At 44.5% G+C, this 143515-nt stretch overlaps 7 protein-coding genes across 15 annotated transcripts in view; 3 read left to right on the forward strand and 4 right to left on the reverse strand.

Moving 5' to 3' along the window:
- Window positions 1-569: 569 nt before the first annotated feature.
- On the reverse strand, window positions 570-20262 carry pdgfab (platelet-derived growth factor alpha polypeptide b). Of its 2 annotated transcripts, XR_004614718.1 has the most exons (7): window positions 19522-20262; window positions 18177-18276; window positions 13883-14017; window positions 12460-12650; window positions 4161-4287; window positions 3435-3559; window positions 570-2812 (listed from the first exon to the last, which is right to left on the reverse strand). XR_004614718.1 is itself a non-coding variant. In XM_034593555.1 (6 exons), exons 1-6 carry the CDS (start codon window positions 19582-19584, stop codon window positions 2799-2801), a joined length of 630 nt encoding a protein of 209 aa, XP_034449446.1. In that variant the 5' UTR covers window positions 19585-20258; the 3' UTR covers window positions 570-2798. The 2 variants fall into 2 exon arrangements, 1 of the variants encoding a protein (XP_034449446.1); XM_034593555.1 differs by lacking the exon at window positions 3435-3559 and having other exon boundaries at window positions 19522-20258.
- Window positions 20263-32087: 11825 nt separating this feature from the next.
- On the reverse strand, window positions 32088-92372 carry prkar1b (protein kinase, cAMP-dependent, regulatory, type I, beta). 2 transcript variants are annotated; one of them, XM_034592446.1, is made up of 11 exons: window positions 92197-92372; window positions 90725-90912; window positions 76937-77107; window positions 74666-74757; window positions 56008-56069; window positions 53187-53233; window positions 49646-49804; window positions 44557-44617; window positions 42100-42221; window positions 33652-33733; window positions 32088-32803 (listed from the first exon to the last, which is right to left on the reverse strand). In XM_034592446.1, exons 2-11 carry the CDS (start codon window positions 90896-90898, stop codon window positions 32631-32633), a joined length of 1143 nt encoding a protein of 380 aa, XP_034448337.1. In that variant the 5' UTR covers window positions 90899-90912; window positions 92197-92372; the 3' UTR covers window positions 32088-32630. The 2 variants fall into 2 exon arrangements, with proteins under 2 accessions (XP_034448337.1, XP_034448338.1); XM_034592447.1 differs by lacking the exons at window positions 90725-90912; window positions 92197-92372 and adding an exon at window positions 80468-80834.
- Window positions 92373-93381: 1009 nt separating this feature from the next.
- LOC117765883 (dynein assembly factor 5, axonemal-like) lies at window positions 93382-116957 on the forward strand. Its single transcript, XM_034592445.1, has 13 exons — window positions 93382-94255; window positions 94736-94920; window positions 95031-95155; window positions 95298-95416; window positions 98416-98648; window positions 99140-99364; window positions 103369-103512; window positions 104701-104869; window positions 107471-107618; window positions 110595-110745; window positions 112817-112973; window positions 113131-113322; window positions 116647-116957. Exons 1-13 carry the CDS (start codon window positions 93691-93693, stop codon window positions 116793-116795), a joined length of 2562 nt encoding a protein of 853 aa, XP_034448336.1. The 5' UTR covers window positions 93382-93690; the 3' UTR covers window positions 116796-116957.
- Window positions 116958-117687: 730 nt separating this feature from the next.
- On the forward strand, window positions 117688-124845 carry LOC117765885 (glycerophosphodiester phosphodiesterase 1-like). Of its 3 annotated transcripts, none has more exons than XM_034592450.1 (7): window positions 117688-118123; window positions 120506-120681; window positions 120895-121000; window positions 121405-121497; window positions 122054-122265; window positions 122664-122815; window positions 122854-124845. In XM_034592450.1, the coding sequence occupies exons 1-6, from the start codon at window positions 117863-117865 to the stop codon at window positions 122809-122811; spliced, it is 996 nt and encodes a 331-aa protein (XP_034448341.1). In that variant the 5' UTR covers window positions 117688-117862; the 3' UTR covers window positions 122812-122815; window positions 122854-124845. The 3 variants fall into 3 exon arrangements, with proteins under 3 accessions (XP_034448341.1, XP_034448340.1, XP_034448339.1); XM_034592449.1 differs by having other exon boundaries at window positions 122858-124845; XM_034592448.1 differs by having other exon boundaries at window positions 117689-118123; window positions 122664-124845.
- An 848-nt stretch (window positions 124846-125693) lies between these two features.
- On the forward strand, window positions 125694-130459 carry LOC117766458 (MAPK regulated corepressor interacting protein 2-like). Its single transcript, XM_034593484.1, has 5 exons — window positions 125694-126146; window positions 126239-126308; window positions 126833-126972; window positions 129623-129712; window positions 130074-130459. The coding sequence occupies exons 1-5, from the start codon at window positions 126092-126094 to the stop codon at window positions 130142-130144; spliced, it is 426 nt and encodes a 141-aa protein (XP_034449375.1). The 5' UTR covers window positions 125694-126091; the 3' UTR covers window positions 130145-130459.
- A 223-nt stretch (window positions 130460-130682) lies between these two features.
- On the reverse strand, window positions 130683-139175 carry trap1 (TNF receptor-associated protein 1). Its single transcript, XM_034593483.1, has 18 exons — window positions 138915-139175; window positions 137696-137866; window positions 137521-137603; window positions 137295-137435; window positions 136966-137037; window positions 136644-136804; window positions 136417-136526; window positions 136238-136311; window positions 135186-135341; window positions 134835-134955; window positions 134204-134273; window positions 133909-134056; window positions 133618-133803; window positions 133342-133480; window positions 133156-133241; window positions 132380-132525; window positions 132197-132269; window positions 130683-131913 (listed from the first exon to the last, which is right to left on the reverse strand). The coding sequence occupies exons 1-18, from the start codon at window positions 139033-139035 to the stop codon at window positions 131812-131814; spliced, it is 2160 nt and encodes a 719-aa protein (XP_034449374.1). The 5' UTR covers window positions 139036-139175; the 3' UTR covers window positions 130683-131811.
- Window positions 139176-140119: 944 nt separating this feature from the next.
- crebbpb (CREB binding protein b) overlaps window positions 140120-143515 on the reverse strand; it is a 32820-nt gene continuing 29424 nt past the window's right edge. For all 5 annotated transcript variants that reach the window (XM_034594247.1, XM_034594244.1, XM_034594249.1 and 2 more), the window contains exon 31: window positions 140120-143461. In XM_034594247.1, the coding sequence (XP_034450138.1) occupies window positions 141128-143461 (2334 nt within the window). In that variant the 3' untranslated portion in view covers window positions 140120-141127. The remainder of the gene's footprint in view (window positions 143462-143515) is intronic.

Below are 143515 nucleotides of genomic sequence, written 5' to 3' on the forward strand. Positions count from 1 at the left end.
TTCTGCATAAACATTTCTAAAAACAAAGTATGTTGCATATTTGTTTATTATCCCAAATGTGTCCAACAGTGTTCAAACCTAAAGCATTGTGTAATTTTTCTGCCGGTCAATGGCATCATATCCACTTATCCGCATTAAGAAAGTTTACATTTACTTTTAAGCCACATTTTTACGATTGACCTGTTGTAAGATGAATGTTTCTACTGACTGGATGTCTGGACCTTAAGGTTTCAGAGAAACAGTAACAATCGCATGTCCACCAAACAGCGTATTATTTTTAACACTTTTCAGTTTTAATATGCAGGTTCATTTGTGGAGAGGAGGAGAGGACCTCTGCAGACAATTCACCTCCAAATGGATGAACACTGAGAGAATCCTCAAAAAGGAGACGCACGCTGCAGTGATGGCAGATGTAGTGAAGAAAACAATCCCATGATCCCATGATCCCATGATCCGCTTCGCAACATCACCAAGCTCTGTCTTTTGTTATCGTTTGGTAGAAAAAGACATATTGTGCAGTGAGATGCCATCCCAAAGACACAACACAAACAAATCATGGGACTCAACATCCAGTGAACAATTTCATAAGCAGAAATATATTTATTGTTGAAAACATAAATATATATATAAATTATGATTACTGCTGTATTTATCCAATGGAAGCCCAAAAGAAAAGTAGTAAAGGCCAAGTGATAGTGTGACGGCATTTTTGCTTAAGTCAAGTCTCTCCAAGCATGGTCCCTGTTTTACTGAGAACAACAACACTGGTGTAGATGTGAACAGTGATGAAACATCAGCCTTATAAATAGAGCACCACACGAATGATGGTTGGTGAATTCACAGCTCAGCAGTTGCTGATACATCCATGTTTCAGTCAGTTTTTCTCTCTCGACTTTCACGCGACTCGCCTTTGATTACTAGAGAAATTCTCTTCTTCTTTTGAACACGGAGGGGGGGTTGTTTTTGCACCGGGTTGGCCTGGTTACACATTCATCACTGTTACAGGAACTGGTAAGGCAGTAATTGTTTATCGCATCGGGGTCACAGGTTCAGGCCAGCACTGTGCTGTTTCCAGGCCACCTCTGGGCACCCATCATCATCTGTCCCGATGGCATGTGGCTGCACAAGGTGCGAGTCCCTTCAAACGGTGGAGCGATCAGAGATTTGTTCCCCTGTCAACAGAGGAGTGAAGACTGGCTAAACAAGGAGCCCATTCATGCGCTTGTCGATATGCTTTGCTCGCTCATTCACTCTTTCAGGTGGACTTTGCTCTTTCCAGGCACAACATGTGTGTTTGTGAAGCAGAACGGGCGTGCATCTTCCTTATCAACATTAAAGTGATATGAATGAAAACTTGCATCACGTAGCAGAGAAATCTTGTGCGGGCACACTAACACACACACACACATACATACATACATACACACGCCGTCTATCAGTACATACATACTTGCACGTTAGATTTTCTCTAAAAAAATGTGGTTGGTGAGCACAAACTTGTTACATGCTTATCATAGAATAAGCTACAGTATGGCCACTCACTAAGGTTGCCATGTTTGAGCCAGTCAGTCCCACCTTTTCATAGCTCTGACACACTGATGCACACACAGTAACAAGCACTGGCAGCCATTTTTTTCCCTTGTCTATTCCACCCCCTGCCCACGTTTTTTGCATCTTTTCCAAAGGATTAAATACAGACATTCAACCACAACAAAAGAATTAAACATAATTCCTGCTTGGATATAAGTAAGCATAATATATTTCATAACAAAAATAAAGCATCTTCCTGTACTGACTCTCACGTCTCCTCCTTGCACACATATATCCAAACCATTTACAACACTTGACATCATTCAGATATACTGTAATATAATAAGAAACATGGATGACAAGGATAACAACAAATGACATTGAGATTGTGATACTGATGGTTACAAAGAACTGCACCACACAGGACTCTTGCATGTCTCCAAAATCATGAAAATGTCTTTTTTGTTCTTTCTGTCTTCCTTTTGCACTGAGACAATAAAAAAAAAATCAAACGTCCACATATATAAATAGTTTGTGAGTAGCGATGCGTCCTTTTCAGATTTTAATGCGCACAGCAGGTGGGAAAAGTCACAGACCACCAGGACTCTCAGAGAGGATTTTCTCTCCACTCAGAGCAAACATCCAAAAACTCCATTATAATGCTCCATTGAGAGTCCTTTGGAGAGAAAAAACACCTCCATAACTCCAGTGCTCGCCATTGTTTTCCTTTATCTCTCTTTCTTCCTTCCTGTGTATGCAAGAGTCATTTAAACAGGGCAGGGCACTTTTATGTCGCCCAGCTGGAGGACATCCACTGCTGTTTTGGAGTCTGAGCACCACATTCCCACGAAAGCCTGAAACAACTGTTTTATGGCCATTTCTGTTGCACATCTTGTTCAAACAACGTCGGTCAAAATGTTTAACACAAATCCCTTTCATCATCTCCCTTCGGCCTCTTTCTGCCCGAGCTCCACAGCATATTTCTTCTTAATCATTGGCAGGGTTCAGTTGTCTGGGTATAGGTAGCGCACCACAGAGGAAGACATCATCCATAATCACTGTTTTTTTTTAATATAAAAAAAGCACCTTTGGCATCTTATGTATTTTTGTCTGTTGTCTATTTTTCTGTCGCTCATTTTTACAGAAATGTTTGTCTTTTTTAGACGGAGGTTGCACGGCAGTGGGGAAGAGGACCGAGCAGGTCTCATGTTTGTTGACGTCCTCTTTTTAGGTTCCTCCCACACTGAAGTCCCTTGTTCTGATTGGTCTCACCTCACGTCCACTGCAGGAGAGAGAGAGCGAAAGCTTGGATTAGCATCACAGTTTTTCCAAATAGAACACATGTGACAGGATGGAAAAAAGGTAAACACATTTTTGCATTTTGTGCCCGATTGCATCAATTTGTTCATGCATTTCAAACAAGACACACAAGACCCACAATGTTCAAAAATAATTGTTTCTCCAGATTTCAAAGGCAGCAACCTTGATGGTACAAATAAAAAAATTAAAAAAGTTATCTCTCATGTGACAGGCAGCGACGTGAGAGGGTGAATATTGGTGTTGTCAAGACGACGTGGTGAAGGAGAACAAAAGCAAGACAGGTGAGACATACAGCAGACATTGGGTGTCGGCTTTCCGTATAACACAAGAAAAAAGGTGCACGCAACCACGCGCAATCACAACATGGTGACACAAAGCAAACGTGTGCGGTGTGCATGCTCAGCAAACCACAAAATCAACATGCAGCATTAGGGCACAGAGCATGGTACTCCTCAGCCCTCCCTCTCCTCACACTGATTGGCTGTGATGTGATTTGCGACGGTGATTGGCAGAACCTCTTTGCGCCATGATTGGGCCAGTGCGGTGCCAAAAGGGGAAAGGGCGTCACGGTGCTAAAGTCCTACCTGTTCCCTTCACAGCTCTCCAGTGGACTTTGGGTAATGAGCGCAACTTTATTATGTCGCCAATAAATCCTTGCTGGGCCTTAGCTTTTTAGGTTTCCTTTTTCTACCTTTAGACCTACGGTGGCCTGAAAACACAAAGTCGGGTAGGGTGGATAGGAAGCAGGGTTAGAAGCGAGAAGCAGGGTTCATGGCACAGAAAGAGGTACAACAGCCCTGGGACAGAAGCAGAGAGTGCAAAGATACGACACACTATAAATACTTCAGATGCCTTATCAGCACACATCACAGCGCTTATCTGCTCCCAGGGAGAGAAAAGCTTTAGATCAAGGCACTGGTGGATTTACCTGCTGTCATGCCAAGCAGCCTTTGTACACCCTCCCTTAACACGCACGCACACACACGCACACACACACGTGCACGCACACACACGCACACATCTTCGTCTAACAAGGAGCAAAACACACAAGCTTTACAGTTTTGCAATAGCAGGCCAACTTATAGGCGTGTCTGTCTGTTTGGAGGCAAGATAGAAACAAGGTCACCTAGTGCAAAGCCAAGGAGCCAGACAGAGAGAGACCATCGGACAAACACGAGGAAGGGAGGAAAGGAAGGCGATGCATGATGACGTAGGGATGAGGGCGGGACTCAGACCATCAAACTCAACCTCAGAGGGATTTGCAAAATGCTGGGACGATATTTGTGACAAAGTAACAGTACTATCGTTACCTGTTTCTGCTTCTGAGTGCTCCACCACGTGATGTTGTGACGTGCACACACACTCCAGGTGGTCTTCTAACCGCACAAAGACCTCTTTCAGCTTGGGTTTCCTCCTCACATACTCCACCTTGGCCACCTGAAGGGAGGAAAAGAAGAAAAGGTTAGCTGCAGAAACCAGCTCCGGCACCATCATCACTCTTCGCAGAGAGTCATCGATGAATGCGAACGCTCTTTGCCTATCCGGCAGCATCAGGAGGCGTAGCACTGTGACTGATGACTCTTTCATAAATCGATTCATTTAAAAAAAGAAAAAGCCCAGTGTTTGATGTGTGAGGGCAGCATTCCTCAGAGGGTGATGCATTGAGTTCCGCTCGCTGTGTGCTCTATGGGCTGTTGATCAGATGTGTAAATACTGAACAGAGTGTATGACCCTGTCCAAGCAAACTCAAACAATGGGAGAGGAGAAACGGAGGACAGGGGGGGGGGGGGAGGAGTGTATGCCCTAACACCCAGAGAGGGTTTACTCTGGCCTGAGAAGAGAGGCTGGGAGATCCCGCCCTGCTGGAGCATCCGTATCGAGACAGACACACGCCTAAACTCCCTCTCCCTGTCCCGACATGTAGGCTGGTGTTCAACCACAGTACTATTTCTCCATGGGTTAGGGAAAGTGTTGCTTAATATGTGCATGTAAGGAATACAGTTTACATGGTCTAATCTAAGCAGTATAAGTCCAGAAAACAACGAACACAAAAGCAATGCAGAAATTCCTATCGTACAGTCCAGCTAACACCCTCTCCGTTTAGCACAACAGGAGTGACCTCCACTTCCCACCCAACAGCTAGAAATGAAAAGACCAATCCTCAGAGGGTTATGAATAGGGTATGTTGATTAAAGCTTAGATGAAAGCTGAACAGAGAAGGTTGCGTGGAGGTTATGATGATCTTGTTGTGTAATTCAGGGGAGGTGGCCGCGTGCTTTTCCCTCTCTGATGTTAGTGCCAAGGGCAGGTAACCTCCCCGTCCACCACTGAGGGCCTGGGGGCCACATGGAAACAATATCCCCTGCCTCACCTATCTTCCTGGTCACTGCATATGGGAGGATATTGGCTGACAATCTCCCAACGCTCTCTGGTGTTATGAACAACACGGCTTTGCAGGCTCACACACACACACACACACACACACACACACACACACACACACACACACACACACACACACACACACACACACACACACACACACACACACACACACACACACACACACACACACACACACACACACACACACACACACACACAGTGCCCAAACTGATGAGAGGCTTTCTTGCTCTATCCTGTGATGGCACAACGCCAAGGCTGACTCTCAGGGTGGAATTAGTCATGCAGACAGACGAACATACCAATACACCGTAACATACCAAGATGCTGCCTTGCAACAGTTGCTTTCGGCGGAGAGAAGAAAAACGTAAAGAAAAAGAAGGGAGAGAGTGAAAAGAGGGTAAGCAAGCGGAGGAAGTATGCAGTGAGCAAACACGGGACAATGGTGTCTGGGTTAGTGGTGGTGTGTTTACTGTTATCAGGCCCTGATATAAAGAGAGTGGGCGAGCTGAGAGCAGGATGGTGGACCATCACTCTCAATGGGGAATGTGTGCGTGCATGCTTATGTGCGTGCATGCGTGTGTCTGCAAACAGAAGGGGGTTATTTAAGGAAGGGGGGAGGACGGCCTGACCATGATCATGACTAGCATTCAATTACATTCATGTGTTACTCATTAGCATTTGGTGTCTGGGTTACCCACTTGGGGAATTTATCAACACTGACGCTGACACTGAGAGGATAGATAGAGCAGTTATCAGAGGTATCACGGGATGACACGAACTTCCCAGAAACCACTGCTAATATCTAATCAAATTAACTGACTGAAAAACAGGACAGGAGCGATTGCAAGGGAGAGAAGTGAGCTGAGAGATGCAGCTGTCTGTGCGGACGACTCTGCTGCCGTTGGTTACGGTAAACTCAGAGGTGAGGGGGTTCAGAAGTTGCCAGCAGGAAGCCAAACGAGTCAGCCATGTCGGACCCTCATAACTGAGTCTGATCCTAGTGACGATCACACACACAAACCTTCCGGAGAAACAAACTATTGACAGACGGATAAAGTGATGGGCCCCCTGGACGAGAGGCCCAGCAGCAGGCCCATCTCCTTTCCCCTCACACAGCGGGGTTAAAAACACTCCCTACAGGAGTCACTACACACACACTTTATATTAGTGAGTCAGCGTGTATAACTGCAATATAACACTTCTCAGTCTGCCTCTGCTCTGCCCACTTTGTCAACACTTACTCTTTCTGCCTTGTTTCCTCTTTCTTGTGTTGTGGGAAAGTGTTGACGTTACAGGACCGGCGGAATTCCCTCCTACAAGTTGTATACTTTACATCCATATTAAACTTCCATTTCCTCCATTTTTAGCCATTTCTTCTTCCTTCCTGTACAAAGAGCACAAGCCTCTTGTGCAGAGTCAATGACTTCCCACATAAAACATACATCAGAGGAGACCCCCATGCTACGACAAGGGGCCCCACACTCTCTTTGTATAAATCAAACTGCTCTAAACTCCCTAGAAAGCCAGGGCCCTGAGAAAAAGTCCCCCTGAGCAGCTTTGGAATGATATCCGAGCCAAAGGGTTTGGGGTGAGGCAGGGGGCTCTGGGAAGTGCAGCCCCTCGGTTTGTCCTCAGTGTCTCCGCTGCTCTCTGTGTGAAGCCAATTGTCCTGTTTGGGTTAATTGGGAATTCCCTGCGCACCAAGCACTGATGAGAGCCTGATGGAGGGGAAAGATTTACTCAGGCCTTCCAAGGAAAACACAACGTGGATGGGGATGTGCACAACGGGTCATTGCGAGCTGGAACAGTGACAGAATCGAGCAAAAGTGAAACGACATGTATGTTTGGAGACTGGAGGGGTGGAAGGGGGCAGGGTGAGGTGGCAATTCATCTGCAAGGGAGACGCATAGAGCTTGTTCGATGGGGGGGGGGGGGGGGGGGTATGCTACAGGATGCTACAACTGTGATCAAGTGGAAGAGAGGTGTGGAAAGTTCTGGGGAGGAGGAATGTGGAGAGGCTCTCTGCGTTTCCATTGGCAATCAAAGAAAGAAAGACAAATGACACCCAGAGGACAGGCAGGAGATGATCTGCAGAGGAGGAGGGTAAACCACAGAGGACGCAGACTGAACATCAGACAAAGACAGTCCAGACAACCTGCTGCTGCCCTCGGCTTCAACCCTCCCACTAACACACTCGGGGAGATGATCTGGCAGACAGTGTGGGGAGAAGAGAGGAAGCAAGGAGGGCATTTGTCGCTTCGCACCGGCTTGTAATTCCCAAATGGCACAGCAGTCTCTCCCAACCCCTCTCCCTCCCTCTCCCTCTCCCTCTCTCTCTCTCCCTCCCTCTCCCTCTCTCTCTCTCTCTCTCTCTCTCTCTCACACACTCACACTCACACTCACACACACACACACACACACACACACACACACACACACATTAACGTATCACCAGATGTGGATATCTGTCTGCCCCTGACCACATTGCGCGCTGAGCTTCCGGGCCCCTCAGTGATCGAAAGAACCATTATGCAATATCAAATATCAAAGAACGCAAAGATGTGTCATCCCTCCACTTCTATATTCCCCCTCTCCCATGTCTTCAGAGAACAACAAAGCTACAGATGGGCAGACATTGCTGTCCACTTAAAAGAGGGAAAGTAAATAAGATTTTGATGAGAGAGTAAAAAAAGACAGACGGAGACTGACAGACCGGTAAAATTAAAGAGTGGGAGATGGCTGTGTTGCAGGATAGAGACAGAAAGAGTGAGGAGGGAGTGAACAAGTATTTCATAGAACAGACAATCAGACTCCAGGGCTGAAGACTGGCCACTGAAGTCAGTGGGGAAGAGTGAAAGGGAGGACAGGAGAGGAGGAGTCAAGGAAAATGCAGAAATTGTAAAATATGATTAAAATACGGCTGCTACTTTTCCTGCTCGAGCTGATGCGTTCCAGCTGGTGCAGCAGTAGCCAAACTTTCCGACTTCTGGCCTCGTCGGGACGCTCCCATGGTCTCTGACCCGGCCCACACCCCCCGCCGTGCACACCACGCACACATGTATACACACACATACACAAAAAAACTCCCTCGGCCTTCTTCATATAGCCGGAGAGCTGAGTGAATCAAAGGGAAAATAATTCACAGATGCGAGGGACTTCAAACAGGGAGGCCCCTCTTTTCCCATCTCCCCCCCTCATGTAATCCACAGGACCCCTCAGACGATCATAAATCACACTCACTGTATCACCGTCACACTGTCTTTTATTTATGAAACACCCCGTAAGTCAGGGTCCCACACAACCGCAGGGCTACAGCTACTGCTTCCCCCAACACCCGGATCTGACCCACAGTCACTGAGGAAACTGTCACCGTGTGTGTGTGTGCTTGTGCATGTGTGCGGGTGTGTGTGTAGGGGTCGGGGCCAGGGCCAGTGCAGAGAGATGTGTGGACCCCCACACTCAGCACTGTGGCTATATCCGCCTGGCCGCTGTCAGCCTCCACTTTGATCCAGCAGCCATCAACACTTCATTACTCTGCCACCCGTCTTCCTCTTGCTGCCGCTTCACATAAATGACCTCGTCCCCGTGCCGCCGCCGCAGCGGTGGAGTCTCTCTCTCTCTCTCTCTCTCTCTCTCTCTCTCTCTCTCTCTCTCTCTCTCTCTCTCTCTCTCTCTCTCTCTCTCTCACACAAACGATCTCTTTCTTGGGTTGACACAGATGTGCACTGATGACTCTCTCCGACCTCTGCAAAACAGTTACGCTTCAAGTGCCATCAAAAGTTTCCATCTACTGAACCAAACCAAACGAGAGAAGCTGAACTGTCTGCGTATGATGCCACACTGATTAGATTATGGCAGCTCATGAGTGCAGTGATAGTTGTAGCGACTCCCGGAATAGATCAAATTACAGGATTTTAAAAACAGAGTGAAAATCCGATTACATAAATACAATTTACAGCAGAAAATAGTTTAATTAAGTGATTTTTGATTAACTTTGTGGGACTCAAGGGTGCTTTACTTTCTCGCAATTTTTCTTTCAAGTTTATTTTTATCATGTAAAGTCATTGACATTCATCATTTACTGGAAAACCTTTGGGATTTACCTCATTTGCCTCCAACTGAATCACAAATATCACCTGCAGTCAATTCTGCTTCTGCTTACATGTGAATGAGGAATACAATAACAACTTATAGACCAAATGTGGGCAGAAGCCTTAAGAGTTAATGAGAGAGAGGATGAGTGACAGCTCCATTGTGTGTCTGTGTCATGGCCTGTTTACTCAGCCCCATTGGACGAACAAACAGAGGCATTTAGATTTTACACACACACACACACACACACACACACACACACACACACACACACACACACACACACACACACACACACACACACACACACACACACACACACACACACACACAGTATTTATGTGTGTAGACAGAAACTAATGTGAAAATGTGCCCAAGTGCACGTGCACACTGAAGGGATGATAAGGAAGAGGTAAAAAAGACAACAATATGAGAGTAGGGCTGAGAGAGTGACAACCAGAGCTGATAGGACAAATAGATCATTTGCCTCAAAATGCCAACAATATACAGTTTTAACTATGATATTTATTTTCATAACTTCCATTTCCTGCCATATCTAGATTGTAACAACTCTACGAACATAACACTAGGGGAGTGAATATGGTGTCAAAGAAAGTGCAACAGGAGGTGAAGGTGAAGGAGGAGTCAAAGGAATGCTGGATGGATGATGGACTGAATACATTCAAGTTTAATTTGCTTCGCCCAAATGGAACCATCTGTAAATAGGCCTTTATTTCACAGACAACATTTTGACTTGTCACAGTAGGGAAAGCGCAGGTGTAAAAAATGAAATTATTTAATGGGACTCTGGAATAGAACGGCGTCATTAAAGTAATCAGGAACATCTGTGCCTTTCCTACTGCAACAAGTCAAAAATATCCGTGAACGAGGCCTATGGCTGACGGGACAGTTCCCAATTTACTGTGTCCTTCTCATGCCAATGCGTGCAGACAACACAAAAACTACCAAAAGCAAGACTTGCCTGCACACAAATTAAGTTTCAGCTTAATGCAAAAGAAGTTCAAAAAGGATGAGAGGAGGGGAAAGAGTGTGACTTTAAGATTGGCCTCTTCTCCCTCAGCCTATTCCTATTTTAAGTTGGCTTCTTTTTTTCTATTCCAGGACAGGCTTGCACAGTACAGGGCCTGCACAGACCCGTTCTCTTTTTTGGGTCCATGGAATGAAAAAGGAAAGAAAGAGAAGACGGGAATGAATAAGTAAAGGTGCATTTGGACAAATGCATAGTGGCATGAGATGGAAAGAAACACAGTGAATGTGTTCTTTTCCCATCCCTGGCCAGCAGAAGGAAAACAAGCCCGACCCAGGTTAGACGGGCAACATTTTTAGCTTTCTAATAAATGGAGGGAGAAGCATGAACTGAACCCCTATTCAGACTCACTGCTGAAACGAGAGACAGAAAGGAAAATCTTGGCATGAGACAATGTTTCTTACACACAATGCGGGGAATGTCTCCGGACCGGAGGGAGCCCTGGCGGATGACCTTTTGCAGGGATACAACGCCTCTCAGACCCTATCACCCGCCGCTGCAAACCCCATGAAAAAACAGCACCCGTGAAACCCTCCCTGCCCACCACGCCTGAAGCTCCTTCTCCAGTCTGTGTGCGCATTTTGTCCTCAGTGTCATGAGGGGGACACGGGCAAAGTCTCATGGATCTCAGCATTCCAGGAATAGCTGAATCAAGCCTTAGAGAGTCTTGCCTGCCATCGTCAGTGTCTCTCCATCCATCCTGGTCTCTCTGATCACAGACAGAGCTCCTATTGAGGATGACAGACACCAACTGTCTGGCAGACGGAGAGACAGACGAGCTTGCATGCAGACAGACAGACACACAGGGTTGCGCTGTATATCCGAGGTTGACTCTTTTACCACACTATGAGTCAGCATTTCTGACCATAAACCCTGTGCACTGGATGCAGCGCCCTGTGCCCCACAGCGGCCGTCTTGTCAGCGCAGTTTCACTGTCTCGGAGAGAATGTCCGCCTATCCAAACTGAAATCTCCCTGACATGTGCCAGTGTGCCAAGGGGAAGGAGGCAGCAGCAGGCGGGGTTGGTATTTGCTTTATTACTCAGCTGGCCAGTCCTGGCGGCATCTTTAAAGCCTTGCATGAGGAGCAGGACAGAAAGCAATGTCCAAGTGCCCATGGCCAGGCAAGATCACAATGATTAAAGAGCAGAGACAATAGAGTGCATAGATAGACTCATAGAGAAACACAAACATAGTCGGAGTGTTCCGGGCCATCCTGTTTATCCTCCAGTTGTTTTTTACTCTCACAGAACAGAGGACATAACTCCCATACCTCCAAACAGAGCTGTTCAGTGGCTAACAGGCTGTAGTGTAAATACAGCTGAAATACGACTCAACTCCAGCCACGGTGTCTCCTCTGATCCTTAGCAGAAGGACGTGTTTTCAAGCTGGAGATGCCAAAGAGCTTCTGAGAGCAGTGCCACCCCCTTCCAATGCTGTCTCTTTCTCTTTGTCACCTCTTCTCCTCCGGGCTCACTGCTTCCAGAGAAGACAAAGTGCCAAACAAAGGGCGAGCAGAGGAATGGTTTCGCCGTAACCAGTGACACTCAGACATTCTCAAGATACAGGAGCCTGTTTCTCTGTCTTATATCTGGCAAGGGAATCCGTGTCTGGTCGAACCTTTAACAGATGTGCTGGCTGAAGGCACCAACCTCCCTCTCTCCATATCCTCCTCCTCCTCCCTCCGGCAGTCCTGGCACAGCCACGCTGGCAAACATAGTGATGAGGGGAAAGGGTGGTGATTGGCCAAAATGGTCGGAGAGCAGGAGCAGCAGAGGTTAGGAGGCCACTTTTTGGAGGAGGGTCAGAGCAGAGGGGTATTGTGAAACACAGAAGAGCTGTAAAGGACAGAGGGAGTAAGGTGGGAAACAAGTGTGAAGGAGGGCAGGTTAACCCAACGTCGCCTCCCATGCGATTTACTTACCTGCTGCTGAGGGAAAGTGGTGATTTGTGTGTGGAAGTGGGTGTGTTAGTGGAATAAGTAGGGTTACTGTGATGTATCGTGTGTTGCAGTGAGGATTTTGACCTCTTTGCATGTCTATCCTGTAGGTGCTTGTGTCTTACCTTGACCGTGCGGTGGTGCTTGCGGGAAGGGTGACAGCGCATGTTGCTGGTGTTGCAGCAGCCCGTGCAGCGTTTCACCTCCACACAGGGCGGCCAAATCAGGAAGTTGGCAGACGTGGGATCCACCTGGCTCCTGGGGATCTCGTAGATCACCGTCCGCGTCTTACACACCGCTGGGACCGCTTCCTCTACTGGAAGAGGGACAGGGAGAGGGAGGAGTCGAGTTAATGCGTTCGGTCTGCATGAGCGTTCAGTGACACATTTTCCGAATGCAAGCGCGTGCTGATGTATTGTTAAAATCCATCTCCCCCCCCCCAGCTGCTTCTTGCATTCCTTCTATGCTCATTATTTGATGACTCACTTGATGTGGGAGCTGTTCGTCCTACCTCAGTTCACACCCAATCTGCTATAAGGCTCTTAAGAAGACATGCTCTCCAAAAAGCTGATCTCATATCAGCTAAGGAGCTTTGGGATCAAGTCAGTGAGACACAAAGAAACGGCTCCTTTGTTCAGAGGGCTCACTGGGGTTAATGCAGCATGACTAGGCCAGAAAACCTTTATGTCTGCCAGTGGGAAATCTAATAATGGCCTTTGACCCTATTGGCCATAGTGAAAAGAGGGAGGCAGCAAGCACTCATTTCAGATTTAACGCCCCAACAGGCACTCAGACCTCAAGATGTGACAGAGTGTACAGTAAGATACCATTATGTCGTAAAGATGATATGTGCATCATGTGCAGCATGTGAGGGTTTTTGTGGACAGCTGCCTAATAGGTATTCTGGATCATTTACTTATGGTTCGGCACACATGCACGAAATACAACCAGCCACTTTATCCTGCGTTGCTTTAAATGCTACGCTGCAAGACATCTTAACACACAGATCGCACACGACAGGGTAATCTCCGTGCCTCGATCAGATATCGTACCGCGTGGCGTTTTATGAAGAAATCTGACTGAGAGCCCGGGCAAGCTGCAACTTGAAACCTGAATGCCTGGAATTTCCACGCTCAAGGATATATTTCTCTCCTGACGCGTGTGTCTTAGATCTCCAAGCCCCTGGCCAATTAAAAGGCTTCGTGTCAGACGTCCCGTTTAACCTCACACACCAGACTTGTTTCTCATGATTCCTTCATTGCCATAAATACTGGGTAGATGTCTTCATTATGGTTCCTTTTATCCACCAAAAAGCCACATGAAAGCCACTAACTATTAGCTATGTTTGAAATTAGTGTAAAGTGATCGGTTTCACCTCCTGGGAACTCACATGTCAGGGGTGATATTTAAGATAGAGGTTATTTTTAGGCCACTATGACACTGTAATATGTTGTGCCAAGTTGTGATGTATACAGTGCTGAATGTAATCATGACGCAGCCTCTGAGCGGCACAGTGAAGCATATACTGTAGTGTTTATTTAGTCTTACCAATACTCCTCTTGCGTCGGCTGTGGAGCTGGGAGCTCTTCAGGTCATTGTAGTGACCGTGGTGACGGGAGAAGTTCTTATGGTGGTTGTGGTGCTTGTGGTGCTTGGGCTCCTCGATAACATCGTTTCCCGTACCTCGTCAAAATAAAAGGCAGCCATATTAATGTCAAACAGAGAGGAAGCATAAACAAACACAAAAGGCTCATTCAATCAATAAACAAGCTATGAGTCTGTAACCGCTGCTGCCACTTTCACAGCGTTGAATGACTGCGGTGGTTCGTCTGGCTGGCCTCCTGAAAAGGGCTGCGTGGGATCCACTATTGATGTTTTATATACCCTTTCCACAACAAACAATGAGTCGGTTAGTCACTCGGCCATAATGAGACGGTAACTTCCTACAGGCTGCTTGTGCTGTATGTAACACATGCTTTGATTCCCTTAAGGGCTTAGGGTTCCCTTGCAGGCAACCGCTGATGATCACAAATTTGAGGTAAACAGACCAGCGTACACAGGGCACAGTTTTACACGGAGTAACTTGGAAGCTTTGTGTGTCAGCCCCACTCACTCATATGGCTGAACTCTCCCAGAAGGGATGAAGTAGTCTGGATGGAGGTGAGTCAGCATGCGTCTTCAAAAACAACCGGCTTTCACAGACACACATCAGGCTAAAGTGGTCCTTTGACAGGTGGTACTCTGCTGCCATTATACCTGCGCCTAATTAGTGGTTCTGCGCCTCTCATTAACCTGAAAATGTTTGCTTTTTCAATCATTCTGCGGCTTGGAAAAGTACATGTTTTGCCGTGCTGCACTGTAACCTCTCCAACCCGGTCTAATATAGCCAGCTCAGCTAATTCACAGTCGTGGTCACCTGATAAAGCTCGCTTGTTTTGGTCCCCACCCAGAATATGAGGAGTTACAGAAGAGTGCCACAGCAGCAATAAAATGATAAAGCTTGTTCGAAGGATACTGCCCTTTCCCAAAGAGCAGAGTCTGAGTCGTGTTTGCTAAGTAGGTAGGTCCTGTCTGTATATGTGCAGCATACCCACCCACCTGGAGAACACCTACACTTGTACAATTAACATAAACGCACACTCGCAACTACGCAAACTCCTCTCCATATCCTCCTTAACATGCCAAAACCCAATGTACACCCGCGCAACAAAGCTCAGCCATGGGCAAACACATTCCACTCTTCCTGCTTCTTTGTGCTCTGACCACATTCATCAAAAGGGATTTTCTCTACCTATACCTGGTCCTCCTCTGGGATTGGTTGTTTATTTGCTTTCGGATGCCTTCTTTTCCCAGGTCTGTCAGGTTTCAAACCCAATATCGTCCCTTGAGTGAGAGTCGAGGGAATTTCCCATTAGCCTTACGTGCAGTCAGTTAGTCAGTCAGACGGCCGGTGACCCAGAACCGAAAGGTCTACAGAAAGGAAGTGTTGACTGCTGCTGAGGAGTTAAGCAGAGGACTGCGCTTCAAGCCTGTGAGGCCACTATACCCACATGCAGAGACACACACGAACCTAGTGTACATATGTCACACACGCTCCCCAGTGCATGTCAGTTACGTGTAGACACACACCTACTGAACACTCTTTGCACTGTCTAGTGGACTCATTGGGTTTTTCCCACCTTTTAACGCCGCAGGTCACTGACAGAACACCCACTGAGCTTTCTCAAATCCTACTGCACAAATCTTGCTCTTCATCTCCCCCTCATCAGAGCAGGACAGGAGTGAGGGAGAGCGTCACACCGCTGGCCACCCGGAGACAGTTTGTGTCAGAGCAGAAGGGAGAAAGGGAGGGAGGAAATAAAGAAGTCCTTTATGGACTGCAGTCGTTTTTTTTAAGCACAATACAAGACCTTTCTGTTGTCTTTTTTTTTACTGTGCACTGAGAGGAGGCGAAGGGAAACCGAGGAAGAGGATGCATGAAACCACAAGGAAAGGCAAGAGAAATAATGAGAGACAGAATAAAGATAAAGGTGCAGACAGAAGTGAGAGGTCTGGTCCTCAGGAGGAGACAGTCTCTGCCCGTGAATCAGACTGTTGTGACAAATAAATCCATCTATTAACTGAGGGCTTTGACTCCCTCCCTTTACACCTCCTTCATTATTTCTTTCTCCCTGTATCTGTACAAATGTATCTGCCAGTTATAGATTTGTAATAAGAGTCTACATAATTCCCACTATCTGTCTCTCCTCCTTGTAACTTTATAGTCTAATGGCAGAACATCTGGGTGGACATTAGTTTATGTCACATTGTCCTCTATTTTTAAGACACTCTAAGTACATAGCATGTGCTATGGGAGGTAGACAAGCTGCCTGCTTGTCAAAAACAGCAAATTGCACATCAAGTTACAGCCTTTCTGAGTGAAGCATGAGCAGGGATACAAACTCCAGAATCCAGCTCCAACCCCATGCCAAGAGTCAGGTTCCCTTTTCTGTCAAAGTCTTTCACTGAGAGAGATAAGAGCAGGCAGGCCGGGGGGGGCGCCGAAGGAGAGAGACAGAGATATAGAAGAAGAAAAGCGAGGAGAGGCGAGGAGCACCTCGGGGGCCAGACATCCATCTGCAGACTTCAGTGGGGTCATCTCGCCTGTCACTCAAAGCTGGAGACGCCGTCCTTGCAAGACGTGTGCACATAGACAGAAAAACAAATGCGAGCCTGCACTGAGCAAAGCGGCACTAAATGAAACAAACAGCCATGAGATAAGCCCTGCAGGCCTTCCCAGTGTCCTGACACCTCTGTCCTTACAGGCTGAATCGTAAAGCCATCCTCCCAGTGACACAGATCTCAGATGATAACAACCCAGGCGCTACCCACGTGAAAAACAAGCATAATCTCTGTCTACATCAATAAAATGCAAAAACATCCCACCTTTTCAGGTCTATGTGCAGAATAAAGCTGTCTTAGCCTTTCCTCTCTCCAGCCCTGGTTGACGTTCTATGCCATGAACAGTTCAACCTATACTGGTAGCTTTACTGTCCTGGCCATCCGCAACAAAAGCTCTGAAAATACCCCTCTGGCTGGCGTCAAAGGTCTTTTAATGGGTTGACCAGGGCTGCCATGCTGGCCCTCAGACAGATTTATGTCCTCGTAATAATAATCAGCCTACTACTGTTACCCTGCAAAACATTCCTCTGTTTGAAGAAAGACACGTTAATTCAATTATAAACACCTCTTCTCATGCTAGAGGCGCTTCAGGGATCTATTCTGGGCTCAGCAGAGAGTGGGGCCATCACTGATGTGGAGTGCAGGTTGGTTTGATTGTGAAATAATCCAGTAAATGCACTAACGATGTGGGGCTATTAGTCCTAATTGGTTCGTCCATCAGCATCATGTGGTTTCACAGAAGGATGTTCGAGTGACAGATCTGCCGTGATGTTGCTTTGTCGAATACAAGTTTTGAAGTTACTAATGAGCAATGACCAGGGCTCACATCAGCTGGGACTGCTAAAACTAGTTATTACCTATTTCCACCAACAAATCTGTAGAGGTTAGCGCTGAGTTTGATATATGACTAGAGCCTGTGTAAATAGAGGCTCATGTGAAGGGAAACAGCTTCCTCCAGTGCACCCCTGTAACTTAATCTAAGACGGTCTGAGAAAGACCCGTCCCCCCCCCCCGCCACAGGAGGAGCAGCGCCGGCAAGAACACGAGGCACAAAAAAACCTGCCTGACCTGTGCCATGAGCCGCTCTCTCTGTTAAGAGGGCGACTTCCAGTATGTGTGGCAGCCCGGACGCTATAAAGCCGACTTACTGCAGCAACAGCAGCTGAGAGAATATGCACAAATAAATGCCTGCCAGTGAAAGTCCACCTTTGTCACATGGACAGCGGACGCACCTATCAGGGTTGCTGCTTTATCAAGCACGCCAGGACTGCACTTGGCAGCTCCCCTGGGTGCACAGATCCCTCAGCAATTTCCTGTGTGGTGCTCCAGTCACAGGCATGTGTCTTGAGCTCGGTTACAGGAGCCATTACTGCACTGATACTGAATTCACATAATGTGCCAAAGCAACAGGTATTTCTCTGTTTTCTCACTTAATCCAAGACGCTCATCAGCTTCTCCCTGATGCGTCACAAGTGGATCCATCATTCATTAAAGTTTAAATATGACCTTTGGGTGAATGTACATGATCGTTATTTGACTTGATCCTTGAGCAGAGGCTTAAATATAAGTGAGGTCATCAACAATAGCAGCCTCTCACACACACACACACAGCATGGAGGGCATGGGGGATTTGAAGTGAAACTCAGCTGTGTTGATGAAAGTATCAAGAGGCTGAATTTACCTACGGAGTCAATGTCCAGTAGCCGCTGGAGGTCGCTGATGCTGTGGATTTCACTGTGGGACAGTCTGTCTATCAGCTCCTGGGGAAACTGCACTTCCTTCTGGGGGCAAAGAAATCAAACAAACAGGGGAAAGTTAGATGTGTGTCGAGTCAGTGGCAAAACGTCCGTGTCATTGTTTGTCTGTAGAAATAACTGTGTCGAGTTTAAACAACCGCCCGGAAGATCAGTGCTGGAGCAGCTTTGCAAGTATGTGCCAACTAACAAGCACATCTGACATGCCCCTCATGCGAAACAAAAAGGTTGCGCCGAAACCCCCTTGAGAAATTATGCAATTTAAGCAAGATTTTAAAAGGAGCAATAGCACGCCTATAGAATAATGACACATTTGATTAGGATATGCTGGTTACTTTCTAGAATAAGCCCTTTAAAAATCATTTCTATCGCCTCCACCTGGCACACATGACGGTCGTTGAGGGAAACGTATCATTTAAAACCAGAATTGTGTCTAAATAAGTGCTGCTTTCAGTATTAATTTAGTGCCGAATTGAAGAATAGACTCCAATCATCTTAACAACGCCTTGAATTACCATTTTACTCATCTTCTTCCTCTGCGGAAACGCGAAAGAACATTAAACCGTCCGTTTTCTGAGGGGAGTTCGGAGCTGCACTGTGACTCGGGCCGAGCCCATGTGAACCTCAGCGTTGCACTTGTTGCGCTGCTGCAGGCGCCTCAAGCTGAGGGAACCGTGCAGGATCATAGAAACAGTGGCTATATATATATAGAGAGAGAGAGAGATAGATATATTTCGCCCGGAGCGGTTCCCACGCATGAAAGCGCACAACCAAAACTATTGCCCAGTTGGCTCAGGCTACAAACAGATTTGGCACAAACGCCAAAAATAACTGCGTGAAGACGCGTTGTTGGTTCTCAAACGTGCGCAGGCACTGGCCCTCATGGTAACAGGAGCTGCTGCTTGTTCAGCCTCAACAAATTAATTCATATATTCACACTGTTCTTAAAATAGAGTCTTAGTCTAAACGGCCCTGTTTATTCTCTCAGATACAAGTTTGGACAGATTATAGGTCGATTCAAATGAAATGTGTCTTTAAATGCTGTACAGGCTCATAATCAGATCTTCTAATTACAGGCTCTGCTTCAGAACTCTGAACACTGTTGCTCTGTAGTTGACTCTCTCTGCTCATCAAGTTGTGGCTGTTGGAGAAATGCACGCACTGTGGGACCTTTGCACCTTCACGGGAATAAAACAGTGTCTGTGGCACCGGGGGCCAAGAGGACACGGTGTGCGTCCGGCCCCGTGTGTGAGGGAGTCCTGGTAACTTTACCTCAGCGGTGGCCAGCAGCAGGTACGCCGTCCACAGCAGGAGGTGGCAAAGTGCGGCTCTCATCTCCCTTTAATTTAGAAAGAACCCCAAACAAGAAAAACGCGCTGTTCTGAAGGAGCCGCAGAGTCGCTCCTGGCCCCAGAGGATCCACAACCATCCCCTCATGGGAGAGAAGCCGGGGTGTCAGAGCTGCTCGGCGGGCTCGGTCAGACTCCGGGCAGCACTTGGCTCGTGGGTGTGAAAAGGCTGAGGAGGCTGGAAAGTTGACGCTTGTTATTCACATTGGCCGCGCGTCCCGTGGAACGAGCTCTGCGCCGCGGCTCCACATAGCTCCTCAGGCACAAGCGGGACAATCCCAAGAGACGAGTCTGACACGCATTGCACTTGTCCTTCGCCCTCTGACAGACAAAAAAAGAGGCTTGAAACCTCAGCCCCAGTTCACGTGGAGATCAAACAAGAAACCCAGCTCTCCTTCTTGTGTGGGAATCAAGACGCACGGCTGTGTTCGTGTCTCTGGGACAGTCCTGCGAGAATATAATCCAAACGAGCAGATCCTCTCAGAAAATCACAGGGGAGAAAGTTGTCCTTGTTGTGCCACGCAGAGCCCGCGTTGCAGCAGTGTGTCTATGCAGCTGCGCGCACGGCTCCTTGACTGTGCGGGACTCTGGAGTGAATGAAGTCTGAGCGCGTCTGAGCCGCTGCATATGAGAGCCAGCAGCTCCGGGCCCGTTGCGCCTCCCCTCGCGTCGCGGCGATCGTGCATCTATTCAGCTGCAGGGAGCTGGTTGGTTGGTGTGGATGACTTATTAATACTCAAGAGCATGCCCCCACCCACCCCACCCACCCTCACCCCCTGCGTGTATATGTGCCCTTCAGCAGAGCGCCCATTCACAGATTCAGGCTGTAACTGATATTGATAATCTGTCACTGGAAATAACGTAAAACTGACTAATGACTTAAGACAAAGGGAAATAAGGGAAGAAAGATAGATAGATAAAAATGATGAGGATGAGGATGATGGTGGTGGTGGTGATGATGATGTGATGATGGTGATGATGAAGATGGTGGTGATGATGATGTGATGATGGTGGTTATGATGATGGTGGTGATGATGATGTGATGATGGTGGTTATTAGCACAAAGAAATACCGTGTGTAAGAAATATAAAAAAATAGTAAGGATGATGACTTTTGACACAGTAGTGGCCTAATTATTTGACACCCATATGTGTGGGCACGGCTTTGGGACAGAGGAAACAACTAGTTAACTGCAGGTTAACGACAGACTGGTCCCGACTTGTTGTGAGGAAGCCGGAGGCGGTGTGTGGTGCAGTGCTGCGTTGGGAGGTCTGGGAGAAGAGCCCGGGGGCCTGGTAAACAAGACATACAGCTACAGAAGCGGAGACACAGACGGACACAGCGTCAGCCAGAGGTGACAATCAGCGGGGGGGGGGGGGGGGGGGGGGGGGGGGCATAGGTCAGCCAACCAGGTGGTCTGCCCTCCACCTTGTCCATTCAACATGGATCACATAGCACGAGGCCAGCCTGAGGGCGTTGTGTGGCTGGAGATGCTGCACGGAGAAAGCACCGCTGCAGCTGGTGGAGTAACTAATGTAACTATTTTAATAGGCCAGTGAAGTTCTTTTTAGGATGGTTCCAGCACCGTGAAACAAATGTAATATTTTTAACACAACGTTCCTTCTGCTAAAGCGATTTATTGCTCCAGCTGAAGGCACTTTGTAAAAAAAATTTGCTGCACTGCACTAATCATTCAGTAACTGTGTGAGTTAAAGTTAGTGATGCTGCGGCAAAATGTCTGGCAGGGTCCTTTAGTGATGTCATGGTGACATCACAGGTCAGCTTCCCCAGCCTGGCTGTGCACTCTGACTGAAATGCATGAATCACGTTTGTGGTGGGTGTACATGACGTCATCATGGTGGGAATGGGGGGAGTCAGAGAGAGAAGAGGTGAGAGCAGGCCACACAGAAAGAGAGAGAGAGTGACTGTTTGCGTCAGGTGAGGAAGTGAGTAAAAAGGAAAAAAGGAGCAGGCGAGGATGATGCATCGCCGTCGTTCTCTTCCTCTGCCGTCTTTTGACGCTTGTGCTTGTAAGTGTGAGTGTGTGTTTTAAATGAGACGGATATGGAGAGGGGGGGAAAAAAGCTACACTCAAACTTCAGACACAGAAGAGTGATGCAGGTGGGAGATGGAGAGGTCGGTAGAGGTCATGAGCGAAGGATGAAAAGAGAGTAAAAGAGGAAAAAGAAGAATCACTGGAATCACATTTGAGGGGAGAAGAAAAAATAAAACAAGATTCAGAAATCATTCCCTCTCCCTCCTTTTCTGCATGAGCTAATAGGCAACATGTTTACTGGTTACTGAGGATTGTGTACCTAACAACATAAACCCCAATAAACGGTTTTATAGATGCTGGTGCACAGTAAATCGCGCCATAAAGACGCTGCGGAGAGGACGTTCTCTGACTGAGGAGATGACTCCTGTTTCTCCCCCGGGCCACACATATTTCCCAGTGAGAGAGGTGTAGGAAAAAGGGGGGGGAATCTTTTAAGAATGTGCTGGATGCGGATTGCCTGGCCCTGAGGGATTGGAGTGTGCCTCTTAGACTGGATGAAGTCTGTCTGTTCTTATCGTCTATTTCCCTCGAAGGAGGGAGAGATCACTTGAGCAGTCTTGACCTTGTGAGACAAACCGTTTTTTTAAGGCTGGTATTTTCGTGTGAACTGTAGTTGCAGTGGCGGTTTCAAGGCACAAATCAATGAGGATGGAGATTAAGGAAGAAGAAAGTGATAAAAATGATAAAGGAGATACAGAGTGAGAAAATTAAATAAAGTCAAATTAAAAAAAGAGAAGAAAGAAAATGAGAGAGAGAGAGAGAGAGAGAGAGAGAGAGAGAGAGAGGGAGAGAAAGAGGTGGGGGATTTGTGGTGCGTTGTAATGACACTTTAAACGTTCCCTCTTTGAATACGCTGCCTCACCCAGATCGTCGTTCTGGGGAAACGGAGCTCAGATTCTTGAAGCAGCGATAAGAGGTTGCATGCCGGTGGATGTAAAACTTGTCTGTTGAACCCCATATTGAGATTGTGACCTTTTTCAACTCCAAAAAAGATAATGTATCATGCGGACAGAAGTAGGTGATGGGGTAACGGTGCCATTATGAAGAAAAGTATTCCAGGACGGGCTATTAATGAGGTAAATGAAATTGCATCTGGTTGCGTTTCTGAACCCAAACCCTGTGATGAAAGCAGAGAATCTCACACCTCAGCGTGCACTGGGGGAACCATAAAAAGATAGCAGCACCGACAATAGAAACTCAGCGTACTGATAGCTGCATATTCACGACAGTTACGATACCTGCAACTACTTCCTTTCCACTGAAAGCTATGACATGTTTTCCACTGGGCATCCCAGTTCTACGACACCTCGTAATGTCAAAGACCGAGTGGATTACAGGGCGGATTGCCTTGCAACAGGGAAACAAACACAGATCTAAGGCTGGTGTCTCCCCCAGCACCGCCCAGCCATATCTCCAGCACGCATGAGTCACGGACACCAGGAGCAGGTCCTTTGTAGGCGGCCGAGTGATCTCCTCCCTCCTCCTTAGGGTAGAATTAGGCGAAGCTAACTGAAGCCCAAACCAGCTCATCAGTGTCTGTGATGACAAAGTCGATTCCATTAGTGGGTTGTGTCTGTAGTGTGGAGCTGATGTCTCCTAATAGGCCCATTAGAAACAGCAGTAACATTTATGGTTGGGTTACTCATGTACACACACACACGTACACACACACACACACGTACACACACACGTACACGCACACACACACACACACACACACACACACACACACACATTCTCTCTCTCTCTCTCTATCTCACTTGCACACTTAAGTAATTCAGGTGAAATTTCCCAGGAGCAAAGGTACATTCCAGAGGCTGGTAGTGATATAGATTGGACTTGGATATTATCCAGAGCAGAGTGCATATCCAGGGCAACGTCTGCAAAAGTAGCCGCACAGTGCACATACACACATTTACACATAGAGACACACACACTTTCACTGCTTGTTCATTGAATATTAAGCAGTAGGGGGTGGGGGAGGACAGAGGGGGGGGGGGGGTACAGGAACCCTACATCCAACTGGTCCTATACACGGCTGCTCTTTTATAGCGATGATTACTGGCATTCATCTCTCTAACATGCATAGCAACCTGAATGAAGTGCACTGTGGGGCCTCCCTGCACCCCTTTGGACCCCCCTTTCCTTTAAGGCACTATAGGTGTACAGGCATTCAGGGGGCACAATGCCCAGCTGCTCTTTCAGAGGTCACAAGTGTGTATAGTCAAGTGGGATCAAAACATGCACGTAGCTGGCGATACGAGGTGAGCAGGGCGAACGTTCAGCTGCAACACATCACGCATACAGCAGCTCATGAGAGACCACAGCATCCTCTCCGTGTGATTCCCCAGATCTGACAAACTGCGGTCCGCGCTTGTCATAACTCTCCTTGACTTTTTCACTCCTCCATGAAAGCCATCCATAGAGAACTGGAGAAAATACTGGGAACACACGCTGGAGGAATTCTGTGTGTGTGCAGCACGTTCAGCTCCTGCGGGATCCAGGGTTTCGACCCCGGTGTTCAGGTCAGAGATGGACTCGTGACCACAGCGTCCGACAGCAACAGTGCAGGGGAAGCAGGAGACGGCGAACTCCAGATGTGAGGAAAGGAAATCCCACTTAAGAGACAAAATCAGACTTGTAGCTCAGGTATGAACGCACGCACATATGCATTTTCTCATACACTAGTAGTCTGAATGCGTGGGAATCTACACTGAACAGTATATGCACTAACACACACACACCTGCACTCTCTCGTGCACGTTCTCCAATTTCCACGAATGGACAGACAGACATTAAGCAATCCGGGCACAAGTCTTTACATGCAGTTCCCTGTTCCCCCTGTTCTGGCTCCTTTTCCCTTAAAACACTGCCTCTTTATTCTCCAGCGGAAAAAAAAAGCACTCTCACTTTCTGCACACACACTCACACACACAGGGAACAGGGGACTTCCAGCCACTGAGAAATAACAGCGTAATTGCCGGTGCTCTGTTGTCTATCAAGGCCTGACCTTTTCAACATGTGTGTGCCGTGTTGGGAGCGGTGGGAACCGACGTGGAGGAAGACAGGGGTCTCCCCGGCTCTGTGGTGGTCTGACCCAAACCCGCCCCCCCCCTCCTCTCTGCACTTCAATTCCCCTAAAACTCTGGGAACTCCCACTGCGTCCCCATGTTCGGCGGGTTTGTCGGCTAGAAGGGGAGAAAACGGCAAAGTCAGAAATCAGGCTCATGGAGGGAGGACATCAAAGCCGGGACAGGGGCGATGTGGAATGGACAGGGGAGGGGGGGCAGAGCTGCCTTGTGTTCCTGTGGTCCCAGGGGGATGGAGGAAAATGTATGAAGTGCAGATATTATAGTGGCACAAATGTAATGTAAGAGTTCTGTTGGTGCCAATGGGAAAATAATGGCCCTGAAATAAGGAGATTAAATGAGGAAACATATACAAGGACACACTCATAATAAACATATGAGCATTTTTAGGATTGTACAGCAACGGCGAGTGGAAAGAAATGGCTTTGACTTGCAGAGAAAAGTCATGCAAACAAATGGCAAGAATCTAATATCATGAGTAAAAGGTGGAAGTGAAAACAGAAACCACTTTTGAAGCAAAAATCATCATCAGTGGGTTCAATGACGAGACCTCTCTTTGATTCTACTTGCACTGCCAGTGCCAAGTCAACTCAGAATTGGCTACTTCTACTTGGATGGTTAATTTCATTGTGCTACTGCTTTGCTTATAACTTCATTTTCGTCACTCATTACATCACGTATTTGGAGGCATCAGAAAGCATCTCACTGCTGCTGCTTCTTTCAGTCAAGTCTTGACAAAGATTTTGACCAGCGGTTCCGACTTTTGGTTCAGCGACTGTTTGTTGGAAATTTGTGGAACCAGTTCTCATTTAGGCACCGGCATTGGCATCAGCACCACGTTGGTGGTATAGGGCACATGACAGACAAGCTCAGTTCTCGGTGGGTGCATGCAAAGCTGTCCTCAGAAATCTATTAGGAGCCTCTAAGCCCATAATTACTCCAATTGGCATGTCAGATCGGGCTTTTACTGTCATTTACGCTTCCTCCTCCATTCCTTGTCTGTCACTAGCCATGGACCCACTGTTGGTGGAGGGACCATGAGATATAGGGGAACCATTGGTGGTCATAATGATGGTAGTGGTGATGTGTGTGTGCGAGAGGGGGCTGGGTTGTGTATCAGGGGGATTAAGGAGAGATTTCTATGGTCGACTTAAGCGACATTAGCTATCCATGACAGAGCTGAGGGATAGAAAACCCCTAAACTAGAGGGTGATTATGACGAGTTAGAGAATCCACTCTGGTGCACCTGGTTACTTATCGTATCATCAGCCCCAGGGTACCATACTCCTTCAGGTGTGCTTTTACATACACCTGAAGTGAGTATGGGATTGTCCTCCTTGATGGCACGTGACTTATATGCACTGAATGAAGGATGACAGGATGAAGGTGCACATGTACATATATGCGTCCCTGAGGTTTGTTGCAGCATCCACGACTCAATTTAGAAAAATAACCCTTTTTGGTCCCCAAGCCTTTGATGCCAGCCCATATTGTCATTATGGTACACAGAGCAGAACCAGAACAACACCTCTCCATTCTCTCCTGGGACTCAAGATGAAGTGTCAAAATCCCGAAGGCGGAGGGAGATCACAACAAACTGATTATCAACAGGAAGTGGCTCCATTATGGGCTTAAAGATAGGGGAGAGTGCTCTCTGGTTACTGCACTCACTCAAATCCACACATTCTTGCAGGGTTTAGAGAGCGCCAAGTCACCCCTGTGGACTCCCACTGGCTCCCCAGTTACTGCCTCACCCCCCGGGGGCATTGCTCAGGGTACAGCCGGGATGTTGGGGGACTTCGAGGAGGGGCTTTGCAGGGTTTTGGAGGTCTAGGGTGGCCTTGACAGCCTTTTTTTCCATGTGACTTTGCACACCTGCAGCGAGGGGTTGTGTTGTGGGGGATGAGGGGGGGATCTTCTGAGATGGGAGGATTTACTTAGTGAAGCAATCACATATCCCAAGGGGGGGGGGGCAGTTGTAGATTGTCACACCCGCTCCAATCTGCAGCATCACACCTAAAAAGCTGAAAATGGATTTGGAGGGAAAAGATGCTTTGAGTGCACGTATCTCAAGAGACTGAAGCAATCCATCCATCTGAAATGTTTCAAAGCCGAGGATCCATATCTGAGTGAGCTTTGGAGCTCATTTCCGAAACAATCCGACTGGGACTCTTTGCTCATTGCATTCCTTCATCTTGCTAATGTGATTAGAACAGAGCTCGGCTACTTTTACGATCTGCACTCAAAACCCCAAACGGTTCCTCAGAGAGTAGGAGGCACTGAAAAAAAAGAAACAACTGAGACAATTGCTGAGCTGCCTCCCCTGGGAGCCGAGTCAGGGCCAAAGTGAAGAGATGGATTGTGCTGGGTCGGGATCAACGTGGGCAGGAGATTGCAGAGTCATGTGCACGATGGAATATCTCAGTCAGAAAAATGCTACTGACCCATTTTTCCCCCCTCTGAGCACGCAGAACGCCGGGAGAACATTTGGGGCTTTTGTTTGTTTTTTCTACACGTCGTTCGGAGGGGAGTCACCAAGGTTGAGTTGGCTGGGGAGAGCTTTGAAACTGAGGCCAAAATCGAGGCGAGGCAGGGAGGCCTGGACTCGGTGTTGGTACATGTATACATGTGAATTATTTACTTGTCGTCCAGCAGGAAATGAGGAACGATAACAAGCTTGGGAAAGAAAGGCAGAAAAACAAACAGATGGTATCTCATCGCCTTCTCTTTTTCTTCTTTATTCCTACTGAGGACAAACAGCAATAGACGAGTCACTTCAGAGACAGCGACAGGACATAATAAAGTAAATCATTTCAATGACTTACAGTTGGCCGGTAGTTGTTAGTTTCACGAGACAGAAGATTGACTCTTCAAAGGAGAGCTGCTGTGATTTTACACAAAGTTGTATAAAGTCTTCTGCGGCTTCCGATGGAGCTGAAAGTCTGATAAAGTGCCTCAAGTGGTGTCACTTGTTGATTCCTCATCTCTGCCACTATCGTAACAAACCCAAATCTCAAACCAAACTCTCAGTGGTTGAGTCGCATCGTGGATAGAAGATTTGATTTAGATTATTTTCTTCAGTCAACAATTGCAAAGCCGAATTAGTGGAATCCTCATTTATCGAACTTTGCTTGAGTATCGCTAAAGTCTGACCAAGGCGTGATTTGGTCGTCATTATGCAGAGCGGCTGCTGTTGAACTGAACCGCACCTTGTGATGATCTCCTGACCCAATTTCTGACTCTCCTTCTCCCCCTGACCTCGGCTCGACACCCCCCCCCCCCCCATCCCTAACCTTTCAATCCCATCAGCCTCACTATTGCTCAGTCACCTGTGGCCAGGCCTGGGTGCTGACCTGTGACCCCGGAAGGTCACGATTAGAGCTGAGAATCAGAGCAGCTAAAGCGGAGAGCAGGCAGAGATGAGATGCCCCTGGACCATGAGTTTCGACCCAGCCCGGCTGACCCTGCTCTGGAACAGTCAGGTCGCCACACCCAATATATCTGGACAAGAAAAGAGCTGCGTATCAAAGGCTGTGGTCATTAGTGCAGGAGGTTGGGGGTTGATTTTCCTTTCCACCATGGGTGTGGGGATCATGGAGGAGGGAGAATCAATGGAGGTTGTAGCCTAGTGTTGGCAGGCATTTTAATTAGCCTGGATCTCCCCAGACAAGGGGATAGAGGGGAGTGGAGATATCGGCTATGGGAACACAGTGCGGGCGAAGAGGACAGGAAACAAAAGGGGGAGAATCAGGGAGAAATTAAAGACGAAGGGTGAGGGTCGCACGCCCAAGAGCTACACACTTACTGTGTCACATCTAAATATGCACTACCAAATAAAACATCCTCTCATGAAACCATGGGTGGCTGTGGCTGTTTATGGGATGCAATGAATAGACATGAAAGTATGCCCACACACACACACACGCCAGATAATTCCCAGCCATCTTATCTTGTAAATTTCTTGGCAATTGTTACATAAAACGTAACAATTTGGGGGGGACGGTGCACTTAAGCAAAATTTTCCCATGCTGGGACAAATTCTTTAAAATTTATTTTAGTGCCTCTCAGTGGACTTCACACCACTCGGGAGTGCACTTAGAAAACCAAGTGAAAGAATTAGAGACCCTGTCACTGAAGCTGGCACAGCACTTCTTAACATTCCTCCTCCTCCTCCTCCTCCTCCTCCCCCGGGTGCATGTTCATCTCCTTCTCCACCTCCTCCTTTATCCGCTGCATCCTCTCCGTCTACTCCGTCTCCTCCTCCCCACCAACTCACTGAGTCTTTTGTTTGTTTGGACAACAAAATACACAAGACTCCTGCAATAAACATACTCAAATGTGGGAGTAGCTGGAAGTTGTAGTAGAGCCAAGCTGCAGCAGCAAAATGAAATGGGGGGTGGGGGGGTGGAAGGACGGTGATGGTGCAGTTGGGGTCATTTATCCTCCTAAGTCTGCTACTGACGCTCTCCTCCTCTCATGAACCATTTCAGTTTTGTGAGAGTGAGCGGCACAGACAGAGCTTTGTATTATTGACGGCTGTTTCTGTCAGATTGAGAAAAATGTGTGATAGAAAAGTGCTGCATATAGAAGAGCTGTAAATGCTGTTGAATGTGTGTGTGTGTGTGTGTGTGTGTGTGTGTGTGTGTGTGTGTGTGTTAAAACATCTCTACAACTGCATTTCTAACAACCTGACTTTCTTTTTGTCTGTGCTTCTGTTCTTTTCTTTTTCAATGAGTGGTTGTCGAGACCCTAACTCTAATTTGTCTGTTTGTAATTTTGTTGGCAGGATTACGCAAAAAAAACACAGATCAGATTTTATTGCAATTTATTGGAAAGGTGGATTATGGGCCAAGAAATTGGAACCCTGTTTTTCTCTTAACAATGCATCGCACTAACTGCACGCAAGTGATCTGCTGAGACAAAGTGACACGACGTCTAACAAAAATAAATGTACAGTGGAAAGATAATTACTTTACACTTTACCTGCAGTTTCCACGTTGGATACTTTCAACTAAAATTGAGACGCTTTGGATGGTTGTGATCAGCGATTATCCATTTTGTTGTTTTGATTGGCCGTTGTTGACCTTGTGTGTGTTGGTGGCTGAACACGGGGGCTATTTGACATATATGGATCTATGAAGGAACCAAGTGACCTAAATTAAAAGGTGGTAAAAGAGTGTGTAGAGGTGTATGTATTTGGTTGTGCGCTCCTATTCTTGCATGGGCACAGGGCCAAGACATCAACTGGCCCACACACACACACACAGACAATAACTCAGGTCAGCTCAGGTTGGGTTTTCATTTGGGCGTTACCAATGTTATCAAAAATGCTTTCTTTGGAAGGGGCACAGCGGTTGGGAATGCTGCAGGTACTTCGAGGCGTTCTCTGTAAACGGAGTCTCTCCATCCACATAAACTCACACTGACTCCATCCAATGATGAGCCACAGTTGTCATGGAGATGGACATTTGAGCTCAGTACCTGTTAAGACTGGGACATCTTCAGTGGACCCTTAAAGTTAATTCTTAACTTTCACCATCTAGAGGTTTTTCCAGACCTTTCAGCCATATGAGAATTTAACCTAATGTTTCTGAAGCTGTGAGATTAGTTTGCCGCGTAACTGAAACACGAGCAGCGTCAACTTCAAAGAGGCCCAAGTGACAGAAACTGTGATCCAAGAAAACAGGATTTCTTTAAGAGTCAGCAGTTTTAAAATGACGAGTCAGTGAGGTCTGAAATAAAGACACAGCATAAAACGTGTGTGCTACATGTTAGTGGCTGCACATAAAAATATTACTTCTGACAAATCTTGTCGGCCCCTAAAGGTTTTCCTGCCTTTTGCTGACAGAAGAAAAACCCAAATTCAAAGCGTGTGTTTATGAGTTCATGTGTGTTTACTGTCAAAGGAAAGAAGGTGTACGTGTGTGTGTGTTTGTTGGGGGGGGTCTTACACTCCATGTCGACGAGCAGGGGGCACATTCCTCAGTTGATTTAGTGGGCATTAAGATGAAGAGGAATGTGTCAAAGCTGTAGAGGCTTTATTCCGCTGTGGTGTAAACTGACTGGGAGGAGCTCTGAGGCTTTCTGACAGCTCCCACTGACGGATGACTGACACTCAGCTTAATGTGAGAAGGATAAAGAGCAGAGTGGAGGCAGCCAGAGAGCGGGGGGGGGGGGGGGGGTTGTTGGTGGTATGGAAGCTCTGGGAAGAATTAGAAAAGTGTGAGTGAAGAGGACAGTTTCCCTAGAAAAAGAAAGGGGAGATTAATAGAGATATAACATCTATGGGAGCAAGGGTGTGGACTGAAAGTGCCGGTGGATGAGATGAAGGGAACGACAGAACTAAGTCCGGTCAGGAGAGGATGAGAGGATGAGAGGATGCCAGAAGTTGGGATAAATGAAGGGGCAAGAATGTGAACAGGCGTCACACTCACTGAGGGACAAGGGAGGGGGCTGATCAGGAGAAAATAATGACTCCAATCAAAAGGATTTCAGAGGCTTATCTTTATTTTGTCAAGATGGTTTGATATTTGAAAGAAAGAGATACAGAGAGAGAAAATACAGAAAGATTTGTTTCTTAAGGTCCCGTTTTATACAACATCAGTCGCTGGGTCAGTTGTGCAACTTTAGACGGATTACAGTTGATCAACGGAAAGAAACACAAGTGTGTGTGTATATATATAAATATATATATAGACACATATAGTTATAATTTTTTTTACCTTTTTCTTTAATATATCTATAGCGTAGAAGTCATTTCTTAAAAACAGTTGAATCAAACTGCTGCATTAACTCAATGTTATGAACTCTAAAGTGGTGCAAAAGCTTTCATCTAGCAATATAACATAGAACAAAAGCAGCTTAAAAAAGCATCAGGTAGGACACACAGGCGCATGTGTGTGTGTGTGTGTGTGTGTGTGTGTGTGTGTGTGTGTGTGTGTGTGTGTGTGTGTGTGTGTGAGAGCTGAAGATTCATTTAGTCCTGAGACAGGGTAAGCATATACAGTATGGTTGTGTGTTCCATGTCAGTGTGTGTCATGTTTGTGTGCGTTTGTGCGGACTGACAACCCTACTGCGACTTTGGAAGCTCCACACGGCTCGCGGCTCGGACCCAACCGCTCCGGGGGAATATTGTGACGAAGAGGATTTCTCGAGAAAAAGAAAGCAACTAAGTGAATGAATTTGACTGCCACACACCACACATTAAAAACTTAACTCAACATATATCAGTGCCTCTAACAGCCCCTAAAAAGCACACTTAGGATAGACTGAAAATGAAACAAGCAAGAACTTTTTTGTTTTCTTCTAAATCTACATTTTTAGGGAACAGAGGTCTGTGTAGTGCTGGTCTGGTTTGACCTAGAAATGACACCACACACACTCAGAAGTGAAAAAAAAAAGGCAAAGCACAGCCAGCGAGCAAAGAAACGTGAACTCACTTCCTCCCGCCGCACGTAAACATGACTTTAACTTCCTTCTTATTTCCTGAATTCATCCATATCCTTCATAAATTCACACAAGTGCAAACGCCAGTCTTTGTCATCCTAGAAGCATGCTTCATATACAGTCGACACGCTGTGCTGTATATTCGACTCACTTCTCGAACATAATGAGTTGAATGGTCTCCGTCCCCGCTCAGATTTTCACACTCCTGCATGTTGTTGTTGACATAAAGCTACGTGACAGCACAGGTCGAGTCAAAGTGCACAAGATCAAAAGAAAGAAATGCGCAAAATGGAAAAAAAGGCAGGAAATGTGTGCCCTGTTTTTGTAGATGTAAAACCCATGTCCTTTACCCCACATCCTCATCCCGTCCCACCCACCGACCAAAACTCTGATGCTGATGTCGCCCTCCCCTGCTGGTGGGGCCCTACGGGGGCCGACCTGTCACACGGTGAGAGAAATGAAGCTGTTGTATCTCTGGATGTTTCTCTTGAGGATCTCTGAGCACGGCCCCAGCACACGCTCGAAGCGGGGCCTATCCAGCTTCACACACTTCAGGGGGCCGCGGGCGACTACGGTGGCTGCCCTGGGACGGTTCAACAGCAGGGCAATTTCACCTGGGGGATGGAGAAGAGGAGGGAGAGAAGATGTGTTACAAATCTGCATACAAGCCATTTCTCTATTATTGAATGTGTAATAAATCATTCTGATGCCATCTTGTGATCAGCATCTTTGATAAATGTCTGCTTCCTGTTTTTATTTTCTGCATCTAGAGACTAAACTAAAGGACCAAATCACTGATGACACTGATATTGTGTTTTAATTCCACATGCTTTTACTCATATTTTGATTTGTTGACAGAAATGGCAAAAACTGGAAAAAAATTGGTAATTTGCTTAAAGCTGAAGTGATTAGTGAATTGATCAAACAAAAGAAAGATTAATTGCCAACATTTCATTTACATAATTTTTAGGCCTAAACATTTCTGGTTATAGTTTTTCTTTTTCTAATATGATTATAAATAACGTTTTGTTTCATACTGTTCTTAAGACAACACATGACATCACCTTGGGCTCTGGGAACTTGTCATAAACATGTTCTGTCATCTGACTTTGTGATACAGAAGAAATGATTGACCATTAATCAAGAAAATAATCAGCAAAATATTTGATAATAATTTTTTCAGACTAAATGAGATTTTGTTGGAGTACAGGTTTATGTAGTTGGTTAATTCTACTATCCAGTAAATTCAAACTGTTTTAGAGACAAAAAATTGCTTAAAAATCCCTGGATGGATGTGAAATTTACAGCTATATAGTTATACAGATAAATTAACGCAGCATAACATGCTACACTTCAGTCACTTTAGTTTTGACTCGGCTACACGACATGCCAGAGTGACGACATGATGAAAACCATCGATAGATTTTGATCTGCGAATATGGGAGCCAGTCACTAAACTCACCAAAGTAGTCTGAGGGTCCGAGGCGTCCAACCTCCACGTACTCCTCATTGTCAGACCGGCGCTGTAGAACAGAGGCTATTCCCTGCAGACAGAAAAGAAAAGGAGAGTCAGAGGGACACAGAGGACAGACGGAGACAAGAGAAAAGAAAGAACAAGATGAGAAGGAGGAAGCAAGAGGGAGGACGGGTGTTGCTGGGAAAGATGGAAGAAAAAAAGGGTGGGGTAGAGGGGGGTCGTGGTTTTTTAGCGAGGGGTTGAAACTCATCAGGAGGATTAAGCTGTGGAGAAATTCCTCAGCTTCATAAGAACACAGGTGCACAGGATTTAGCCCACTTCTGTGGGACGGACACCTGCTCTGTGGGACGCGTACGAGCAGGAACTCAAAACGACTCACTCACATATTCCAACAGGGAAAATTCAAATCTGTTCTGCTAGACTTCCTCCAGAGTGTAATACATACAAAACATCTAAGCCTTTTAGAGCCTGAACTCCTCAGTGTCTCCATCACATAATCCCCTTCATCATCATTCACCCACAAAATGGAAACAACTGATTTGTTCAAGACTGAGGGAGCTCCAACGTAGTGTCCCAGACTCACCCCCATATTACTGATGCAACACAATGATAGCAACGATGGGCCAGTAGCAGGTGCCGTGCTAACTCACATGGAACATTGTGCGTTTAGACACACACACACACACACTCACACACACACACTCACACACAGAGCCGAGCAACGAGAACAAGGGACACGCAGATCCAGATGGATGTAGAATGAAATGCAAACATGCAAATGCAGATACACACATACAGTGAGAAAAGGAACAGCTGATGTCTGCTGGACGGATCCTATGACCAACTATGCTACGGATATTACCATCACCCACTGTGTTCGGTGTGTGTGTGTGTGTGTTTGTGTGTGTGAGAGAGTGACTCATCTAAAATGTCTAAGGGAGGAAATTTGATTTCCGTTCACTCTGCCCAACAGATGATAACAGTTCATGTTGTCATATCTCTGCAGCTGTTGGATGTGAACGAGCACACGTTTGAAAAGGTCTTTAAGTTTAGCTACGACAAAGTTTTCAGAGTTGTACTGAATGCTTCTAGATGCCCGCGCTAACATGTGGTATCGATGTCTAGACATTCACATGTACTGAAGTTCAGCTGTAATTGGTAGCAGGTAAAAAGTCAGCAAGGGGAACTTCTCAGCTTGTCTTGGACCATCCCCCTAAAACAGATTTGACCGCTCCAATGCTCTCTCTCACTGTCTCTAATTCTGCTCTGCTCTCGCTGCTCCGTGTGCTGACCAGGCTAATAATGCTAAATATGAATATAATGAGCCTTAATGAGAAACACCCAAAACTGCCAGCAACTCCCTGCAGACATACAAAGCTGGGACTGTATTTCAGTGAAAGGGACGTGTGTGACTGAGACAGTTTGTGCCTGAAATGAACTGTGGAGTCACATCGAAGTAGTACCCGGCCAAACTGTGCCGCGGTGCCATTACCACAAAACATGCGGCACAGCAGGGTGAATTTAGCTGTGGAGAGTCGGGGATTGGAGATGGGCTGATGATGTTTAGAGTACGTATTCGGGATTCTTTAAATCCTGTACTCTGCATATATATAACTTGGCAACTGTACATGATAAACAGGAGGATATGTGTGTTTTTGTTCATGGAGGATTTTAGAAATCAAGAGGATAGGGTTGTTTTTTTATCTCTCCTGAACTAAATTTATAAAATGGATATATATTCTTTGGCATCTAACAGTGTTGACAAAACAAATCTGAAAACCTGTTACAGCCGGGAGGTTGCTTAAAATCCAGATTTCCAAAAGTAAAGGCTATACTCAGTGTTTATCATTTTTTAAGTTGACCTATTATGCTTTTTTCTTTATTTTCATATTCATGTATATAATGTTACATTTTCAGATGTCCATATTGTGGCTAATGTTTCAGGTAAACATGTAAAAATAATCCACGTGAGACAGAAACTAAAAAGACCTCCAGATGTTCAGCCAAACAGAAGAACGTGGGCTTTTAAAGGAGAGCTGAGCTAATATTGCTAGATTTAGTCCGACGAGTGCAGTGGCTGTCCTAAACCTTAAATGTTTGGAATGGGCTGTTTGTTTGGCCTGTGATAATTGCGGGTTGCTGCACAAGGAGCTGTTCACGTGTTTATTTAAAGGTCGGCGAAGCTCGACTCAATACGCAGAACCCCTGAGTGGAGAATCAGTTTGTCAAGAACACGCTTTTGACCACAATCATCAACGTCACTTACGTTGATGAGTAACAGCCGCCGCTGCTTCAGAGCGCTGGTCGTCTGTTTATTTAAAGTTTATTAAAATTGAACGTATCACGTGTCCAAATCGCACCAAATTTGACAGTGGGCTTCCTGAGGCCTTGAACAATACACATGCCAAGTGTGAAGCCAATAAGATGAACGGTTCTTGAGATGTAAGGTCCACATTCAGACAGACAGAGATTTCTGGAATTATTAGATAGATGCAGAACTGCAGGTCCGCTTAACAGACAGTTTGATATAAGGACTTTTTTAAAACCCTAAATCAAGGTCAAATCTGATTTACTGGAATACAGAGCTGGAAATGAGCACAACAGGATCCCTTAAAAACCTGTTTAGCTCCAGTTCTCAAGAATCAGTGATTTGAATAAGTTCCATGTTTTTATGCCTGTTTAAGGAAGTGGTGAGTATCATCATTATATGAGTATTAAAAGTAATGTTAACATAGTATTAGAGGGTGAAAGTTATTTGTGTCACTTGGACTGTGTTCAGTTACTTATTTTATTCTGGCAACATCTTAGACCAACACAGTGAGTGTTTCTCTTTCTGCCTCTCTCTCTCTCTGTGTGTGTGTGTTTTTAACTCGAGCCTGAGGGATGACGAGGATGGCGGCCAAAACCTCAGTCACTTGGCTACTGCATGAACTTTGTTTGATTAAGGCCACTGATTAAAGATCAGTCAGTTCCAGTAGCTGAACTGATCAGCCAGGACAGTTATCTGAACTGCACTGAGCACGAGGCTGAAGACTTGAGACAGGTTCTGCTGACTAACGCCTCAGGAGCATGCAACAGGAAGCAGTGGAGAAGAAGTGGGATGTAATAAAGTACATTTACTTCATTACTGTACTTAGCAACATTTTTCATGTATCTGTACTTAAGTAGATTTATTTTCAGGTACTTTTAACTTTTACTAGACATATATCAGCAAATGTATTTTCCACTTCACTATATTTTTTAAAGAATTACTTAACACGTTCACATTGGCTTTTTTTCTAAACTTATCAATAACTGGTCCAAAGATCCAATCAGTGATTAGACCCCGCCTCCTGCAGCAGCAGCATCCCTAGTGAAGAGGAAACACCTGAAATGGTTTAAGTGGAGGCCACCACAAAAACTCAGTCATAATGATGTTTCAAACCGTTTCATTAAGGAATAGGCTACACTAGGCAAGTACTTTTACTTTTAACTTTAAGTATATCTATAGTTTATACAAAATATATTTAAAAGCAAGTACTCGAAAGAAACGTTAATGTGGTACTTTGACTTTTAGTTGAGAACATCTTTCTTTATTTATCTGCACTTGACTTAAGTAAATTGTTTGACTACTTCGCATATAGCCATTTCATAAAATTATATGACTTTGCGTGATCTCGAGTGTAAACACTGCTGCGGCCTCTTCTAATTAAACTTTTAATTAAACAGAACAAAGCATCTCAAGCACAAAGGTGGTATAAAACAGAGAAAGATGTGAATGGGGATACACTGAAGCCCCTGTGTTTACAACCAGTTGATTCCTCTCCTTTCCTTTCACGTCCAAACAAAGAAAGTGAGACAGTGCAGCACCATCATGTACAGTAGTTCCTTCGTGAACAGGCCTCATCCAGTGTGGTCTAGATAACCATCTCAGACTGTACCAGCCAGGGCAGCTCCAAAGATATTCCTTTTTGTAAACATCAGGGATCCTCCACACCACGCTGCTCGACACAGGGTGCGGAGGACTGGCAAAAAGCAAAAGATAACAAAATGGGAAAGGCACAGATAGGAAAGAAAGGAAAATGAGTGAATGAATGAGTCAGTACTAAACAAGTTGCGGAGAGAGGAGAGAAAAAAGGAAGAGTGAGAGCCAACATAAGAGAGCAAGTAGGAAATCATCCCTGCTAACTGGTATTGCTGGTCACGTAACAATCCCTACATCCCTTAACCAAAATCCACACTCACACCCACTCGTCCCTAAACGTGCATACCACACACAGAGCAGAGCGAGTCAGCCCGTGGTGACATGTCAAAATGCAGCGTCTTGCATATAGCGAGTAGTAACTGCAGGATCAACAACAGGCACAGGGAGAAAGAGAAAGTCAGACAAGCAGACATGGAGGGAAGGTGATATCCTGAGTAGCTTGTTCACGAGGCCACCCAGCATCGGCAGGGTCTGCACCTTCTCATTCAAACACACACACACGCACACACACGCACACACGCACGCACACACACACGCACACACACACACACACACGACAGCGGCTCTTCCCACAAGACCTGCTCTCCTCCCTATATTGAACAGCCTTTGAACAGTTTTTTTTCAAAGAGAAAATAACTGAATAATGGTTTAACCCAATTAAGACCCATTAATCTGAACCTTTGTTCTTGTAGCTCTACCCTCACACTCAGTAAAATATGACTTAATTCATTAACGGCATTGATCTTTAGTCTATAAAACTGTTAAGCTCCATTAGCTAAATTGCATTTCTGTGCGGACATGTAAGGTTACAGTAACAAGGGATCTGCGACCCACAGAGCACTGCCGTTCTGTGGGACCCGCTGGGACCATTTAGATCCCTTCAGTGAGATTACTTTTGTGTGGGGTCAAAGGACAAATACGAGACAACACGAGAGCCGGTGCATTAGCAGAGAGGACAGCACGAGGACGAACAGACGTCACCTGATTTTACTGAGTTTTCACCCAGCGGCTAACACGCAGCTCAAGTTGTAAAACTGACTGAACCAGGTGAATTGAAAAAACTTTATTCAATGGTTTTAGTTTGACTTCATCTTTATAACATAGATTGACTTTAAAGATAAAAAAATAAGATGAATAAAAATCATTCAGTTCCGAAATGTGAAATTACCAATACCAACGAAAAGCTGAATCATTATGCTTTTAAATGTTTTAAAATGTCAATATAGGATATAAACTTTTTAAAACAGCATTAATTATTAAACTTTACTGGTGTGAACTAGGGAAGAATGACATTTTCACTAATTTCCCTGCGAATAATTCATTCACAATCTGGCATATTTATGGCACTGGTATTTATATGAAAATATTACGGATTCTTCATCCCTTGAAGCCGCACATCCTCTCCCCCTTTTCAAACACCAAGTTTCAAAACTCTCACTGACACCTTCCTCTCTGATGCTCCACAAGTTTCTTAATTCCTCCCTCAGCATTTCAGGGCACATCAGACACGGTGCTGGGTTTGAGTGTATGGGCCCTGAAAAGGGAGGGAAGGAAGGAAGAGAAAGCAGGAAGAGTTGATGTGAGGGAAGGTGAGGCGGAGTGCTCACTGCCCCCGAAGGTTTGTTTGTACAGTGTGAGGAAAATATGTAAACATGTCACTTTTCATTAGGGCCCCATTCCTCCCGGCAGGCAAAGAAAGTGATGTCTCTATACCACCCTTTTGCAAATCCTCCCCATCAGCAGCATGTAATTAGTGATTGTGGGGTTTGTCTTTGGCTAATGCCCCAAAACCGTAGGAACAACAAATGAGAGCGAGAAGAGACAGAGAGAAAGAGAGGAGGAGAATGACAGACATGGGAGAGTTTTGACTGAGCATTCACACCAAGTTTGATCAAAAGAAATAAAGGTGTGCACATCAGGGAAAAGCTGGCAATGAGCCTAATCTTACTGTGTGTCACGTTAAATACCTCCCTCCATCTTTACATGTGGTCCTTATTTAATCATCCTCCTCTCTCATGTCCCTCCCCGCCCTCTTTGACTCATCCCTCTCTCTCTGCCTCTCCCTCTCTGTGTCTCTCTCTCTCGTCTCCCTCCCGGGAGGCTGGGTCTCCTGACCCCGTGTGAAAGTCAGCAACACACATTCCACCACAGTCCACCCTGCTCTGGGAAAGTCAGGCCTTGCTACATGAGAGATGGAGAGATGGAGAGATGGAGAGAGAGAGAGAGAGAGAGAGAGAGAGAGAGAGAGAGAGAGAGAGCAAGGGAGGGACAGCGTGACGGAGAGAGCGGAGAGGAAATTAAAAGATAGACAAGAGAAAAGGCTGAAAGAAAGAGACAAATTCTTCTGCTGGTTGATAGAATGAAAGAAATATTTGCAGTGAGCAGGAAAAGAGGTTCTGATGGTCCAGGAGAAGTTTAAGGTGAAGAGTGTGGCTACAGTCTACCTTTTGTCAAAGCTCTAATGCTCACAGTGTCTGGTGAGACACACTCATGTAGAATTACATGGTAAACTAAAATGTGTTGATTACCTACTACTTAGCCTCCTCCGCCTCTCCATCCTGTAATCCCCAGGATCCTTCTGCATAGTTCTCCAGGATGTAAAACGTCTCAGACTGATGAGTCAACTGATATATTTTGGTCCTAAACCCTGAGTGGATTCAGTCAAACTGCTCTTAAGGGATTTCTGCAGCCTCGGGAGGCTAAAACTGGAAGCTTCAAACTTGACCAACACATTTTTTATGGTCGGATAATATGAAGTGTGTGTGAGATATATTCAGTTCAGTTTATAAATATTTGGAGAGAGAGACATTTTTGTTGTTGGACTTAATACTTTAGAGCATCAATGTGTCAGTGCAGAGCTCTGCTTCAACTCCCTGCAGGGACAGTAGGTATCTCAACCGTTTTTTCAGAGGCATGGCTGATAATGTAAGAGCTCTTATGCCGACTGTCCATGGCATGTTGACAAAGACAATGTAAGAAGTAAGGTATGGCATTCAAATAAAAAATATAATCGCATAATGCTCCAGCCCTAAAATATAAGTCAAACGAGTGTGATTTGTTTTGTTACAAGCAAACTTTCTTCATAAGGCAATTAAGGGAAATAATAACTATAATAACCATTTTTACATCAAGTTCAATTCATTATTTCTTGAAAAATGTATGAAATTTCTTTAGGTTTTTGTCACAGTATTGTTTCAGCATGGGCATTGAGATATTTTACTCAGTATAGTATCAAAGTCATAATTTTAGTATTTTGCTTGATTTGATTATTAGATTGATTTGGAGTAAAGGATAAAAAGAACCACGGGCACTGCACAGTTCACGAAACCTTTAGATCTTTAAGTGAGAACTTTAGGACTGTGAGCTGCAATGTATATATTTGAAGAGAGGCATGAAAGGATGGAAGAGAGAGGGATGGAGAGGAGGAGTTTTGTGGTGGAGGTGCACAGGTGAACAGACCCAAAACAGGGATAAAGAGCGATGCATCACACAGCACCCTTGATAAATGTCCTGCTCTGGTTTAGCTGCACCTAACCACAGCGAAGAAACCAATGCTCCACTCACAAGGACTCTTGATAAACACAGAATGAGCAGGACAGACATAGTAACTGACAGAACAGGGTGACAACTTCAAGAAGACGGACTAACCTTCAAGTAAATCAGAGAGTTAGATGGGAAAGTATAGGAGGCGAGGACAAAATGACAGAAGATTGCGCCCCCATCCCGAGAACCTTCTTAACTTGACCCTGACAAAAGCTGTGTAAGTATGGAGTTAATCAAAAGTGTGGTAGGATGACAGGCGGGGGGGGGGGGGGACTTCATGAAGCTGCACCAGGGGCCCCAGGTCCACAAAGCCTGCAGTGTGAGGGGGGCTATTCTTCTGCACAGAGTTTGCGGTTGAGGGCCAGGACGGGGAAATACCAGCGAGTAGTCTGTCTGCTGGTGGCAATAAATGAGGATCAGTTCCGATCTCAGCAAAGAGCCCACCAACGTCTCTGCGCGATGACAAGTACATCAGCCCTAGAGCCTACCTCATGACACGTACACGCTCCCAGGCCACGGGACATTTTACAGTGAAGGAAAATCACTACACATAATGCCTACCTTTATCTACGAGACTTGTCTCAGTGCAAAGATTCTCACAAAATTTACTTTTCACACTGTGCTCCTCAGAAGGTCCCATTTCCCAAGTTGTGAAAAGTCATATAAATAAATAAAATCATAAAAACGTCTGTATTGGCTGTGAAGGTTAGTGAGAGATAGACATGCAGTTTGCAAGTGACGAAATCGTAGCATTTGACAAGTTCACATTAAAGTTACACATTTTAAAAAATCATGTTTATTAGTTTATAAGTGATGACATCAGCAACTTGGGAACTTGTGTAACAAACTTTTCATCGACTTGTTCATGATGAAGCGCACACACGCACACCCACCCACCCACACCCACACCCACACACAGACTTTACCTCTGTGATAATGAAGAAGTCATCACCAGGATCTCCTTGCACCACTATTTTCTCTCCGTCCTCAAACTGAACTGGTTCCAGAGAATCGGCGACAGTCAGACGTTCCCACTTGTCCAAGGACTCTGTGAATGGACAACTTGTATGCGTCAGTAAAAACAGTGTCAATTACATTATCTCTACAAAGCAGCTGTAAATAATCGAAAGTGTGTCTAAGCAAGTCTTAGTGTCTAAGTAAGATCCCGTCACTCATCAGGGACCATTAAATCTCCTCAATCCCATCATGGAGCTTTGCGGTGCTAAAACACCTTGACATATCCCCTAAATCTGAAGGACGCTACTGATTTTGGGGGGTGTTGACAAAGAGCTGACCCCCAAAAGGCTAATTCAGGTCTGACCACACCATGACACTAAGATCTAAAGTTTTATCACCAACAGTAAGGAATCCATGAGAGGGACAGTTGCTCAGGGCATGTTGATGGTAAAAGTGAATATGTACAAGATGCAGCACAAACGTCATCGAAGAAATATGAAGGCCAGTGAGGGTAATGTTTGTTCAGTGGCTAAGATACATCTAAAGGGAAAGAAAAATAAAAAATGTTCTGTTACCGAATATAATATCAAATGTAATATAGATATAATGATAAGCAGCTATGAAACCTCGGAACAGATTTATTTCTGGTACATTTTAAAACTCCATTGCAAAATATGTGGAGAATTGACCATTTGTGACTGAGTCCTGCCAAAACCTGTGATCTTTTTCAGTTTTTGTTGATCCTGAGAGCCAGTGGCGACAGCTGTCTTTCCGACTGTCCAACCACACGTACAGTGACGTGGTTAGCCCGGGGTATTTCTAGATGCTGTTGGTATTCGCACAGAAACCAAAAACACAGACGGTCACACATCTTCACTGGGAAAAAATGTTCCGAGGAGTTTTTCGGCAACTCGGATGAAGCAGTATTTATAGAAAGCAAGGCCCAATAATTTATAAATATCTCCACATCGAGGATTGGATGAATGAGCTCATCCTTTACAGATTACTGGGAGCTAATCCTAACAATCTACGTGTGCAATGTGACTTATCTGCAGTGAAAACACTCCTCATCTTCAGCTTTGTCCGGATGAGTGTGTGTCGGTGTCTTGATTTGACAAAGACACGAGTTAGAGGCGTAAAACTATAGCAGAATCTCTTTGTCTCAGACTATTGTCTCCTGATACTCTGAGTAACTGATCCCAGTGTGTCTATTTGTGTGTGTGTGTGTCTAAATGTGTATGTACTTAGGATTAACTAAGGTGAGGTCTGATTGTTTGGAGGTGTCCAGTGTCCCCTCTGGTGGGGCCGTGGTGTCTGCCGGCCCCAGATGGATGTCCCCTGTCTGGCTGCAAGCTAAAGGCAGCAGGTTCTATAGTGGCGATCCTTAACAGCTCGGCAGGTAACGTGATACACAAATGTGCTGACTAAAGACGCTACATTTCACGCTTCGCAGGAGCCTGGACCCACTTGGATCACCTTGCTACACACACACACGCATATCTATTACACACACAATTGGCCATCGGGATGTTGAAGCCTCCGTATGTGTGTTTGTGCGACAAAGAACATGTTGTTTTTCTCTCCTCCACTCCACGACATCAAGGGCTTGTACCCAATTTCGTGGCTATCTCCAAAATCAAAGACAAACAAAAACACCCCCGCCTCCTACCCCTCCTCCAATTCAAAGGGGCAGAGCGGAGGGGCAGGGCGGCGGAAAGAGAAATGAGGAGAAGGAAAGCCGTTCGAAGTGAGACGCGAGTGCTTGAATGCAGGCCTCGACAAGGCTTTCCAAAAGGGAGGCGCAGAAGAAAGGAGGTGAATGAAAAGAGTGCAGACCTTGTAGAGACATTCTCTTAAGACCTGAATTGAGTGTATGTGTTTACTCAGCCAGCTAATAACTCTGTACAGGGGGCATGGCCTCACTCTATACACCACACACACATGATCAAGTGGAAAGGGATGAGATGTCAGTTCCATTTGCAGTCCGTTTTGAAAGTCTGAATGAATCTCATTCGCCAATTCCCCAAACTAAATGGCCTGTGTAGGCTGGAGTTATCCAAATTCCAGTGGGAAAAGAGAGGCTTAGCTTAACTCCCCATTATTTAATTGTCCACACAGCGACATTGCAGAGTGTGACTGGCTTTAGTACGAACAGAAGATTAGGACTGTACACATAGACCTTACTCAACTATGGGCCTTGTGTGACAACGTGCGCCTGTGTTTATGTGGGCTAATCTACAGTATACAGTATGTGGCACTCAGCAGACTTAACTGCCTGCACTCTGGACTCTCTGACCTGGTGTTGAAGATTTATGCGTAACAGGTAACGCACGTGCAAACACAATCATGCTTCAGCATTTTCGGAAACGCATACACAAACAAAGGACTATAACTAAAAACACTACGATCCACATCCACATACTCACCAAGGATGGAGACCTTGCTGAGGAACTCTTCATACATCTTTCTCTTCCGCAGTGTGCTACCCTGTAAAACAAACAAAGGACATTTACATTTACCACATGAAGCACTCTGGCAAGGCTGCACATCTATGATAAAACAATAATTGTGATTAGTAGGCAACATATTGCGATCGTTATGTCTTGATAATAAGAAGATGGATCAGATTTATTGCATTTTGGTACCGTAACATATAGTTTTCTCCTCTCACATCTCTACAATTGGTGGGTTTTTTTCACTGTGGAAGCCAATCTTTCTGTAGGAAGTGTCTTATTGAAGCACTAATCTGAACAAATTTGAGTAATAACTACTTCGAGGAGCTGCTGCTGAGAAAGAGCATCACACACAAAATCTACACCTTTGGTGCATGTTTGGTGTCTGTGAATTACAACTGAGAGTATCTCTAAATGACAGGCAGCGATCCACTTTTGTCACACTTAAATTTAAACGCTTTCCTTGTCTGAGGATGACTGTTCCTTCCATTACACTTACCATGTCATTAAGTTTTACAATATATGATTTCGGTTTTTATTTCTTCTTAATTCAAACTCAGTTAAGCATTTCACTGTAACCGATCACTTTATGGCACTAATCAAACACAATATTAAACAAATATGGGTACTGCCAATTTACAAGATCATAAAACAATAGGATGTGTCACTACAAGATAATATATGATTAATAGATCATAGTCCGCCGGGTCAGTCTTATGGAAATGTGCATGAGCTGTGTGGTGGTAATGTTCAATGCATATGTGTGTCTGTGTGTGTGGCCCACCCCACCCACCGAGCAGGGGACTTTCCCCTCTTTGCCTCTGCCATGAACATCAGGTGCTTCCTGACAAGTCTAGACCCAGAGGACCCCTTCCCTCACTGAATTCCCCCCCCCCCCCCCCCTCCTTCGTATCATGGAACCACTCGGCAAAAGTGGGACAAAAAAAGAGAGAGTGAGGAGAGACGATCTTGTCCGCCCTCCCTGTGTCAGCCTTTGCATATGGAAATGATATATTGAGACTTGGGGTGTCTTTAGTGCATAAGTGCCTGAGTCCCGCTGCTGCCTCTAATTTCATATAATTTCACATTTTGTCTTAAAAGGGGAGAAAATGTTCCCAAGTGAGCCAACGTCAAACTCAAAATCGTAAACAACTTGATTAAAGGAATTCTAGCCTGCATTGCCTCCCTCCCGGATAAATGATTTGAGTCTGTGTGTGTCTGTGTATGCAGAGACAGAGCGTGTGTGTGTGTGCATATGTGTGTGTGTGTGTGTGTGTGTGTGTGTGTGTGTGTGTGTGTGTGTATGTGTGTGTGTAGCACGCAGTCTGTTTTTAGTTCTGCCACTTATGTTTCGTTGCTGTCTCTGCAGAGACGAAACTTCATGCTCGTTAAGCAAGCAAATACAAACAGTCACACATGTGTACTCTACTTTTAACACACACAGACACACACACACACACAGCACAGAGATGTTGAGTTGGTCTCCTGATTTCATACACTCCCCTCAGAGCTCCTCAGACAGGCTTGCTGAGCTTAAAGACTTACAGTGCGCACATAACATTAAATTATACAGAAGGTCTGATTTGTGTGAGTGGAGATCGGTGGGCCAGAGAAATGTCAGCGACGTAGGGGTTAAGTGGGGTAGACAGAATGAAAATGGCACTTTTCTAAATTTTGGGCTCTAAAATTTCACTTTCTCTCTTTGGATTCTTTTTATCTGCATCCGACCTTATCCGTCCTGCCTACTTGGGAGGGCCTCGGCACATATTTCATGCACAAAACTCCCCTACTCCCGTTTGCCCTAATGCGCTCACTCCTCTCGTGGTTGAGGATGAACCAGCCTCTGTGTCTGCTCACCGTCTTTGAGGTAGAATCATCAAAGAGTTAAGGTGTGGAGCAAAGCCAGAATAAACCAACCGCACCTTACGCCCCATCGCACCATCACCTTCATCTCTGTCCAATGTGAAACACATATGCGGCCCCCCCTCCTCATTTCTGATGATATTACCTCTCCTTGTCTCCTTTTGTTTCGTGTTCTATTTGTTGACAGTGGTCTGTTAGTTTGTTAATGGATTTGCCTGTGGCTGTGTGTGTTAAAATACCAAAATGACATGACAAGGAGGCTATTGTATGGCTGGCGGCAACACAATGGAGAGAGTGTATTTATCACAGGGAATGATTTTGCATTGTTTACCGAATGCACTTGTGGATGAGGAGGAGAGGAGGAGGTGGAGGTAAGGTGGTTTTGACGGCTCCAAGTTTACATGACAAGTTCACCGGCATCGTTGTGTTGTTACATAAACCGTATCAACATGCTCAGTGTTTGAAACGGTTTCAAGTCAAGTGATTATGGCATGTGTACGTGTCATTTGTGGTGGTTTTAGGTGCAGGCTGAAGGAAGAGTCAACTGCAGGTGATGTCTTCAAGAGCATATACAAACCCGTAGGGGCTCAAGAACCAGGCAGTATCATTGACAATTATTTTCCATTATCAGTTCATCTGAAATTATTCTTTTGATTCATTGATTATTGGTTTAAAAATGAAATATCAGAGCTGTAGACTAAATTATTATACTGTTCTTTGATGAAATACATTAATGATGGTTTTAAAATCTGGGCCCTTGGCTGTCCTGCACCTGAGACACGGTTTAGACCCGACTGTCTCGACTCGCTCCTTCTGTGCTGCTGGATCAAACGGGACAACCATGGTCTTGGCTGTCATGAAAGCCCTCTTCCTCGTACGACATTTCTGTCACAAAGGTGTGTGGGCTGCTACTGGAGTTATTGGTGAAAACATAACCTCCATGCCAGAGGTAATTATCCCCAGATACATAAACTGGTATGGTTTGTGAATTTTACCTAAATTTGTTTGAATGCATATTTAGCTGAATGTGCATTGGTTTACATCAAGACAAAAACTGATCTGAAAGGTTTAAGGAATAATGTTGCGATACACTTCGTGTCTTGAAATACGATTATTCCACATACGTCAAGTTATTTACTTCACTGTTAACGTAAAAATGTAAAACTATTCATTCAACTTACACATATTAATTTTACAAATTGGAGATTTGGAGACGTTGCACAGGAGAGAAGCAGATGTGCGAACAATGAAAATTATGGTAGAAGCACCCTGCACCTTCCCAAGCTCCTAACTAACTAGCTGCAGACACGGGAACAATTTTACAGGGAAACACACACACAAACAAACACACATACACACACACATACACACACACCAGTAACACAGAGTGTGAGAGAATGCTCCCTGTGTTGGCCTAAGATGTTGCCAGAATACCGCACTTTATAAAAACAGCTTTACAAATCATTGACAGCAATAATTAACTACAGGTTCACATAACTGAATTCTGTTTCACCCCCGTCTCCCCTCCTGCTCCTGCTGGAAGAAATGAAGGAATGAGTGCTGGAGGGAGGGAGAGAGAGAATGAGAGAGAGTGAGAGAGAGAGAGAGGGAGCGAGAATCCTCTCAAAGGAGGGTTACCGGGGCAGACTGTGCCCTCAGTTAAACTATGTGCTTAAGAGGTGACATGAGTGCTGGGCAGGCCGGTGCCAACTTTACACTGAGCTGAAAGGTCCAAAAACAACTCTTCAGACATCTCTGTGGATTCAAACTGTTTAACACTGAGCAGAACTTTCACTGCTGGTGAAGGCGAAGAAGCTCACAGGTGTTTGTAAGGTTAACTGGAGGCTATCTAATGTATTTGGAATGAGATCTTAGGAATATTTGAGGAAGTGTGTGTGAGTGTGTGTTTGTGTGTGTCCGAGTGGGAATATGACAGCAAGGGCAGAGCACCTTGTGTTTCCAGTTTAAACATTTAGACATTCCTGCTAGATCGGCTCCTGGAGCAGGAGGTGTATGCAGAAGCATTAGCGTCGACCCTCTCTCTCTCTCTCTTCATCTACAAACCCTCACCCACTCCCCCACTCTTTTACTTTTCTGCTCTTATTCATCCTGAATCAGACCTAAAGGGAACTTAAAATGGGAGGATACACTCCCCTGTGTGTGTGTGTGTCTGCGTGCATGTGTAATAAGAGAAATTAAACTGTTTAAGTGTTGAGGGAGTGTTGAGGGAGTGTTAAGTGGATGAGGAGGATAAAATATTGCAGGTGAAGGCCCATGATGATTGAGAGTCTAGTACAGTATATTTTTTTTATTACAGTTATTACCTCCAACAACAAGGTCATGTTATTGTCTGTGTTTGTTAGTTAAACTAAAAGTTTTGGACAGATTACCACAAAACCTGGTGGAAGGATGCAGTATGGACCAAGGAAGAAACATTAAATTTTGACGCAGCTGCACATAGAGGCGGATTCTTGCATTTCTTTAACATTGTGAGATAGGGTGTTTTTTTTATAATTTTTGTTGATTTCACAGATAATCTAATATCTTTCTTCATCCGTGAGCAGCTCATCGATTCAATCGGCCCCTCCTGACTTTGCTCCCGCTCTCTCTCCCTCTCTCAAACCGCCACACACACAGACACACACACAAACTTGTCATTGGACACAACTGTAAACTCAGACTGGGATGAAACAACATACTTTGGAAACACAAATTACGTACATGGGTTACATATAGAGCGGGAAAGTGAGATCCGATCAAAAGTGGTGACAGGTGTCACATTCAGGACGCATCTTAATGCCACGTGTGAACAGACGAACTGGACCATGGTCTCACTGCAGCCTTGCTAATTTGAAAATGCATGTAAGTGGGTAACAGGATGAAGTGTTGCCTTAATTGTACACGTGTTATTACGATAACACGTGCAAAAACAGGACATCCATTACACCTCAGCTTCACCTCTCAATCTAATACTGGCAAAGTAAATGTTTAATGAATGGCTGCAGCCGGTTGCGCTGTTTCATATTGATCTAATTGAAATGCTCTATGTATTGTGTTGTATGAGGCCTTGGAAGCACAGGGGAAGCAGTGCCACAAATATCCACTCTATCCAACCAGGTTGTTACAGAATGATGAGCCTGGGCTGTGCAATTAACCCAGAGTGCGCTGTCGTGACAAGTGCGTGTGTTGAAGTTCGTACCATGAGGATACGTCGGTAGCTGTCTCGGTCGATACCCCACAGCTTGAGGTCAGTCTTGGCCTTGACAGTGGCGGCTCTGGGAGTTCCATAGATCAGGGCCAGCTCTCCAAAACTGCCCCCTTCTCCAATACTGGTCACCCACTCGCCGTTCACATACACCTGTGGACAGAGCAAGAAACAGAGTGATGGATAGGGTCTTAAAAGCTTCTGAAGAATGTCAATCATAGCTGAGCGTATTGTGAGGATTCAACCTCACTACCCGTCCTGAGACACCTTCCCTCTTTGTTACTGCTCCTCTGTTCTTTCCGGGCTCCTTCATACACTCACTAGGCTTGTCCTTACACATTTGATCCCCACTAAGCCCTCAGATGAGACCCTCTAAAAGGCTCTTTATCCCTCGTATCTCTCCATCTATCTCTTTTTATTCCCTCTGTCTTGTCTTGTTAGAGTTTTCCCTTTGATTTGGGAGTGATGGAGGACAGAAAGCTGTGGTTGACGTCGTGGGTCTACCCTCAGATCTAAAACACACAGACACACACACACACACACATGCTTATGGTCTCATGGCTCAGCTCTATTTAGGCCAGTCACTATAGCTCCAAGGACAATACAATCTCAGTGAGGCTCATTTAGGTTGTCTCTGGGGCCGTTACGGTTTCACCTGTCGACACACTATCCACTATCTTGTTGACTTAATAACGCAGTGAGAAAGGATGAGAGAGAGAGAGAGAGAGAGAGAGAGAGAGAGAGAGAGAGGGTTTATCCCTCCAGTGGCTGTTGTGAATTGCCAGAATTGTTGCAAGTCATTATCCAAGGCTCAGCGTAGACCACAGGGGAGTCATACTTCACTATAAACTGGGTTGGCCTCAAAGAGATGCAGGCTGCTGGCTACGGTTACGTCAAGCCTACAAGAACAATTATATGAATGTTGCAAAAGTGTTACATCAGAGCACACAGGTAGTAGTATTTCTTCTCGCACAGTTTCCCAAGCTGGTGCTCTCAAGTATCCCCTAACCAGGAAGCCTTTGTTCAGTCTTAACTTCTGTTCATTCGATCCCATTTGGTTCCACACACACTTACCTGGTTTGGTAGAGCTTTGGTAGATCCAATGTAAACCTTAAGTTGGTTTGCAAGGGTAAAGCGATTGTATTTAATTCCAGCTTTACTGTTGCAGAAAAGGTGGAGTCAGCAGTGTGGGGAAGGTAAAATCGAGGACATGAGCAATTTGAGTTTTGAACAATGTCTGCTGTCTCACAGCTGTCACTGATTTTTTTAATACACACACACACACACACAGTTTGCTGTAGACATTTGCGTCAATGTGTGCGCCTGTTGGTAATTAAGAAGCAACAAATCTAAAATACTGGAAAGTGGATGAGCAGGCATTGTTGCTGTGTATTTCTGTTTGTGGTTACTTGGAGTCAGTTTTCCTGTGAGCTGCGTGGATGTGTGTGAAATGTTGTCTGTTTTGCAGAGATTATTTCATTCCATTCTAAAATGCCTCCAGTGTAATAATAATAAAGTGGGCCCACTCTTACAAAATAATATTTTACACTCAGGTCAAAGTACCTAATTATCTCAAATTTAATCATCAAATCAGATCATCTGTGATGATAGATACAGCTCTTATTTTTGAAATGACATTTTATTCCCATTAGATCATGTTGGATTAAAGTTTCAACATCCTTTATAATGCACCCATATAATTAAAGGCCATTGTCTGTTAGTGAATACTTTTGTGTGCAGACATGGAGGCATGTTTACATCAGTGACAGCTTCCAGACAGTTGATAGGTTGCCAGCAGATTCACACCCCGAGCTAATGAGAGACATCTCCACACTTTAATAACTGGAGTTGGGGGCAGCAGCTGTCTGTAGAGGGGAGGATGGCCGCGTGGGAAGACAGAGACACAGATGCGCAGGGCTTTTGGGTGGAGGTGAGGCAGAACATTGGATTCTTCACCCAGCTTGGGTGCAGACTGACAGGGTGCTGGGTGTGAGAGCAGATGCCTAAAGATTCACTAGTGGTAGACAGAGAGTGGTTGAAGTTCCACACCAGAGCGGATCACCTCCACTTCACCACATTGTAATTTATATCGCACTGTTCTTAAAAACAGGATGAAACAATAAAACTACATTAACTAACTAAACTAATAACTAAATTAAATGAGGCTAAATACACTGTGATTCAAATTCTAATAAAAGCAATAACTGATATAACATTTCTGATCTCAGCTGCTAAGTGATTCCAGAATTTGAGGGCCCGTACTGCAAAAGCATTATGGCCTTTAGTCACTATGGGAACTATCAGAAGGCCGATATCAGGTGATCTAAGTTGTTGTGCAGGCTCATAGGGAGGAATTAAATCCTTGATATACACAGGGGCTGGGTTGTGTAAAGCTTCCATCAAGAAGATCTTAAAAACAATGTGAAAACAAAATAGAAGCCAATGCAGCACAGTTAAAATCAGTGTTATATGATCACGTTGTCTTGAAAACAGTGTTAACCCTAACAGCCGCATCCTGTAACAGTTAAAGTAACACATGTATGGAGGGCGTATAGCTGGGAAAAGATTTAGGCATGGACAACCCTGTGTAATTCCTTAAATGTAAAGAAGGATATTAGTTTTCAAACTAGCGTAATTTTGGAAAAAATGGATAACTTTCTTTTCTTGATCCTCAAAACATCCACTAAACTGGGATGCTGAAGCCACAGGGCTTGGCATCGGAGGAGCAGTGAACTGTAAATTGGGTAAATGAATCTGCAATATAAAGGTGGGACAGGGAGAGTTTTAGGTAAGATGTATGGAAGAGAGTGAAAACAGCCAGTAACAGCCAATATTTATACACTTCCTTCTGTTTGTGTCTCAGGTGGGCCAACTACATTGGCAAGCTCGACCAAGCTTGCCAACCTGCTACTCTCCAGTTACTCTCCGTCTCTGTGCTCACCGCTGCAAGCTGATAAGGTCACTTCCTGTTTAACTTTCCGTCAGCTCCTGTTTTATCTCTCCACTTAACTCTATCGCTCTGTGTCAGGCTGGCTAAGACAAAAGACGTTCTCAGTTTGGCTGCCTTCACGTAGCGCTCAACTCTATAGCGCCATGTTCAGATTGTCATCACAGTGGAACCTAACTTTGAGGAGAACAAAACATGGGGGCAATCCAATACAACCTGTCCATTGTTAGAGGGAAAGATTGTCGGAATATGAGTGGGGAAGGCTGGGTTTTCCCACTGAATCACAATCCTCGTGGCTAATCCCATAAAAAAAAGGTAGATAAATGCTAATACTGCATTTAAAACGCGTTTGTTTTATAACCATACAACATCAGTGCAGGGAGTCACCTTATCATCATCCTAAATCACCCCAGTTGTGACATAGGGTCCTCAAGTATACATGCATATGGGATTCAAGTTGATCAGATGTGGAGAGAATTGAAGGATCTATTAGACGGATGGTGTGCTTCAATCCACTTCACCGATAATGAGACTCTAAAGAGAGAATGAAGGGGAATAAACAAATGTGTGCTTGTGTCAGTCACTCACGTCCACTTCGCCTTGGTCAATAACATAGAAGTTGTCTCCTTCGTCGCCTGGATGTGAGAGAAGAGGAGAAACAGAAGTTTGTGAGTGACCAGAAAAAAACTAAAATGTCCAGCGTTGAACCAACAGGAGAACTTCTTCTCTTACTTCCATCAACTCTCTACAAACTCAAATGTGAATTTTTAAACCATTAAACTAAAGAACTTTGCACAGATACCACAGACATACATTTTTCATTAATAATCATGATGTCCTTTTGAAATACATGTTTTTCATGTGTATGTTTTAAATTTTGTATCCATTTACAATAGTAGCAACATAAGGCTACAATGTTACTACTATTATATCATAGGATCAATGCATGTGCAGTAAGTTAGCTTATCTTAGCATAAAAACTGGAGTACCAGCTAGCTTTGAGCAAGGCTTGCAAATCAAAATGTTTTCGGGTTTGCTGACTGGAATCCCTGCTGTGTCACCCAAGTGAACCCTAACCCTTGAAGCGAGCCACGGGTTGGTAGGTTGACGCCCACTAAAAGCATCTAGTCTGGAGATAAGGCTGAAAAATGGCAAAGTGTTCCTTTAATTATGCTATCCATTACATAGGGCTGAGGGGGGAAATTATTAAAAGGGACTGACGGCCATATACACGAGCACTGTGAAGCTCTCCCTGCAGCTACCTCTTACAATAAGACACAAATGCAACTCCATTCATAGGGACATGTGGTAATGATGCATGCATATACATGACACAAGTATGTTTGTGTATGCATTTCATAGGTACTAAGTGAGGGTGTGTATGACTGTGTGTGCACATTTGTTCTTGTGTGAATGTTCGCCTGCAGAGTTGAAAGGCTGGGAGTGCCCGGTGTGTAAAGTTCACCGGAGTTCACATGGCTAATTAATATTGAGTGCTCGTTAATCATACAGCTCTATTTGTCACAAAAATGCTCCTTGTCTGTCGGATGGTCTGTCCATGGAGACCCCAGGGACAAACACACATGCACAACCTGCTGCAACCTGGCCCTCCACTATCTCCCTCTCGCTGTCTCTGCCTCTCTCTTTCATCTCATCTATCTTTCTTTCAATTCCCTCTCGCTCCGTCTTTCTTCTCTTCTACTCTTCCTGTCTTTTATCACTTTGGTTCGCGAGTCTTTGTTTTACGCTCTTCCAATTCCCCTGTGCCTGAGAGTGAAGGCAAATATTTGACCAGAGCGTGCACGTGCACGTACACACGTACACGCACACACACACACACACACACACACTTAGTGTGGCCTTGTTTTGACACAGGATAATTGTCGTATACACTGTTAAGGTTCTTTGGTTTTGCTCAAAAGGAAAACATGACTTACATCCTCAGCCTCTAAGGGGTTTTGTACCCAAGATGCTGTTGCACCATTGAGCTGAAGATGCCCATCTTTCAAAACAGATTTCATGTTGGATTTTTTTATTTCAGATTTGGAATCATCCATAAAGAAATCCTTCTACCACACTTGAATCAGTTATTTATGATGAAATGTCAAAAAGAATGAAAATACATGGAAAAAGACATCTAACAAGATGCAATTGATTACAATGAAAATACCTCTATCCTGCATTTTTGTATGTTATAGAGTAAATTCTCTCTTTGTTTAAATACCATTCCAGCCTCTGAGTCAATAACTCTTAGCTGTGTCTAAACAGTGTGTGTAGGGCCAGTAGCACGGGTGGTTTCTTGAAACTGTACAGTAGTCCAGACTTTAGCAATGACATCAGCACTGTATATACAATGTACCACACCATATAGCATGTATAACAATGGGCTGTCTGGGGCTGGGGGCCCTGCAAAGATAGCTAGACTTATTATCACCAAATTAGGCCTGATATACTCCTGGATGCCGACTTCGGGTAGATGGGAATGAATGGGCGAGTATGTTTGGAAGAACTGACAGTTTTCCTCCACTTATCATGCAGGTGAATGTGTTTGCGAGGCATGCGTATGATTTTGTGCAGGTGTGGACGTAGTATTATCGGAAAGGGGACATTTGTCTGTAAGAATGTGTGTTTTCAGCATTCAAATATGTGATTAAACGTGTCTGTGTTTGATAGGAGTTTAAGTCGGGGGGGGGGGGGTGGGGGGGCACTGGAAAAATATAGTCTGGCCCTGCTAAGCTGTGTTCCCTCAAAGTCCAGGGAAGTCTAGTGAAGGCTTTGACGACTGTGGTTAAGCAGAGGAGAGGGAATTAACATCTGGTGCAGACTGATGGGATGCGAGAGTGAGGCAAAGAGAGGAAAGGGGAGGCAAAAAATGGGTGTAACAGGATAAAGTGCATGTGAGTGTTGGTGGCAATGCAACACATGCATTCTTTGAGATGAAGCCATCAAAGGTAATCAGTGAGAACAGCATCCTAATTGTTTCCTTTCCACTAAAGCAGCTGAGTGGATCAGATATATGCCAATGTAATGTAACTCAAAAAGTCAGTTGTGAGAATATTGCTTTTAATATCCACTAGTGCAGTTTTTAAAAAGTCTGTTTGGATAACTATTGTCAGTGCTGTGATTTAGCAGGGAATTCACTTTCGACGTTAGCTATTTGGCACCTTCCACTGCATTCATTCTATGATGATTTATTGTATGATTAATGGTTTTAAGCTGTTTTCCCTTTGGAAAACTACTGATAATTGATGTCATGATATGGCATCATCTCACCTATTTTCTCTATGATAATAGCGCTCTATAAAAAATAGTTTCAACAGTTTTATAAAAGTGGAAACCCAAATTGTATGATACTCTACAGGTTACACATGACTGTATAAATTAATCCAAATAAAAACTCTATACGTACCTTGCTGGATGACGGTTTCTCCTGCGATGTGAGTGACGGGGAACATGGCATCAAATATGTCACTGGGAAGGGAAACAGGGAGGGAAGGGTAAGAAGGGAAAGGAAAGAAAAAGCGAGAAGAATGGTTATTACTGACATACCAGCTGCTGTGGTTCATTAGCTCACATTTCTTCTGGATTCTTTACACGTGTCAATACACAAGCATACAGTACACACACAAGAGTTTACTCCATTAAAGAGCAGCAAAAGAAATAGACATCACTGGTTCCATTCTGTCAGTCGAAGGGACAAACCTGGTAACTCTGGATGCCCCCAACACGCACGCACACACACACACTGTATATAGTTATAGTCGGTCTCCTAATTAATCATTGGTGTGTTTGTGGTACCATCTCCTTTATGCGCCTGGACCTTGGCAGATTGCTATTACGAGGGAGAACCTGCCAGTTAGGAAGAGGAAACACTTCTCTTCAGAGTAAATTGATCTGCCCATGTGCAAACTGAAAGGATGAGAGCAAACCATCTGTGTGTGAAACATGCAGAGTGAGCTGTAAATCGACTTCTTTTTTGATTTTTGTTGATCAATCACTTTCCACTGCCTCAAGATAGAAATGCACAAATACTGCACAGGACCAAACCTCATATTAAGACCCACACATCCATGGATGCTCAGATGGGGCAAGTGCATTTGCTAAAAAATATACATTTAATTTAAATTCATCTCTTTTTGTCACTATATTTAGTTTGACAAGGGCATCATCACTATTCACTTTGAGTTTTTCTTTATGCAAGTACCAAAAATAAAATAAAAATAACGCAGTGAGAAAGGAATAAAAATCTAATAATCAGATTAATCAACATCATCAAGCTTTAGGTATTTTCCCTCTTTGCGTCGTACTAGTAAGGCACATAGGCTCAAACATCACTTTGTGCTGTTATAGGACAAGATCAAAGCCTGTATCGCTGACTGCATCTTCCATCTTCTTAATCTCCTATTGAGAAAAATAAACAAGATAACGTCTGTGCCAAAGCACTTGATTTCTGTTTCAGCCCGGCAGGGAAAGCGTGTGCGCCTGTTAGACTGTTTCTAACTGGGCCGTTTAAATGCATGAAGCCTCAGCAGATTAAAGCTCCACCGCTGGGATGTGTTGGGACAAGAGAGAACTCAGTATCCTTCCTCTCCTCCTCTCGGCCCCGTCTCACACCTTCAGGGTATATTTATCTATCTAATCAGTTGCATACCACCCGTCTTATAGAGAAATATAGAAAAAACAATAAAAGAGGGTCAGGCATATCAAAGACTTACAAGACCTGCTGAGTGAATGTGGGGCATGTCTGGGCCTGTTCTTGGTGTGTGTGTGTGTGTGTGTGTGTGTGTGTGTGTGTGTGTGTGTGTGTGTGTGTGTGTGTGTGTGTGTGTGTGTGTGTGTGTGTGTGTGTGTGTGTGTGTGTGTGTGTGTGTGTGTGTGTGTGTGTGTGTGTGCGCGCGCGTGCGCGTGTTTTTGAGCCAGGCTGTCGGCGTCAGAGTACATATTGCCTATGAAAACACACAGGTTTGTACAAAATAATGTGTGGGTGTCTTTGCTCATGACAGTGCACTAGACTATGCATCACTCAGAAATGACAAGAGTTACACAGACAAACGCACCTTGAGGAACACTAAACACATAAAAATTGTTGCTTTATTTAAGCCTTTCTGTTTAAAAGGGGGGGAAAATGCAGGTCAACAGATGTTGGGGAGAGATCTGAGGCTGTTATTGAGTGGTTAGGAGGTGAATGGACGCTGCTGGTATTTGTTTATGTGATGCTGAATAAAAAGCAGACTTGAGGAGGTGGATTTGGGCCAGCTTCACCCACAGGTAGGCCCTGTGCGATGCAGCTGGCCACTGACTCACATGTCCTCAAGTACACAACAGATGAACAAAAAAAACCACACTCACCCTTTGAAGTGAACAAGCACGAGCTCAAAGATGCAACGACACACTTAGGTACTCTCATCTACAATAAATACATCCTCCGGTATATACACGTGGTACATGCATGCAGCCGATACACTCAGTGGTGCACGTCAGCACAATCGCACACACTTGTTAGAACAACAGCATTTTTAAGCAATGGCATGTGTGATGAAAACACACATACTGGCACTCACATGTGTCACACGCAAACTCTTTGATGGTGTTTAGTCAGTGCAACATCTGCAGGAGTGCCACACATCTGTGCTCGGCACGGAGTCTGTCTGCACTGGGAGCTTCAGAGCAGTGGATCTCAGATCACGCATCACTAAAAATGTGTGGTTTATGAAAATCAGTACCTTTGCAAAAACTAGAATGGCACTCAGTAGAGCACATACCTCTGGAAAGGCCCAACAGTCCGCTTAAATTCAATCAAGATGCACCAAATTACACACACTCATAGATATCAACTCACTACACATGCTTTATTTTTACAATCATGATCCATTCATTATTCTCTTGGAAAATGATCTAGTTATGAATCAAAATTGAATTGGTTATTCCCTGACCCAAACAGCATCCTTCCACCAAGAGTTCATTTCAGTTTTTTTGTGTGTAATCTACAAAGAACGAATCAAACAACATACAAATGGTCAGGGGGGAAAGCTAACAAGAAACCCAACATGGGACCAACAAAATGAGATCAGACTAAAACTACCAAGGAAAAATTGGGTAAAAATTATATTAAATACCACATCTCAAATGGAGTAAAAATGTTCTTACGAACTTTTGGCAGTGGTGAGGGTGGAATTGATGATGGTGATGCATGGTGCAGCTATGTAGTGCAAAGCTGAGCTGTGTAGTCATAGTGAGACGATCAAAGAGAAGCGAACCTGTTTGGGTAATTACCCTTGACCACCTATCTCTTCCATGCCCTGCCACTCAGTGAATGCATATGTGAGCACAACAAAGACACTTATGCAGGTAATTACTTCCCCTCGTCTCTACCTGACTCTCTCTCCCTTTCTTCATCCCTAACTTCCTCCCTGTCTGCTCTCTATCACTTTTTCTCTTCCTCTCCCCTCTCAATTACCCCTTTCTTCCCTCTAATTCTCTCCCTGCCCCACCTATTTCTCCCATCTCTCGGTCTATCGCCCCCCTCCCCACCGTTCCAAGATGAAGTGATTAATCTTGTCCTTTCCGCTACCTGTAGCCCCCCTGACCTTATGAAAAGGCAGAGTCCCCTTCCCCAACAATGGATGTGCTGTTCTGACGGAGACAGACAGAAAGAGAGACCCTGCAGACTCTGAGGGGGGGGGCTAGGAAGTTCACCTCCATCCAAGGAAGGGAGATAAAGCTTCTATCAGGCGAGGAGCTACTGAAACGTACTGCATATCTAGTCTGTATATAAGTATCTGCCTTCACACACACTTACTGGTACACATTCATGTAAGATCAAAGATAAAAAATTCATCTGTGAAAAATGCTTTATTTGAAATCCTTACAATCCATCCCCCCTGTCCAGATGACATCACATAGACTGCACAAAGCCCATTGTGTTCATTTGTAGCACAGGAAGTAGAAGCTACAAATACAGATAGTTAATCTGAGTAGCTATAATGGCAGTAAAGCAGCAGTTTTATATTCACAGGAACAGATGATACCAACGTAGGTAGAAATAACATAAACATAGATAGACACCTTTATGTAGTGCAATGCGCTGTGCTCACCATGAGACTGCAAGTCAGATTGACAAAGCCTCATTAAAATGTAGCGGCCACACGTTGAGAGTGTGTGTACACATGCATGTATGTGAGTGTTTGTGTGGAAGTGACAGGGAATGTTTATGTGCTCCTTCACTCTCTCTTACACACATACACACACAATGCAGCAACAGGCTATTATTGTTCTCAAACACCCATAAAGACGTGTTTAGCTCGGGGGATTTCAGTCATTAATGAAATAAAATCCGGCCTGCTTGTTGTAGCTGGATTGCTTGTTGTTCTTCCTGGCTGGCATTGACGGCTTTTCTCTCTCACCTCCTCCTCCTTAAACTCTCCTACAACACAGCTGTTTATTTGTTCAGCAGCAGACGTCTTATCTCTTACATTAGTACCTCAACAGAGCACTGCCATTATGCCATTAACACCAAAAGGACTCTTTTCGCAGCGCGGCGTGCCGCCACGTCTTTGTGTTTTTTTAATGGGCCGCAGAATGTCAAGTTATACAAGTCTTTCATGGGCAGCACATCCAGAATGCTCCCTCCGTCTGGGTGGAAGAGGTTTAGAAATAGCCAAAATAATCAAGTACCGCACCACATATGGGAACTTCGCAGCTCTCCAAGCTGTGTCTTGGCTTGGCAGCAATGTGCCACTGGTTTGGCTGCCACAGTGTTCATGCTGTAAGTGCTTGAAGGATTATTTTTCACTACCACTGTTGATACTAATTTAGATTCTGGCAAATCGGAACAATAGTCTTTGTTTTAAAATATAGACAAGAATGGCCTGAGGACACCAAATGTACACAGGAGTTTTAAAATATATTTCAGTTTTGTGGGCAAAGTCAGCAGGCAGTACAGTGACATTGTAATCATCCTTCAGCTGCTAGAATGGAACTCACAAAGTCTACCTCTGCCAATGCCAAATGGTCCATAATTGTGTAGTTATTATAGTTGAAAGATAGGAATTAGGAAAATAAATAACTAAATAATAGTCGTTGTGTAATCCATGCTAAAGAATAAATAAACAAATCAAACCTGACCTCATAGGCGGAGGTTTTTTTTAACCTCCGCCTATGAGGAATCAACAGAACATTAGAAAAGGAACAATAATTATAGGAACCTACGAAATTATATTCATATGCAACTATATACGAGGGAGAAAAAAAGATTAAGTTTGCACATATTGTATCCTTTATTATGTAAATGTAATAATGAACAAGCCATGAGAGGAAATAGTATATTGATCTTATTGTTAACAACTTTAAGTGTTAAGGTTGCTATGAGCAACACCCACTACAGTACTGCCTTTTGTTTACCGAAGTGAAGTGAAGAGTTGTGATTACTCAGCACAATGTGTAAAGCAAGCAAACCCACAAAAGTGAGCATGCACATGTAAATTAGATTTTCACTGATGATGAGAGAACAATTGTTCACTAGCCTGTTGTGTGACTCATTACGGGTATATCACGTACAATGGAAAAGTTTTATGAGGCTGACTATGTGGCGTACAGTTTAATGTCCAGAGTTTAAAGTTGAGCACAACCAGCCAAAGTAACTCACACGGAACAATCAACTCCCCCCACTTTGCTCTGTTCATGTGAACACAACAAAATTAGTTTTTTAAAACCATCAAATTACATAAACCCATGTGTATGTTCACACACTGCTCCACTTACATGGACACAGACACACACCGCTCACAATAGGCAGCAGTATGGGTGTGTGAGAGAAATGGGGAGATGAAAGAGGGATAATTATAAAGCACTGAATCGTTCAGGGAGGACATTTATGATATAAAGGCTCTTGGCACGCGCCCTCTCTCTCCCTGGAGGGCCCGGCGAGAAACGGAGATATCGCTCCATGCCAGCTGCTGCCCATTTCTCCACATCGGCCTCCGAACGCCAAGATCACCAATATGGGAGGAGAGATGAGGCCATGAGCGGAAAGAGATACCTCGCCTTCCTAAAAGTCGACTGGCCTCTTCCCAGTCTGCCTTTTGGATTCGGCCCGGTGTAAAACCCCAGCTCTGATAAACATCATAAGCTCTTAGTGTTATTTTACTTCCCAATGGGCTATTGCACACTGAAGACTTTTTAAATCCTTAATAGAATTAGAACACCACAATTTGGCCTGATATTTTGTCTCAAAGAAAGATATAAAAATGGTCTAATGTCTGTGTACGTGGAGGTCTGCAGACGTCCACTTAGTGTAAGCTGTGTGATTAAATGTTGGAAGTTGTATTTAAAACCAACAGAAGGGCAGGGAGCACACTGTGTTAAACCCACACACCTGGCCCTGGTGGGTTTATAAGGGGTGTAAAGCTGGATGCATCCTGTTGCTTCAGAGTGTCGATGTGTGTCTAAATATAGGTGCACGGTAGGACTGAAGCACCTGAGGGCCGGTGCATTTATGCTGGTGATCTGTGTGACCTGTACGCAGCTGTGGTCAGACCACCTGAGCAAAAAAATGAATTTAAGAGAGAGAACGTCTATTTTCCTACTCCTATGAATTTGAGAGTGCAGAGGTGAGGAAGACAACTGCAGCATCCAATAGTCCAAAATGTAATGTCCACTGTTTTAAGCTTTTAAACAGAGATGCATAATTTTCTAACCCTTAAAAAAAGCCAGACTACACCTTGTGAGCTAGTTCTTTTTGCTAAGAGATGTCTAGAGAACAGATACAGCCTAATCACATGAATATCACAACAAGATAATAGTAGCTGATACGCTTCTGTCAGATCTTTGGTGAAAAGTCTACTGAAAGCAGTAGAGAGCTGTCAAACCACGGCCCCGCTAGACCACTATGAAATCACTGTGAGAAATCCTTTCCCTGAGTGTGTGTGCATAATCGTGCTGTGGCTCCGTGGTAAACAGTAGCTACACTAATGCTGTATCCAAGGGAGTCTGACAATATTCTTTACAGCTGTGCAACAAACACAAACACTCAATGATTAAAAAAAAACAACACGTTTCAGGGAGGGGTGACTAATCTGGAGGAAAGACTAACTGGCACAGTAGCTTTCCTGAAACCTTTGAGCCTAATTGAGGCTGATACAATATCAGGCGTAGCAGCCACTGAGCCAGGTCGGGCACCTTGAACCCTGCCCACCTGCCATTGCCAGTTCATGAGAGGGCAACCCGGCCTTATCACCTCCTCTCCATGCCCAGCAACTACTGTAGCACCAGTGCTTTCCTCACACTGTTGTGTCGCTGGCATGGCAATAGGAAGGCTCGGGAGCGAGGGGAAGTAAAAACAGAAAAAGACGGTAACATCAAGAGAAACAGAGATTTCATTGAGAATATTACAGCACAAAACAATTTTTTTTCAGTGTCATAGTCATCTGCTTTGACGACTGCTTGGAAGATACACATTCAAAACCAACACACACACACACAGTGTACACATCCAGGTTGGCATCATCAAAGAGGTGAGAGATGGAGATGCATGGCAGCCGAAGAAAGGTCCTGTCTGAGGAGGAAAAGAGTGAGAGAAACGGAGCGATTGACTGGAGGATGTGAGGAGAAATGACGACGTGTTACAGGGCGAAGAATAAACATCAGTCTTTGACAGTATCTGTGCCACATTTGAACCTTTTGATGTTTCGATTTTTTTGATGTTCCTGCAGAGAATAGTTAAATAACTTTTCAGGCAAAGCACCACTTGTTGCTAACTCTCACCCTGAGCTTTGAAGCTCGCCTCTATTTCACTAATACACAATAATTTTCAATGTGTTCAAATGTCTTTGTTAAAATTCCTGGATTGGAAATCAGATCAGTATACATATACACAGTTGCTGTAACCGTACCCAAGTACTACAACCTGCCTGCTCCACTTCTATCACTCTGCAAGTTTTCACAATAAACATCTTAAAACACCTTCTGCCTCCGTTTCTGTGTTCACTTACGAGTCCAGAAATCCCCAAAGCCTTAACACCAGTGATGCATTACAGTTGGCCCAGGTTGCAAGAAACTCATGGCTCCATTTGTAATATCTTGAGATTTACAGCTGGAAAGGAAAAGGGATAAAAAAGAAAGTCTGACACATAGAGTTAATTCTCAGACTACACTGGTGACCTTCTGGTGGGAAGTTTAGAGGATCCCTGCTTTCCTGTGTTCAGACTTCTGTGAGTATTAACTGTGACGAGGCTGTTTTACGGGCCTACCTGATGATCTAACACACGCCACCTGCTGATGTAGCCATGATGTCAGCCTCCAAATATCACAAACATGTCCAACCCTGCTGCCTCTCCCCTTCTTTCCTCTCCCTTTCTTTCTTTTCCCCTTATCACTTTTGCTCAGTATAGTGATTATGCTCCTGTGCTTTTGATTATCTTTGCTAAAACCTAAACTACTGTAAATTATTTTATTATTTCGTACGTCTGAATCACATTTTCAGTGTTGGGTGTATTTTCATGCTTTCCTATTGCCCGCTGCCTCTGTTGTCTGTTTCCCCAGGGCAGAACAAAAGTGAGTTCTTCCTCCACTTAGAGGGAAAAGGGCTCAGGCTGAATCAGGCGCTGACAGGGCTAAGCCTCTACCTCTCTGATGTGTCTACAGGGGACGTGTCACCAGAAAGACAAAGTGAGACCGCATGAGACAGAAAAGGACTAACTCCACCGAATGCACACAAATATTGTATACAGATCAAATAGGCCTGTATAGTGTGTAAAGGTGTGCCTTTGTGCCCTTTATCTCCCGCTCTCACTCTCTCTCTCGTTGACATACACGCGCACATACATCCCGACACATCGCTGAACATCACAAGACATGCCGCTCTCCTGCAGGCATGTCTTTTGCTCTTCTCTTTCCTCTGCCCTCCCCTCAACCCCTCCTTCTTTCACACCATGCAAATGACAAGCGTAAGGACAAGTTAAGTCTTTGAGAAGCAGATAGGGACACAAATTGTCCTTCTGGGGTTTAAACCTGAGAGGTGTTTACACAACACAGCATATTATTTGTGCATGCTCAAACACATTATACAAAGGCGGGAAATCGAGACGGAAAGAAAACTCTGAAAAGCCTGAGGTGCCTGTGGAGGAGGGAAGAAAGGATGAGTAGATGACGAGATGGAGAGAAGGAGGTATCTGCTGTACAACTGCTAAAGGCTAAAACTGTACACCAGAGTCGTGTGTGTTTGTATTTGTGTGTGTGTGTAGTTTTGTATAAACCTCATCAAGCAGCGCTCTGTGCAGTGAGGTAATAGGGGCACAGGGTGCATGGAGGGGAAAGAAATAGTTGACAATTAATAGCTGACATCTGACTGACACAAGGCTTTCCCTGCTGTAAACAGACAGCTTCATCAGAGACACAACAGGCAAACCTGGATAGTTTTGAGCAACCAAATAGCACCTTGTGAATAATGAGCGAACACCATGGAATGCACTAAAGTTAGCAACTTGCTAACTGGAAACCTCACTTAAAAGTAGCGCCAATGAATTATAGGACTGCTACATTGTGGATACAATGAGAATGATGTTTTTATACCTAGTAGTGACAGTTTCACTTATTAGCAACGATTGTCATCATACTTTTGTTACTTTTAAACACTTTTAATTGCGCTTTTATTATGATATTTGCTCCTGTTTCAGATCCTCAAACTCTCTGATCACCTCAAAAATGGTTGATTTGTTTTGAGATGTAAATAAATCACAGATATTAGGTCTGGGCCTTTTTCCTACACTGATCAAGAAGAGAAGAACATTTTATTACCCGCAAGCTCTGAGGAGTTCACCCAAACAGGGAAAATGTTAAGAGGCATAACAATATATTATCAGAGTATGGAAGGCCAAAAACAATCTCGTTAAAAAAAAGTTCCTTCTTTTGCTTACAAACACTCTGGAGTCATAAAAAAAGCAGAGGGCAGTGCCAGAAGGCTCTTTTAATGTAGAAGTTATGCGTTTGTAGGTTTGTTTGTTTGTTTGTTTGTTAGCAGCGTTACACAAAAGCTAAGAAACAGATTTCCACAGAACTTGGTTGAAGGAAGCGGTAGATGTCAGGGAATAAAAGATACAATTTTTGATGCAGATATGGATCAGGGGCAGATCCCATAAAGTTTTTCCCCTTTTCTTAACATTCTGAAATTTTTAACATTTGGTTGAATTTCATAAGAAATAAATCCAGAGATATTTTCGAAAAGAAGAATTGGCCATGTGTAGACCAATATCTATGAATATGTGTTTAATGTGAGCAGCTTGCAGAAAACTGTGTATACTCTATTTGATCTCGACACACGTATATGAAATATGGTGAGCCAATGGCTAATCTACCTTGGCGTAGGCGATTTGTCCGTGTTTCTGTCCTCACACTGTTCATAATGTGTGTAACCCATTGCAAGTTATTGACAGAGTAAATTCTGAGTTCATGGTGAGAGGTAACAGATCTAGCTATACTGCAAATATACCAGAATCACTGTGATGTATAACGTTTTCATGTGTAGCTGCCCTCTTGATGGTTACGTTTCTTCGCGTATTGTGGATTACAAGATAGCAGCATTAATGTATCAACTTTCAAACTAAAGTGTTCCCTAAAAGCCTGACTGCTGGAACTAAAATCTACAAACACAAACTCGCATATTGAAACTTGTCAAGCTTGAAAATGGGCTGAGTGCCTCTGATCTAAATGAAACTCAACCGGAGAGACACCAATAAACCATTGAGGAGGTCATGGGAGAATTAACACGCTATAACAAGACTGTTGTCTGTGCCTGTGCACTGGAACCTATCACAGTAGCATAGACAAAGCAGACGGGATGTATACAATAGGAGGCCATGGGCCAACCCTGGCTATTTTATAGGGCGCTGGGCTGCTCTGTCCTCAGCTAATGTGTGGTGGTCAGTGTGTGGGTTGTACTTTGGGCTTGGCTGAGCTATAAAGGCACTGAAGGGTTGCAGGAACGTCATGTCCTCACAACAGGGGCAAGCACTGGTTAGGAAGTCACTGTCATGCACAATCGCACATTTACCCTACATTTTCATCCACGTGAAATTAAACGTGACACTGGTGATGTTCCTCACAAATATAATACTGGACAAGCACACAGGTGACTCCGTTCACAAGTGTTAACGCTGACTTTTGATAATCTTTCCCTCATTTATCGCACTTGTTCTTCTTAACTATCTCTTTCTTGAGAAGTCAAAGTTATTCTTTTCCAAGAGCCATTTCTTAAGAAGAGATTAAATTGATTCACTGATTCAATTCTCCCACTGGAGACATTTGATCTAACTGCTGTTCAGATCCAAAACAGAGGACAGAGGCCAGCTTCTCTCCCCTTTCCTGTTAACTGCAGGTCAAACGTTCACATATACACTATGCAATCATATATTTGCAGAAACACAAATTTTTTGGTCAACCAAGTGCAGGAGTCAGTCATCTTGCACACAAGTACCTCTGCACACACTCAAACAGGAAAACCCGTCTACGCACAAGTGCATAAAGGGAGACACATGCCCACACATGCAAGCATATGCACACTCCCACACTGATGGTATAAGCAGCTGAAAAGGCAGGGATGAATCATAGTTTGCTGGAATCCTGTACTACACAGACTCTAGGGTACATTTTGGAGGGAATGCCGGTTTTTAAAAGGACTCCAGACACTATCACTACTACATGACTCATTACTTTATGAAGTAGTGGATGGAGTAATGGATAAATGGAAGGATGGAGAAAGATGACAGGGGGCGGAAGAGACAGCAGGGGACAGGTTGAAACACAGCAGAGGGCTATGAAAGAGGACAAAAGTTTCCAGCTATCTGTGCAATTGTGTGTAGTGTTACTGTGTGTTTGTGCGTGCATGTGTGCGCTTGTTGGTGTGCATGTAGGAGTGTGTTTATGTATATTTGCACTGGCTTGTGAAAGTGCAGACTGGCTGATTTCAACGTCCTACAAATGATTTGTTTTTGTGCGTGCCCTGTTGTTTGCATCAGCATAAAGGTGACGTTGTCTGAGCTGAAGGCGAAGACATGATGAGCTGGGGGAGGTGAGATCTTTGGCCTGTTAGTCCTCTGTGCGTTGGATGGCGGTGGGGATGGTCGAGATTTAGTGAGGCCTGCAGCTCTCCTGTGGAGAGTGACCTCATCGCCTGGCCCCTGGCATTGTGGCAGCAGCACAAAGCCATGCAGGGGACAGAGAGAGAAGACTACACATGAAGGTGGGGGAGGGACTGGATGCGAGTGTGGATGTAGATGTGAATGAGCCTGCACGACGGCAAGAGGGAGAAAGACAGGAAGAGAAAGAGAGAGAGCGAGAGAGAAAGTTTTGAATACTGAAAAGGGGGGGAAAAAGAGGACCACCAGGCTGTCAGGAAGAACCGGGAAGAGGACACACAGATGGTCAATGAGGAAAACAGTGGGACAGGAAACACAAACACTTCGGCAAACAAATAGACTAAACAACACACAACAGAAACCTGCTCATTTGTTGTTTCTGCAGACTGTATATGACGCATAGCCCACCATAAAATACAAATCATACATGCAGTCAAACATCCTCACAACTCTTACACCTGAACACACAGAGAAACAGGTTCCCTCAATGACAGGGACACACAAATAACTAAAGCCAACACACACACACACACACACACACACACACACACTACAGAGACTACTCCTCAATAGTCATCCTCGTGAGAAAGGGGGATTCAACCTGTTTCCCCTGCTCAATATGTTGCTATGAAGGACAGCCTGCAGGGGGTCACTTAACACAAGTGTGTACACGGCATCCAACAATCTTGCATGTAATATGTACTTGTTTGCACATGTGTATAGTGTCTGGTACTGGGTCATGCGTATGTCTGTCTAGCAGAAGCAATGACTCAAGTGAAAGGAAATATCTGTTTTATCTGTGTGTGGCAAAAACACCCTCTAGGGGCTGATGTTAGGTAAGAACACAATCAGCGTCACTGTGTCTATGTGGATGTTAATCTATGCAGTGTGTGGCTGCAGTGTTTTCATCAACAGTGCGCTTCTGTTGAAAATATGAACATGTTAACCGGAGCACTGAGCTCGAGTCTCTCACACATTGATATGATTCAAATGAGTGAGCTATCAGATATGACAGTAAGAGCTGGGTTCATCTGATATGGCTACGCAGCACACTATCTCATGCCGCATCTTCTTTGTTGACTTCTCCCTTAGTTCCATAGGCCTTAAATAAACTTCCGCTGGAACATGAGGCGACACAGATCTCTCTCGGCCAGTTTCGGTGTCAGTCAATTCGCTACTGTTTGTTTAAGTTTTCTGACACTCACTGATTTATTTATTGTCTTTGCACCTTCTAAGCACCGCGCAGAGAAAAGGAGTAACAGTCCACTAAAGATGTTCCCTGTCCATCGGCAGGGGCCAGTGGGGAAGGTGTAGAGGTCAGAGTTTAGGGGTCAGAGGTCAACTAATCGGTCACTTCATCAACTCATTACTCTGCTTGTTAATTAGAGGATTAAAGCTGGCAGGATGCGGTAAAACCCACTTCTTTACAATTCCGTGCCACATTCAGTCCTTAGTTGTAACTTTGTAACTGCAATTTCTTTTTATATTAATAGTGCTTCTTCAGGGGTCCACTACAAGTTGTTTATTTTAGAGTGCTTTCTTGTTTTTGAGGATTACGGGCTCTGCACATTAAAGATGAAGTCATCTATTTGCTTGATTTACAACTGGGTGCCTATCGGAAAAAAATGTAACAACTCTTCTTACCAGATGGAAATGTTATTTTACAGTATTGCAAACTCGATGAAGACAGCTCAAGGAATGAGATTAACAGGGTTTCCCCATGCCTGCCAGACTGTGCGGTTATACAGAGAGCCTCTTGTGTCTCACCAGGAGAGTGTTTTGTGGTATGAGGGCATTAGACTAATGCAGGCAGACAGGAGAATACAACGTGTTGAGCTTATGAGTCTATTTTTAAGGGTTTTGTTTGTGTCAAGGGAAAAGTAAATGCCAGATTTGAATGAATCACTGAATATGACCCCGAAAGAATTGCTCCTGTGTCTGTTCCTCCCTGCCTTCTCTCCGCTGCTGCGCTCATACATACGACACGAGGAGATCATCAAGGTCATTTATCCAGGTGTGCACGAAAGCTGCCAAAAACAGGCCTGCTATCAGAGATCTTATTTTCATATCACTCAAGTAGGAAATTAGATAACAAACACTATTACAGTTAGAAGTGCAAGAATAACCAGGCGATAGTGCTACTGTTGACCATATTAAAGGACTATCTCGAAATGGGCATTTAATGGGGGAAGTGGTGGGGAGATAGGCCAGCAAATCTCACCTGAGGGCGCACCTGGACAAACAGGCTGTATGTGCATGCACATGTGCACAAGGATATACGCACAAACACCTGTAAACGTGACAATTTGACTGAGGCCAGATATCTTTGATATAGATATTGGTCCAAATGATAATGACCTGAATATTTCTGTCCTGCTATTTTCTCATCAAAGCCTCTAATCTGAAAACTGTCATCTATAAGTGCTGTGAAATAACTGTAACCAAAACCGAATAATCAGACGTCCAGGTGGAAAGATGAGATAATAGTTTCAGTCGATATGATAACGACTACTGTACGGTTACAGTATTGAGACAGGTGGTTGCAGGCTGATTCGGGTGTTAGAAACCCCGGCTCAGCACAATATGAAATCAAACACCTGTTCCAAGCTTATCTAGTGTGCGTGCGAGTCTGTTTATGTGCACAAATCATAATGAGGCCATCAATGGCAGCTAATGGGCAGCAAATAGGGAGTTCCGCCCTGTAGCCCGCTGGGAGCCACAACATGGCACATTTTCAGACGTCAGCTAAGAGTCCAGCCAAGGTCAAAAAGATAAACACACAAACATACTGCCCTCTGATGGTGTAGTGCCTGGTCATTCCCTCATAGATTATATTTTTAACCAGCAAAACACTGAATGTCAACTAGTGCAATATAAATCTAAATAATTAACTGTAGTAGCAATTTACTGAAATCAGCAAGGCAAAATATACTAAGGTTTCACTTTGGGGCAGCTGAGGAAAGATGGACTACACACACACACACACATACGGCTGGTGGAGCTTCGAAACTTACAGGCCATAAAGTTTGACATATGGAATGGTGTGTTAATCAAAGACTCCACATTCCCAGCTGGAACAGACGCACAAGGGAACAAAGTCTGACATGCATACTTGAGAATGTGTGTGTGTGTGTGTGTGTGTGTGTGTGTGTGTGTGTGTGTGTGTGTGTGTGTGTGTGTGTGTTTCACATTCATCATAATGTAATCCAGGTCCTCCTTTGTAGTGATGGTGGTATTTTTATGCCTGATTATGTACACGCATGAAGAGTGTGTCTCCTTATCTGTGTACCTGTAAAGCACAGCAGCCTCATACTGTTGGTCCATCAATCTCCATCACAATTTCTGTTCATATATTTGCAGGCAGCGTTCCAAATTGTGAGAAACAATATAACAAAACAAAATATTTAAAAATTCGCATTGCTGTTGTTTGCTTAATCACCCAAACACATAAGAAAGTGTTTTGTCAGTTGAGTTTTATGGAGGAAAACACAAGTTAAATTCTGTAACATCACTTGGACACAATCAAATCAAATACAATAAAGTTTTGAAATATTTTTGACTTTTTTATACCTAATAAGGTTGAGGAAATTCAGGGCTTTTCAAGACTTCTCAAAATCTGCAGTAACCATTGGTGTAGGCAGCAGAAAGAGGGACAATACCACATCTCTCTCACTTCATATTTTTTATTTGTCAGGTAGAAAGGCTCTTGAGCAAAGTAAGACAAAGAGAGAAAGTTAAGTTTGCTTTTCTTTGAAATGTCCCTCTTTATGTGCTGACATCTTTTACTTTGCTGACAATGGGAGTTGAGGAAGCCGCCAGAATATAAAATTAAGTAATATTCTGCTCTTATGATGCCCTTGTGGATCATTTTTCTTCTGCCTGGTCCATTCATTTATTTGTATGCACATCTCACCTCAACCCCAACAGAAAACGAATGAGGCAGATTTACTGTTGAAAAAAAACCCACCGATACTCATGTGTTTGTGTTTTGAAGTAGTTTATAGAAATATTGGAAAAAGTAGTCGTATTTTCCCATACTGATTTATTCATATTGATGTGTGTCTGACAGGCAACAACAATGCATATAATGAGTCCATCCTCTGGAGTTGTCTCAATAGGGATTTAAATAAACTAACTAGATAATTTCTGGAAGCCCTCTCGATCCTGCAGTGCCAGCTGTGTGCATATGGACACTATATGAAAGTCGCGCTAGGTCAACACGTGTAGTTCAGTTATTACAACATAATGTCATAGAACGAGTCAAGGACTGAGGACTTTACTCAAGATATTAATATTTAATATTTTAGAATGTGTATATCAGACAAAAAAACTCAAAAGAAGGAAATAGTTATAGATTAAAGTTTGGGTTTGGATTTTGATGTAAAATAAAACTAAACACAAACATGCCCAAACACAGCAGAGTATATGGCTGCAGCAGAAAACGAGAATTAGAAAGTAGAAAGCGAGAGAAAAGGGAGCCTTGTTGATGCATGTCCGTTATTAAGCTCAGTAAAAATGCACTGAATACAGAGCCAGTACAGGCTTCCTGGATTCCTAGAAGGGAAGATAAGTAATTTAAGAAGATGAGATAGATTAAGAGCGAGAGACAGGGTGAAAGAGAACAAGAAAAGAAAAAACTGTGCTACAAAGTAAAAAACGTGATGAGATGAAAAAGAGAGCATTGGAGAAAGAAGGGGAAACCAAGAAGGCTTTGTTGTTTTTGATTGTGCTTATTACTGAAGGGGATGACAACATAATAAAGTGCTAATCGGAGAACAAATCGTGTGGTGTTCATCTTACATAACTGTTGAATGACTAATCACACAATTTGTTTCCTTGACACAGACACACACAGACACAGACACACACAGACAGACACCGACACACAGACACACAAAGTATTATGTTATCTTTCCTCCTTCTGTCTGACACACAAAGCCCTCAATCAAAAACAGCAATTTCACGAATGAAAGATGATAGTTGAACAAAATTTTAAAAAACAAGACATACAGCTCAACACCATATCTAACTATCTGTCATGCCGTGATGCTCGCACTGACTCCTCTTCCTGCTGTCAAGGCGCAACAGTCAGCTGTCACTACCTCTTCACAGGCCACATGCACAAGAGCGCCTGATAACCCAGCTGTTTGCAGAATGAGGGAGAGCAAGAAAGAAAGAAGGAGTGAGATGCAGAGAGGGAGGATCAGGGAATCAGTCTCCATCTGCTAATGTGCGTCAGTGCTTGACAGTTCTGGCACATCTAAAAAAGCCAAAGTACTTCATACCGTGACTTCATCAATGCCAGTGACAGAGGGCATCAACAAGCCAAAATTGTTACTCTAAAGCTGACTTCAGTTTCATGTTCTGTTGTGTTGCCAGTAGCAACGGGCATATAGATTACGCTGTATATCACCAACATTTGAGGAAGAGCAGAAATCACACATGCACCTTCTCAGGCATAGTTTTGTGCCAAGCCTTACCCATGAGATCATGTGGTGTACTCTACATCTATGAAGCCATGTAAGGCCAGCTGGCTGCTTTGTACAGTTTTTCATTATTGCTGGAGGACCACATTTGCTATACATCAATATACTTCTGTCTGTTGTGGCTCCAGGCACAACAACCGCAACACAACCGCAGTGCGACCAAGCCACCAGCCAGCCAAGCAGCAAGCCGTCCAGCACCATCAGCTGGAAGTTAAGAGTGAGGAAGAACAGAGGAGCGGGAGGGAGGCTGAGAGAGAGCAAGTTAGAGGAAGAAGGCAAGGCCAACTATCTGCCATTTCCTCTTGCAATCCAGCAAATTAGATGAGGTTTTCACTAACTAAGAGCCGTCTGCATTTCTAGCTGCCTGTTCACCCACAAATACCACAACAACGAATTTCGATGCTAGCCCAGTATAGCGAGAGAGCAAACATGACAGCCAGTTGAATAAATTCGACATCATGCATGGTTTCATGGGCTGACGACACCGTCTTTACATAGCTGAGCATGCCAAAAGGCCTTGGGTGCATTAAAACCTGATGGTTTAGGGTCTAGTGCCACATATCTTTGTGGTGTAACTCTAATCTGCCACATCAGCCACCCAAGTACATAGTTTTTCAGACTGTCCGAATCTATCACATGTTGCACTCTGCTCGGGGCTGCTTCAGGGGCACTGACATGTAATCAGAGGCCTGTGAGCCTGTGCCAAGGGAGCACGGTAAATTGTCAGCTGACGAAAGACTGGAAAGAGTGTGTTTTGGGTTTGGTCTGTGGAGGCTTTAGCCAACAGGAAAGCTCCGGTGTTTTCCTCTCCATGGGACATAATGGATTCTCCCCGCCAATGAAACACTATTCCGGCTGGCGGGCGGGACGGCCAGCCACCTGAGAGCCTTTCCCACAACACCCCCTTCACTGCCAGAGCCAGACCCACTCATCAGTGGAGATGTGGGACAGATGGAAGGATAGAGACAGGATGGTGAAGAGAGGAGGAATGTGAAAGAACAATGAATAGGAGCAGATGGCAAGAAAAAAAGGGAGGGACAAGAGTGGAATTGGCATCTCACTCTCTCTCTAAAGTACTATGGAGAATTTTTGATTTCTGAGCAATGTATCGGTGCACCACCGCCCATATACAGTATATACACAACATGATATCCATAGGTTACCATAACAACTAACTACACAAACAGACACAGCCAGTTGTCCCCTTGCCCACCCTTCGCTGCCACCTCCTCCTCCTCCTCCTCAGCCTCATCTCCCCATGTTAACCCCTTTTTCTCTCTGTCGGTATCTCCGCAGACTTGGGATGGTTTCAAAGCAGGCAACACTGGCACACAGTGGCCACAAGGGCAATACACTCAACTGGAACAAGGGCCTCTGCGGGATTTTATCAGCTTACAAATACATACTCAACACAGTGGGATATGAAGTTATTTGGGTCAAAAAAGTTTTCTACCTTCTCTCATTGTCGTCCAGGTGAGCAAACAGCACATTCTTGGAGATGGCTTTGGCCAAGGCGGTCATGGTCTTGTAGTCCTTTGGGATCACCTGATAAGACGAAGCAGTAAAAATCCATTATAATAAAGTGGACTGCAACAACACTATGCAGGTGGACATATGAAACAACCCAGTATAAATACATAATAGCCCTGACTTCAAAAGCAGACTAAATTGAGTAATTAAAGAGCAGCATATTGGCACACTCTAAAAGGAATATCCCACATATGTGTCTGTGTATTTTTGGGAAAGCCCATCTGTTCAGGGATTACGCTCAAAATGTCATGCGGCCCTTAAAAATTCACAAGAGGCCTGAACTCATTCATAAAACATGCATTTTCATGTCCCGGACTGCGGTGTGTGTGATCATGAGGGAATGGCAACGTCTGTAGCCACAACAAAGCCACATAAGTCTGTATTTAAAAAAGAGGCATCCTTGAAGAGTAGCTCCTTATACCGTGGGGTGAGAAAAGTAAACAGTAACAGAAACAGAGATGAGGAAAGAGTAAGAAGACTGAATGAATCCTTTCAAAACCGAGAGAGACAGGAGTGTGTGTGTGTGTGTGTGTGTGTGTGTGTGTGTGTGTGTGTGTGTGTGTGTGTGTGTGTGTGTGCGTGTGTGCATCTAAGTGTGCACATGTTTTGTCTCTGGTGGTGGTGGAGAGGAGCGGGTAGGCTGTAATTACGTTATACCAACAGATGTCTCCACATGAAGACGACCATGCAGCGCTGCACAACATGCACACAAATACACACACACACACACAACCACATCACATGTAGAATAATTTCTTTTTTAATCTCTGTTCACTGCTTTAGCCTGGCTACCCAGTGGACAGAAGGAGAAAGAGGCTGTTGTGGCCTGGAAACTCAGTTGGAGGAGGGCACATACACCCAGAGGCTCAGTGGTATAAAACTTTTCAGAATCAGATTTTAGGTCAGCACCCGAACCATTAATCACATGATCCACTTCCTGTACTGTCGCCCAGTGGATCATGAAATATCAGGGCAATCAGCTTGTTATCAGTTTGCAACCAGCTTTTGAATCACTCTAAATTGGCCTTTCTAACATACCAGGCCAATGCTAAAACATCTTCAGCCTCTATAGCCAGTTGGGGGAAAAAGATGGGGGAAAGAGGGACAATTTCAAATGGCAAATAACATATTGATATTATTTTTCTTCAACAGCATTGTAAACAGAATGATGCTGGCTGTAATACATGAAATCCAACAGTCCAAAAGTTAATATGACAAGTGCTCTTTAAAGTTAGAGGAAATATCTGCCTCAACGTCAGTTTTGGATATGTGCACGATATGTGCACGTACCTCAAGCACACACCTCACACACACACACACACACAGCATGCTTCAGTGGCCATGTGATTACAGCGTGGTGACTGGGCTCATGCTGTTTTGTCATTACCCGGCAATTAATGGTGTCTCAAGTAAATCACAATGGAATAAGCACAGTAATGAAATCGTGACTGGGGGGGGGGGGGTGTGTGTGTGTGTGTGTGTGTGTGTGTGTGTGTGTGTGTGTGTGTGTGTGTGTGTGTGTGTGTGTGTGTGTGTGTGTGTAGGTGAGTTACATAGCACCCTTCCCTGTAGCTCCATTAAACAGGTTACAAGGTGACTGACATAAGCCTCACAGTCCAAAATGAGAAAACATGAAGTCCCTTTACAAAATAAATTATTTTAACTTCTCTTCCCCTTTCAAACATATTGTATGTCATGTTGTCACAGAAGCCACGGATGCAAAGTGCTTCCAAGCATAAAAAGTCTAAATTTACCTTCAGATTTTGTCGTAAAATATGCACAGCCTTCTGCAATAACCTGATTTATTATTCAGGGTAAAGGATTAGAGAGCCTAACATTTTCCAGTTAGATTTCCCCCATGGAAAGACAATTTCTTGGCCGTGTAACTAGGCTTCAAAACAGCTTTTAGAGCTGATATTTTAGAGGTCTCCAGCTCTAAATAAACAACGTATGTGTGACATTTTGGTTAAAAGTTTTAAAAAGGTTACATATTCCCTCTTTTTCTCGTATATTGTGTATGATACATCTAACAGCTTTGAGCAGCAAAATATGGATTCATCCATTTTATAATAGATAATAGGCATTGACTGGAAGTGTCTGTGTTAGAACATGTTGATGAGTTTGCATATTCAAGCCAAGCATGTACTGGTTCTGTCACAGATGTTTGCTTATGCATTACTCTATCAAGGCTGACCTTGCGAACGTAGCTGACAGCATCCTCTTCGGTGTAGACCTCGGCACTGACCCCTCCTCTGCGGCGCCGGGCCTTGACAACTGGGTTTGGCGGTGGGGGGGAAACTTCATCATCATGTGAATCTGACTGGCTGTTAGATTTCTGACGTGCCATGATTTGCTTGCATTCTTCCTGTAAAAAGAAAGGAGAGACATGATTGGTAGACGGACATGCATAGAGAGAGAGAGGCACAATTAATCCTTTTCCACCAACATTGACCAGGTTCCGTTCCAGTTCGTGCACCTTATTTTGACCCATTTGGAGCATTTCGACCAAATATAAATGGGTTAGGAACCTGATAAGTTCCCAGCTGGAATAAAAAATAACAGGTTAGCTGTGACAACATCAGTGGACTTGTGATATTCTACCAATTGGATTGAAAAGATGAAGAAGGCAAGCATGTAAGAAATTGTACGAAAAAAGATCATCCGAAAAGTACAGTATAAGTACAAACACTGGTAATCAGTGTGATCCACCATCTTGCACTGATTGTTTACTCTGTTAGTGCATTGTGTAATGCCCCCCCCCCCAATAATGGTTCCAATCTTCCACTCTGGTTTACTGTGTTGCACCAAGTGTCCAGGAATCCTGAAAGGAACAGATTCAAGGACCAGAGCAGACTGAGTAGAAAAGAAGTAAGAGACGGAAAGAAAAATGTATTCAGTGGTTAAAAAAAGGCAGATAGATCTATAAAAACACTGTCAATTATTTGACTGCGTAACCAACACACGCAACTACCGTTGCTTTAGGCAAGAACAAGATCATATGAGAGCATCTGTTATTCTTCCACCTCACGAATGATCACACAATAAACAGCTGACAAACCTTTTCAAACACAGTGTTTGGTCTTACAGCAAACATCATGCGGTTTTAATCACGTCAGACAATAAAACAGAATAGACCTCAGAGAAAGTAATGAGGATGTCCTTGTCCTGAGTGTATGCTGTCTGGGGCATGTGTCTGCCACCTTATGAAGTGAAAGCTTTCAAATAATAATATATGCAGGTTTAACCATGCAGACAGAAGAAGGCTTAACCAGGTACTCTCCTCCTCTCATATGATGTATATAAAGACATGAAAGGGGAGACAGGATGCTTGTGTCTGGCTGTTGTTTCAACTGCTGAATACTCTGCAGGTGTTGAATATTGATTGCAAATTGATTAACACTTTAGCATAGGATAACATAAAACCACTGTGAGCTTCCTAATATGCGAGACAAGGGCAATAGGATAACAGTTTGTACAAAGGTAGCCAGTATCCAGAGCAGAGTGTATGGGTACAACTAACAGCATCTGGTGTGTATCTGTGTCCACCTGCTGGCACTGAGTGTGTTTTTCTTTCTTAGTGTGTCCAACAGCTCAGTGGGAGTTGACTTGACAGCAGTTATTCACCCCGACATATTTTGGCACAATAACCAAAACACATTTTAAGCAAGATTTCAGTAGATTTAAGGTCTTTCTTCTATTTGTTGCTTTACTGCATTTCTATTGAGCGGTCACAAATAAACAAGATGTCTCAAAGAGACAAGACTCCAGATGGTCAAGTGTTGCCAGACACTCTCTCACTGCAGCACAGAAACACAGACAGAAATAAACAGGGAGAGAACATAGAGCAGATTTTTCTTGGTCTGATCACTAAACAAACTATTGAAAGACATGATATTCAAATCCACTGTATTCACTTCAGTTTGGAGTAGAAATCGATCATTCAATTGATGATTGATTATTTTGGTCAAGCAGGAATGCTTTCATCAAATTTCAATATGAAGGTACAGGCAACAGACACACAACTCTTTCCATACCAAATAGATACATGAAGTTTTTTTTAAATGTATTCAAGTGCATGGTCTTTCAATTTGAGAGCAGGATTTATTGATTTCACTTTCAGATTTTGTAATGCTTTCACTCAAAGCCCTGCGCTCGCACTTCAAATAGCCCCTGCTTGTTCTTTACTCTGCTTGTGCTCAAACTGTGCACTTGGACTCTGATATTTTGTTCTTGAACAGATTTCCTGTGCTCCAGCTTCAGCGCTTCTCGCTCTCACGGTGATTTTGCACGCATGTGATACATCTGCTCTCAGAATTCTCCTCTGCGCTTTGATTATTTTTCTGCCCTCAAAATTCCCTAACCAATAGAATGCCAGGTGTAGTGTTGACGAAGGATGGGGGGGGGGGGGGGGGGGGTTATCTTAACTGGGTTCATGCACTCATGCCCTTCACAGCTTCATTTTTCACATTTGGCTAACACAGTTGTGCAACAGAAAAATTAACCAGTGACAATTTTAACAATTATTAATAATTCAAGGTATTTATTGAAGCATCACAGCTGGTAGAACACAACACCCTTTTCTATGAAGCATATTGAGGAGATGAGTACACGTGGGGAGCAGAGGGGTTACTGAATATCTTAAGCAGACAGCAGTAAACAGAGACAGTGAGACGACCTGTGACAGAGATATCAAGAGGACCACAGACACATGGAGAGCCAGAGAGAGAGAGGTGCTGAGAGTAGGTGACAAAGAGGAGACTGTCACGTTACCTGAACACAGACAGTAATGTCAAATACAGACCTCACACTTCTCTGTACACTATCTACTGTTTCGATCACCCCACCAACATCATGTAATGGGAATGGACACAGTAATACAGCATTTCTATAACGATACAAAACATCAGCCAGTTTCACTTGTGTAGAGGGCAGCCATCAGCTTGCACTTTCACTCATTCCTTCCATCTCATAAACTTTCTGTCTCTCAATTTCACTCCCTGACTTTATCTTTCCGTTCATTCCATGCTCACTGTGATGCCATGTACACTGTCTGTCTGAAACTATTTGATAATGCGGATCATACACAAGCACAAGCACACACACACACGCACACGCGCACACAGACAGAGAAGTAAACATACTCCACAGGCATGCGCGCACACACATACACACTTCTTGCTTACGCAGAGTCACTGCTTGAGGGAATACAGCCAGCAGGAGGAGAGGCAGAGACAGAACATCGTACATACGTACACACACACACACACACACACACACACACACACACACACACACACACACACACACACACACACACACACACACACACACACACACACACACACACACACACACACACACACACACTTACAAATAAATGCACAGGCAGACTGCAGGGGGAGAGGAGAGCTCACCGCTCCAGCTTAATCAAGGTGGCAAGGTCTGCAATCAGGTAAGACACATTCATCCTCTGAAGACAGCGACAGCAAAGCCAAAACACATTTCCAGTCCATTCAAGCACTGCAAACATATGATATATGTTTTATCTCCTCACTCTAGACTACAAGTCTGAATCACCAACTACCAAACACTGTTCACATTCTGCTGTGTGTCACCTGGCACTAACAAGCATCTTTACCTTGCAACAAAACTTGCACACTCCTGCCTCATACCGGTTAGTTTCACAGGCTAACTGCAGACAAAGTTTGTAAGCAGAGGTATTTACCATGGCATGGAGGGCCCCTGGTCAGGCCTACTGTGTGTCCCTCAGCCTGTCAGAGGCACCAGGCATCAAGTCAAAGTGTGTGTGTCAAAGACTGCATGGGCATCAACACACATGGATCCCGACCTCATACACATGCCACAGCACAGCAGCATCTTGCCATACTAGCACAGCGACAGCATGCAGCCCTCTGTGTGTGTGGGTGTGTATGCACACTCAGGTTTGAATGTGTGTGTGCAATTAAGCAGAGAATTCAAGTGAATGAAAGAGTGAGTGAGAGAGCACGAGTGGCAAAATATCTGCAATCCCCACGACACAGCAGCTAAAGAACAAGACTACTGATGAAAACACTGATCACAGCAAAAAGCTTGTCTCTCCATCGCTACTGCGCAACTCCGTCTGCTTTCTAGCCTCTCTCTCCCTCTCTCTCTCTCTCTCTCTCTCTCTTGCGCGCATACACACTCACAATCAGGTGGCGCAATGAGCGGTCTCCTCTCGCTTCCCCCCTGTCACTATGACAACTGGGTACCGTGAGCATCCTGAACAGTTGGTGGAGAGTCTGAGCAGGAAGCTCACACACCTACATTTGCGCGCGCACACAGACGCACACACACCAGCTCTGACGATTGTTGACAGATTGTCTGTCTGTCTGTCTGTCTCCCTCTCTCTCTCTCTCTCTCTCTCACACCAACACATACAGTGATTCAGTTCACAGAAGGGACAACGTCATACCCTTCAATACAGACTTCTGTTCTGACCAAATGGCCTAATCTGTGTGTTTTGAACCAGCAAATGGCTGCAAACATTCTCACAGGGATTCATCATTGTGCCACACACTCCCTGTTTGTACCAGACACTCTTCTGTACCATGTCTTTCTCAGTCCTCACTGTTCTTCCAGCCCCACCCACATGCTTTCCTATTCGGTCAAAGGGTCAGACACCAAGCGAGGACTCAATGTTTGGCTCCCAACAACTCTGAATACTGTTGTGCCGCCAGTGCTCAAACACAGGAAGTCCCCATCAGTCCAAGATAAGGTTGGAACAGCTGAAATGAGATAAACCTTTGGTTTTAGCTTTTCTTTTTAGCAAAACCCATGTTTAGTCATATTTTTTCCAGCCATTTGACTTTTTTTGCTATTCTTTCTCAATCTGAGAAAGTGTAAAATCTATGTCTACCACCGTTAGATACCTTTTCAAATGTAAAGTAGCCCTCTTTTAATATTCTCCCGTAAATTGTATCTATTTAATAATATATTTTCTAGTCTAGAATCAGTGCTAACAGAATCAGCCCCCCCTCCTCCGCTGTCCCTGCGTCATCACTAAGGCCTTGGTGCCAGAGAGAAAGGACAGAAGAGGAGGGCTAGAAGAGGAGACAGAGGACACGCTCGTAAGCAGGGCATGGACGATCTGTAAAAAATGGCCTTTCCATTGGAGAAACAGTGACAGTGGGTCAGAGATTAACCCAAAAAATTAAGATGCAGACAAAAGAAGACACACATCGAGTCCCATGAACACATGCTCCATGTAAATTTGCCGTTATTAAACCACTGTCAATTACAGTTTCAACTCATTTATAGATGAGTCATATTATAATGTTCCTTTCCTGTTTTGTCCTGCCCCTGAGCTAATTTGCACCGAGCAGATAGGAACTAAAGTTATGACTTTCATCGCAACAGCTGTGAACAAATGTTCATCAGCCCAACCACCATTATGTTCAGCACAAAAGCATCCAAGCTTTCACGAGAGCGGATCAGTGGGGTGGCAGAGCAAAAGCATCTGAATATCCATTCGTCCATCAAGGGATTTAAGATTAATTATTTTAAGATGAGGTGGAGAAGAGGAAACATCCATAAGCAGTTACCTTAGGTAGCCTCAGTCCGGTGACGTGAACGAGTTAATGCTGAAAGCATGCGAGTGAACCAAAAGCAACAAGGTGCTGCACAATCACCAACACACATACTCACACTCACTCACACACACACACACACACACACACACACACACACACACACACACACACACACACACACACACACACACACACACACACACACACACACACACACACACACACACACACACACACACACACACAGGTAATGAAGCATAGAGAGCAGATACACCAGCAGAACTAACAGTCTACTCATCACTCTGTTCCACACCATTACAGCACCACAATGGACGGTTTGCTGCTATATTAAGTGCGTGTGTGTGTGTCCTCCTGCCAAAGAAATTATGTTCACTCTCATTATGCTTTCAGCACACACAAATTAATTTTGCTCTCCATATGACGCCTCTCCACTGGCTTAATTAATTATCTATGTTAACCCTCAATTAACCAACAGTTATTAAAACCTAAACCTTCAGTTTAATCTCAATGCCAACAGTCATGAGTTAAACAACTTGTAAGAGGCAGATTTGTGTTCCTACAGCATCAGGTCGAAATAACAGGTAAACTATAAAACATGTTCTGGGATAACAGAGAGGCATCATGCTTTTATTTCAGAATTGCATACACAACTCAACCTTGCTCCTTACATCCCAATGTATAGTTTTCTCATGATTACAGGATGTTGGTGGGAGTTTCAGTTACTACAAGGCAAGTTTCACATGTTTCTAGACTGCACCATGCAGTAAGAACTGAATATGTGCTAGCTATCGCTTTTCGTTTGATTATTGAGGTAAATGAATTGCATTTTTGACGGCTTGAACATACTCGAAAAACTCACCGAACTTTGCGGGTGCGTCATGCCTGTTGAAAATGTATGTATTCTGGAGTAATTCGAATTTGGCATGGAAAATGGCTCAACAGTGCCCCCTAAAACGCAGAAGGTCCGTCTTGTTTAACCGATCTTTACCAAATTCGGTACACACGTGTATCATCACTGGACAAAAAAAAGTCCCTAGCACCAATTTGATTAATGCAAAATTGGATTTTTGTCCATTTTACACGATGTGTATATTAACAAACTCCTGCTAGAGCTTTCATCGGATCAACTCAAATAGTGAGTTTTCGTCACACGGAGTAACCGTGGCGTGGCATCAGATTTTGATGAATCACCATCAAAACACAAGGTTGTATCTCGGACATACATGGTCCAAAGTAGCTCATCAAAGGAGCTTTTGATGACATAAAAGATGTCTTCTATGTCATCAAAGGGGCCTTCTTCATCGAGGAGAGCTGGATTCCAAGACACACCCACAACTCCAGCTTGATCCTGTGGAACAAAGTCTAGGTCCTCAGCATCAGAGATTTCAGACTCAGAATCAAGACCAAGAATTAGCTCATCTTCCTCATCCTGTTCTTCATACAGCATCTTTATGACCATGTCAACCGTAAGTCTGAAATGATTGCGACCAGCAATACTAGCACTCTGGATAAAGAAAATCAAAAGCATATTCTCAAATGCTCAATCAGTCTATTAAGTATATACTGTTATATTTCGAGTTTCATTTTCTTGATCTAGCTATGTTTAGCTAACCAGAAAAGAAGCTAGCTAGCTAACAGCTAGTTAGTATTGTACATATTTGTCTTTCTCACTAGTAATGGATTATAAGATAAGACTTACATGCATCAGATGTGAAAAAGCAGCTGGGTGAAATGAATGGTAGGTGTTCCGTAGTGAATACATACTGTATGGGTCATTTTGTACCCGTTTGTTTATAAAGTAAGAAAGGACAAAGTAAAATAATGATTTGTGGTAATCAAAAAAAAAACATGCTGCGTTTTTTCTGTTCGCATCTTTCTGCTCTCAGAAAAAAAACATAGCTTAGTAGAGGAAGGTGGAGGGATATAACGGGCAGATGAGAGAGGACAAAGAAGGACCACCGTGTAGACAGGAGCTGGGGGTCCAATTTACCTGGTGGGACCCAGAGTGGGGGCCAGGGAAGAGGAGGTTTAGGCCTGGGTCACTGCATGCACCCCCAGGCTGAGTACCTTGCCCCCAGCACGGTGGTGATGAGTGAACACACAGAAGCTGGATATAGTCCGTTTTCTAGGTTTAAAATACACCATACACACACTGCTGGCACACACATGTGTAGGTTGATGGTCTCAGAGCAGAACAAGAGGGAGACAGGGAGAATGTAAAAGAAAGAAAAGGAAAAGTAGAAGACGGGGAGATAATCAAAGCTACACCAAATTCTCTTCTGAATGCTCTCAGCAGACTCAACAAACAACCCCCCCGACAAATTGTCAATCAGAAGCCTTTGAAGGGACTGGCAGATTTGTTATGATAGGTCTTGGTGACAGCTGAATGGATGGCAGCGCAGAAAGGCTTCTCATCTTACAGGGGAGGGGGAGAGAGCGGCTGATTGATTGATAGAGAGACAGAGTGAGGAACTCTCCCATGATGCAACATGATGGGACCTAGTTTACATTTGCATGCTTTATGATGTTGTGTTGAGCAATACACAATCAGTAGATGTGGACAGATATATATATATATATATATATATATATATATATATATATATATATATATGAGAGTTAAAAATATATAGGTTGTAGCTAATAATATATAGCTTTACAGCATTAAATCTAATTTAAATGTATTCTAAAGGTAAACAGAAGCCAGCGAGTAGATGTTCAAATCGGAATGTGTTTTGTTTCAGTTTCAGTATAGAGACATAGAGAGATCAAGCAAGTTTAAGTGGAACAGTTATGTGTATAAAATGATGGTAAAGAAGAAAGGAATCATATTAGGAGAAAGCTCAAGTATGTAAAACAGGATACTGGTGAGAAAAACAGAAGCAAGGAAACAAAAGGGAATAAGACAAAATTTGGATGGATGTGACCACTGAGAAAAAAGACATGAATGAACAGATGAGGGACAAAAGCTGTGACACATGAGACACAAACTTGTGACAGCCCTGTGAGTGTAGGGAACACAGGGAGCATTCTGCTAGTCATAATACCACAGAGCAACTCACAGCCACAAACAGACATATACATACAAACAGCAGGGGGGGGGTGTTCTTGATATATTCTGTGGAAAGCTCGTGCTACAAAAGTTATCAGGAGACCAGGTCACAACTTTCAAAGTCAAGTTCAAGTCCAATTTTCATAATGGTGGCCAAACAGAAGATGCAATTCCATAAAACATCTGTGGTGGCAGCCGACCCCTTGATAAACTGAGTAGCACATCCACACTCACACATTCAGGCGTGTCAATTTTAGCTGTTAAACAAATCTGTAATAATGAAGACTGATGAGATCTAGTCACTATTTCTGGGTTAGAGCAGCATTTCACTGTGTCAAATAGACTTCTGCAGGGATATTCACTTATTAATATTATATATACACACGATTATGGAAAATACAAATGCAATGATAAGTCTGTGGTATTTCAATCAATTCTTTGTTTACCACTGTTTCAATACCATCAGTATGCCATAATTTTCTTTAATAAGCTTTTGTATTAACCACGGACTGTATGTAAGGTGACAACCCCCCAAAAGTGAAGGCAAAGCAACTCGAATGACCCCCGGTGGCTGGTTGTTGTGTAGGTCGTAAACCCCACCTCCTCCATGTTAGCAGATGAGACACGGAACAAACTAAAAGTAAAAATACTCCAATCTGCAATTTTAGGTTGTTCTTATCACACGGATGTATGTCCAAGTGCTCATTGTGTGTTCATTCTGGTAAGTTTGGTTTTACTTCCCTATGAAATATTAGAAAAATTAAGTGAAATGATTGACAACTGAGACAAACACTAACACAGAAACTAACCATCTATTCCATTGTAAACTGACTAGCACTATTTATGCTTCAAATGTAAAGTAAATAAGAGTGACAAACATATTAACAAATAGTAAACATCTGTTAAAAGACAGTCCTGTTAGAACACTATGCTAAATTGCTACAAATATGTTGCCTTTTGACACTGTAGTGTGCCAGAAATGAAGGTTCACTTCTCAGCAATTACACACTGAGCTGTGAGAAGATGAGAACACCCATGTGAAGCTACTGATCTGTACAAATCAAAGGCATCATTACCATGCATAAATAGGCAGGATGAAAGGGAGCGAGACGCCTGTTATTTAGTGATTCACAACGTCAACTGGGGACTAGAGACATATTATTATATCGAAACAAAAGTCAAAAACAAACTAGTCAGACTGATGATTGAGTGTGATCTCAAGTGTGCTTGTGATGTGCAAGAAAATGTATGTATGTCAAGGGAAAAAAACCATAAACATCAAAGAACTACACAAGCCACAAAGAGATTTTAGAGATAAATATGTGAGAGCTGCATGAAATGGATCTTATGCAGATATGAAATGAGGTTAGATCTGGCAAAAAGGGGAGAAAGAATACCCTGGTGATCAAACGGGCACACAGAAAAACCTGAATATATTCGAGGACAGAAAGAATAAACTTTGTGAATAAAAGAGCTCATTGAACACAGAATAGACTACAGTCTAACAATCCTCTGCTGTTGCCTAGGTTACCGCCTCTAGTGGGCGACCAGTGTTGACGAAAGGTGACTGTGAGAGACTAACATAAACAAACATGGAGGGTGAGGTACAGGAGAAAATGTGATGACAGAGGAGGTGTATTATTTTCTATCCTCTGTTTTTGTGTTGTGAGCCAAAGATGCCTTCTCTGAATGACTCAGAGAGTCAGAGACAAGATCTGACCCCTTGATTTAATTCCAACTCTTAAAATTCAGGATGTTGGTCTGTATTTATAATGTGCCTCCGTCTACTATAGCCTTTTTCTGAAGCATAAGATTTGTGGACACGTGAGCTGCTTTCAGACATGCACTGAACTCTGCAGTTCCTCCGTATTGTCTCCGGAGGAGGTGCATGTGTGAACGCAAATGTCCGAGTGAGACACCCTGTACTTTCTGTGGACTTTATCCACCTGGCCTCCTAGTATAATGTCCGTATAAATCCAAGAGAAGTCAATGTGTGGACACAGTGAGTGTATTCGCAAAAACAAATATCTCCCGGTGAAAAAGTGCCGTCATACACGTAGAAGACATCGACGAATGTGTCAAGAGAGTTTGTGGTGAAAAGAGCTGATGTCAGACTCATGGTGCTGTAAACATGATCACCTGAGTTAATACGTCACTTCCTGCCTGTCTGCTGCACCCGGCTGCTCCACCTCTCACCTGAATAATACAGAGGATTGGTTGCTGTTGTGAACGCGGAAAACCTCCCGCTGTGTTGTTCATGCGTGAAAGGCAGACTACGGGTAAACTCAGTAGCCAATTCTGAAGATTTTCAATGTTTTATCGGTTTTAGGTGTGGATCATGTCACCAATACAAAATTGAGAAAATAAGATCTGCGGTCCCAAATCCAGATTAAATGGGCATGGCTTGTTGAAACAACTGTTGTCCCTGTGCGGGTGGAAAGGAGCACAGTAAGCTCCTTAAATAACTGGGACACCACAAAAGCAGCAGACAGTTCCACAAATGACTGACCTCACAACACAAGCAAAGACTGGACAGCTTGAAGAGAATAGTATTGGGCAACTGAGGGCCTGAAGCAGCTGAAGGGGCTGGAGGCCTGGAGTTTTTTTATTCCAACCACTTGTATACATTTGATTTTACTGACCACAATGCAGCAGCATTACTGTTCAATCCCAACTCCACCAGGAATACATTAGTTGCTTGCTACCTTATAATACATAGCTGCAGACAGAGCACAAGTAGCAATAATAACATTTTATCATAGTGTTATTTTGTGCGTGTGTGATTGCAAGATGGAATCCTAACGTGGTGTGAGTCAATGGCTTTTTTGCAAGTGTGGCAGTTGAAGGCTGAATTCATTAAAACCATTGCACCAAAATAGGTGTACGCCGTTAAAACAATTCCTCAAATAGTTCATGTTTATATAATGAAAACATTATGAGCATAGGAGGTGTCCTCGATATGTGTCCTCGTGATATTGGTGCATATTAAGGCAAAACTCCAGACCCCATTTCCTCTGTATTTGATAAAAATAACCTTTCCAGTCATGTAAACAGAAATAGTATGTGTAGCAGTTAGCTTTGCGATCATGACAGATGTACAGGTGGAAATGGGTCGGATTAAAAACTATATGTAAGCAGCAGCAACGACAGTGTAATACTAGCAATGCACCACAGCTACATACACAGCTAGATTCTCAGAGAACTAATGCTGTAAAATTGTACAATGAACCCCCTAACGCGGTGCATTATTAAAAGAGTCTGTCCATCTGTCCATACATCCATCCATTAGCTACACCACTTATTCTTTGTGGGTCGCAGGGGGAGCTATAGGGCTAATTACAGTTGAAATTAGGAGAGAGGCGAGGAACACACTGGTTATTCAAAGAGTGATATTCACATTAAGAATTGACCCCAAAGCAGTTACATTAATGTAGGCAACTTTTCATTTTACATTAAAGTGTTTTTTTTATTCCAGAGCAGAGGGTGTAAAATCCCTGTTTAGTCATTTCCCATTCTTAATAATGATATTCACACATCTGATCACTGTGCCACAAGCACATTCATGTAACAATTAAGAAAATGTTTCCATCTTAAATGTTGTTGAGATGGGATACACACGGGGAAGGTGAGCGGTGTATGTCGTTTTACAGCATGAATTACTTGCAGCTTGCTACTGTACAGCTTCTTCTGTGTTCAATCACAGTCATTAGTATTCATGTTGGTTCACTGACTATGCAGCATTACAGTCGCTACTAACAGCAGCTCCACTTAAAACTTGCATTCTGTCCTAAAACCTAAGCATATATCTTGCAGTGCAGACCATAGTTGAAAAGGAGGATGTGACTTGATACTTGGATAAATATATGTCACTGAACTTTGAAAAAACAGGTGAAACAGATCTTTTGCAGTTACAGAAACAAAGCTGAAACCAGTGTTACCACAGGCCACGCAAACAGCCCAGTCCAAACAGGCATGTTTAGTATGGGCACTGCAGTAGTAGATATCATGTGGAAAATATCACTTTTCATTTTTAAAAGCTGATCAAATCAGATGACTCTCACATGCTACCACACGTACACACACACCACTGGATTGAGACCCTCCTCAAGGCATGGGGATCGTGAACTTGAGTCCTCCTATATCTCATGTCTACTCACAATAGCTTCTCTTGTAGGAGACTTTTTTTTCCAAGGCCGAAATTCTCCTTAGTACATCAACAGCCTACAGCTCTACCTCATACACCTTTATGATCTATTTGTGACAGTAGTGTTAGAGTAGAGCCCATTGTTCAGCTCAAAATCTTGTGATCCACTCATGAGCAAACCCATCTGTATCTCTGCTTGATCAAAGCCAAACGCCGGGAACATCCTTTTAGGCTAAATCCTGAGACACCCTGTTTTAAGGTTAACTTGGATTTTAGGCACAATAACACCTGTATAATATTTGTACAATCACTAGGGAGTTTATTATGTACACTAAACTCTCACAGTCTAATACAACAGTCCCTCCATGATGATCATAACATTTAGTTTTCATTGGAATTGTTTTAGGAAATGTTGATATAACTATTTAATCTTTTTGAAGGATGTAATTTGTTATACTGTTGAATTGTTTTTCAGTGTCCAGGCAATGCTCTGTTATGAATATAACAAGCGATGGCCCCATTTAACAGTACAATAGAAACACCTGTCCAAGTATTTAGTTTTTATGTCCCTACATCAAAATGACCATTTAAAGGGAATATGAAATCCGAATCTGAAGTTTTGCAACGGCAGATTTAAAAATGACCATAAAAGTAAATCACAATCTCATGAAAACAGATTTAAATGTAGGATTTCTTGCAGGACTGTTGCACTGGACTGTATTAGCTAGATGTTCCTAATAAATTGCTTTAAATGTACATTATGGTGTGTCACCTAGTAGATTCCAAGTTATTCAGCTCAAAAAGCACCTTATAAATTTAGGATTCCATTGAAGGAATTGAAATTATAGCTCTAATGCATAAAACTGCGCTACTGTGCAGTTCATGGTAACATCTGCAATGAGATTTAAATTTTACACAAGTTTTCACAATATTAAAACAACATTTCACATCATAAATGAGCTTCTAATAACCATGTGTATCACAGACTGTGATACATGATGAGAAATGTTAATCAGAAGAATGTAACAAATAAATCACTACTTGGGACACACTGCTATACATTTATGTCACATCTCATACTCAGGTTATTGCAACAAACAACTTCAAGCTCACCACATCAAAATATAAGGTGCACGTAGAGACTACAAATAATAGAACTAAGTCACACAAACACAGAACTTTTTTATAACCAACCTTCTCCAGCTTTTCAAAATGCTCCCTCAGGAACTTCATAGGACGCTCAGGCTTAGCGATGCAGAGGTTCACTATGCACTCTTTGAGGATCTGCTGGATGTTGTGCTTCTGCACAAAAATTTCACAGCCCTTCAAACTCTCGTCGTCTTCCAGAGTGGAGGAGGAGGTGGCCATCTTATCTTTTATCTCTGTGGCAGTGGGAGAAAACAGGGTGGACCATGAGAGGAGGGGAGGGAGAGCAGAACAGAGACGAGGGCAGAACAGGGCAGCAGGGGATTACAACACAAAATAGTTGAGAGGGGCAAAATGCGGAGTGCATGTTGTATGGTAAGCAGGGAAAAGGGGAGAGAAAAGAAGAGCAATGGTACGTGGGAAGGAGGTAACTGGACATTTTACACCATGTCGCCTATGTTTCCTTTGAAGGACCTCATGGCATGAACTGTCGTAAGATGGCAAGATTGTTACAGGTATATGTAACCTGTTTTTTTTCCGCTGAAGAAGACTGATAACTTAAAAAGACAATCATTAAGTTAGTGTATCAGTTGTAAGTTTGGTCAATATGACAATATAGGTATTGTAAATTTGACTGTGATCTCACTGATACAGTTTAACCAGGACAGTTTGCCATACTACCATAGTAAATGTCAAGGTAGCTCCCCTGAGTGTATTACACCTCTGTGGTTAGGGTTAGGGGTTGCTGTGATTTTTTGGCTCTAAAATGAAGATGCACCTTGATTTGTCCAGTTTGATTTTGCAATGAATTTATCTATAAACATTTTCTCGAATCGTTCTCCCCCCGCAAAACAAAACACTATATAACGATGCAGATCACAAAATGTGATTACATGTGACAAGTTAGAGGCTTTTAATTCTAACCACGCACTCTTGTTTGGTTGACATCTTGAAATTGCATCCCTGAACTTTCCAGGGAATATGGAGTGATTTGTTAACGTAAACACCTCTACATGTGGAAGTGAAGCAGACATGTCACAGTGCATGACAGCTCCCATCAGCCTCGTTATCTCAGACAATAAGGACACAGTCTATCACATATCGAGCCAGGAAGCTGAGCAGGATGGGGCTAGCTGTTCACTACTAAACCTGAATCACTTCCTCAATGGGAAATCGCGATGCTACAGTTAATATTGCATAATAAATCACACTCAGACATCACATCGGGACATGGCCTCTGCTGAGTGCAGTTTCTTCACCTCTAACAGCAGAGCAGTGCCCACACTTAGCATGTTTAGCTCCTGTGAAGCTAGTGATGACACCGGGCACCTGTTCAGCTGCAGTCAACACACAGGCTAACCCAGCTAGCCTTGCTAACCTCACAATGACAACCAAACAAACAACGAAGTGGAATTCACTGCGACTGCCGCGGCGTCACAGCCACGTTTAAATAAATAAATATATATATATATATGGTAGAGTTCATAATAGCAGGGCGGTGGAGTCGGTGCTCTCCCTACCGTTATTTTGCGGAGGATGCTCGGTGAGAAAACACCTCTGTGTCGGTGGGAGACAGGAGAGGGACACGGTGTGTTAGTGGATGATGCTGCTGCTGCTGCTGCTGCTGCCACGGCTCTGCGTCAGTCCCGATGACGTCAATCTGTCATCTCCACCGCAGCGGCGCTGTCTCGAGGAGGCAGCGAGCACGCGCAAGGCACGTTTACAGGTAGAACGCGTTAAAGGAAACATCCGCCCTAAAAAACAAGTGGAGTGGCCTCAGGCACAGTAAGCATCCATGCAGATCTCTCTCTGGGCCACAATAACAGGCTGCCTGCAGTGAAATCATACCCCAAAAAATATATGACATTTTTCTTGCATAAACTTGACCTAACCTCAGGTAAAAATCTTTAAAGGAAACATCCTCCCTTAAAAGAATTGGGACGAAGCTTATTGTACCACTTACTATTCATCATGTGTGAACAGAATGTTCATACTCTGCATTTATTTAATTTTATTCTATATATTTTAACTTTTAAATGCTTTATTTTTTTTTATTCTATTGTCCTGCTTATATTTCTTTACTCTCTTGTCTGCCTCATTCTGACCTGCTTGCTGCTGTAACAAGAGGATTTCCGCGATGTGTGGATAAATAAAGTTCTATCTAATCTAATCGAACAAGCTGCCTGCAGTGAAATCATACTAAACAAATTTATTTGAAAATATGAGTTTTGCATAAACTTGACCTAACCTCAGGTAAAAAAAATCTTTAAAGAAGACATCCTCCCTAAAAAGAAGTGGGACGAAGCTTATTGTACTTAACAAGCTGTCTGCAGTGAAATAATATTTTATGTAAAAACATTTTTTTACAAAAACTTCATCCAACCTTTTACAGAAGTGTAACATTGGGACACTTAATTTCAGCATTTATTCCTATTATACCTGCCAGTTTGCAGGTTATAAAATCTTCATAAGAAACATCCACTTCAGGTATTGTTGAACAGGTTTTTATTATTTTTCCTAAACAACAAAATAAATAACTTTTTTAAATAAACGTCATCTACCTACCTCTTTTACAGATGTGTAACTTTGGGACAACTTTTTAAGTATTTATTAATTTTATATCTGCCAGTTTGCAGATTCATTCAGTTTTTGAAATCATGATTTAAATCATTAAATCTAAATTACATTCATGTTCATAAATTCCTGCCTTTTAAAGAAATCATTAATTCTAAAAGAAAAGAAAAGTTGGACATAGTGTGACTTCAAGTAGTCAAGTGGGACAGTGGTTTTTTTTCTTTAAATTTTTTGGGGGGCAAATCTCTCTTTCAACTTCAATAACCTTCAAACATTTAGTTTCTACAAAAACTTCCTCTACTGCCCCCTTTTTCATATGTGTAACTGTGTGACACTTGATTGTAGCATTTTAGATGTAGACATTGTGTTTATGAATACCAATAAAGTTTGAGATTTTGAACCGGAAGCTGTCGTAAAGCAGTCGTTTGTTTGTCGTGCAGATGCTGGTTCCCATAACAACAGTCAAGATGGCAGCGATGGCGGCGGGAGACGAACATGCTGCCGCTGATGTTTTGAGAGGACTCGCTCGACAGTTGAACTGTTTGAACGAAGACAACATGTCGACCCGCAGGAGGGCCCTGGACCAGATCAAGAGGGAGACCGTCGACGGAGGACTTTCCGGCGGCGTCTTACAGGAGCTTTTCTCTGCGCTGCTCAAGCCTCTCCTCAAGTGCCTGTCAGATCCGAGCGAACGGTGCAGAGACACAGCGATAGCGACGATCACAGAGTTCATCCGCTGCGTCCCCAGGCCGGAGGAGTCGCTGCCTTATCTCATGCCCTGCCTGGCTCAGCGGTTTGGGGAGAAAGAGATCCTGGAGCCCGCGGAGGAGCTTCGGCTGTCGGCCGTGGAGCTGCTCTCTCTGACGGTGGAGTTGTGCGGGAAGCACCTGGCGCCGTATCTGACCGAAATGATCAACATACTGCAGGGAGCCATCGTCGATCCCTTCCCGGATGTCAAAAGAGAAAGCTGCAGATGCGCAGTGGAGTTTGCGACGCGTGTTCCAGGTTCGTGTTGTTGATAGGAGTCGGTCGCCATGGTTTCCTGACACGCAGACGCCGAGTGGCTGGAATGAATAATTGATTTGTAGTCATCAATACAATCCACATCCTTCAAATAACCTAATGTAGAACGAGATATCAATAGATATGTTAATGTTTTTTAAAAAAAGTTAATTTGTCATTTGTTTCAGTGCTTCTCACTTTTGGGGGGGGGCTTGTGTTAACTGTAATAATTATATTTGACAGCATTCACTATTCGACAGTCAGATCATTTCACTTACTTGTGCAACATTGTGTCAAAAACTCAGAGTAATCAGTAGTTCTGCATTTGAAATCATAAAACCTGAGCAACATACTAATGCTAATCAAACCAAGATCACAGGATATGTCCAGTCTCATTATTGATACTGTATAAATATTTTTGTGCTATGTGCTATGGTAACTAGTTTGAATAAACTGATGTGTATTTCACCTCTTTCTCCTTAGAGCACTTTCATATGCAAGCTGAGAACCTGGTCAAGCCTCTGATGCAGACGATTTCCCATCAGCACTCCAGAGTACGAGTGTCTGTCATAGAAACCACCGGGGCCGTCATTCAGCATGGCACTGGGAAAAACGTGGATGACGTCCTCTCTCACATGGCGCAGAGACTGTTCGACAACTCGCCACAGGTTCCATTTCTTTAAATAATCTACTGTTAAAATCTCCCACTCTGTGTCCTTACAAGTTCAGCTTATTAAGCTTTTCACCCTGAACTAATACTTTACCTCCTGTGGCACAGGTGAGGAAAGCTGTGACTGTAGTTGTTGGGAATTGGCTACTTCACATGAGAGACAGATACTCTTATTTCCACAAACTCATCCCGCTCCTGCTGAGCAACATCAACGATGAGATCCCAGAAATAAGGTATTATACTGCAGACATACTTCCCCTTACTGCATAATATAACATGCCACTGCTCACGTGCTATTCTTCAGGTCAGGGGGAGTTTGATGATCTAAATATCTATAAAATGTCTCTAACATGTGTTTGCACTCCCTTGTTGCAGACTTCTAGCAGCTGATTTATGGAGACAGGTAGGAGCACAGTGGGAGAAGGAGAATGAGGATGACATTAAGGATAAGATGGACTTCCTCCTCACCCCACCTCCCTTCTACCCAGCAGGAGGTCAGTCACAGCTGGCAAAGCAGCAGCTTCTCTGTCACTCTGTCATTTTAAATTCAGATAGTCAACGTGGGAGAGAGATAGAGTCCAAACTTAATGGAATGAATCAAGAATAACTTTGACCATTAAGTTCCCCTGTTAATGGATTTCAGATTTACATATTCATTTATATATGGTTCTAAAAGTTGTTATTTTTGGTGCCCTACAGATATTTGCCTCAAGGGTAAGATTTATTTACTCTCTGTCTCTTGGCTCATCCTCAGTCATTTGATCTGGCTATCTCACTGTAAACTGGGTCAGTTGCCGAGAGAGTCTTATAAATATACTGTGTGAGTTGTTGGCATTAGTGCGATTAAACTCTATTCCATGTGTGTGGAGAGACAGGGGATCAGACAGCTGTGCTGTTTGTTTTTGTTCCTATCTAAACTCAAGACCCTTAAAGGTTATCTTCATGTTTCTTTATTGGATATCAGCCGTGTGCGTTAAAGTCTTAAAAAGTGTTAATATGTCATACATAAACTAATAACCTAATAACTAAGCCAAGGAGGTTTTGTTTTCATATGCGTTTGTTAGTTTTTTTGTCTGTTAATTAGCAGCATCACACAAAAACGTCCAGACTGATTATCACAGAACTTGGGCGAAGGGTCTGGTATGCGTCAGGGAAGAACTCATTCAATTTGGTAATAAGCAGAGGCATATTTAGAGGAGTGATATCTATGAGTGTGTGCAATTTGGTGCAGCTTTATAGAATTTAAGGGGACTGTTTGGCCTTGAAAAGATGGTGGATGCACTTGCTCTGAGTGCTATTCTAGTTACATTTGTGTTTGACCTCCAGCACTTCAACATGCTCTGTATGAGATGTTAAAGAGAAGAAATCCAATCAAGTATCCAGTTATATTCAGTTTGGCAAGCTGACGAGAGGCTGAAAGTGAAATCACACTGTAGTCTAGTATAAGTTCTGTTTATGAAATGTGCGCAGGTCTCATCCCACTTGTGTCGAGGGCAATTTTGACACTTGCTTACCAGAGCATCATGCAAATTCTAGTGAGGGGCATTTGTGGCTGTTGTGCAGCTGTTGGCATTTGTGGCTGTTGTGCAGGTGGAGGAGGTAGCATTGAGAGATCACTGCTGCCTCCTAAAGATCTTGTGAGCATCCATTGTTGCTAATAGAGATGAAACTGTGTAACAATGTTTTATCATGATTATAGCGACCAAAATCCTCATGGCTATCGGTATTATCACAGTTTTGTTAAAATGTGTTGAAAATGAAAAGGTTCTTTCCACCACCACATTTTTACATTTTCAAATGCATGTTTGCTGTGCCTGGGTCTTGGGGAGTTGCTAACTCAGGTTGATGTTGGACAGTATCAACCAAATCACCATGGTAATTTAAACTGAAACAGTACAACTAACCATAGGGAATTTTACCACGGTATAGTGCGAGACTGGTAACCGCTTCATATAGTCGCCATTTTTCAAAACAGCAGTGAGGAAAAAACTTCATGCTAAGCCTGTATGATGCAAACACTGGATTGTCTAGACAGAGCTGGTGTTTACCTGGTGAAATGATCTGAGCAGTAATATCCTTGATATCCGGCTTAAGCTCAGACCATAAGTTCAGAGTTTCTTACATCCTGTAAGATGATCTCTTTGGCTCTTTGAGTAGAGGGATTAATTAAGGTGAAATCTAAGTTTGGAATGGTGTACCATGAATTCCAGTGTTACAACACAGATAAGCTTCCAGGTGCATCGGCTTCACTGGTCTGTCCTCCAGCATAATAAATACCCGTCACACCACTTCAATGCAAATGTAAATGCAATCCCCTCCACGTTGCTGCATTAAATCATGTCTCATGTAGTAATAAATGATATAGTAAAAACACAAAGCTTCGAGTGACAGCGTCGTTTTTCAGGGCAGGCACTGGCTTGGAAAGATAAGTGTCTGCCCTGGGGCTGGGAATGAGTGTGAACCTGAACGTGGTCACCACGGCTTACCTGTGGAGCCTGGATAAGTGTGTTAATGTGTGTGTCGGGCAGAGTTCTTGGGCCCTGCATTTTGGTTAAAGCTCATATACATGTCCCACAGCTACATGTGACAATGGGGATGAATATGCGCTGTGCCTGGGGACAGGAAAGGAAAGAAAAGGGAAGGGAAGGAAGGCCCTCTCTATCTCTCTCCCTCTTTTTCTTTCTCTTTCGTGCCATCATAAATCTGCCGGGCCTCCCAGTGTGAAGAGGTCACTGTTAGACAGGGAGAGATGACCAGAAAGGAGCTTGTTTTGTCTTGTCCTGGTGTGTTTCTCTGATTTATCTCTGTCTTCCTTTAGTCCCGTCTTCCTCTCTCATTAGTGTGCCTTTATGGAGAAGAATGAGGGGAGGGAGAGCGCGATGCAGGATTTGAAATGTAGGTTGAGAATGCGTTTCACTTGCTCTGACAAGTCCCTCATGGGTAAATCTTAATTGTAAAACATTACGTGTAGAAATGTGACGAGCTGGAGTTCAGTCAGCAGACATTTAAAAACCTGTGAATCAGCGATATTTATAATAGTAATAAGAATAAAACTTAATTTCTAAGTACCTAAGGAAAGGAAAAAACGCATCCCTATAAAAACATGTTTTGAGCAATAGTTTTAAAATCTAATCTCCACAGGCGAGGAATTCCAGAGCCTCGGGGTCCTGATGGCAAAAGCCTGGTCACCCTTTGTTACAAGCCTTGATTTAGGAACTACTTGCAAGTGTTGGTTTACAACTTCTACAAGTTACAACTCCATACATAGACAAGGGAATTCAGACAGAAAACATGTTGCGTTTTGAGCTAATGAAACCCGACAACTTGACCATCTCTTGGAGATTGTTCAGTCATTCACTAACTGAAGGAGAAGTAGATGAAGCGGCTGAGAGAGAGTTAAATATATAACTAATAAATGTTCCAAATATGACAAACTGTTAAGCAGTTGTAGAAGAGAATGCAAAGTTGAATGTTCTTCATTTTTCTCCTCCAGTGGAGCGTCCGGGGCTGGGCTGCAGAGAGCTGGTGATCAGAAATCTGGGCAGACTGGTGCCAGCCATCACCCACGATGTCACCGACTGGCTGGTGCCCACGCGGGTCCGGACGTCTCAGCTGCTTTCTGTGCTGCTGCTCCACGCCGAGGACCACAACACGCAGCATCTGCAGCCTCTCCTGGCCACTCTCTATCGGGCCTGCACTGACAGCGAGAGGGACGTCGTCAGCAATGTGGGTTTGAGAAGAGCACGGTGGAGTGTGTGACTTCCAGTTTTAAACACTAAAAAAAAGTAAATCTGGTTTGCATGGTGCACAGTAAGAAATGCCTTGTTTAATATTCTAATTCACATCAATCTGCTCTGGGAATAAATAAATCCTACTCATCAGATTAGCTGTTATGCATCACACTATATTTCTTTTTTAGTCATTCTTAATGGAATCATTTTATGAAATTTCAATCATGACTGAATGATCTCCGGACACATCGGTTGAGCTTTGAGTCAACACCTCTAGTAGCATTTCGTCGGTTTCTCTCGGTTGTAAATTTACACTGCATCCAGCTGAGCTCAAGGACTTTGGATGCACCTGTCAACGTAGGAGAATTGTGTGGATGTTTGATGTGCTGCAAATTAAAAGCACTCTTCCTGTTGTTCTCCTCCTCCTCTATACTCCCTCATGTCTCTCTTCACTCTCCTCCTCTCTCTCTCTTTGCTTACATCCAGTGCCTGGCTGCTGCTAAACTGTTGGGGACCTTTGTCCTTCCGGCCGCCTTCCTCAAGCTGCTGCTGGATCACGTGACAACGCCCCAGTCGTCCTCTCATCCCTGGGCGCCCCTCATGGTGCTGGCTGCGGTGCTGGGTGGCTGCTCCCGACCCCTCCTTAAACCACATCTTGAGCAGATTGCCAACACACTGGCTCAGCCCGACGTCTGCCAGGAATATCAACAGGTCAGCAGAGGGAGGCGTGGGTTTGGTTGTGGCTGAGCTGTTTTTAGCTTTTTTTTTATTTACCTGTGAATGCACATCCTACTGTTGTCAACTGAAGCAAAAAGGAAATTTACTGTGGAAAGGGAGGGAGTTGATGTTTTAATGATCAAAAGATCACAGATTTTCCCGGTTTGCTCTGCCCACATTGGTTGCCTTGTCTTGATTCTCCCCCTGATCTGTGGGCACCAGCTGTTTCTCTTCCAGTCTGGTTCGGTGATCTTGGCAGTGTCACAGGAGGTCATCACTCACTCTGTGTACCTTACTGCTCTTATTTTTGGCATTGAAAGTTCAGCAGTCAAACAGTACATTTCTTGCCTAATTTGTCCCACATGGAAATAGGTTTCATGATAAGATGCCACATCTCTTTAGCGGAAGACTTTTTCAGGAGTTTTGAATAGCACTTCTGTACACAGTGAGTTCAGCGGGTTTGCGGCTGAGTAATTCTACAAAATGCCGACCCAGCAAAAGCGACGGTCCGGCCACATGGTGTTTTTCAAAACTAACATTTCAAATCTGCGATCAAAACCTCTCTGCTCACACGCAAGTGGGAGATGTGCCCCCACAATGTTCAACGTCTCTTTAGTTTTTATTTTTCTTACATAGCAGAAGAAATTATAAAAGAAATGCCTTTGGAGTTTCTCTGCAAATAACGGTCTGCCTCTGGAAAAGTCCCATCGAGTCCGCAGCAGTATCATCCCTGCTTCCTGTACTTCCAAATATGTTTCCCCTTCAGAATCAAAATAACAGTTTCCTGGCAGAGAGCTATTTTCTGATCCTGCTGCACTATTGACTCACCTACACCCCTGACCCCACCCTGCTCTCAGTGAGGCCAGCAAGAATTTCCTCCCAGGGATAATAATAACAAAAATCCACTAATTTCATGTGACCCCTGCTCGGCTGCTCTGACCCCCCCCCCCCCCCCGGAGCAGACAAGGCAGTGCACAGTCTTTGTCTCTTTTTTTTTTATAGCCATGTGTCAGGTCTCAGCACCGGACTGTGGTTCAGCCGTGCCATTGAAAGAATCCCTGAAATTTCAAAGCCTGCCTGGTCAAGGCCAGTGATAAATGAGGAGGGAAGTTGACCCCCTTCTGTCCTCTCTGGTCGTTTTCCAGCAGGGTCAACCAGAGAAAGAACTAACAGGACGGGACAGTCACACGTTTTCGCACAGATGGAGGCAGACCTCTGCTTCCTCTCGGTCTGTTCCTCCATCTATCTCCCTCTGTCATTCTCTCTGTCTCTGTTTCTGAGGGCAAAGCGTAGAGGGGTTGCGATTCAAGAGATCACCCAGACACAGCACCTGCAACATTCCTCGACAACATACAGGGTTCATAGCGGGGAGCAGGGCCAGATCACTGTGTGCCTGTAAATAACACCCCTCGAGACAGGAGCACCTGCATCCCTCTCTCCCTCTTTCTCTCCGTGCCGAAACGCTGATCCAGAACATTGTGCACCCGCCTGCCGCAGAGTTGTCTGCAGACACAAATAGCGAAGTAAAACAAAAAAAGGAGACTCGATACCCTGATTTTATTATATTTTCCTTTTTTTTTTCTTTAAATAAGGCATCTTAAGAACTTTATAAGAATGTGCATTTGGATTCAACTTGAGAGAGTTATGTGCCTTGAAATTGGACTTGGTCAAAATGAAGCCTGTTAAAAAATGAAATATAAATAATCATCAAAGTGAGCAGGGGCAGGGGGAGCAGCAAGGCTCAGCGGGGAGTTCAGGGAACAACCATAAGATTTGGAGGCTGATATGAGGCTTCGCCGCGACTTAACTTCACCGACTCTTTCAACTCCCTGTTTTCTTTTCTCCATTTCGGTAGGGGGAAAAAAGACAGCTTAGAAAAATAAATGGCAGATGCTTGGCAAAAAAAATACAAATATTAGTTTTAAGTTGAAGATGATGTCAAGTGCTTAAGGGAAAGTAAAAGGCGAGCCAGTGGTTTGTGAAGCCGCTGTGCTCTGAGGTGACCTGTTTAGATTAGATTGCTTATGGATCACATATGGGCTTCTTTTTATAGGGGTTTTCCACAGAGGAGACACAAACCCACACCATCACACACACAACCGAGAGTCGCTATGCTGTGAGCTGCCATAATGAAGCAGACTTCACAATATCTGCGGGGCTGGTATGATTTAGTAAAGATAGTGGTGAGGAGGAGGATCGGCATAAAGAAGAGGCCTGACAATGAGTTAGGATGCATATTTCCAGCCAGGCTTGATAACAGTGAGCATACTGTCTTTAAAAAGTGCTTAACCTCCAGTCGCCCAGTGATCAGAGTGAAAGGTCGTAAAAAAGGAAAAGCTCCGTCTCTTTTCATGTTGTCTGTGCATTTCACAATGTCACATCGTCCCGTTTTCTGCTGAATACACGAGCGTTAACATAACTCCATACATCAGCGTGTCTCCGGCGTGCCTCCCCTTTGTCATGAATGACAGCCGAGCACCGCTCACTGCTCTGCTGAACGACAGATAAAGAGAGGAGAAGAAAGGCGGGAGAGCAAACTTTACCTTCGTGCAAGGGGTCAGCACCACATCCACTACCGCTGTTTGTTTTCCCATTGCCTTGGCAACATCAGTAGCTTTGGGGGGTGAGCGCCCCACTGGATAGGAATCTATCGCCTTGTGGTATGGCTCCTGAAAGTGGAGTTGTGTGTGGGTGTGTAATTGATGTATCCAGTGGTGGACACACACACACACACACACACACACACACACACACACACACACACACAGTGTAATGAGGCCCCTGAAGCGTGCCCAGGCCAATGAAACCAGGTGTATCTTGCCTTGCTCCAGGTGTCCACATAGTCATTACACTGCACCACTTTTTCCACTCTCCCTCTCTCTGCCTTCCCTTATAGCTGTTTTCTGCTCATATACAGTATATTATGTGTGGGAATAATTTTTTTTTTTACGTAAATGTGTGCGTCTGCGACTGTTATCTTGTCCGCCTCCCTTCAGCTCCTCCTGTGTTCACGTGCCAGTGAATTACTTGGGGATTTCCCCCATCAATGACTATTTGAACCCATTCACACAAGTAGGGAATGGGCACTCTGCCTGTGTATGTCAGCTGAAGGAATGAGGGCAAGTCACGGTCGCTCAGAACTGCATGGAAGTTTAGTTTAGCCTCAGGGAAATATGTTTACACACTCAACTAACACCCTGGACTCAAGATCCATGTAAGTGTAAGAAGCTTTTTTTTTCCCCCCAGTGTGTGCTCAACACTCCATCGCAAAATAAAAACATTTGCTCATTAGTTTCGCAGACTCCTTTAGCTTCCCTTCCTCCTCACAAATCCTGTCTTCTTCTTTTTTTAATGCTCTGAGCATCTTTACTTGGCTTTGCACTTGTTTTTCCTCCACCCTACTGCCAAGCTGTGCTGTGCTCAAATTTTAGAAAAGATAGTGCCCCCTAGTGATAGACATGGGTTTGTGGTATCTGAGTGGCTGTGCTTTCCGAGTGAGGGGGAATATGTTAAGATAGGAGCGTATATTGAGAATTCTTTGCTCGCACACACTAAAGTCTCCCCCACTCCCACCGAAGCCCACAGCCCCAGCCCCCTCCGAGCCAAGCCATAATGACAGGCAACGAGAAAACAGGAAAAGAGGCCGTGATCCCAGTGATGGCATGGAAATTAGCCTGAGCCGCAGGTCTTTGTCTAAACATGAGCTCAACACAACACTGGCTGACAAGTGACAGAAATCTGACACATGCTCTCAGAGATGGGAAAAGAAGTTTTCTCTTAATTATTGTATTTTGTGGATCACGAGTTATTAAAAAAAACATTACCACTTAGAGTTAATTGTGTGAGAAAGTAGATGTGGACTGAGGGCGTTGCAGGAAGGGGATAGTGTGCGGACCAAAGTGCAATGGGGTTCATTGAGAGACGCAGTCCACATTCCAACAGAATCCCTCTCACAAGTGCAACCTTCTAATAATTCTTCCTCTCTCCCTCTTTCCCAGGTTATGTACTTGGAGCAGTTGTTGGCCTGTGTGGATGTGCTGCTACGTCAGGGTGAGTCAGACTGTGGCTCGGTCAGCCTCCAGCTGCTGCAGGTGCTGGTCACTGTCCAGAGTCTCTCCCCCTCTCCAGATCTCAGTGAAAAGGTGAGAAAACAGAACGCACCAGCATGAAGATACGATCCCAGATTCCTCCTCTCCGCTGCTCTGCCATTACCTCATTTTTTTTAACCCCTTTTCTCCCTTCAATTTTCTTCTTTCCATCATATTTATGAGGAGGGTAAACAGCTTTTATGAAGCAAAAGAGCTATTCAAGGAATGCAAGCATTTGTACAGGTTCAAAGTGGGCATGGCTAACGGTGTAATTACCCACTTAGCCAGGGCATCTGAAATTGCACCTTTGGACTGGAACTTTAAACCCAGGCCTGGGTGAAAGGTGGAGTAAGCAAAAGACAAAAAAAAAAACTGACGTAAGCTGCAGCTCTTAGCAGGTGTTGTGTCAACAGTTGACCTCCATTCGTGGCTCCGTAACGCCTCCTGAGGTCACACAAACAAACTGATATGTAACTTTAATGCTTTAATGCTGCGGTCAGCCTCCGAATGCAGAGGGAGACGTACAGAAACAGCGACAAGTGAAGCGAGTCGTGTCCTAGACCAGATCTTCTGGTCGCCATAGGAGGCTAATGACAGGGGCCACCAGTGTGTGCATGCATTCACGTGTGTCTGCGCATATGTATGTTCAGACAGGGAGCAGTGCTAGAGAAGACATGGGAAGGAATGGATTAAGAAAGAGAGGGAGGGTGAGAATGTCCTTGGGCATTTGTGGATCCGGAGGGAAAGTCAGACTTGTTTTCCCAGAAAGGGGGCACGTCTTTCCCATCAGTGGACAGCTTCAGGGTTGTCTAGCTCTCCTGTGACTCAGACGTCTCTGTCCCTGTCCGTCCCTGAGGGACTATGAAGGGAATTATGAAGTTCCCCAAAAGGTCTGTTAGTCTGCCCTAATTATTTACTCTGCTATCTCTTATCCCTGCCCTTTCCTCTCAGCTCGGCTTTATTGGTGTGAGTCTGTGTGCGTGTGTGTGTGTGTCGGTTCCTGTGCCTTTGTGACATCCTGTGTATTTGTCAGGGTTTTTGTTTCGGTGGTTTTATGTGTGAGACCTTGTCATGTCTGCAGTGTTGTTCTTCCCAGGGTTTCACAGGATAGTTTTGCGCTTCCTATTTCAGCACGGCCTGGAGAATTTCTTAAATTACAAGAAAACAGCGATAATTGCTCAACTTTAACGAATTTCTGTCTTTTTGTTTTTTGGTTAATTCATCCCTCTCTTCTCCCTTCAGGCCTTGGAGAGCGTGCAGTGCTTGTGTAAGGTGCAGGGCCTGGACTCTGGGATTGAGCTCTATAGGCAACATATGGGTCGGCTGCTGGACTGGCTGTCTGCCTCTGTCAACACCTGGTCCAGTTACTCCCCACAGAGACTCCAACTGCATATCATAGTCATACAATCAGGTGAGAAGTGACGCCTCAATGTGCACGAGACGTTGCCAAAATTGCGCCGCAGGTGCTGAGGTTTGCACATATCGAGACACAATAGTGGTCAAAGAAATACAGGATGGTGTTTCAGACATCGGTCAGACGAGCTACTTGTTATTGATGAGAAAATCCCTGCATCAGTCACAGATCTCAACATGCTCACCCCAGGATGTTGGTTGAGACTACAATCTTAGTATAATAAGGTTTTGTCAGACACGACTTTATGGTGTGATCGGTGAAGCCATTCTTTCCAACATTTGACATCATATTTTTTAAGCGTAAAGCTGTTTGGCCTATTCGCACAACAGAAACTGCCAAAGCACTTAGGTTACAAATAATTTGATAATAAGAATTTGAAATGCGGGGGTTTGACTTTAGTAAATCCCTCTGTTGCTCCCTCTGTTTCTCAGTCAGTCAGTGTTTCTCAGACTTGTCTAAAGAGGTTAGTCTATGCTTGTGAGAGTATGTGTGTGTGTTTACTTGTCTTTGTGAGGACCAGTTTGAGCCTCCAGAGTGTGTGCGTGCATGCATGCATGTATGTCATGTGTGTGGTGCAGTGGGTTAAAAAAGCTGTGACCTTGTCTTTGGTGGTGAGATTTCACTTTATCTCCGCCAATACCATATAATCCTCCATCATCAGCGCCTCCCTGTGCCACACTTTCATCTCCATCTCTTTCTTCCCCGCCCTCCCCTCTCTTTTTATTTGACTAGGCAGCTGCGCCCCTCTAATCCTCACACAGACAGACACACACACACAGAACCTGAAGTCATAACCCTCAAAAAGCTGTCTCTACCTGTGGGGACCTAATTTTTTGTCCCCATTGTGATGTCCCAACAGGTTACTGGGCATTTAAGTTAAGGGGCCCACTGGGATATAACATAAAGGACACACACACACACACACACACACACACACACACACACACACACACACACACACAGCTAACTGACCAGTCCTTTTTAAGTCCACCCTGTAATCCCTGTGCGGGTCACTACATCAAACAGCACTACGGCCGCCTACTCTTGACCTTCCCCAGGATCAAGGCCACTTTGAAGCTCAGTTTGTTTCACCGTGTGTATGTGTGTGTTTTATTTGCGAATGCTGAACGCTGCTCTGAGCCTCCCTAGATTTTTTTCTTGCAGATGTGATCTTAGGTCTATTAACATGACCCGAGGACTTTATTACTGGCAGCAAAACGGACAGCATGCGGCCGTTGTGTTTGATGTGCACATGATTCAGGGAAATTGTCCCTCTGCTGAACAATTGGCGGTAGTTAATTTGACAACTGAGAATTGGTCATTTCGCTTGCTCATCAGCTCCGCACACACAGCTGCCCTCTCATATCCTCCTCACAGTCTTTTGTTCTTCAGTCGGTGTGAAAATGTCTGATCTCCCGCTGCCTTTCCTCTACGTTCGGTCTTAATGCCTTGCTCGAGGACAGGATACACACAGACAGATTCTCTAAGCAGTGAAATGACCGCATACAGAGGAAAGTGTTTGTCTATGAGTGTAGGGAAATCTCCTCTCATACCATAGTCACCGGGAGATGACCTGCAGACATCTTCTCTAACTCCGGATTGTGACACACCCTTTGATTCACACATCCTGTTGGCTGAAGTGGCTCTCTCCCTTTCTCTCTCTCGCTCTCTCTCTGTTTTCCAGTATCTCTTTGTAACATTGTCCACCACCCTCGGGCAGTTGCCGGATTTCCTCTGTCTCCTCTCATGTCTGTACAATAGAGTGCAAACAGGGCACGGACACTTATCACTTGTTACACACACACAGATTACTATATATAGCTCCGAAAACATGCAGTCAGACTGTTGGTGGGTGTGTGTGTGTGTGTGTGGGCACTGGGCACATCAGTGTAACTGGGAATTCTTGCCCTGTGAGTTTCTCATTTTCCTGTAATAGATACAAAAACACTCCATCACACAAAGACCTTTTTGTGTCTCATTTCCTCAGTGAGTCTGTGTCTCTGTCTCACCAGTTCATTGAGGGCTCAATAACACCAAGCCCTCTGGTCAGTGCTAAATAAAAAATATGTCTCCCGTCTGTGTGGGCTGACAATAAAATTAGGAATTAAGGCACAATGAAAAGCATCTACTCTTTTTAATGTTTAGAATTATGTGGTTAGGCTGAAAATGAGTGGTGACAGAATTAACTAGAAGGGTGCATACCTCTGCCAAGGCTCAGCAGTCCCCTTATGAAACATACATCATATTAAGAAAAGATAATTTCATCATGATCCATGAATCATTCTTCGAGTAATCAACAAAAGTAGAAAAAACCTCAGATCTCGCAATTTTAAAGAAAGTTAATAAAATTCCTGGATCCAGCCACTGACCTGGATCCGCACCAACATTTAAATATTCTTCCCTGACACGCGCTGATGAAAACATCCTTGGCGGAGGGAATTAAAGTCAACTGACTATTGATTTCAGCAGGGACCAAAGTCAGGTCTTTAAATATAGAATTCATGTTCAAGCTCTTTCAAACGACCCAAAGCTGCTTGATGAAATTCAGTAATCTATCGTGAAAGGGTCTTCACACATGTGCCTGTGTTTGTGTTACAGGTCCAGTGATCGGGGAGTTTGTGGGCCAGTTGATGCCCCTGCTCTGGAGCTGCCTCCAGCCAGACAAAGACCCAGAGATGAGACTGAGCATCTTCACAATGCTGGCCAAGTTGCTACTGAACGCAACCAACACACTGGATTCCCAGGGGTGAGGGGGACAAAGTCACACACAGAAAGTTTGCTGATGAAACACGCTAAGGACCGAAATGTGTCTTTAGTAGGTTAATGGGAAGTTTTTTGCATGTTCTGCATTGAACAAAGGTGCAGACGCATCATTCGGCATCACAGGTTAACTCTCCACCCTATAATCACTGCATTATGTTACAGTCTTGTTCGGTTTCGTCTCGTCTGAGTTTTCCAAGTCATGATATTATTATCACAGCTTGTTATTTTGAAACTTTGCTTCACATTAACCTGCCAATAAGTTCCACACCCACAAGGGACCATAATTAGAATTGCACACTCAATGGTATATTTCCTGGAAGCCGTTTTTCAGTATCCCAGTTTCTTTTGGACCTTTTGGACAGGTAGTCATGTTGTCGATGATAGGGTTACATCATGGCGTGATACCGTCAGTGGTAGTCCAGAAATGAACTTGAAACGGTCTCTTAGGGAGTATCATACGAAGTAACTCTACTTAATCACTTCCCAGCATGCATGAAACAGACGAGTGCACATGCTGTCGGAAAAGTCTCCTCACTAATTTAAATGATTATTGACTGGTGACAGAGGTAGGATTGGAAGGACGTCCAACACCCAGAGAGCAGCTCCTGTTTGGAGTTTCTTCTCCCCTGTGGCGCCCCTCCACCCCACCCCACCCTCCAGGGTCCCCTCCGAGCCCTCAGCTGTGCAGCTTTCAGCCCGGGTTCAGAGCTCTAATCTGAGGGAATGCATTAAGCCTGAGGCCCATCCCGGGTCCCAGTAATCACAGCAGCTGCTCCTGTCAATAACAAAGACAAACCTCGTCCAAGAGGGTTGCCATAGAGATATCGCTGCAGCGTGTTACTTACCCCAACCCAACAGCCCAAAGGTCTGTCCGGGTTAGTAGTTGTTTCCATTGGAGAATATCAGGGATAAACTGCTAATCCTTGTATGGGAAGATCTCAAAAGTGCCTTTGGCCTCAACCCAGCAACAGTGTCAAGAATACAAGATAAATGAAAGCCTTTGTCAGGGAAATTTGTTGCGTAAACAGGAAATGTTGTCGGGCCAAAACACTCCGCCACCTTTGCCAAAACACTGGAAATTGGAACTTTGCTTTCAACTTTAATCAAATTATTTTATCCATAAATGTGCGTACTAGACAAAAGGAGCCTCTGTCTCTTCCCCACTCGCAGCGCGGCCACCTGTGCTGCTTACAGCGTTTCTCATTCCTGAGCCGTATCTCTGGTAATCGCAGAACCATCAGCAGAAAGAAATCATGTTACATCTTCAAAAGATTTCAAGTAAAAGCTTAACATGCACTGTACGGGGTTGTGCGGTCTGCCATAATATTTCCATTCATACTCGGCTCATCCCTCCATTCATGATTTGTGGCCCGATCTTGGCTCAGCAGATTGTAGCCCACACACACACACACACACACACATATGCTATGTCATCAAGAAGACAATGATAGTCATAGAGAAAACCTCTTCCCTTTGTTCTACAACCCAAATGACATAATGATAGCTCGGCTGCAGAACGAGCAGAAAGGGAAAGGATGTGTGCATGGATGTTGGTACCTTTCATCCACGCACACACTGTTTTTGTTTTATGTGCTGTGATTAAAGAGCTAGATGTGAAATCTAAGTAGAAGGTGATGTGTAAGATATGAAAGTTCATCCTTGTGGCAGGCGGTACTCATGTGCCACTTGCAACCGAGATAAGAGTGCGTGAAGAGTAGGGGTCTTGATTTCAGCTTTGAAGACATAATAAAACAGGGAATCTAAAACTGGAGATCTTTTATCAGGATCCTAGATTTTACAGATTGTTTAACACAAAACAAGACGAAATGAAACATTCAACTGTGCTTGTATCAAATATCACCTTTTAAGCAACATGTTTTAGAAACGGCTCATCAGCAGATTTTTATACATTTTAACAAAGACCTCATAAGAATGGATAGTATAGTTGAAATAATTATTGCAGTAATAATATGAATATCTCCAAAACCAATATACATCAAATCACAATATATCAAAGGAATGCGACATCACCAACAATATAATCAAACTGATGGTCAAAGCAATGAAATGTATTGAAGGTTGGTGGTTTGATCCCCAGCTCCACATGATGGAGTGCCCTTGGGCAAGATGCTGACCCCAGACTGTCAGTGTGCAAATGATTAAGAAATACTTGATATTATAGTAAAGCGCTCTGAGTGGTTGTTAAGACAAGAAAAGTGCTTTGCAAATTAGGTCTTTTTTACCAATCACCATATCTGATAAATCAATATTATTGAACCAGTTCTTCTTCATGAAGAACTCAGTGAGTTGTTTATGAAAACTGCAGGAGCACAGATAGCTGCGGTGTGCAGAATCCCACGAGGTGAAGACGCGCAAAAAAGAGGTCAAATCCTCATTTTCTTTCCCTCGGGCTACATCGCTGCAAGTCTTTCCATCTTCTGGCGTCATGTTGGTGAAGAGCTTTCAACACCTGTCAAGATGAAGAGAAGGAACCAGCAGAGAGCGGGCTGTATCCGCGTCACACTGTCTCCCCCTGCTGGCGCTGAAAGAGTGCAGCACGCTTTATTAAATACATGACGGCTTTATTGTGATACCAGCTGAACAGCCAGAGGCAGAGATCAGAGCCTGTGGAGGTGGTTGGGAGCAGACGGAGAAGTGCAGACTCTGGTAGTGTGTGAGAGAGGATGTCCGAGAGACTAAGCCAGCATGGAAAATAGAAGGAGCGGGGACAGGATGACACCCAGATGTTGTAGCCCCTCGCCTCCTGCTTCTCCTCCACTGCCCCCCCCCCATCCCATCTGCCTTGTGGGAAAATGTGTGGGAAAGGGGCTGCAGCATCCACACTGTGTTGCCGATGCATTTCCAACATCAGTCACTTATCTTCAAAGCGGCATGTTGCGGCAATAGAAATGTGTTTCTCTGCCCCTCTCCATATTTTCACCTTCTGCCCCTCTCCCAGGCATTTCCGTGACGGGGCCGAGAAGTTCCTGTGCGACGTCCTGCTTCCCAACCTGGTGTGGCGAGCAGGCCGCATCGCCGCTGCCGTCCGCACCTCGGCGCTCAGCTGTCTGCTGGCCCTGCTGCATGGAGGGGCCATCACACCTGGACAGGTACATACATACACCTACATTAAGTATGCAGTGATTGTACCTGCCTGCACAAAATGAAACACCGGTTACATGGAAGCGAGTAGCAGCCAGTAGTACGATCTCCATTCTGTAGAAACACTTTTTATTGACTCAGCTGTAAAGGAAATGATGTGGTAGTGCGTTCTCTAAATCCATCAGGAGTCGACATGTACTTCGAATTCTCTGTTTTCTCCATTTCACAACAAAGTAGACGGTCCCCCTTGGCCTTTTAGGAAAATATAAAATCCTTCTCTCCTTGGCTGAAAGAGTTGGCCGCAGCAGGTAGCAGGTGTACGTGGGGGTCAAGCGGGTCCACATACCTTTGTCCCTCAGCAACAATGCTCCCACTGTTCCTGGCCCTTGTTATATGTAGGAACTATCACTGGGACGTGCCCTTGCACCTGCCTGTCGGAGCATGTGCCCAGTTACAGTATGCACACTCGCACGCACACATCTGGCCGTGTTTGCCCCTCGCGTGCGCTGAGTGACCAGTTGGAACCGGCTCACACACCGCCTCCATTCACACGTCTTCAACTACAAGGCAGAGCAAACAGCTGGGGGACAATGGGAGCCTGGGTGTTGGTGAGTGGGTGTCGGTGTGCGATCGAACTTTTACTATCAGTTGGCGCCCGAATGTGGAAAAGCGGTGACCGAGTACGACCTGGTCTCTCTCAGCTCCTGGGGTAGAGGTGAGGTTACAGCTGAGGGGGAATAAAAAAACATGTCCTGACGGGTTTAACAACAGGAGGTTATGAGTATTTCCACGGGCAAATCAAACAGCCTTTCATTCAGAAGGACATTGTTTCCTCGCTACTCCCTGTGAAAACAATTAGCAGCTCCGGTTACACTCGGCGTCCTCACTTTGTCACTGATGTAATGCCGGATCACACCTCTGCCAAATTTCCCTCCTCTTTCTGTCTCCTTCCCTCCCTCTCCCCTTGTCCCCTCGCTCCTTTTGTCTTATTTCTGTTTCGCCCGCGTGGTTCCGATGGCAAACAGACGGGGTGACAGAGGTTTTAGCAATCACCTCTTGGCCTGTTGCTTGTGGCGCTCAGCCTCGCATACCTTGTTTGTCCATTTCCTCTGTGTAATGAAAACATCGGTCTTCACTGGACTTCTGAAGATGGGCTCCGTGCCCATGTGTCTGTACAAGCTGATCCAGACCCGATGTGAATCTGCCATGATTCAGGTGATATAACACTTAACACAAGTCAACACTAGTTCTTGAAGGAAAGTGTGTTCTTTATCTTTCAGCTTGTGATGTCACTTTTACTAACCAGCCTCGTTCCTGCTTCTCAATGTAGATAACTGATCGTAACCGTAAATGAATTAGAAGCAGACTTTTTAAGAGGGTTTTGGAGATTAAAGAGTGATTTTAACAATACAGTATTAAAGCAGCCACCCCATTAAAGCTGCTTTCAGACACTGACATTTTCCGGAGAGGCTGCATGTGTCCAAGTCAGTTGCTCCCGACATTTTCCAGAATTCGCAAGCGAGCGTGCGTGTTGACTACACTTTTAACACGCAATGCACGCAGAAGTACAAGAGTACAAATATCTCAGGCTGAAAAAGAGAAGATGCAGACGAAGAAGATGCAGACGAAGATGTCAACTTGGAAAGACAAGATTCGATGCCGGTGGCGATGTCCTGTAAACAAAAAAACAATGTGCTTTCCGCTGCAGAATTTATACGTCCTGCCTCCTGCATGCTCTACCCAGGCGCCACCCCCTCGCCTGAATGTTTCAGAAATGTTCCTGTGGACGCGCCTGACCCAGACAATCTCCTGCTGCATTCCTCATATGGACCCAGACCCAGTTTCACCGGACATTTTCCATGTCTGAACAGCTTAAGTTCCACTTAGAGATGCACTTTCATTGTGAAAATCTACATGACAAAATGACTTTACTGCACAAAACACAGTATTCCATTATATCATGTTTAATCGGGAGACCAGATTTCTCCTTCTTCGGTGATGAATTGTATCAAACAGGCTTTGATCACGTCATTCAATGAAAAGCTTAATGAGCTTGTCTCGGCCTTTTCATGTGCGCAGCTGCTGTGTGTGGAGGAGAAGCTCAGACCCCAGGTGTTGTCGGCCCTGGAAGAGGACTCTCAGATGGGCCGCCTGTTGGCTTGTCGCTCTGTGTCCACCATGCTCAAACTCATAGGACACAGTCTGCACCCTGAGGCCCTCAACAAGATCTACCCCGGTAAATGACAGGCACACCCACAGAAATGAAAGCTCTCCTCGCTGGAAATTCACATGAACGCATTGCAATTAATTCCGAATAATCACTTTGCAGTTTTTAAATATATCATAGACCTGCGAGTCTTATTTTTTTCCATGTGGGTGTCTCTCCTCCACAGATCTGCTGAAACGTCTGGACGACAGTAGCCAGGAGGTGCGAGGCGCGGCTCTGCAGGCCCTGGGCCGGTGGCTGTCCAACCTGACCAAAGATTACCACCCAGAGCTCTGCGCTCCTCATCTGCAGCTCCTCTTCCAGCAGCTCCTCCTGCACCTGGACGACCCCGATGCCTCGGTGCAGGGCCAAGTGTTCGGTGAGATCAGATGCGGCGTTTGGACTCGCAACCTCAGAGATGAAGATAAGAGTGTTGATAGGTTGTATGTGGCGAGTGGGAAGATGCACACAGTGGGAGCAAAGTGAATTCTGGATCTTAGGAAAGTGGAAAGAATGTGACCGTTTAAAGAATTGCTCCACATCAAAAGAAACAGAGATATTTCCTCTGTATCACTTACTGATCAGAACGAGGAAAGATTGTGAATATAACATAATAGGGGTTTGATTTATAATGGTGTTACATGGACCTTATGGCCGTGATAATCTGATATTTAGCTGCTACAGAAAGCAAAGGTGAAGTGATGATGGGCCTGCTGCGTCTGAGACATTCATAGACGGAGATTATTGAACTGGCTCGCTGCCAACACATTCCTCCTCTCCGGTTTTTGAGAAGCTCGACATTAACCATCCTTTCTGGCAATTCATCACCAGCAGCCGCTCGCTTCCAGCTGCTGAATCGAGTCCTTTCAGGGACGTCGGGGTGAGGTGGCCCTCGACAGTGAAACACAAGATCCAGATCAATTTACACACACACACACACACACACACACACACACAGCTAATGATAACCACATGGGGACACCACCACCACCACCCCCACCCCAATTCTCCTCGCCACCTTTTCACATCTGTCCTCACGCCCATCCCACCTAATCCCTCCGTCTTTTATCTGTCCGTCCGTTTTCTGTGACGGCCCGCAGCTTCACGGCTCTGTTTTTTATTTCCATGTATCAGTGGAAAGTCTGAGTGCGGAATCCGTAACCCTGAAGTGCGTAACGCAGCTCCTCTGGACTTTCGCTCTCTCCCACTCATGTGGATGTTAGCTGTCATTGCTCCCGACAGGACACAGGTGAGCACAGATGCCTTAGCCAGAGACGAGAGGCCTCATTACTGGATATCTCATATTCATGCAGCCAGAAAAACAAAGAGAAGAAGGCGCTCACACGTTCACCAGATGCAGTGATTGCTTCCATACCGGGATTTCGAGGCTCTGCCAGACAGCGATTGAAAGACTTCCCAGCATTTTTGTTGTTGCCATTGGTTATCAAGTGTAACCTTGACTGCAGAGTGACACACGTAAATCAACTTTATGAACCGGCCTTCACCCACGTACTGTACGACTGTAGCTCTTGTAGTTGAGTGATTTTGAGTCATGTCCGTGCTTGTGTCTTTTCAGGATTCTCTTTGAAAAACTATACCGTCATACATTATGTTAAAGTTGGAACATGAAAGGAACAGCTCAGGAGAATGTCTCTTTCCGGATACGCCAGCCTCTCTAACTGATGCTCTGGCAATTGGTTACGCACCGAAGCTGATACTAGTTAAAGGATAAGTCTGGTGATCCGTTATATATTTTTTTCTGCTTATCAACAAATCCCTTCTAACGGTTATTGCCTGTGTAGCTAAAGCTTGATAAAGCTCTCCTCGGTCTGTCAGTGACGTCCAAGAGTTTATTAATGACACATTCCTGCTGCACTGTGTGACAGGTTTTCCCTTTGAGATGAACATGAGCACTGTGGAGAACCATGTGCTCATTAATCCTCTGCTGGAAGTACTCCTTAACAAATGAGATATTTATTCCTGATTGGGGGTTTAGGGTTTATCAGAAATATAAATATTTTGCTGTAGACAGTCACAAACGAATATTTATATGAAACTGGAACACAGCCTCATTTTTTGCACAGTTTTAGCTGTTACCAGTCTAACTATGTACACCTGCCATTAGGAGCTTATGTTTTCATCAGCTTTTGAAAGCCTGTAGCTACATATAAAAGTGTTTGCTATTGTTCTTCAACACATCAAGATTATGTAGATGCAGAGGAAAGCCTTTGATAGAACGACAGACAGCAAAGTATTTTTACTGAGGAGGATATTCAGAGGGAATTGGAAACGGCGACCTGGAATGCTAAACTTTATTTAAAGATACGAGTGGAACATCTTGATGAAGTCGTCTTTAGACCGAGGTGGAAAGTTGCAGGTGAACAATAGTTTGCAGGAGCCTTTAAGTTCCTTGAAAGATCCCGGGACTTAATGTTCTGGGTACTTTTGGTTCGAAACGCGGCCTTACAGTGTGTCTCAGCATATCTGGCCCATACAGAGAACTGAAACAAACATATGAGCCATTGTGCAGTGTTTCAAACTGTGATCTCCATGAAGCTCGGAGTCTCTTTGTGAAACGAGATGACCTCACATCTTGCTGAGTGATCGTGTGTATCTGACAGCACCCATATCTGCCTGCGCCACAAATGTGGAAGCAATCCTCGTGACTCTTTTTGAAGCTCCCCCCCCCCACTCTCTTTTTCTTTGTTCTTTTTAATAGTTGATCCCACTTTTATGCTTCTTGGATTTCAAACGCATATCTGTGAAGTGTCTTAATGAAGGCAGCATGTCCCGACAGCGTGACGGACAGCACCACCTCCCTCTCATCCCTCCCTCTGTCACTCCTTCAGCCCACCGCCCTGATAATCCCAGCACGGCTGCGACCTGCTCAGTCGCACAGACTGTTGGCACGGGCAGAGCTCCCTTCTCACAAGTCGCCATTGTTCTGTTCCACTGCTCTCCACTGAGTACAGTAAACACAAAAGCTCAAAAATCCCCTCCATCCCCTTGAAGAACAAAGGCAGGTATCAGATGATGAGTTTACATGAACTAACTCATCCAGAGTGACGGCGTGTCACCACTGGAACAGCACTTTTTTTTTGTTATTGTGGTTTCCAAAGCATTTATCCATCGACAGCAATTCAAGTAACTCGATATACCTGTGAGGATCCGCAGGGGATGATGGGAGGAGAGGATTTTAAAAGAGAATTGTCGCCTCCCAGTGGAAGAAAAGGACACTAACACGTTTGGTTTGCAGGGTGGATAATGTACTGCTGTTCATCACTGGTGTTCTGACTTCCATTTAACTCTGTAACTCAGCATCTGACTTTAAAGGGAAACTAAATACTTGAATTTAATATCCAAAGGATTTTTTTTATTACCTCCACCATGAAGGTTAAGTATTCATTTCCTGTCCGTTTGTTTGTTGGTTTGATTGTAAGCAAGATTACACAAAAACAACTGAACGGATTTCTATGCAACTTATTGAATACTTCAGTATTTGATATATATAGATATATATATATATATATATATATATATAGATATAGATATAGATATATATATATATATATATATATATATAGATATAGATATAGATATATATATATATATATATATATATATATATATATATATATATATATTATTTTGTCTGTCCACTTCCATCTCATGAACTGTCTGCTGTGTGTCTGTCTGTGTCCAGAGATGCTGAAGGAAGGCAGCTCGGTCCACCCGGCCCTCCTGCAGAAGGAAGTGGAGGCTGTGAGAGACAAACAGCGGAGTCCTCTCTACTGCGACCAGCTGCTGCAGCACATCAGCTCACTGCCCAGAGACACCAGCACACTGTCCTGAGTGACACCAACCGCCTTCCTTCAGGAGAAGGCATCTTTAGAACAGCCTTTCAAATGTCTGCGGAGGAGTGGATCGGAAACATTTTTTTGAACGTGACACTTTAACGAGTACTTGACCTATATGCATCACAAATTCGGTAAAGGACAGAGAGAAGATGTGGTTGTTACCAATTTGCTGGAAACGTGCAAATAAACCCTTTCAAGTTTTACCTGCCTCCGGTTGAAGTGTGTTGACATTGGGTTTAACAACAAGGGAAAAGTATATATGTTGGAAACGAGTCTGACTTGATAAACAACCTGCAGGCTAAGATTCGGCGGCCTATTGTAACGAGGTAAAACGGCCACTACAGCATGAATGGCCTGAAGAACTGTTGTCCTGCTGCTGGCCTCCAATCCTGCAGAGCTTAGCCTCTTTCAGATAAATACATTTTTTAAGAGTTTAACTTTTTCACTATGGTGCTTGTTTTGTCTGCACCTGTTGTATTTTATGTTATTTTGCTTCTGATGTTTGATTCACTGTGATTGACTTTGCATACTTTTCTATGAATCTCTCCTTCCTGCAGCCAAACTCTGCACATCCCAGCCGCCAGGTGGCGCTGAGTCGCAATACAAAGTGCATTTTTCTTCATACTGTTTTATAAACACTTAACTATGGAAAAGACATGTTAATAAAAATAACATGGAAATACATTTGAATCTTGTGAATTTCTACTGAATCCAATTTTGGACATTTTATGAATCATGAGATGCTGTTAAACATGTGAGAAAAATCCAAATAGTTAATTTCCACATGAATCCTAAAACATATTTGGATAAGAAGCTTTTTATTCTGAATGTTTTGAGCGGATGTTTCTCATTTTCCTTCACACTTCACATTAGCGACCGCCCTGACGCTCCCTCTTCCCAACGCGAAGCTGCAGATTCTCGCTCATCTCTCGGATCCACCACCATGTAGTCAGCGGGGCGCAGGCGGTGCAGCTCCATCCATGTCCCGTGCCATCTTCCTGAGCATCGACTCCTCCATCCTCCGCTCCGGTCGTTGATCTAGCACCCTGCCCTGCCGCCACCATGCTGCAGATCGGCGACGAGGTGATGTATTTCTCGGCGGTGTTCCTGCTGCTGATGCTGGGGACCAGGAGCGCCACGGGGGCCTCCCTGCTCACTGCGTTCCTCTACGTCTTTATGGTGATGTTCCGGTTCCCCCCGGTGCCGGCGGAGCAGGCCGGCCGCGTCCTCCGGCCCGGGGCTCCTCCGGGCGGCGTCCCGGTGGTGGCGCACCGCGGCGGGAGCCACGACGCACCGGAGAACACGTTGGCGGCGATCAGAGAGGTCAGTCAGCCGAGAGAGGGGGGCTGTGCACGGTGTTGGGTTATAGAACTGGCTGCAGACATCTAACACCCACAATAAATAATACATTTCTGCAGGAATCTCCCTTCTAGAAGAAATTAGACAATGCAATGAGGGATTTTTCTGGAATTATAAACCTTCTGCAGTGAAAAGCTGCAGGAGCTGCTGAGGTTTTCAATGTCGTGACTCCCTGTTGTTTTGCAGTGTAGGCATCCAGCTCAGGGATGCTTACACTGTTGGTGAGTTCTTTTATAATCGGCCTTTGCAGATCAGATGCTCATTGTTCTTATTGTATAAAATAAACTCATATTTTAATTGATGCCATCAAGTCCTGCATTGAAACTCCAGACGTACAGATTTGAAATCCTTGCCTCCCTCATCGTTTCTGTTTTTATACATCGGCTTCATCTCCATCCTCCACACCACTCCAAATCTGTCTGGGATCATATTTCTCATCGCTCCACTCTTCATCAGTTTGAAGGAGCTGGATGTGAAGATGAGCTTCTATTGTTCAGCCTCATCCTGCAAAAACACTGGATCCCACATTTTCCCTCTGATCAGTCACTGGTCAAAAGTATCGGAGCAAAATGTGGCAGATCTTTGGTCCCCTGTAGGTGTCACTTTGACAAATTATTATATTTTCAGTCTTAGGAGATAGCATCTCTTTGAGATTGTGTGATTTGAAACTTCATCTTTCGTTCTTTCTGTAGGTTGATCATTTTTCCATTAGTGCTTTTTTTTTGTCAATTTAAAGGTTCAGTGTGTAGAATTTAGTGACATCTAGTGGTGAAGTTGCATGTTGCAGCTGACTACCCTTCATCTCACCCTCCCCTTCCAAACATGAAGGAGAACCTGTACCCTTCAGTTGTCATAAAAACTCAAAAGGTGTTTAGTTTGTCCAGTTTGGGTTACTGTAAAAAAAATGGCAGCCTCCGTAGAGAGGACCCACTCCCTGTAAATATAAAGTATTTAAATATAAAAGGGCCCATTCTAGGGTAAAGAAAACAACAATTTGTACAATTTAGATGAAACACACCAGTGAAAACGTCACTAGCATTATTTTATATTTAATTTCTGCCAATAGATCCCTTTTACTCAAATCTTACACACTGAACCTTTAACAGTCCACATCACCTGAATCGACCTGAGGCTCTGTCTCAGTTAAGAGTTTAGAATCGTGAGCGTGTTTTTCATCCACAGTCAATTACCCAAGTTCAGCTTTGTGAATACGCGCCCAGTTAATTTATATAGTCACCACCAACGCATTGGATTTTACGCACAAAGTTATGTGTGCACACATTTACAACAATGGCCATTCTTTTGTTGGAGGTAGCGCTCCACATACCTTTGGCGTTGGCCGGCATGCAGGTGTTCTGAAGTTCTGTTTCCCTCCGTGCGTGATCCGCAGCTCCAACAGCTCCGGTGCGCAACAGGAGGCGTTGAGAAGCCCCAGCAGCTGGTCCCGGAAAACACAGTCAAACCACAGCAGCTGGTCCTGGGACACAGTCAAACCACAGCAGACATCCAACGCTGTCCTCAATGGAGCAGTTTTTGACTTATTGTAGTGACCCCGTGGCCAATCAAAAGAAGCCACCATGGTTGCTGATTAATTGTTTTGAAGTGTCCAGTTACCAAAAAACAAAGGCGATTTCTTGCTTACAATCGGGATGAGTCTATTTCCCAAAAACATAGACAGAAGAAATCATAACCTTCCTTTCACAGCCATTACCGCACATTCAAAGACTGTTTGCTTCTTACCAGCAACACCTGGGTCAAGTGACCCCCCTGATTATATCAACCTCTTGCCTCATTGACAGCAGCACTGCTCCCCAAGTGGTGGGAGGTTCAACAAAACACAACAATAACAAAATGGCTCTTACAGTTTGTTGTTTTTATTTGGGCACATTTACTCCTGTTTTACTCATGAGTTGATCTAAGAGATGAGTACTTCACTGAATCTATCCGGCCAAAGCTAGACACTGGTCCTCTGCCAGCAAACATGGAAACAAGTGAAAGAATTCTACTGATCATTTAATGCGAGAAAGAGCAAAACTCAAACACCACAATGTGAACAGTAAAAGGCTTGTTGACCACACAGAGCACTATTCACTCATTCACACAAAACCATGTGAAGTTTTCTATCACATTTCCATCAATATGCCAATGTGGCTCAGTATCGTCAGACTGGAAGGGCCAGGGATCAAACCACTGACCTCATGGTTAGACACCTCCTGTGTCCCACCTCCTGTGTCCCACCTCCAGTGTCACACGCTCCCATTTCCTCCAGTTGTTTGAAAACCTCTGAGGGAAAACGCCAGTATTCATTTGTCCTCTTTCACACCCTGTGATCTCCTGATGCTGTAGGCCAGCAGGAACGGAGCCACCGGAGTGGAGCTGGACCTGAGCTTCACTGCCGACGGCGTGCCGGTGCTGATGCATGACGAGACTGTTGACCGCACCACCAACGGCTCCGGGCCAGTGAGCAAACTGCAAATTATCCAACTGAGGAGATTAGACGCTGCTGCTCATCACAGACTGAAGTACGTGTCCTATCGCACGTATATATATAACTTCTGCAAAAGAATTGTTCTCCCCAGTGATCCCTTTCCCTTCACATGTATCTCACTGTTAAAAGATGGTTCTCAAGCTATAGAGTTGAATGTGTGAAGTTGAATGTGTGAAGTCGATGCATCAGCGATACAATCATCTTCGGAGTATCGTAACAAAACTGCTGTGGTTTCTCTCGTCTCCAGAGAGAAGTTCAGCGGAGAGAAGGTCCCGACTCTGCAGGAGGCCGTGGAGGAATGCATGAGACACCAGCTGACCATCTTCTTTGACGTCAAAGGTCAACCTGATAAGGTGATAAATATATAGTGACGTAGTAAAGAGAGTAAGAGGCAAGAAAGATGATGAGCAATGTGAAGTCATTGATAACTATCTCTTCCTATTTTTATGATTAAAGTTTCTATTTAGGCGTGTGTACAGTATACTGTATGTACAGATTTTTACTTGCTCGTACAATCATCCTGTGCCACTGCACTTTACTTATAACATTTCATACAAACCACTACAGTGAAAAGGTGTTTATAATGTACATACTCAGCATTTTCTTATTTAATTTTAAACTTTCATTTTTATTCTATTGCCTTTCTTATATTATTGTATTCTCTCCTCATTCTGAAGTGCCTGCCGCTGTAACAACTGAATTTCAACCGCTGTGTGGATCAATAAAGTTTTATTTTATCTTATCATTTCTTTTCTAGGCTGCATCAGTGCTTCGTGAGATGTACAAGAAGTTCCCTGTCCTTTACAATTCCAGCATGGTCTCCTCATTTGAACCCAAAGTTATCTACAAGGTAACAGAACCTATGAATAATTAACAAAGATTCCAACAACCTCTAGAAAGGTATTTCAATCTTTAGAAGACAGAAAATCTATTGTGTCTGAGAATGTCTGAAAGATGTGTTTCTTTTAACTGGTTTTCTTTCATTTGTTTACTCGTTGTTGATCATGATTATTACCCCCCGACCAAGCAGGTTATGATTTCACCCATTTCCATTTGTTGTTGGTTGGTTTGTAAGCAAGATTATTCACAACCGATTGGAAGGATTCCCATGAAACCTAGTGGAGGCATGTGGGTCAGGGAAGAATCCAGGCCTTTTTTAAACATTTTCAGTTTTCTCAGGGAATAATTCATGGAATTTTGATGAAAAGAAATGTCACAATAAGGGAACTGATATCTATGAGTGTGTATAATTTGGGGCAGCTTGATTGTATCTGTTGGGGCCTTGGCCTCTGTGGAGTGCCGTTCTATTTTTGTCACTATTTTTGTCTAAGACAGGCCAGTTTGGATGAAATGCAAAGTCCTGTGTCTGATTTCTACTGAAACAGCTTTTTGTTTTTCCTCCACAGATGCGTCAGACTGACCCCAACGTGGTCACGGCCCTGACCCACCGGCCCTGGAGACTGAGCCGCCTTGGCGATGGCACTCCTCGGACCCTGTCCACGTGGGGTCAGCTCTGGACGGGGTTTCTGGACGTCTTGCTGGACTGGGCCCACCACCACATCCTGTGGAAGCTTTGTGGAGTCTCTGCCATCCTCGTGCAGAAAGACTTCGTCTCACTGTAGGTGAAATTAACAGGGTTTAATCATTGCAATGCAAGGAAAGATGTTTTGAGATAGTGTCTGTTGATACTTGATAACTTGATAATCAGAAGGAATTTCCATTTGGCGTCATCTGAATCACTGAAAACATTTGAAAGTGGGGCAGTGATTCAAAGATCTTTAAAAACTGCAGAACCCAGTCCTGATGGAAAATTATGATAAAAATAACTGAATATAAAAGCAGCAGATCAGCAGAAATGTTAACATTGCTTCATTCTATGGGGTCACCACTGTTTCAGAAATACAGTATATCATGAATTGTTTGCTACCAAAAACACGTCTCTGGCTGTGGGTCACATTAGCTTCTTCATGGACTGAGCTCTCCTCTCTCTGTACTCTCCTCCTCTCTGTGACTCAGGGACTACGTTCAGTACTGGGCAGAGCGCGGTGTGGAGGTGGTGGGCTGGACTGTGAACACCGCTGAGGAGAAAAGCTTCTACCAAAACCTGCTGAAGATCGGGTACATCACTGACAGTTTGCTGGAAGACTGTGATCCTCATTACTGAACCAGAACGCACACACACACACACACACACACACACACACACACACACACACACACACACACACACACACACACACACACACACACACACAAAGCAGCTCAACACATACAGGGTTTAACAAATTTAAAGAAAATTGAATGTATCAGTTTTCCAGTGAACAAAGTAGAACTTGAAAAGTCTAGACTAACTAGAGACACTGCCCTGTAGTCGTGCTCCTCCATCAACCAGTTTAGTTTCGGTCTACGTACATTTTATTCCAGGTCACCATGACCTTTGCCCTCTGAAATCGAATCCGTTAAACTTCTAGTCCAAGTGACAACTTCTCAACATTCTCAAAAGGCAGCCATGAGTTATCATGGTTGAAAGGCCAGCAACTTGCTTTGTGAGGCCAACGTGTCCTTGAACCTTTGACCTTTGACCTTTGACCACCCGAATGTGATCAATTAATCTGTGAGTCAAAGTGAACATTTTTGCTAAATTTGAAAGAATTCTCTCTTGGTGTTCTTGAAATATCGTGTTCGCAAGGCAACTGTGAGGTGACTGTGACCTTTGGCATTTGATCACCAAATTCTAATCAGTCAATCCCTGATTCGAAGTGAACTTTTGTACTAAATTTGAAGAAATTCCCTCGAGGTGTTCCTGAGATATCGTGTTCACAACAATGAAATGGACGGACAGAGGGACGACATGAAAACATAATCCCTCCGGCCCTTGGCTGTCTCCGGCGCGGAGGTGTAAAAAAATCACTTAATTCATCACAACAGTTCTCAGTTTCTTATCGTTTTAAAGATCATTATAATGTATATAGTAGATTAAGTTTAATTCAAGGAGAGATCTGGTGCTAACAAGCTCTATAGTGGCAAACAAACAAGCCCCAGCTTTATAGGCTGCATGAATTAGTGCAGAGGTGAGAAATTGAGGTAAGACGTCACATATTTACCTGTAGCTGGCATACAGGTACATTCCCTTTAATAAACAATGAAGCTTAAACTGTAAACCTCCCACCAGCAGCAACACCTTCTGCTCCCACTCCTCTGGACCGGGGATTAGGATTACGCTTCCTTTAAGATCTTTTCTACCCTCTCTGCTGATCTCTCAGAGGCTTTGTTCTACCTTTATTAAAGAGACGTCTGTATAAATAGATGTAAGACATGATGGCTGCTCTCGTGATATTTATCTAATAATGAGCTCTGGAGGATGAATATTCCACAGAGTGACGTGGTGATTGTTCGCCTGCTGCCTGCGTGCGCTGCAGTTGCACAAACACACAAGACACTTTGCTGCAAGATGTTGAAATACATAAGAACACGTTGGTCCTTGAGGGAAACTAAATGTTCGGTTGAACTTTGCCACACAGGTGTAACTTGTTCTGGTGCGTGTGTAATGCCTCGTCACTGGGAAATGAGACTTCGCTTTGTGATCCGAGCTGCAGGCAGGAATTTAAGAAACATCCTCTGTAACATTAAAAGTTCTTCCGCATGACAGTTATTAATTTTACATTTCAGACATAATGTCTGTAAAAGCTATCACCTCACGTAACGATTCAAAAGCTGCTTTTAGTAAGTCCACACCGCTGAACACTGTTTCCCTTCATTTTATCTTAATATAACTTAACTGTTTTGCTTGACTACACTTAGCTGACTGCTCTGTATCTGATAATCTGCCTTAAAAAAGCCCACAAAGTGTCATTTGTCTGTAACTGCAGAAAATATATAGAGGACGTGGGAGTGGTGTCCTCAGTGGATCTTTAGGTTTAAGTTATTCAGGCAGTTATTGCAGACAGAAGACTTAACAACATTAACTTGGTTATTACTTATGTATTTATTTTAAAAATCTATGATTCTCTTTGTTTCCATTCTTAACATTTCCTCCAAATCATCACAGTGTCACTCATCAAAACATTTAATCTTCCCTGTTCAGCTCTAATAATTCTTTACAATTTATTTTGTAAACCTGATCAAAGTTCATATTGTCTTTTAAGTGAAAAAAACAAATTCCCAATTGATAATAATAATAAAAAGTTCTGTTGCTGGGTTTCTGTGTCCACTCACTCTTTCACTGACAACAACACAAGGACACTAGTTAGTATAAAGTGAAGCATGGTTGCGTTGTAAACAGAGATGTGTGTATATACAGTATGGTTGTGTTGTGACCTCTGTGTGAGTACTGTCAACACAGAGACGTTGAGCAGGTGGGTACATTTCACCCCCACTGAAAAAAGCTTTCTCTTTGTTTACGGTTTTCAAACACAGGGTTTACCTGTTTTATTATTACTCAGTACATGACAGAGACAAAAATGACAAAATAACAAAAAATAAACACAATCAAAATGGGGGTCAGGGATAGCAGGTCACATCCGGCCCACATACCTGGAATGATGGCACCAGTGTGGTCCGCTCCTGTTTGCCAGATCTGGGCCGCAAGTAAAACCATAACAATATCGCGTGTCAACCAAAGGTGACCTGAATTTGTTTGGTGATATTTGGAGCACCAGTTACCACACGGGCCACTTTGGGTTCACATCCAGATTCGACCTCTCCTTGGCACGTTTGCCAAAAAAGGCCCACATTTGTTTTGGGATATTTGGGCCACATTAGGCTCACATCCATTCTGTTTGGGCCAGAGGTGCCGAGTCTTAGCCTGAAGGGGCCCACATCCGTATGCCGGGGTGCCATCGTCTCTAAAACAATCCCTGGCAGAGCATACAGAGGAAAATAGGTGTTATATTAACGTTATAATTCTACCTATAAGATCAAACTTGACAGGATGTGACAGTTCCTTCTCATGGATGCCAGTCTGGTCCCTGAGGCCCTGATCCCCCCCCCCCCTCGTGTTCCAGATTTGTGACGCTCCCGGGGACACTGTCCCTTTAAAGCGCAGGAGGAGGCGTGTAGGGACGTCGAGCGGCGTCGCGCATTGACGGTGCGCGTCCTCCTGTGTCTTATGAATGGTCGCTGCAGTCTCAGGTCGTTTGACATTGTGGAGGCGCAGGACACCTCGGCACCAAAGCGACTCTACGGGGCGACGGAGGGCACAGTGAGGAGGGGTCGCTGGCTGAGGTGCGCACCGGCTCCTGGTTTTTACGCACGGCGCGGTTCTTGTTTCCTGTCCCGTCTCCCGTGGTAACTCCGCCTGACCCGCAGAGGAGAGAGGGGCTGACACCTCTCACATCCACACTTCAGCACCGAGGAATGAGTGGAGACCTGCTCCATTCGGACGCCGCTCGCTCCTAACGTCAAAGTGCCGAACTCAAAAGTTTCACAGGGGACTGTTCCTGCGCATGATGTACACTATCACCAGAGGTCCCAGCAAACTGGCCACCCAGCGACGCACAGGTCAGAGTCTGCACCTTTATGCCACATTTATGACATTTGGAACAGTGGATCTTGTTCGGAAACTTAACGCTCGCTTTGTCTTTATTCCCCAGGGCCCACGCAGCAGCTGGAGAACAAAATAAACGACTTCAAGCACAAGCAAACCCCCTGGAACCTGCCCGAGTAAGTGAAGTGACTTTAAAATAATAATAAGAAGAAGAAGACATGGAATGAAGAATCCTATTAATGCTCCAAGTTGTGTATCTGTGATGCTTTGTCATGTGGAGATCTCCCTGGGTTTTTGGATGTCTGCATGTTTTGCCAGCTTTGCATGAGTTGCGCTGGGAGGGGGGGGGGGGGGGGTGGAGTGTGTGTTACTGAATAATGACAGTGTCCATGTACGTCATCAGCTTGAGACAGACAGAGTTACACCTCCACACTGTGGCCTCCCCAGGGCTCGGCCTGCCTGCTGGGCTGTTTTCATGCCATTGACCCGGCCAGGCTCTGGGAGTGCGTGACCTTCAGGGAAGGCGAGGTGGCACATGGTCGTTCATTCAGCTGTTGCACTCTCTGACTCCTACACAACCAACCTTGCTTGACTTTTAAACCCAAAGGCTGATACCTCCTGCAGCGAAACTAGTATGCAGCCCCTCCCTCCTCCTCTGGGCTACCTGTAACATGGTCTTCTCTCTCCTTGTACCCACCAGGCTCCCCGCGCCCAAGATAGTTTTCAACCGCCCGAATGGTAAAAAGTACCATCACCCTGCGCCGGCTCTGCCCGCAGACGACCATCAGGAAGAGACTTCCACCGCCGCACATGAGGAAAATGTGAAGTTTCTCTATGAGGGTAAGGAAGTCGATTGGAGTGGTTGGACTGGAAATACGAGAATACGACACCAAACTAGACTTTTCCCTGTTTCACTGTATCCACCGGCTATTTTGTGAATGACATTGTTTCGCTCGGAGTTTACTAGAACTGCTAACCAGCTGCCACCCCCTCCCTCCCACACCTCACCCACACAGCTGCTCTGATACTGATAGCCATGACAGGCGCTGAGCAGAGACATGTTATCACACCAGCGTGTCGTGCTCCAGCATGATGACCCGCGCTGGCACACACGTCCTGTGGGAAACTCAGCCTTTTTGTCTGCTTTGAGGAGAGACAACAAAAGCTCCAGACAGGTTTTTAGTGAGTTGTGGGTGAGCCTCTACACGCTGACCCAGTTTCTGAAGCCTGTGGCCCCTTTTTTTAACGTCCACACACTCGTTCAGTCTCCAGGAGACTTCACTTGGCCTCAGCTCATGTTTTCTGTGTCCCGCGAGTTGTTGGCATTGACGCTCAGTCCCCGCAGCTCACAAACAACTTCAATGACCTTGTCGATGGGAGGACAAGGACACAAAGCAGCCTCCCTCCCCCACTTCAGCAAGTTTGCTGTTCAGGGTTGATGCCTTCGCTTCAAACACTTCAGTGTTTGATATGGAAACGTGTCCGTGTGAGTTTTCTGAAAGTCGTGTCCTGAAGGCAGCCAGAAGGCAGCAAGTCAATTGTGATCTTTAAAGCGCTCACACACGCGCAACTTCTACAAGAGTGAGGACACAATGCATTCCCTGGCCCCTGACTGTAAAACCTACTTCTAACTGTAACATCAAAAAACTGGTTTTCAGTCTCAAAACAGCTTTTGACACACACACACACACACACACACACACACACACACACACACACACACACACACACACACACACACACACACACACACACACACACACACACACACACACACGTGTCCACATGCTGCATCATTTGAAGCACAAACGTGAGCCAGCAGCAGCCCTTTGAAGCAGTCGTCCTTGTGCACTTGAAGTGTTTGACTCTGTGGGTGTGACCCTGTGGTGCAGGATAAAATAAACAAACTTGAACAGATTATTTTCTGTTGCCTACTAATTAGGGCAGGGCAATAACACAATATCAATAATTATTGCAATGTAATTGTCAGCAATAGCAATATATCAAAAGTCCAATATAAATCAGTATAATGTTAAAGGGGACATAGCATGCAAATTCCACTTTGTTAGTGCTTCTACAGGTTAATGTGGGTATCTGGCATGTCTACCAACCCAAAAACTCTGGGGAAAAAACACTCGCGCGTTTTGTTATAGTTCCTCTAAGTCAGAAACGTCATGCTTGAGCGACTCGATTGAGCTTCCTGGGTTTTGTGTCGTAACAAGGAACTGGAAGTCTCCCTACATGGCCTTGGCCCACCCCCCACCTCATCCCCCCCCCGTCCCCCCACACTCGTTACGCCGGGTTTACACCGGACGCAGCGAGGCTGCGAGGCAGCGCAGCGCCGTTCCCAAGCGCGCAGCCGCCTGGCTGCTCACACGGGACGAGCATTTCTCCGCTGGTCAGCCCGCGATTCACTCACATGTGGCATTTGTCTGGATTGTTGGGACTGGGAGGCTGCAGCAGTTGCTCGGGCGCGACCGCTCGCTCTCCCATGCGTGAGCTGGAATTTGTGTCAGCGCCACACAGCCAGCAGTGTGGAAGACTTCCGCAGTGTTCAGCACTACTGTTACACTGGCACAAACACACAGAGCCCCCCCACTCGTTACGCCGGGTTTACACCGGACGCGGAAGTGCCGCTGCGAGGCAGCGCAGCGCCGTTCTCCAGCGCGCAGCCGCCTGGCTGTTCACACGGGACGTGCATTTCTCCGCGCTGGTCAGCCCCATAGACTGTATATATAAGGTCAGCCCGCGATTCTGCTTTCTCCGCTTGTTGTTGTACCCGTTGAATGTCGGGGTTCGGGGGTAAATGATGGTCTTCATAACCCCCCCCCCCCCCTCTTTCTCTCTCTGTCTGTCTGCTTGTGTGCTTGTAGTGGATGGGCAGAGGGGGACATTTAATTATGTGATTAGGAAAATTAAAACTCCAGGACAACAGAAGGGGAATACAAAGTATGGGATGCATATTTGATAATTTATATCATATAAAATATGTAATTTATATCGTTTAAAAATCATGGGGGGAGAGGGGAGCTGGCTCATTAGCATTTAAAGGAACAGGCACTCAAAACAGGTCACTCTGTGGAGGGCTGTTTTATACAGGGTAAAAAGGGTGCTGTTTTAAATGATCCTTGTGGTATTTTGACCAAAGTATGTTACAGACATTTCATTAAGACCCCAAGGAACCATATCAACTTGTGGTAAAATGGGCATGCTATGTCCCCTTTAATATATTGTGTGAGCACGGAGAGGAGGTTCGACACGTTAGTCATCGACGTCAGCTTTGTGAAATGTTTTGCTGTTTATCAAGTGTTTGAGTTTAAAACCACAACTGTCACTCAGGGTCTTAAAATAGTCGTTAAGCTCCTTTTGATTATCTGACACTTTGCGTATTTGAATGTTGCCATGCAAGATGAACAAATTAACACCAAAATCAAAGTCATTATTGTCTGAAAGTTTTTAAAGCTAACTGATTGTGTTGTGGTGTTTCCAGCCTGGCAGGAGGTGGAGCAGCAGCAGCATGGGCCCGAGGAAACTCAGGCAGTTCACTATAAAGAAACCACTGGCAGCCCACACATGGACAGTGAGTACTTCTTCCTCCTCCTCTTCCTCCTCCTCACTCTGCAGCCTCCTCCACAAGCTGCTCCTGTTCTCAGGTTATAGATCTGCATCTGTAATAGTTTGATTTATGGCTGAACTAAGGTGTTCATGTAAACTACAGCTGTGGAGAGGAGAATTAAAAGAAGTATGACAAAGACCCCCCTGTGCTCCCCTCAGCATCAAGGTGCATTGGAATGTGTGGCCCTGAGAGTTTTTTTGATTTGAAGTAGAGTCACTTCTTAAAATTGTTCTTGTTCCGGTTGTATTAATTTATGACAAACCCGCCAACTGAGTATTAGTATGTTGTCTCATTGAGTAAATGACTTCGTTCCTTCCCCCTTCAGACTTTGTGCCCATTGACCTGGATGAATGGTGGGCCCAGCGCTTCCTAGCCAACATCGACAAGCTGTCCTGACGCTGCTCTGGGACCAGCGGATCTTGACCGTCGGTCAGGAGGAGAGACTCTGGCTCCAGGATACGTGGGAGCAGCAGGTGTGAACGGGTCAGTGTCCTGATGGGATTCACATGGACGGACAGCGCTGGGACGCTGCCGTAGAAACCACAGGGAATCGCCTCACTCGAACTCCAGCCTTTTAACTCCAACCCACTAAACACCAAACATTCAGTCTGCCACAGACGGCTGAAGGACAATGTCTTCAGATTTGTCTCACCCTCAACAGAGATGTCATGCTACTTTGAAATGCAGTAAAGTTTTTTCTTTTCCCAAGAATCTCTGAATTGGCATCTTTTCTTCTTTGTCACATGAATATCTCCATGTTTACTCACCTTCATTTATGATGCAGCCACAGCTTCATAAACACCATTTTAAAACTGTTTATATGTATTTTGCCACATTTAGCTTCTTGCAAAACAGGTGAACATATTAAATATGAAACAGATAAAATAGACTAGAAAGAGAACAGTAAACGCTTCATCAGCCTGAAGGATGCAACGCACGTCTTAATGAACTGCGGTTTATTAACCCTTCTCTTGCTCACACTTTAGAATGACACCCGTCACATTTCAACAGGATTTGGAAATATGATTCAAGAATTCAGATTTACTTCCACACTTTTTAATGCATAACCGTAATTTGTTTTCCTGTTTTTTCTCATTGTTTGTGGCTGGTTTGCATCCAGAATATTCAGTATGCGCAGGTCACTGACTTAAATGATATACATAAGATGTTCTCACACATGAACTCCAGAAAACGTACACACAACTGGGTCTGGACACTCCCCAGACTTTGCTTTTCACACATGAAGAATGCAGCAGGACACTGTCCAGGGGGGACGAGTTCACAACAACAGGAAAATGTCTGGAACGTTCAGGTGAGGGGGGGGGGGGGCGCCTTGGTAGAGCATGCAGGATGCATTAACGTAGTAATTCTGCTGAGGAAATCACATGTTTTTGTTTTTAAGCACATCAACACCGGCGTCTGCGCTCATCACTAAAAGCTCTCAAATCTCATCTTTCCAAGTTGACATCTTCTTAAATTGTCAGAGTGAATCCTCAGGACAATCTGCTGCTGTATGGACTCACGAGGACATTCTCCGGAGTTTTTACTAGAGGCCTGGCAGGAAAACTCCGGAGAATGTCCGCAGCAACTGATTCTCACATACACCCCCTCCGGATAATTTCAGGGGAACGTTTGGATTTCAGTTCCTGTCTAAAAGCAGCTTTACAGGGACCTGTCCTGTTTTTACATGGCAGCACATGGGCGGAGTATGAAAGTCACACTGAAAAGACGAGTAGAACAAACTTCATGACCGGCTCAGCCCAATCTTTTGAAATATATTACCAATATTTGAAACTCCTGATGAAACGGTGCTTAACAAAGAGCGGAAATGTTTATGGAAAAGCTCTCTAGGACGCTGCTGGCACTTCATCTCTCTCCAGCCTTTATGTGCTCTCCATAAGAGGATATGAAGTTCACCAGAGGGGAAGGAGACGTGTTTTTATGGCTCGGTGTGACGCCTGTAGTGCTCTTCAGAAACCGCAGTTCTCCGGCCCTTCAGTGGCTGTAAATGCTTCAGTCTTCAAAGCCGAGTCGTCTGCACTGCTCATGTCTGCATGAGGCGCTCAGTGCTTCTCCAGAGCTTTAGTCAGAAGATCGTTCAGGCGGGAAATCATCGGTCGGGGATCATCGTTCAGGCCTGCTGTGATCATGGCGTTGTCGTAGATCTAAAAGAAAATAGAGAGTAAAAAGTAAGTAAGAGTTCAACTTTGCACAGGAAGGATGTTTAACTATTAGCAAATGTTTTTAATAGATGCAAATATCCTCAGAAGGTTGATTACAGCTGCCAGAATAGAGACACGGCAACATTACCAATATTTATGATAAATGTTTCACTTTATTAGTTTCATTAATAGTGAACATATATTCATGTTTCTCCCCATGAAGCAAATGAAAACAGAAGCAGCTCAGACAAGGCAGCTTCTTATTAAAATATAAATATGTTTTTACCTGCTCCAGTAAGAGTCCGGCCAGGTCTGAGTTTGTGTCTTTCAGTGCGTGCAACTTCTTGATCAGATCATGTCTGTAAGACGGTGGAAAATGTAAACGACAGTGAGAGCTGGACATAAAACCGACTTGATTTAAAGTTATACCATTGTATATTTTTATGCCTTAAATCCACCCATCTCTCACCCTGCATTGATCTCCAGTGTGGGCTGCAGTATCTGAGCTCTTTCCTCGGAGGTGCGGGCCATCTGCTGAGTGCGCAGGAAATGGCGTGCAGCGCCCATTTCCAGCACGGTGATCATCGCTGGGTGGGTGTCCAGACGAGGGGTGAGCTGTGGGACCAGGGAGGAAACGTAGTAAACATGTCTGGGCGAAGTTACAGTCAAGATGTGTTTTAGGCCAGTTAGGATGAAACAAGCCACATCATTGCATCACTGTCTCTACGCCTCAACTGTATAGATGAACCCACAAACTGGCACTGGCAAACAATTTAACCCTAATTAAATTATATATATGAATTCATTCATTCAGTCCAGAGACAAACTCAGACTGGGTAAAAACAGGAGGAATGAATGCACGCAGCTATGAAGAAAAGTATCGATCATTATGTGTTGATCAGTGTTGATAATGTAGTGGTGTCAGAGACGTCAGCTGAGTCAGTGTCTGTGTGTGTGTGTGTATGTGTCTGCGCAGAGAGAGAGAGAAGAGAGTGAGCTGAGTCAGGTTGGACTGAATCAATGAATGAATATATAAGGGTTAGGGTTATATATCCCTAACCCATAATATAATGTACATTGTAGTGTCTCTCTGTAGAGGCAGATCTCAGAGACAATTTAAATCGTTCACGATCTAATATTGTCATATCGTACACCCCTATTTAAGAGCATGACAATTTGTAAACATACACAAGCAGCAACCCTGTGAAATTCAGATTCCTGAAAACACATTAATCTTATCTTTACCTTTATGTTGGTGACTCGGGGGCCAAGAGCGTTCTTCATCCAGGCAATCAGGTTGTCGGCCTCCTCCTGTGACAGACGCTCAGAGGCTGCAGAGGAAAGACGACAGGAAACAAGGGGCAAGATTAAACATTGAGGCGAGGGGGGAGTATGAAGGTATGAACTTGGCGATATGAGAGAGAAGCAGACCTGGTTTGCTGTCCTCAAACTTCTCCTCCTTGTAGTGATCCACCACGATGTCCGTCTCCGCGGAGATCAGTTTCTTCTTGTCAAACTCCCTGAGGTGGAGCAGGGTCAGCTCATCGAACTGCTCGAAGCAGAACAGCACCTGCACAGACACATGACACAGGGTTTCACTGGATTTTTCATGGACCAGGTTATTTATTTAATTCTTTTTAAAATTGGCTTCCAATAAAATCAATAAACGTAATGGATCCATCACCATCTGTCACGTCAGCCTCTCACCTCCATATCTTTCTGTTTCATGGCCTCAAAGTAGGGGGAGTGCTCTGCAAGATGGCGGTTGGGGGCACACAGGTAGTGGATGTTCCGTGTGCCGGCCTTCATTCGAGAGCTGTACTCCATCAGACTGGTCTGCTGACCCGCCGGCAGAGCGGACGACTCAAACCTCAACAGCTTCGCGATGTCCTCCTGTAGGGAGACAGCTGCTGGTGAGACAACATGTTTCTGGACAGTGATGCTTTCTCCAGGCATCTTTATTAACTTTCCCCCTCTAAAAACCAAAGAGTGTGTCACCTTGACGTCCTGCTCCTGGGTGGTGATGATGCCCTCCCTCATGAAGAGGCTGTAGTCCTCAAAGAACTTGTTGTACTTCTCCGGCTCCTTCTTGCTTTGGTCCAGCAGGAAGCGGATCACCCTCTGCTGCAGAACGTCACGGAGCTTCCTGGAGTCAGGGGTCAGGGTAAAATAATTAATCACTGATCAATTATAAAGAAAATGTAGCAATTTTTTTAAGGGTAAGTAACCACAGGAAGGGAAGAGATTACATATAAAACAAAGAACACAGTAAGTTGTAAAACTGGTCTTATACCTGATGAGGGCGCTCTCTTGCAACAGCTCTCTGCTCAGATTCAGAGGGATGTCCTCACTATCCACCACACCTACACACACAGAAACCCTGTGAGGGACACTCATTGACATAATGCATTGCATTCCTTATCCTCTTAAGGTTAATTTAAAGGTTAGATGCGATTACGGAAACAAACTGAGCCTTCTGTACACCCCCGCCATCATTTCTTACTCATTGGTGCACGTTTTCTGAAAGCTTACGGATATGGAAAAACAAACGAAATGGAGCAATACCACCGAAAATCTGAGGGGCAGTGTAGCCACTAGTGCAAGTGAGACGACCATAAGACACAAGGAAGAAACGTCAACAATGGCAGAACTTTTAGAGAAGAGACTTTGCGAGTTGTTAAGAAACTACAAGCGTCTAAATGTCCAAACTTCCCCCACCATTATGTTTGTTTTATTACTTAACCACTCATGGAAGAATGATTACACAGTTTGTAACTGACAAATCTCTTTTTGTACATAAATGTGTCATAAATGAGCCTTTAACCAACCTGTACAACTAAGGCACTTAACCTCGCCTACACAATCAACAATTTTTTTTGCTTCAGTACATAGAATCAAGCACATCAAAGCAGGAGGATCCAAACCTTGGAGGAAGCGCAGCCACTTGGGGAGGATGTCACTCGCTTTGGTCTGGATCAAGACCTTCCTGCTGTACAGAGCCACGCTGGAGCCAATCTCCCTGCTCACGTCAAACATGCTCGGCTTCTGTTGGTCAATAAAATCTTTTATCAAAACATTGGAAAAAATCGAACTTTAATTTAACCACTGACACTGAAAGAATGTTCTGTCTGGAGAGAGAAGTACTTAAATTACTGAATTCATGGCTTTGTTAAACCATGTCCAGGCCTTGAGGTTTGCTGGTTGTATTCCCTAATGTAAGACTATTATAAATTAAGCAGCAGAGAGAGTGACAAAACGTGTCCCGAGCTCCTCACCGCATCAGGAACATAGAAGATGCTTCGGATGTTGAGCGGGGCATCGGCGCGGTAGTGCAGCGTGTAGCGGGGCTTGTCGTAGGCCTGGGCGATGTAGCGGTAGAACTCCTCATGCTGCCAGTCGCTGATCTCCTTCGGCTCCATCATCCACAAAGCCTGCAGGTCCAATAACAGTTAGCTTCAAAATTACTGTGCATGTTTTTACAATGAAAACTTTCAGCTGAGACGTTGAATAATTTGTGCATGTTTGCTTAATTGAAATCTTCATTGTCAGAGCATCCACCTTAGATTCAATTCTGTCCTCTATAGGGACAATGTGTTCAGTAAGAGAATCTAATTTTATAATTATCTACTAATATGTTGAGATCAAGTAAACAATAACACAGCCTCAATTCACCCAAAATCTTGCCTTAACATTAAGCTTTTTTCTTTTCCATTAATACTCTGCTGTTATGGTTTAAAAAAACATTAGAAACCATAAATAAAATGCTGTGGGTTAAGATTGTAAGTTAGCTCCTGTTTTGATTTTAAGATTATTATGTCTCAAATGTTTGTCTAGTACTGAATACTGAAGTACTGAATACTGATCTCAATAATGAGTAAAAAGCGATTTCAACCAATACATACATTTCTAAAAACTTGCAATGATCCCCAAAACATCGTTATCAAAACCTTGTGACTATAATTGTAATTGAGGCTTGATATTTTACAGTTAATCCATAAACTTCATGATAAATAACTGAACATCAAAATAAAATGCAAATACAACCAAATAAATAGAGATTGAATAAAGAAAAGCGATTTTCTTTTTTTTTACATAAATTGTAAACATTAATGCAGGCATTGTTTACTCTGTAAAAAGATAGTTTTCATATTGGCCCACATTGGCAAAAAATAAATGCTGACACATATGTCTGTGAAAGGCTCATGTCGGCTGATTGTTTATCAGCTAAACGATAAATCAGTCTGACTGTAGTACTGGATCTTAACGCCTTGAAATTGTTGTAGCCTGATGAATTTTCCTAATTTCGAACGGAACCAGAGCGACTCACCTGCAGAGTGTTGAGCCTCCGTCCATTCAGGAAAATGGGGAAACTGACAAAGTTGCTGTACTTTGTTACGACCTCTGAAAGAGATACAACAGGTTGTCGTCACGGGGGAATGATGCATTAATCAAAAATGATCTCTGGAAGGTTTTGTTTCACTGATGAAGAAGCCTCAGAACTTTTACCTTTAACTCTGTCCTCAGAGGCAAACTCCTTGCAGTCGTCCTTGAGCTGCAGCACGATCTTTGTTCCCGGATGAACACCACTGGCTTCAGCAATCTCAAAAACTCCAGAGCTGATGGAGACAATGACGGAGAACATTTGAGGATCATCAGGATCACAGCTCTGTTATGCTGTAAAACAGAATCACACCCAGGAACTGAAATAAAACACTTCCTCTTATTGCACTCACCCGTCTGATGACCACTTGTACCCAGGTGCATCGGGCTCAGCAGAGCGCGAGTAAACATCCACCTGGTCAGCCACCATGAAGGAAGAGTAGAATCCGACCCCGAACTGACCAATGATGGAGCTGCTGGCCTCCGCCTGGTTCTGCAGAGCGTCCAGAAAAGCCTGTAATGAATAGAAGAGTTATTTTGACAGAAAGTGAGAACAGCAAGATACATCATATACACACGTTTGAACTTGCTGTTTACTTATTAAAAAATTTGAGACCTTTTCATAAATGAATAAAAGATGAGTGACAAAAGTGCAAAGAACTACACACAAGTCACCTTTGAACCGGAGCGAGCGATGGTCCCCAGGTTGGCCACCAGCTCCTCTTGGTTCATCCCCACTCCAGTGTCCTATTGGCACAGAAATTCCTCAGTCATTCATAGTCACTGTAGTACCATTTTTTCCCACCAGGTGGCAATCCCGGTCAAAACCATACCAGGAAACAAACTGAAACGTCAGAGTTTGTGTCTTACACTGGAAACACAAGGGAAATCATGTTGTGCATTGATTCGTAAATAATTCTGATGTGTTTTATTGAAAAGGATTTCATGGGAGCTTCTATTTGGTTTTACTGCACAGTAAAACATTTGTTTGGACGGGGCTGTACCTGGATGGTGAAGGTGCCCTTGGCAGCGTCGGACTGCAGGTGGATCTCCATGGGAGCCGTTTCACCGCCCGCTGTCATCAGTTTGTGACGCAGTTTTTCTAACGCATCACTGCCATTCGAGATCAGCTCCCTGATGAACACCTGGTGGGACGAGAAGGCAGCCGTTATATTTTATAAACTCTCATGTCGGCGTAGCTAAGTTGTTCTCCAATACACACTCTCTTACCTCTTTCTCTGAGTACAGGGACCTGGCAACAATGTCCAGCAGCTTTTTTGTTTCAGCCTGAAACTCATGTTTGGAGAAGCTGCCTGGAAGAATCAGGGGTGAAACAAGATTTTAGATAATCATAAATCTAACAGATGATGACAAACAATGGTTTGAACTCCAGTTGTTCCAGCACCTTGAACAGACTCTGTGTCACTGATGATGGTGTGCAGGGGCTCCTCCTCGGGCTCCTTCTCAGCTTCCTGGGTGCTGTAGTAAGACTGCTGGCTGACGCCGAGGCAGGAACGCTGAGCGCTCCACAGTCTGGCCTGACTGCTCCACCTCTGCTGCTGCGTGACCCGCAATCCTGAGGACAGGAGGGATAAGGCAGTGGGGGGGGGGGGTTAGAAAACATCTCGTGGATGTTCTTTGTCTTTATGGTGCCGTGCAGAGCGCTCATTGATGAGGGTCTGTATTTATCAAAGGTCTGAGTGTCTATAAGCTCCAAAACCCTGACCAGACCTGGGATTAACATCCGTCCTGTGTGATCCAAACACATGAGGTCGTCGCTAAGTTCAAGTCTGAACACATCCAATTATGTTCCAAGGTCCGATCACTCACTACCCATTCGGAGGTGGTCTCGGACACAAGTGGCCACATTCGTTTCGTTGTGTGAACGTAAATGCGTCCTGGGACACATATGTAGGAAGATGACGTACTCTGAGCCACTGCGGTTTCACAATTTGATCTTCACAAACACAAATGATGTACATTTGCAAACTTAGAGCTGACCCCTTGTGATCGAATCCCCCCGAGCGGTCAATACCAGGTCTGAACCGGGTCTTGGAGCTTATAGATACTAGAGAGGAACAAACCATCAGGTCCCCACTGACAAAAGCAGACAAAAACAAAGCATGGAAAGAAATAAAAATGATCTCAGGTCCAATAGTCTGAGACCACTTCCCCATGGACCTCACTGTGTGAATTTACAGTTTTAAATGTCAAAACAATGGAAACAATGACTTATTATTTTCTAACTTGAAAACTTTTAATAGCTGATGTAGTTTTATTTTGTGAGGAAAGTGGAATCAGTGAGACGGACCCTGAGGTGACATCACACTTCAGGAGCCTTTCCTTCTGTTATGTAAACATGTGTGTATCCAGTTTGGGTGATAAACAAAATGGGTTCGGTCCACAGAGTTTGAGTTTCAGTCTGATATGAGCGTGGAATCACTTTGTATTTTAAGTACATTGTTGGTTTAAATCCCCCTGCACATGTCGCGCACGGATCGGACGGACACACCGGGCTCATAGTGTCGAACTACCGGCGGGTAAATTCCACATTTCGCCCTGAATCTCACCTTGTGGCTGTGCTCAGCTAACCCGGCTAACGATGCTAACAAACATTAGCTCACCTGCGGACAAGGAGCGCGAGGCGGTTCTGCTGCTCAGCCCTCGCGTGCACGTCGTTAGGCGCGTGCCGGTCCCCCGGGAGGAACCGAGCGCGAACCGAGCCAGCGCGAGACACCGGGACATGAGGACGGCGGTGGGACAGACGAGAGACAAGAAGACAGATTGACCCGCGGACAGGTTGACCCGCAGAGAGACACACACGCCGAACGAAACGACACAGTCAGGACCCCGCGCCTCGTGATGACGTCGGTATGGTGCGTCTTCGCGCTGCCTGATGAGAAAGTGGGCGTCACTCAATCGATTACAATCACATTTGGTGGAATAACGAACCATTTGATTTCAGTATAATTGATTTAAACCACTTCTAGTTTTGTCCGCGCAAGTTTATTGTTGGTGCTAATCCCATTTATAATTGAGTTCGTTTCTTTTTCTCGCCCGTCAAGGTCAAACGGTGATCGTTTTACATATAGTCCGATTAACAAACGTAAATGTTTAAAAATGAGGTGACTAAGTTTGTTATGTTTATGATGAGTGCAGCTTTAAAACTTATTTGCAACTGGACGGGAAATCAGTAGAATAGACACGTCCGCCAACGGCCCCCTCGTGAAGCCACTTTTAAATTCACTACATCCAGATTGTTCTTCTGATCTGCAACAAATTGCACACACACACACAGATAAATGTCTTTCCCCTAAATGTGCCTGATTTTTCCCATCAAGATCCATAAAGTATTCTCTGAGAAATCAAAGAAATGTTGGAAAAACAATCTCACAATGTTTTAGAAAGTGATTTTCCACCGGATCCAGATCTGCAACTAAATTTCCTGGGTTCTTCCCCGATCCATACCATTTCCTTCCATTATGATTTTGGTGATTCGTCCAGGAATGATTGGATAATCCTGTTTAAAAACAAACTGACAGGGGTGAAAACAAACCCCCCATGGCGGAGGTAATAATATGCTACGCTATCAGAAACCAATTAATCATTTATATCAATCTCCAAGTAAAATCTAAAGAATTGATGGTCCCAGCTTCTCAAACAGGTAGATTGTGTTTTTCTCCCTTTTACTTGATAGTAAACTAAGCTATGCTAAACTAAAGCTCTGTTTTATAGTGATTAATAATTAAAGCAATCAGAAGTTGACTGATAATCAATAATGCTAATGATGACCTCTGACATAGTTTTCTCCAAAAGAATAGACTTAGAATTAGTCTGTGGCACACAGGTTTATTTAACAATATGGTATATAAGTACGAAATGAGCCATTTGAACCAGTTTGTACAGTGATTTCATTCTTATTTTCTGCATATTTACAGTACTGTCTAGCTGCATGATTTACATTAGAGAACAGTTCATCAATTCAAGTTTAATGCAAGAGAGACCATGATGCACAAAACTCTCTCTGAATACAAATCAGCAGTCAAACAAATTAATTTCCCACCACAGGCAAAAGAGGTTCAGTACTTAATGAGAATTTCTTTATACTGAAGGAGAGACAAAGCAATTTTTTTTAAACATCTGCAAGACAAATACTGGGCCCGGGCCAGTAAACTGAACATTCTGGCACCTGTGAACATTACAAGCTTCAATGCAAGTTTTTCTTACACCTGCATGTTGTGTTTGGGTGTGTGCAATAGTTCCTAGATCTATACAAATACGTTAATCTCCCATAGACTCTGCAAACAGGAAAGAAATTAAGGCTTTCCCAAAGGCAGTCCTTTTGAAAAATGGCATATTAGAATAAATTAGCCAGGAACAAGAGAAACTGAGCAAGAGGTGAAACCTGGCAAAAAATTCCCCAGGCAAATAATTTTACAGTCTTCTCAACACAAATACGATATTAATTTGCAAAGGTACAAAATAAAAAAAGAATAATAAATTGAAATATTTTTTGTTTTGAGAAGTTTTGTTAAAAAAGTCAATACCAGAGCATAACAAATGAAAAACAAATTAAAACAACACAAAGACCAGGGCAAATTCTTGCATGGCTGGTCTGGAACCAAAAATATATTCTTTGTGTCTTTGTTGTCTTCTTTTCAACAGCAACTATTAAATCACTCTGTGTTGGAAGAAAAAGCAGTCCCTTGGTTTCAGGAAAGTTCACAGTCCGTAGGCCTCATATGACTCATTAGTTTGTTTTTCTTTTCGCTTTTTACATCAGCAAGTACAAAATTTTCTCAGCTGAAAACAGAACAAGGCCTTCTGTCATGAAATGCTACAATCCTTCAACAAATTTCTCCAACGTGTCTCCCGTCGTGTCACCCACCATACCCATGTCATTACTTAACCCCCCTCGATTTGGTGTGTTAAGCTGCGGCAGCATGGCACTCTGCTCCGGCGTTCCCATGTGTCCCTGGTCCATGGAGCCTGACATGGGGCCTCCGAGGCTGGGGTGAGGAGAGCTGGAGTGGAGGGCGCCGTGCTGGGGCGAAGGCTGCGGCTGTATTCGTGGGGAGGGACTGGAATGCGGGGGCTGCTGCGAAGGTGGACGGGGCGACTGCACGGGGGCTGGGGAGCGGACTTGGTTTCCTAATGAGTTTGCCATTGCCTGGCCAGGTAGATGAGCTCCTCCCTGGGCTTGGCCTTGGAGCATGTGTGATTGAGGACTCATCGAGTTGGCCTGCGCCGGAGAGCCCATCTGCTGCTTCAACATCTGCTGTTGAAGCATGCGCTGCTGGAGGAGATTCTGAGTCCCATCCATGCCCATGCCAGGTTGGCCCATTTGGGATGTGGGAGGGAGCTGGCCCATGGGGCCCCCACCTCCTTGCATAGCCATTTGCTGCTGCATACGAAGCTGGGAGTAGCTGGCTGGCCCTGGCTGCTGCTGAGGGAACTGACTATGGCTCTGAGGCATTCCTCCCTGCTGCTGCTGCTGCTGCGCCTGCTGCTGCGCCTGCTGCTGCTGCTGCATCTGCTGCATCCGGAGCAGCTGTTGTCTACGGTACAGCTGGGGATTGCCATTTTGAGCAGCGTTCATCATCTGGCCTTGGGGGCCCATAGGTGCCATGCTCTGGGGCCCTACCTGCTGAGGAGGCTGCTGCTGGGGTGCCATACCTGGCCTCTGCACCTGGTTTGCCATGGCTGCCATGGCCTGCATTCCTGCCTGAGACCCCAGCATGGCCTGAGGGTTCTGCTGCATCTGCTGCTGTGGCTGGTTGGCCTGGTACTTCGCTGTCCTCTGTTTAATGAAGGCGGCCATGAGTTGGGGGTTAGACTTGAGGATGTTGAGAACCTGCTGTTGCTGCTGGGGGGAGCTGGGAGATTTGAGGGTTCGCAGCAAGTCCTGTAGGGCACTCGGAGCAATGTTTCCAGGCATCCCCCGGGGCATGTTTTGCTGCTGTGGTGTCATGCCTTGCTGTGAGGGCCCCTGGGGAGGCATGACCCCAGGCATCTGGAGACCCTGTTGCTGAGGCATTATGGGTCTCTGCATGAGCTGGCCCTGTTGGGGCATGGGAGTTCCCTGAGCCTGCTGAGGGGCCATGGGGCCTTGTTGAGGAGGGACCTGTGGGGGATGACCCTGGGGATTCTGCATGGGATTCTGCATTCCTGGACCCCACTGGCCCTGCTGCATAGCCTGCATCACCTGAGGGCCCCGTGGACCCTGCATCATCTGCATCTGGCCCTGCATCTGGCCCTGCATCGGCACCATCATTCGTGGGTGGTTCATGGGCATCCCATTCATGGCGTAATTCTGCTGCTGCTGCTGCTGCTGCTGCTGATGTTGCTTTGCCTTGGCTGCCATCTCGATCTGTTTGGCCACCTTCAGGGCTGCCAGCAGCGGTTGCTGCTGCTGCTGCTGCTGCTGCTGTGGTGGCGGAGGCTGAGGCTGCTGTTGGTGTGGCATGTTAGGCAGAGGTGACTGCTGCTGATGCAGAGGCGATGACTGAGGTCCTGGTTTGCCCTGTGGGACTGGTGTTGGGGGCTGGCTGATGCGGCCGTTGTTGGGAAATACTTGGGCAATATTGGCAGGGTTTGGTGGCTGATGCTGTTGGGGCTGGTTGGGCATGGGCTGAGGCGTCTGGGGCGTATTAGGCTGCTGAACAGAGTTTGGTGTGTCGGGGGCTGCTGAGGTAGGTGGAGATGGCAGGGGCATACCCCTTCCAGCCATGGTGGCCATTCTGCGGCGCATCATTTGAGCCTGATGGAGCCGATGCTGCAGCTGCTGCTGACGGAGTTTGTGCTTGATGTTGAGACAGAAGGGAACAGGACACTTGTTCTCCTGACAGTGCTTGGCGTGATAACAACATAAAGCAATGAGCTGCTTGCAGACAGGGCAGCCACCATTCGTCTTGCGCTTGCAGCCCTTGGTGTGTTGAACCACCCTCTTCATCTTCTGGCATGAAGGCAGAGAGCAGTTTGCATTGCGGCATTGACAGGCATGGACCAGGGACTGGATGCAGCGCTGGATGCTGAGACGCCGGCTCTCCTGCGGGCTCTTGGAGGCCTCTCCACCCTGACTGTTGCTGTCGTCGTCTAAACCCAAGCCCCACTTCACCATCTGGTGCTCATGGCCCTTAACGTTGTAGCAGTTAATGCATAGGTCGTAGTCCTGATGAGAAATAAGGAAGACAACATTAAGGTTAAGTTAAGATTTTAAATGAAT

The sequence above is a fragment of the Hippoglossus hippoglossus genome, chromosome 8, assembly GCF_009819705.1.
Source record: "Hippoglossus hippoglossus isolate fHipHip1 chromosome 8, fHipHip1.pri, whole genome shotgun sequence".
Taxonomy (NCBI): Eukaryota; Metazoa; Chordata; class Actinopteri; order Pleuronectiformes; family Pleuronectidae; genus Hippoglossus; species Hippoglossus hippoglossus.

Excerpts from the sequence above, each read along its gene's own strand:
- LOC117766458 (XM_034593484.1), top strand. The coding sequence starts at position 126,092 with ATGATGTACACTATCACCAGAGGTCCCAGCAAACTGGCCACCCAGCGA. Across the intron at positions 126,309-126,832 it reads ACCCCCTGGAACCTGCCCGA|GCTCCCCGCGCCCAAGATAG; the intron begins GTAAGTGAAGTG and ends TGTACCCACCAG. Across the intron at positions 129,713-130,073 it reads TGGCAGCCCACACATGGACA|ACTTTGTGCCCATTGACCTG; the intron begins GTGAGTACTTCT and ends TTCCCCCTTCAG.
- pdgfab (XM_034593555.1), bottom strand. The coding sequence starts at position 19,584 with ATGAGAGCCGCACTTTGCCACCTCCTGCTGTGGACGGCGTACCTGCTG. Across the intron at positions 14,018-18,176 it reads ACTGGACATTGACTCCGTAG|GTACGGGAAACGATGTTATC; the intron begins GTAAATTCAGCC and ends TATTTTGACGAG. Across the intron at positions 4,288-12,459 it reads AGCACCACCGCACGGTCAAG|GTGGCCAAGGTGGAGTATGT; the intron begins GTAAGACACAAG and ends TCCTCCCTTCAG.
- prkar1b (XM_034592446.1), bottom strand. The coding sequence starts at position 90,898 with ATGGCCACCTCCTCCTCCACTCTGGAAGACGACGAGAGTTTGAAGGGC. Across the intron at positions 44,618-49,645 it reads GCTACCGACGTATCCTCATG|GGTAGCACACTGCGGAAGAG; the intron begins GTACGAACTTCA and ends TTTGTTTTACAG. Across the intron at positions 42,222-44,556 it reads CAGCAAGGTCTCCATCCTTG|AGTCCTTGGACAAGTGGGAA; the intron begins GTGAGTATGTGG and ends GTCCATTCACAG.
- LOC117765885 (XM_034592450.1), top strand. The coding sequence starts at position 117,863 with ATGCTGCAGATCGGCGACGAGGTGATGTATTTCTCGGCGGTGTTCCTG. Across the intron at positions 118,124-120,505 it reads CGTTGGCGGCGATCAGAGAG|GCCAGCAGGAACGGAGCCAC; the intron begins GTCAGTCAGCCG and ends CTGATGCTGTAG. Across the intron at positions 120,682-120,894 it reads GCTGCTCATCACAGACTGAA|AGAGAAGTTCAGCGGAGAGA; the intron begins GTACGTGTCCTA and ends TCTCGTCTCCAG.
- trap1 (XM_034593483.1), bottom strand. The coding sequence starts at position 139,035 with ATGTCCCGGTGTCTCGCGCTGGCTCGGTTCGCGCTCGGTTCCTCCCGG. Across the intron at positions 134,274-134,834 it reads GTGGCTGCGCTTCCTCCAAG|GTGTGGTGGATAGTGAGGAC; the intron begins GTTTGGATCCTC and ends CTGTGTGTGTAG. Across the intron at positions 133,242-133,341 it reads GTTTGAGGACAGCAAACCAG|CCTCTGAGCGTCTGTCACAG; the intron begins GTCTGCTTCTCT and ends TTTCCTCTGCAG.
- LOC117765883 (XM_034592445.1), top strand. The coding sequence starts at position 93,691 with ATGCTGGTTCCCATAACAACAGTCAAGATGGCAGCGATGGCGGCGGGA. Across the intron at positions 104,870-107,470 it reads TATCATAGTCATACAATCAG|GTCCAGTGATCGGGGAGTTT; the intron begins GTGAGAAGTGAC and ends TTTGTGTTACAG. Across the intron at positions 113,323-116,646 it reads GGTGCAGGGCCAAGTGTTCG|AGATGCTGAAGGAAGGCAGC; the intron begins GTGAGATCAGAT and ends GTCTGTGTCCAG.